This window comes from Anabrus simplex, chromosome X (genome assembly GCF_040414725.1).
Source record: "Anabrus simplex isolate iqAnaSimp1 chromosome X, ASM4041472v1, whole genome shotgun sequence".
Taxonomy (NCBI): domain Eukaryota; kingdom Metazoa; phylum Arthropoda; class Insecta; order Orthoptera; family Tettigoniidae; genus Anabrus; species Anabrus simplex.
In genome coordinates this window covers 5,527,198-5,671,376 of record NC_090279.1, presented here as the reverse complement: position 1 = coordinate 5,671,376, position 144,179 = coordinate 5,527,198, and the positions used below count along the sequence as shown (strand labels likewise).

At 41.5% G+C, this 144,179-nt stretch overlaps 1 protein-coding gene and 1 long non-coding RNA gene across 2 annotated transcripts; both read left to right on the top strand.

Annotated features, from left to right (window-relative positions):
* Nucleotides 1-26,851: 26,851 nt before the first annotated feature.
* LOC136885887 (hemolymph lipopolysaccharide-binding protein-like) lies at nt 26,852-125,814 on the top strand. Its single transcript, XM_068230631.1, has 6 exons — nt 26,852-27,004; nt 41,100-41,225; nt 55,562-55,697; nt 59,042-59,152; nt 67,823-68,050; nt 125,658-125,814. The coding sequence occupies exons 1-6, from the start codon at nt 26,852-26,854 to the stop codon at nt 125,801-125,803; spliced, it is 900 nt and encodes a 299-aa protein (XP_068086732.1). The 3' UTR covers nt 125,804-125,814.
* Nucleotides 105,597-112,657, top strand: LOC137503389 (uncharacterized). Its single transcript, XR_011019114.1, has 3 exons — nt 105,597-105,723; nt 107,741-107,876; nt 112,467-112,657. It is a non-coding gene; the product is annotated as an uncharacterized lncRNA (long non-coding RNA).
* Nucleotides 125,815-144,179: the final 18,365 nt, after the last annotated feature.

The following is a 144,179-nucleotide window of genomic DNA, read 5'->3' as shown; positions in this document are numbered from 1 at the left end:
ACAAGAGCATGTAGAATTTTTCAAATTGCCGCCACCACATGGAGGGCAGCACGGTGCTCGCTTGATTAAAGATGGCTGCTGTCATGTGGAATTGCCTGCCACCACAGGTACCTAGCTAAAGAGGGCAGCACGGTGCTCTCTAGATTAAAGATGGCTGCTGTCAAAAAGCATTTTCAAATTATCCGCCACCACATTTCAAAGGTAAGTAGCTAAAGAGGGCACCACTGTGCTCTATAGATTAAAGATGGTGGATGACAGCTGTCAAAAAAGCACGTGGATTTGTTTACCGATTCTAATCTCGCGCTAGTGAGGATAAGTTAGTAGCACTAAGGTTTAGGCCCGTTAAGATGGCAGCACTGCGGATGACAGGTGACGAATTTGCAGCTACTGTGATAAAGAGGGCAGCACTGTGCTCTGTGGTTTAAAGATGGCGGATGACAGCTGTCAAAAAAGCACGTGGATTTGTTTATCTCACGCTAGTGAGGTTAAGTTGGTAGCACTAAGGTTTAGGCCCGTCAAGATGGCAGCACTGCCGATGACAGGTGATGAATTTGCAGCTACTGTGATAAAGAGGGCAGCACTGTGCTCTTTGGTTTAAAGATGGCGGATGACAGCTGTCAAAAAAGCACGTGGATTTGTTTATCTCACGCTAGTGAGGTTAAGTTGGTAGCACTAAGGTTTAGGCCCGTCAAGATGGCAGCACTGCCGATGACAGGTGATGAATTTGCAGCTACTGTGATAAAGAGGGCAGCACTGTGCTCTGTGGTTTAAAGATGGCGGATGACAGCTGTCAAAATAGCACGTGGATTTGTTTATCTCACGCTAGTGAGGTTAAGTTGGTAGCACTAAGGTTTAGGCCCGCCAAGATGGCAGCACTGCCGATGACAGGTGATGAATTTATATCTAAAGAGGGCAGCACAGTGCTCTGTTTATTAAAGATGGCGGATGACAGCTGTCAAAAAAGCACGTGGATTTGTCTATCTCACGCTAGTGAGGTTAAGTTGGTAGCACTAATGTTTAGGCCCGTCAAGATGGCAGCACTGCCGATGACAGGTGATGAATTTACATCTAAATAGGGCAGCACAGTGCTCTGTGGATTAAAGATGGCGGATGACAGCTGTCAAAAAAGCACGTGGCTGTTAAAAAGCACGTGGCTTTGTTTACCACACGCTAGTGAGGTTAAGTTGGTACTACTGAGGTTTAGGCCCGTCACGATGGCAGTACTGAGGTTAGCGATGCGTTGTTGTCTGTCAAAAAGCACGTGGCTGTCAAAAAACACGTGGATATGGTTACCTCACGCTAGTTATGTTAAGTTGGCACTACTGAGGTTTAGGCCCGTCAAGATGGCAGTACTGAGGTTAGCGATGCGTTGTTGTCGATGACAGCTGTCAAAAAGCACGTGGCTGTCAAAAAACACGTGGCTTTGTTTACCTCATGCTAGTTAAGTCGGTACCACTGAGGTTTAGGCCCGTCAAGATGGCAGCAGTGAGGTTAGCGATGCGTTGTTGTCGATGACAGCTGTCAAAAAGCACGTTTCTTTGTTTACAAATTCAAATCTCGCGCCAAAATTCAAATTTCCCGCCAAAAATTCGAATTTCCTGCCAGAATTCAAATTTCCCGCGCCGCGGGAGGAGGAGGAGGCGACCGAATCCCCCTATTATACTACTCACTATGCACTCGGAGTACTGTATCACATTCACGCCAGTCCATTGATTAGGCTTAAATAAAGCGACTGATTTTTGCTCGTGAGTTGAGTGTGATGTCGCAAACTTATTTATAGCTTGTTCGTGTATCATTTCCTGTGAACAGAAGGCCAAACAGAAGTTTGTTCTGTTCATGAGACAACCTATTGTCCCTTAGGGCAAGATGTCAAACCTGTTGTTCTCAGTGTGTCACGTAACTGATGTAAGAAGCGTGCTTATGTTCGAGAGTCTAATGGGGCATGCTTTTGTGAGAAAAGCATTGAGAAGTTCTTGCGAATCTTGAGAGATGCCCTCTTGTTTCCCCTTCCGTAGTGCGCAGCAACAAAGCGCGGAACTAGAGCTATTCAATACTGGCTTAACGGAAACGTCTCCCACAAGACCTGGGCGAGCACTGACCTGCGTTCACCGTTTGACAATCCCAACTTTTATTGGCTTGTAACGGGACACTCCCATGTAGAGATTAGAAAGCTATTGGTCTTGGATGAATAGGACCAGAAGGGCAGGTGAGTTATTGAAAGTTTGCATTTCCTAAAGGTTTCACTTGGAGTTTGCCAAGGTCTAGCTGTGGAGGTACTGGCCTCACATGTGCCATTGGTGACTGGATTCAGCATTTGGAATATCAAGAGTTCTAGTTCATGCTTGAGAGTAAGAGCTGTTTCATGAGAAGGTAGACATTTGTGGCATCCCGAGAACATATTAGCAATATTAAGACCATTTTAACACAACACACCGCAAGGGACACATTCCTCTAAAGGAACATGATCATGTTGATCACCAACGATATTAGTGTAGAAGTGTGGAAAATCACAGATGTTGATCTGAAAAGCAAAGAGGGTTTAGGTAGGACTGAGAAAGGAGAATGCCTCATACAGTTTGTCATTTAGACGATAACACTCTTTCAATTCATCTTTATTACTATTAATTTGGGACATATACAAGAAACGGAAGAAAAATTCTACTAATGACGTATCACTAGAATACAAAATTAACTAACTTGCATAATCTCATGTCACAGAACAACCAATACTTTACAAGTTAATTGCAGAAAGCATAACACATCTTGTTCCATAAGCTGTGAAAATTCTTCTTTCTTGAGAAAACCACTTTTCATTACATATATTAACATGCATTGCTTGGAATTTAAATCATGACCTCCTTGGTGACCAAGCTACGGTAATGTTATCCAAATACCATGCATTCCCCACTAAAAAAGGAATTGTGAATGTTAATTAAACACCACTACTAAAATAAGTATTTTTTAGATTCACACAAAATATTATTCCTCATTCAATTCTGAAGAGTTTGAAAGAAAAACCCTATATAATCCAGTGTTTTAACCCGTTGGCTTGGTGGGATGCATAGGTCCCACTATATTTACATGCTTAGAAATGCATTGGGATTTATATGACCCACCTAAGGATAGTGCTGCACTCTGGCGGAATTATTAAGAACTGCACGAAGAATGATCAGTCTAACACTGTACACATCAATGGACCTATGACAACAGTGGAAGTGTAGTCTGCACGGTAATGGCAGACAGCTTGATGTGTTTTGGTCCAATGTCTGAATTTACTCATATGGTGCGGCAAGATGCCGAAGGTAGGCCTATTGTGTATATTATGAAGGTGTGATTAATTCTGGATATTGTGGTGTGTAATTTATGGATTTTAGCACGAAATGTCAACTGTAATAAGCGTTTCACTTAGTGGGATGTATTTTACCCAATGAACTGTAGGTGTCATGAGGTCGGTGTTTACCAGACCACATCGTGCACATTTCTTGGATGTTTTTTTATTACTAAAATATCTTATTTCTGAATTAATATTTATGTTGGAAAATGCCTAAATGTACTTATAAAAATACAGTACCCTCAAAACCTCTTACATTGTCGTACTTATTAACAGATTTTGTGAAGCTAATACTATTTCAGTATTGTTCACGTGTGAGAATCATTCATAATATTTATAACAGATATTTACAAATTCATTAATCTGCATTTTCACATATCATAGATAAATACACACCATTACGACTGTTTGTGGAAAACAACGTAGGTAAACTGTGCTCCCTAAAATATTGTAACCGAGCTCGATAGCTGCAGTCGCTTAAGTGCGGCCAGTATCCAGTATTCGGGAGGTAGTAGGTTCAAACCCCACTGTCGGCAGCCCTGAAAATGGTTTTTCCGTGGTTTCCCGTTTTCACACCAGGCAAATGCTCGGGTTGTTCCTTAATTAAGGCCACTGCCGCTTCCTTCTCACCCATAGCCCTTTCCTGTCCCATCGTCGCCATAAGACGTATCTGTGTCGGTGCGACGTAAAGCAACTAGCAAAAAAAGTATATTGTAATCGTATGTGTAGTGTTATATGCACCCGCAATATTTTCACACTTGTAATACATACCTCTAATACATACCTTTCGTTCTACAGCTTTTGATTGAGAATGACATAAATGAAATATTACATGGACCGTCTGAGGATGAAGCGGATTCGGAAGCCGAGGCTAATGAGGGTGCAGCGTAAGAGCTAGAAGTGCCTGATATATCTGCTACGTCCAGTGCCACAACACCTGCCCCTCCCTTTGAACTTTCAGATGAAGAGAGAAATTTTGATTCCGCAAATCTCGAGCTACTAAATCTTCCTATGGAAGATGCCGTTTCTGTGGGTGAATCAGTGGCCGGGAATGTAGCATTCTGATGATGATGCTTGTTGTTTAAAGGGGCCTAATATCTAGGTCATCGGCCCCCGATGAAATGAGACGAAATGAAATGACAAATTAAAAGCCCAAAAACATCCACTCTTCACAATTCAAAACGTGAGGACGAAGAATGAATGGATGGATATGAATTTTGGTGACCGATTCGATCAACTGAAGGAAAGTTATCAAGTCGGAAGGCGAGGCACAGGTTGTTTTACTTCCTATCTGATTTAGCCAACACTCCGGAAACTAAATCACAAGCAAGCTGATCAACTTGGTTTTCGCATTCGCATAGCTCGACAGTTGATTGATGGGTACTTATCCCATAAACGTAGAGGGCCTCAGCAGATCCAAAGACATAAATGTGGACTAGTGGGAGTTCCAGATGAAGTTCGATTGCGGTATGTAGGGAAACCTATGTGACAGGAAATCAGCTCAAAACGACGATGCCGACACTGCAGCAAAAGTTGCTTGAAAAGCGCAAGAAGGTCATCTGCTCTCCTTGTCAAGTTCCATTGTATGGTACCCCATGTTTCGGACAGTGAGTGTATTTTATTTATGCACCTACATTATTGCTTTCCCATACTATGCAAATATGTTTGTACAGTGGCAAGTAAGCATTATATGTCTCATTTTCATGCTTTTATTTTGCAATTCAGGCGAAAGATGCCATACAAGTAACACGCGTGAGTTTAAGCTCGTGGAATTTAAGTGTTTTGGCAGGTGTAAACAATTGCCACAGTGCATCTATTTGTATCGTGGAATCAAGTACTATCAACAATTATTTCGTTCTTTGTTCGAGTGCCGTGCAATTAGTGTAATAGTGAAATGGCGCCAGGAACGATGAAGAATCAACAGCAGGCCGAGTGCAGGAGTGCCAACCCAACAGAAGACACCGTGAGGAAAATAATAGAAGAGGCACTTCAATCTAAGGTATTCGTGGAATTAATTGTGAGTACCATAGTGGACAAAATTACAGAGTGTGTGTTAAAGAGACTAGAGGAATCTGTGCAGTTCAATATAAGTGCATGTGAGGACCTAAAGAATCAGATTGCCTAGAGAGACAAAGAACTCGCAGAACTAAAAGCGGAAGTGAAATCAAATTAGGATAATTTGGAACAATATCAGCGTAGAAATAACCTCCGCATATTTGGCATTCCGGAGGAGTCAAATGAGGACACGGACAATTTAGTATTAAATGTTGCAAGTGACATAGGTGCCGACATAAAATTGACTGATGTTGACAGGAGCCACAGAGTCGGGCTTAAAATTGGTAATAAACCCCGGCCTATTATCGTGAAGATGACAAGTTATCGCACCAGCAAGAAGGTATTCGCAAAGAAAAGGCATTTGAAAGGATCTCGTATCACGATCCGGGAGGACCTTACATCAGCCAGACTGACGGTTCTGAAGGCGGCTATCTTCAAGTTCGGCGTCAAAAATGTCTAGACCAGTGATGGAGTTATCCTGTTTAAGACCCCTGACGGCAGCACGCACCGCGCTACGCAGATGAGTGATATTCCATAAGCTTACTCATATCTAACCTGTGTTTACTTACAAACCCTTAAGTTAGTAACCCTTTGTATTGAGTTTTGTGTCCTCTTCTAGGACACATCTCCCTCCCGCTATCTCTCTCTCTCTCTCTTACTCTCACTCTTCCCTCCACTGCTATTTCATTCCACTCTGTTTGGCTGAACGGCTGTCGTGTACGTGCGTGACCTTCACTAGCTCGTTAATTACGGTACCCTACCGGACACTGACCTTGTCCCAACCCTCTGTACAAACTCCGTACTTACAGTAACTTCCTTCATAGTAATAACTAACAGCTGACTATCACCTTTTCCTGTAAATAGTCAGAATAGGTTTAGAAGATGATTATGTAACATACCAACCTCTTTCAGAGACGAGAAGGGGCATTAAAGATTGCATGAGTAGATTGCAGAAGCATGCGGAAGGGAAAAGTATATTAGAAATTTTTCATACTAATATTAGAAGCATAAGGAAAAATAAGAACATTTTAGACGTTGTTTTGAAAGCTTATGATCATACGTTTGATGTTATAATTTTAACAGAAAGTTGATTACTGAGTAATGTAAACATAAGTAACCATGCCTTGTATAAATCTTATTACAATGAGGGTTCAGTTAACAAATGTGATGGTGTTGTATTAATGATAAAAAATGGTTTGGAGCACGAAATGGAAATTATTGAGTATGATGACTTTAAATTTCTCAGAGTAGTAATTAACTATGACAACAAGAAAGTAGCTATTACAGGAGTATATCGGTCACATGAATATCACAGACAGCGGTTTCTCAGTGCGTTAGATCATTATATCCAAGACAGATACCATGTTGAAACCGAACTGATAATAGGGGACACAAATATAGAACTTTTAAATGAACACGACTGTGACTAATATCTCAACATGTTACAAGAATGTATCTGGTACAAGTAAATCCTGTATTGATCATGCTTTGATTAAAAGTAGGTTGAGAAATGACGACATTCTGTCTATCATCTCTCAAAGTAAAATTTCAGATCATTATCCTATAATAGTAAGTCTCAACATTCAAAATGCCTCGATCCCTAATAATATACCAAATTTTCGACGTAACTATTTTAAAATAGATCATTTTGAGCTTAAAAATAATTTAAGTAAAATAAATTGGGGAGACATCTTAAATAGCAGTGATTTAGATATCAAACTTGATAATTTCGTGAATACGATTAAAAACTGCATGAGCCTGTCCACTGTTAAATTGAAATCAAAGGAAGTTAAAAGAACAGAATGGATTTCTTATGGTTTGGTGAAATCTATTCACACAAGAGACCGACTTTATCAACAATATTTAAAAAATAAGGAAAACTTGGAAATTAAAGAACAGTACAGGAAATATAGGAACAAACTAAATGATCTAATTTTGAAAACGAAAACTGAGTACTATAGAAATCTGATCAATCGCAATTCAAATAACCGTGGTAAGGTCTGGGGCATAATCAATGAAATAACACAAAGGTCAGTTAGAAATGAAGAGATTAAGGAAATCAGATATAAAGGAGAAATCTGTAAAGATGACATAAATATTTCTAATAAATTTAACAATTATTTCATTAACGAAACCACTGAGAAAGAAAAGCATCACAGACAGCTTTCCGACTCCAAGTTAAATATCGCTCGCAACCCTCATACTTGCTTCCTTGCACCGGTAACATAATAGTTTCTGAAGAGATGTTTGAGAGAAGTACATGAAAACAAAGCTGTAGGAATAGACAATATTTTGGCTCGAATTATTAAAGAAAACATAGAGTCATTAAAGGAACCGTTGCTGAATATTATCAATGATTCCTTCACCTTAGGTTACTTTCCAAAACAGCTTAAAACAACAATAGTAAAACCTCTTCACAAGTCTGGAAATATTTATGACATTATAATTTACAGACCTATTTCGATAACTACAACAATATCAAAAATATTCGAGAAATGCTTAAAGAACAATATTTACCAATTTTTAGAAAAACACCAAATACTTTCGCCCAGACAGTTTGGATTCATTAAAAATCTCGGAACGACTGATGCTATATCCGCCTTAACAAAGAGAATATACGAAAACCTTAATTCTTCTCTTCTCTCCACAGGGATATTTCTCGACCTTGAAAAGACATTCGATAGTGTCTCGCACCGCTTGCTCCTCCAGAAATTGGAAAAATACGGCTTTAGTGGTAATGTGCTGGATTTGCTTGAGAGTTACTTGACAGATCGAGTACAGTATGTCAAAATTAATCAACATCTAAGCACACCGATGAAGATAATAAAGGGTGTCCCACAAGGCACAGTATTAGGTCAACTATTGTTTATTCTATTTATTAACGATCTAGCGAAACCAATAGAAAATGCCGAACATACGCACATCGTAACATATGCAGATGATACAGTCCTTTATGTAGAGGGTGTTAGCTGGAATCTCGTCAGACAGAGAGCAACTCGAGCACTGCTTAAAGTTAAAGCATGGTTGGATAATAATGAATTACTTTTAAACATTAAAAATTAAAAAAATATGAATTTTTCAGTAATAGATACGCGGAACGATTTTAAGGAATTAACTGTACACAACATCAACTGTAAATTTATTTGTAACTGCTACAAAATTTATAAAGTAAGTATTGTTAAGTATTTGGGATTATTAATTGATTCGAACATGAAATGGAAAAGTCACATCACCGATTTAAGAAAGAAAATCAGAATTACTGTTTATATATTTCACAATTTAAAATACATACCGGTATCCAATATGAAATTGTTTAGAGAGGTTTATTACGCATTAGTTCAGTCTATTCTTAGCTACGGAATATTAGCATGGGGAGGAGCCTACAAAAATGTAATCAATAAAATACAGGTTGTTCAAAACCTTATATTACGAACAATGTACCAGAAAGGAAGATTATGTCCAAGTAGTCAATTATATGCTGAAGCTAATATATTTAATGTAAAACAGCTCTATGCCCTTGAAATATACAAATATTATTAACAAAAACAAAAATATAATTGAGAACATTAAACATGAATATTCAACACGCAGTAAGATGTACCACCACTGTAACTTATACAAACCCAAACTTACCATAACAAAGCGCAATTTCCTTGTACTTCATTCCAAAATTCTTTAATGTCCTGTCCGGTTCTTTACAAACTACTTCTTTAAATCAGAAAATAAGTCTGAAGTGTCTTAAATCCTTTGTCAGGGATAATAAAACTGTTATGGAAGAAATAACTAAATGAGAATATCACGTCACCATATCCAATTTCTATTCGATGCTCCACCATGAGCTGTTGATCATATCCATCATTTACTCATACACATACTCGTACTTCAGGCATCATTTAAAAATATATTTCTCTCTATGTAATTAATATTCTAAATTACCACACACAAGGTTTCACCTTACGTGGTATTTTACTGATATCTACTCGACTCTGTTGAAGTGAGTGTGATTTTGTTATAATAATAATAATAATAATAATAATAATAATAATAATAATAATAATAATAATGAAAATTTATTTCATGTGTGCAACAGATAGTTACAAGTACAATTTATTTTAAGTATTAATATGTTAATAATAATCCTACTATTTCTGTAATATATGTGGTTTAATTACAAGATTAATTTTTCTCAAGTAACAATGTTATTAGAAGAGTTATGTATATAAGACACAGAGTTCTGTAAATATGTAAACAACATAATGAGTGAATAAATACTACTACTACTACACAGTTCTGTCGCAGAGATCTTACTGTTTCAGTGTCGCCGTATTGCAACTGAAGTGGGGTACGGGCCCTCTCCACTCCCGTGAAGGCTCCTTGTGAACGGCGTGCCAGAGTTCATCTCGCGGCAAAGGCTGAAGTGCGATGACACTACCGCCAACTCATCTGGGGACTGCACATATACTTCTAATCTGCGGCGAACATCACCACGACTACCCCTCTCATAGTAGCGGGAGAGGTGTATCTGAGGGTGCTTGAGGGGTCCGGGCGACCTCAACTGGGTATCGGCAGCGGCGGCAGGTCTAGCCTCAAAACTGTCAACATGTTGTTAATATTCTACAACAACAAGGACACTCTAAAACTGAAGTTAAACAAGTTTCCAACTATCTACTTAAAAAAAAAAGACTTAGAAATTTTCTTCAACTGGAAATATTTTTCAAAATTGTTCTGGGTCACCCCAAGGAAGGACACTTGGGGGGGGTGGGGGTCTGTACCGGGAGGTACACCTCTACGGCGAGTATTCAAAACTAGCGCCTAAATGAACTCCTCTATTAGAAAACAGTGAAACTGAAACTACACCAACTTAGAACTTTACTCAGAAGATGTCACCAGTAAAATATGATGTAATTTTGTTACTGTGCAGTTTCCTTACCTGTGTGAATTTCTACTTGTTTAGTTTGCCATTCATCAAGAAGTTTGGACATTATCCCATAGATGACACTACCCAAAAACTATGATCATGCACCCCGGTGTGAAGTGAAAAAAAATTTGATTTAAAGAAGTTTTGTATTCATAAGTTGTTTTAATGATTGATGTTCATTTAGTTTTGGGTTGGCAATATTTACCTTTTCTTTCCGCCAGATTTTAGTGATTGGTTAATCACTAATTTCTGTAATTAATTTTCTACCAATCACAGTCTTCTTCTTCTTCTTCGATTTTGAGTGTAACTTTTAAATTGACCAATAAATTGAGAGGGTGTGGCAGGGTTCATTCGTGAAAGATCTCGAACCTTCCCTGAGGGTTTATAAACTGCGGCTTTGCACGTCTCTTGGCCAATTGATTGTCATCTTACAAGGAGCGTGTGTCAAAGCAGGAGGCCTCTTTCGTCAGGCAGCAGTACATCTACCTGTTAATGGCCACATAACATCTTTCTTTCATGCTAGCTCCGCAGTGTAACCCGAGGGAAAGTTCCTAATCATTAACTATGTAACCTTCTTTTCTAAAATGTAACTTTCTGCCGGCTAATGTAAAAACTTCATAAAATCTTCGACTGTAAATCGGGGATAGAGTGTGATGTACCCTCTAGAAGTATAATTGGATGGTTCGGGCGCCACCGCCACCGCAGGCTCCCAGAGGCCACCTCCACCGCCACCGCACTGGGGGGCCTGCCAGGGGCCTAATCCACCGCCACCGCAGCCAGAGGCCTCCCAGAGGTCTCCTCCACCACCCGCGGGAAATTTGAATTTGTAAACAAAGCCACGTGCTTTTTGACAGCTGTCATCGACAACAACGCATCGCTAACCTCAGTACTGCCATCTTGACGGGCCTAAACCTCAGTGGTACCAACTTAACCTAACTAGCGCGAGATAAACAAAGCCACGTGTTTTTTGACAGCCACGTGCTTTTTGACAGACAACAACGCATCGCTAACCTCAGTACTGCCATCTTGACGGGCCTAAACCTCAGTAGTACCAACTTAACCTAACTAGCGCGAGATAAACAAAGCCACGTGCTTTTTTGACAGCTGTCATCCGCCATCTTTAAACCACAGAGCACTGTGCTGCCCTCTTTATCGCAGTAGCTGCAAATTCGTCACCTGTCATCGGCAGTGCTGTCATCTTGACGGGCCTAAACCTTAGTGCTACCAACTTAACCTCACTAGCGCGAGATAAACAAATCCACGTGCTTTTTTGACAGCTGTCATCCGCCATCTTTAATCTATAGAGCACAGTGCTGCCCTCTTTAGCTACTTACCTTTGAAATGTGGTGGCGGGTAATTTGAAAAATGCTTTTTGACAGCAGCCATCCTTAATCTAGAGAGCACCGTGCCGCCCTCTTTAGCTAGATACCTTTGAAATGTGGTGGCATGCAATTCCACATGACAGCAGCCATCTTTAATCAAGAGAGCACCGTGCTGCCCTCTATGTGGTGGCGGCAATTTGAAGAATTCTACATGCTCTTGTTTGGAAACAAACTCACGCGCTTTTTTGACAGCCGTCATCCACCATCTTTAATCAACAGAGCACAGTGCTGCCCTCTTTAGATAGATACCTTTGAAATGTGGTGGCAGCAAATTCCACGTGCTGTTGTTTGGAAACAAAGCCATGTGCTTTTTTGACAGCTGTCATCCGCCATCTTTAATCAACAGAGCACCGTGCTGCTATCATGCGGGCAATTTCGTCAGCTGTCATCCGCCACCTTTAATCCACAGAACACCGTGCTGCCCTGTTTATGGCTACTACCTTAAGCATGTAGTAGCGGGCAATATGAAAAGTTCTGTTAGCTATCATCCGCCATCTTTATCAAGAGAGCACCGTGCTGCCATCTTTAGCTAGATACCTTTGAAATGTGGTGGCGGATAATTTGAAAAATGCTTTTTGACCGCAACCATCTTTGAGCACCGTGCTACCCTCTATGTGGTGGCGGGAAATTCTACATGCTCTTGTTTGGAAACAAACCCACGCGCTTTTTTTGTCAGCCATCATCCGCCATCTTTAAGCAACAGAGTACAGTGCTGCCCTCTTTGTTGTGGCGGTAAATTCCACGTGCTCTTGTTTGGAAACAACGCCACATGCTCCTTTGACGGCTGTCACCCGCCATCTTTAACCAACGGAGCACCGTGCTGCTATCATGCGGGCACTTTCGTTATGTCATCAGCCATCTTTAATGAACAGAGCACCGTGCTGCCCTCATGCGGGGCAATTTTGTTAGCTGTCGTCGGCCATCTTTAATGAACAGAGCACCGTGCTGCCCTCATGCGGGGCAATTTCGTTAGCTGTCATCCGCCATCTTTTAATGAACAGAGAACCGTGCTGCCCTCTTGCGAGCGCCATCTTTAATCTACAGAGCATCGTGCTGCCATCATGCGGACAATTTGAAAAGCTGCCGAGAGAGCATCGTGTTATCATCTTTATTCTTCGACATGTGGTGGCGGTAAATTCCACATCCGCCATCTGAGAGCACCGTGTTGCGCTCTTGATCGTAGTAACGGACAATTTTAAAAGAAGCGATTAAGAACATAATCGAACACTGTACTCGATACAACATATGATCAGAACATCGATTTTTCTAAGAGAAAACAAGACTACAGTTTTGAATAGCTTGCGTAAGATAGCTATTGTTTGCTTAGCTTCAGCATGTTATTAGAACATTAAAACATAGCAATACTAGAATCGAGCACTGCACTCGATATTGTTAACCTTAAGATGTGATCAGAACATTAATTGATGTGTTCAAAACACTAGATAAGTGATCAAGACTAGAATAGAACACGATACGACATGTTTGAGAATACCTTTATACATATCGCGTAACTGGAGTGATGCATTTTTAGACTTGAACACATGCTGCTGTTTAAAACCTATTACAACTAGAAGCGAGTACTATAGTTCGATGTTGCAGAACACAGCATTGCGAGACTAGAACCAAACACAGTTTAGAAAAACAAAAAATTCTCTTCTCAACATACTTACTGAGCTACTCTTCATGCTCAGTGAAGGTACATCTCTATCGAACGTGCATTGCAAAAGCAAGGCTGTAAAACATAACAAGACTAGAATCGAACACTGCACTTGATGTTAACTTCAACATGTGATTAGAACATTAAATCAGGTTCAAACATAGCAAGACTAGAATCGAACTCTTCCTACTCTTTCAAGGTACACCTCTATCGACCATGCAATGCAAGAAACAAGATTGTAAAACATAACAAGACTAGAATCAAACACTGCACTCGATGTTGTTAACTTCAACATGTGATTAGAACATGAAATGTGATTAAAACATAGCAAGACTAGAATCGAGCACTGCACTCGATGTTGTTAACCTTAACATGTAATCAGAACATTAATTGATGTGCTCAAAACACTAGATAAGTGATCAAGACTAGAATCGAACACTGCACTCGATGTCGTTAACCTTGACATGTGATCAGAACATTAATTGATGTGTTCAAAACACTAGATAAGTGATCAAGACTAGATTCGAACACTGTACTCGATACAACATGTATTTAGAACATGTTAGGGGATACCTTTGTTCTAAGAAAATCAGATTGAGACATAACAAGACTAGAATCGAACACTGCACTCGATGTTGTTAATTTTAACATGTGATCAGAACATTAATTGATGTGTATAACTTCCTTTACCTTTACTTACTCTGCCAAGGTACATCTTTATCCAACATCCATTGCAAAGCGAGAGTGTGCAAGTTTAGACTTGAATACATACTACCGTTCAAAAAAAAACACATACTATAGTGCGATGTTGTAGTACACTACATTGCAAGACTAGAATCAAGCACTGTTTAGGAAAAAATCTCTTCTCAACATACTTACTGTGCTAGACGATAACATACTTAAGAATTTAATCAACATCTTCTTTCTTGCTCTTATTCTTCTTCGAGAGGAAGGAGTAGGAGGAGAAGGTAATACCTAATCTAAAATAAAAGAATATACCAATTCTACAGTATTTATTTACATCTTGTATGTACTAGTTTTATCATGAATGATTTTACTTGTAGTGATGTTTGCGTACTTTTGTTTTCTCGATGTAATTCTTGCATGTACATGCGTTTACGCGTCAGTAAAACTAATAACACAAGATTTGTTCTCTATGCCGCGATATATAATGAAAACAGAACGTTGATTTAGTTCTTCTATTTCTAAATCAGTTAGCACGCTAAATCTATTAGGTAAAAATACTTGAAAGTCTTTGCAGACACATAAAATCCTTTCTCCAAATTTCGTTTTTAATCTTCGTAGTGAAATTACTTTAAATTTCTCATTTAGCGGTAGACTTGTTAGCGACTTCGTAGTTGGAGTTGAAATATGACCTAGCTGCTTAATCTTCTCCATGGTTTTTCTAAAAAGAACAAATATATAAATGTAGCGTTAGCACTTGCATTACACATAGTAATAATAGGATATAAAAGGGTAAGTGTGCTAGCCTAGAGTTACGATGTTCGGAAGAAACCAAGTTTCAACCTATAGAGGTCAGACATTGCTGAATGTTTGAAATTATAAGATTAACCTCTTCTACAGCATGAAAGATTGAAGAGAGCAATTATTTATCAATAGACTAAAGTTGCTATGTTCGGAAGAAACCAAGTTTGAACCTCTACTGGTCAGACATTGCTGTGAGTTTGAAATTATAAGATTAACCTCTTCTACAGCATGAAAGATTGAAGAGAACGACTATTTATCAATAGACTAATGTTACGATGTTTTAGAAGAAACCAAGTTTCAACCTATAGAGATTAGACATTGCTGTAAGTTTGAAATTATAAAATTAACCTCGTCTATAGCATGAGGATTAAGGAAAATAACTATTTATCAATAGACTAAAGTTACGATGTTCGGAAGAAACCAAGTTTCAACCTATTGAGGTTAGACATTGCTGTGAGTTTGAAATTATAAGATTAACCTCGTCTATAGCATGAGGATTGAAGAGAACAACTATTTATCAATAGACTAAAGTTACGATGTTCGGAAGAAACCAAGTTTCAACGTATAGAGGTCGGACATTGCTGTGAGTTTGAAATTATAAGATTAACCTCGTCTATAGCATGAGGATTGAAGAGAACAACTATTTATGATTAGTTTAAAGTTATGATGTCCGGAAGAAACCAAGTTTCAACGTGTAGAGGTCGGACATTGCTGTGAGTTTGAAATTATAAGATTAACCTCTTCTATGACATGCAGATTAAAGAAAATAACTATTTATCAATAGACTAAAGTTACGCTGTTTTAGAAGAAACCAAGTTTCAACGTATAGAGGTCGGACATTGCTGTGAGTTTGAAATTATAAAATTAACCTCGTCTATAACATGAGGATTGAAGAGAATAACTATTTATCATTAGACTAAAGTTACGATGTTCAGAAGAAACCAAGTTTCAACCTATTGAGGACAGACATGGCTGAAATTTTGAAATTATAAGATTAACCTCTTCTATAGCATGTCGATTAAAGAGAACAACTATTTATCAATAGACTAAAGTTACGATGTTCGGAAGAAACCAAGTTTCATCCTATAGAGGTCGGACATAGCTGTGAGTTTGAAATTATAAGATTAACCTCTTCTATGGTATGCAGATTAAAGAAAATAACTATTTATCAATAGACTAAAGTTACGATGTTCGGAGGAAACCAAGTTTCAACCTCTAGAGGTTAGACATTGCTGTAAGTTTGAAATTATAAGATTAACCTCTTCTATGGCATGAGGATTGAAGAGAATAACTATTTACCAATAGACTAAAGTTACGATGTTCAGAAGAAACCAAGTTTGAACCTGTACAGGTCAGACATTGCTGTGAGTTTGAAATTATAAGATTATCCTCTTCTATAGCATGCAGATTAAAGAAAATAACTATTTATCAATAGACAAACGTTACGATGTTCGGAAGAAACCAAGTTTGAACCTGTACAGGTCAGACATTGCTGTATTTTGAAATTATAAGATTAACATCTTCTATAGCATTAGGATTGAAGAGAACAACTATTTACCATTAGACTAATGTTATGACGTTCGGAAGAAACCAAGTTTCAACCTATAGAGGTTAGACATTGCTGTAAGTTTGATATTATAAGATAAACCTCTTCTATGGCATGCATATTAGAGAAAATAACCATTTATCAATAGTCTAAAGTTGCTATGTTCGGAAGAAACCAAGTTTCAACCTATAGAGGTCAGACATTGCTAAAAGTTTGAAATTATAAGATTAACCTCTTCTACAGCATGAAAGATTGAAGAGAACAACTATTTATCAATAGACTAAAGTTGCTATGTTCGGAAGAAACCAAGTTTGAACCTGTACTGGTCAGACATTGCTGTGAGTTTGATATTATAAGATTAACCTCTTCTACAGCATAAAACATTGAAGAGAACAACTATTTATCAATAGACTAAAGTTGCTATGTTCGGAAGAAACCAAGTTTGAACCTGTACAGGTCAGACATTGCTGTGAGTTTGAAATTATAAGATTAACCTCTTCTATGACATGCAGATTAAAGAAAATAACTATTTATCAATAGACTAAAATTATGATGTTCGGAAGAAACCAAGTTTGAACCTGTACAGGTCAGACATTAATGTGAGTTTGAAATTATAAGATTAACCTCTTCTATGACATGCAGATTAAAGAAAATAACTATTTATCAATAGACTAAAGTTACGATGTTCGGAAGAAACCAAGTTTCAACGTATAGAGGTCGGACATTGCTGTGAGTTTGAAATTATAAGATTAACCTCGTCTATAGCATGAGGATTGAAGAGAACGACTATTTATGATTAGCGTAAAGTTACGATGTTTTACAAGAAACCAAGTTTCAGCCTGTTGAGGTCAGACATTACTGTGAGTTTGAAATTATAAGATTAGCCTCGTCCATAGCATGAGGATTGAAGAGAACAAGTATTTATGATTAGCTTAAAGTTACGATGTTCGGAAGAAACCAAGTTTCAACGTACAGAGTTCGGACATGGCTGTGAGTTTGAAATTATAATATTAACCTCTTCTATGACATGCAGATTAAAGAAAATAACTATTTATCAATAGACTTAAGTTACGATGTTTTAGAAGAAACCATGTTTCAGCCTGTTGAGGTCAGACATAGCTATGTGTGTTTGAAATTATAAAATTAACCTCGTCTACAACATGAGGATTGAAGGGAACGACTATTTATCAATAGACTAAAGTTACGATGTCCGGAAGAAACCCAGTTTCAACGTATAGAGGTCGGACATTGCTGTGAGCTTGAAATTATAAGGTTAACCTCGTCTATAGCATGAGGATTGAAGAGAACAACTATTTATGACTGGCTTAATGTTACGATGTTCGGAAGAAGCCAAGTTTCAACGTATAGAGGTCAGACATACCTTAAAATCTTCGCGCTGCAGACTGTTACTCGGATGAATAAAATGCGTACTTTCAAGCCTGTAACTCGAATGATAATATTCTAGTTGTACCTAAAAAGAAAAGAACAAAGATATATAAATGTAATGTAGGGTACATCAGCTAGCCTAGCTATCTTTACAACTCAAAGTTCGGAAACATACCTTAAAAATGCACGTGTTGCAGACTGTTACTCGGATGAATAAAATGCGTACTTTCAAGCCAGTAACTCGAACGGTACCTAAAAAAGAAAAGAACAAACATATATGAATGTAGATGTCTATTACCTAGAGTAGAAGTTGCTTTGCAAACAGTAACTAACAGTTCTGGCTTACCTTAAGATAAAGGCTGAAGAATAGTATTCACAGCAGACAGTACTTAGACGGGAGATGTGTACGTAATAAACGCATACAGAGAACTGTGAGCGCTTCACGCAGACTACAGCGAGTAAATATGCTCCTTGTTACCAAGCGGATATCAAGAATTGCAGACGTTTGCGGTACAGTCGGAACGAAATGTTTATGCAACAAGAGCTCTCCTGAGTGCCTTACGCTGAGTTCTGCAGGCTGACGTATTTAAGCCGGGATCGAACCTGCTGTTGATGTCGAGGTGTCAGAATTTAAGAGTTCTGCAGCGGATCGAGCCTTGGAAAGTTAGCGCGTGATCCTCGACCTCTGAACTTAAACGGGAGGGTACTAAGCTACATCCGCGGTATTCCTTACCTGTAGGCACTTAAAGGTATTGAGCTAAAACTACATTTAGCTATATCATGTAATTACACGTTATGACGATCGCGCAGGTCCCTCTCCTAGCATTTGCTTTTTTACGGCTTCCGACAGTAGGGGTTCGAACCCGCTATCTCCCGAAGTAGCGAGAACGAATGCGGGTACAAGAGTGTTGAGGGTGATTCATTTGTCGGATGGAGGTGTTAAGCCTTGTGCAGGCTTCTTCGGTATGAGTAGGCTATGTGCCGGTACCGGGATATCTAGTTATAAAACCCGCTACAACAGATTTGTCGCGTATACTGCGATTTAAAATCCTAGTCCTTTAACGTCAGGAAGGGTAACCGGTCGTAAAACTATGGTGTATGATCTAAGAGACGGGGTGTGCAAACAGCCAGTGCTGATGATGGGGACGTTAAACCTTGTGCAGACTCCTTCGAAAATGATTGTGAGTACAAGACGTTGATGGTGATTCATCTGTCGGATGGAGGCGATAAGCTGTGTGCAGACTTCTTCGGTAGGAGTAGGCTATGTGCCGGCGCTGGGTTTTACCCTCTCCCTACTGTAGTATATTACATTCTTAGGTAGTTTTGAGGGCGTGCAAAAAAAGCCAGCATTAAGTGAGGGCTGTTGATGGGGACGTTAAACCTTGTGCAGACTCCTTCGAAAATGATTATGAGTATAAGATGTTGATGGCGATTCATCTGTCGGATGGAGGCGTTAAGCATTGTGCAGGCTTCTTCGGTAGGAGTAGGCTATGTGCCGGCACCGGGTTTTACCCTCTCCCTACGGTAGTATATTACATTCTTAGGTAGTTTCGAGGGCGTGCAAAAAGCCAGCATTAAGTAAGGGCTGTTGATGGGGGCGTTAAACCTTGTGCAGGCTCCTTCAACAGGAGTAGCCTATATGCCGGTGCCGTGCAGGCTCTTTCGATAGGAGTAGGCTATGTGCTAGTACTGGATTTTAACCTCCCCGTACAAACATAATATTTTATGTTAGGAAATTACACGAGCTAAATGCTACACAGCTATGAAAACGCTCTTTGAGTTACAAGTGGCTTATCAGCACGCAGTGTCCTCGTTCAAGGTTACTACAGCCGGAAGATGAGTGTACAATTTCAGCCAACACATGCATTCTACACTTCGCTCTAACTACGCCGATACAACTTCAAAGATAGTGTTCTATGCGGTAGAACAAAAAATGTAACCCATAACCCGTTCCTAAAGCTTAACACTGTAAATGTTTGGAGCTCCTGTTTTTAAAGCTAGATGTGGTTCCTAACGTAGCAGGGCCGGGATTAAAAATATGTTTTACAGCCGAGTGCCTCCTCCTGACGCAAGAGTTTAAATCGCAAGAATCTGTTTTACGACCGGTTGCCCTTCCTGACGCGAGATTTTAAATCACAAGAACCCGTTTTACAACTGGATGCCCTCCTAGGATTTTAAATAGCAGTATCTAGCCTCTTACATCATACACTATTGTTTTCGACCGGTTGCCCTTCCTGACGTCAAAGAACTGGGATTAAGAATCTGTTTTACAACTAGTTGCCCTTTCTAACACGAGAATCGGGGTTTTACAGCTAGATGCTCTTCTTAGATTTTAAAAAGAAGTATCTAGCCTCTTACATCATACACTATTGTTTCACGGTACGGCCGGTTGCCCTTCCTGACGCTGAAAGACCTGGATTTAGCCAGTTACCCTTCCTGATGTAACAAGACTAGGATTTATTTTTAGACTGCACTTGGTTAGAAATAGCTACACGAAATTATTATATAGAAAGAGAATTGCCGGCTCCTACGGTTTGGTTTAGTGTGCCTGCCTCTCACCCGGCATTCTCGGGTTCGATTCTCTTGGGATTAAAAATATGTTTTACAGCCGAGTGCCCCCTCCTGACGCAAGAGTTTAAATCACAAGAATCTGTTTTACGGCCGGTTGCCCTTCCTGACGCTGAAAGACCAGGATTTAGCCAGTTACCCTTCCTGACATAACAAGACTAGGATTTATTTTTTAGACTGTACTTGGCTAGAAATAGCCACACGGAATTATTATATAGAAAGAAAATTGCCGGCTCCTACGGTTTGGTTTAGTGTGCTTGCCTCTCACCCGGCAGTCTCGGGTTCGATACTCTTAGAACGAAGTTGCACTCCAAACACATCATTCAATGTTCTGATCATATGTTGTATCGATTATATTCTTAATCACTTCTTTTGTAATATAATCTTCAAGTATTCGATAAAGCTATGCCTTAACAGAGCAGGGAAAAGGAGGTTATAACAATCGCTATCTTACGCAAGCCGTTCAGAACCGTAGTCTTGTTTTCTTTTAGAACAAAGGTATTCCTTGACATGTTCTTTTTAAATTGTCCGCTACTACGATCAAGAGCGTAGCACGGTGCTCTCAGATGGCGGATATGGAATTTGCCACCACCACATGTCGAAGAATAAAGATGCTAACACGATGCTCTCTTGGCAGCTTTTCAAATTGTCTGCCACCACATTTCAACTAAAGAGTGCGGCACTGCGCTCTCTTGATTAAAGATGGCGGATGACAGCTGACGAAATTACCCCGCATGAGGGCAGCACGGTGCTCTGTTCATTAAAAGATGGCGGATGACAGCTGACGAAATTGCCCCGCATGAGGGCAGCACGGTGCTCTGTTCATTAAAAGATGGCGGATGACAGCTAACGAAATTGCCCCGCATGAGGGCAGCACGGTGCTCTGTTCATTAAAGATGGCGGATGACAGCTAACGAAATTGCCCCGCATGAGGGCAGCACGGTGCTCTGTTCATTAAAGATGGCGGATTACAGCTAACGAAATTGCCCGCATGATAGCAGCATAGTGCTCTGTTGGTTAAAGATGGCGGGTGACAGCTGTCAAAAGAGCATGTGGCGTAGTTTCCAAACAAGAGCACGTGGAATTTACCGCCACAACAAAGAGGGCAGCACTGTACTCTGTTGCTTAAAGATGGCGGATGATGGCTGTCAGAAAAAAGCGCGTGGGTTTGTTACCAAACAAGAGCATGTAGAATTTTACGCCACCACATAGAGGGTAGCACGGTGCTCAAAGATGGTTGCTGTCAAAAAGCATTTTTCAAATTATCCGCCACTACATTTCAAAGGTATGTAGCTAAAGATGGCAGCACGGTGCTCTCTTGATTAAAGATGGCGGATGATAGCTAACAGAACTTTTCAACTTGCCCGCTACTACATCTTAAGGTAGTAGCCATAAAGAGGGCAGCACGGTGTTCTGTGGATTAAAGATGGCGGATGACAGCTGACGAAATTGCCCGCATGATAGCAGCACGGTGCTCTGTTGATTAAAGATGGCGGATGACAGCTGTCAAAAAAGCACATGGCTTTGTTTCCAAACGAGAGCACGTGGAATTTGCTGCCACCACATTTCAAAGGTATCTATCTAAAGAGGGCAGCACTGTGCTCTGTTGATTAAAGATGGCGGATGACGGCTGTCAAAAAAGCGCGTGAGTTTGTTTCCAAACAAGAGCATGTAGAATTCTTCAAATTGCCGCCACCACATAGAGGGCAGCACGGTGCTCTCTTGACTAAAGATGGCTGCTGTCATGTGGAATTGCATGCCACCACATTTCAAAGGTATCTAGCTAAATAGGGCAGCACGGTGCTCTCTAGATTAAAGATGGCTGCTGACAAAAAGCATTTTTCAAATTATCCGCCACCACATTTCAAAGGTAAGTAGCTAAAGAGGGCAGCACTGTGCTCTATAGATTAAAGATGGCGGATGACAGCTGTCAAAAAAGCACGTGGATTTGTTTATCTCGCGCTAGTGAGGTTAAGTTGGTAGCACTAAGGTTTAGGCCCGTCAAGATGACAGCACTGCCGATGACAGGTGACGAATTTGCAGCTACTGCGATAAAGAGGGCAGCACAGTGCTCTGTGGTTTAAAGATGGCGGATGACAGCTGTCAAAAAAGCACGTGGCTTTGTTTATCTCGCGCTAGTTAGGTTAAGTTGGTACTACTGAGGTTTAGGCCCGTCAAGATGGCAGTACTGAGGTTAGCGATGCGTTGTTGTCTGTCAAAAAGCACGTGGCTGTCAAAAAATACGTGGCTTTGTTTATCTCGCGCTAGTTAGGTTAAGTTGGTACCACTGAGGTTTAGGCCCATCAAGATGGCAGTACTGAGGTTAGCGGTGCGTTGTTGCCGATGACAGCTGTCAAAAAGCACGTGGCTTTGTTTACAAATTCAAATTTCCCGCGGGTGGTGGAGGAGACCTCTGGGAGGCCTCTGGCTGCGGTGGCGGTGGAGGAGGCCCCTGGGAGGCCCCCCAGTGCGGTGGCGGTGGAGGTGGCCTCTGGGAGCCTGCGGTGGCGGTGGCGCCCGAACCATCCAATTATACTACTCCCTCTGGAGCTCCCCTTCATCTTGGTTTGAGGTGACTACGTTTTGTATTTTTTTTTCTTCCTTTACGTAAGACATAAATTTATCCTTATACGTGTCACCTCAGTAGTTTGGGAGTAGCCCATATTTCATCGGCCTAGTGCCCTTTAGGTTTTAAGATTTCATATCTAGGAGTGCAAGTACACGCCTCCATTCAATTTGTGTTTCGGGCCATTTACTTAACCTGTTCTTTTCCGCAAAGGCCCAATAGTTTGGGTACAAGATAACCCTGTTTCAAATTTGTAAGTTGTACCTTGATGGCGAGTGATTGTAATTTTCGGATATTGCCTTGAATAGGCTAGAAGAAACTGAGACCTGTTAGCTCTTGTTCAATTTTGTTATTATAACGAGTGCCTCTGGAAGGCTAGACATTGTATTTTGGGAGCAAGTGCTCTATGAATTTGGGGGATTTCTGCCCGTGGGTAAATTTGTGCTCCTTGTAAATTTGAGCTCGTAGCTCAGGAAATGTAAAGCTCCTCTTCCTGCCCCGAGCCACACGACGGTTGTCTTGTGATTTACACAATGACTGGGTAGTTGAAGAAAGAATTGAATTTCTGATGGCATGAAGGGTCTCAGCTGTCTTGTAGTGTCCCATGTTGAACTCTGCGACTGCCCTGAGTACACCTAGTTCAAGTTTTGTCTTGGAAATGAATACTTCCTTCGGACACTTAGACCAAACCATACTGTAAAGTGACTCGTTGGCATTCTGGGTCTTGCCAGCACAACAACGTCGCATCATTTCATCCGAAGCCAGTCGCTGATATACTGGTGCAATCTTGGTTACAACAGATGGCCTAAGTTTGCAAGTCATTCGACTGTGACTGTCAACTGGTTTCCCCTCTGCCTGCTGTCTATTAAAGAAGCACCAAGGATCGACACCTTTGGGGCAAGTTATATGCTGAGGGTTGAGATCTGTTGACATGCAATGTCTAAGGGCAGAATAAATTGCCCTCTTCATTTTAGTCACATCTGGGATGTTGTTGACTATGGCATGTCTGAAATAATGCCCAAGCTTGGTCATGGTGGTTTCCGTCAAGCTGCCCTTTTTCCGCCCACCTTGTGTTTCACCCTTTGCCTTCCAATCTCTAACAGTATTGCGAAGAGCAGTGCCAAGGCGTTTCGATACATGATTAATGCACTCTTCCTTTACTATGGTGATACCTGGTCCATATACTCGAATCTGATTTAAATGGGCATGAGTCTAAGCATCCCCATCTGACAACATGGTAGTGTAGCGGAACCCCTTGCCAAGTGATCTCCTCCACAGAATCTCTCCAATATCTCTTTCCATAGCGTTGGAGGACCCACAATAATTTTTTTCACACTCACTAGAATTGTTATGACCTTCATACCATATATCAAATTCTGAACTATGTTTCCCCAAGTCCCTTTCAGTTACCACATACTTCTGACAGTACATTGACAGCACATGGTAATCTAGCTCAATACCAGTCTGAATGTCAATAGCAAACCCTACTCCATAGTTGGATGTGTGACCACATTTATGCCAACTGGCATCATATGATACGCAAATATCTAATATTTCATTGTCATTAGCTCCATGAGCACTGCGTACAACTTGTGCAGCAATATCAAGTACTTCTTTCCTCATTAATTTGCCCTCATCAATCAAAAGTTTCAGATGGGCTGAAAAAGGCCTAGGTCCTAAAGTGTTCATGCCACCAACAGAGAATTTTTCCAACCCTCGTTGACCCTTACCTAGAGTGCTAAATGTCTCAACCATAGCATTGTTCACATGGAAAGCAGGCCTCTGTGAATTATTATTTTTCACTCTTGGAGAATTATATACGTTTGCAGAAACATAATCACAAGTTCTGCATTTAACAATAATTTTAGAGGAAAAACCATGGCTCTCTCTAAACTGAATGAAAATTGATTTGGTTCGACACTCACCACATAGCAGTTCTTTCAGAAGTTCACTCCACACATCACTATGTACTAAGGTGTAATTTACAGTTGCAAAATTAGAACATTTAGAGGTAGGGTAAGAATCAGAAAATGAGTCGATTTTTCTTTCTGAAACAGTAATAACTGGAGGTGGTAAGGTACTAGAATCAGAAACCTCCTCACTAGGCCTAAATGGAGCTGTACCTGGCTTTACCTCCTGACATTTCCTTGGAGAATATCTCAATTTTGCACCCAGACTTCTACTGGAAGGGCGTTTCTTTCCTGACCTATAAGAAGTCCTGGGCCATTTATTCATCATAACACAGGATGTTTGCCTAACCTAACAATGTATATAATTACAAATATACTGGAAACAAAGCACTATCCCGTTAAATACACTGAATTTAAAATATTCACACTATATATACACAGTAAAATGAACTTAGGGTACTGCTTTTCACTGGATAAATAATTATATCACTCAGGAATAAGATTTCTCGTGCAAAATGTATACAAATTAAAACAGGAACATGCTTCCACAACGCGACTAATATAAATATTAAGTAAAAAATGTAAACAAAGATAGAAGAGAAAATATGAAACCTTGAAAATGCACTTGTGTGGCTAAAATAAATCTACTCTTGTTTTGCAACACATTTTTAGTTCCTTTTGTTGGACTAGTAAATTATTTATCTTATTTTATTAATTATTTTGACTATGAAGTAAACAAATGAAAGGAGTCTGCGTAGCTGAGTGTCTGTCGTCCTCGGAGGGAAATGTTTCGCGCAATATTTAAAACTCCGAACAAACAACTCAACAACAACGAAGACTGTGGCGTCTCAGTAGAAAGAGGGCGTGGACCGGACATTAAATCCCACGCGCTCTCCCTTTAAATAGCCGCTGGGGGGTTTAAAAATGCCACTGGAAGGAAATTTATAACATTTTCTTATAGAGGGAAGATGGAGCTATTTTTTAAACACAAAACTCAAAAAGTGATTTTTCGACCCAAATTCTACAAATTTCAGCCATAACCCCCTTAAAGCCCAAGGTGTCAAGGTTCTGAATCTTGGATTTTTTCACAATCTTGTTTTATGTTTGCTAGTTTTACCTGTAATAATTGTTAAATTTTGAGTTCTGAAAATATAACCTTCAGTTTAAGTTCTAAATTCAAATCTTGACACTGTAGTTAGACCCATTCACCCCAGCACCTTCTTTAACCTCTTTCTACTCCACGGGTATCCCCGTATCAATAATAATAATAATAATAATAATAATAATAATAAATCGAAACCTCCTCTGTTGCTGTGGTTGTTGTCATTTAAACGCGGCAGTCGCACCTCAAAAACCTCGCCGAGAATCTCGGAAATGACATCGTCGGGTGCATGGGTGACTTTTTGTGCGAACAAAATTAATTTAAACCGCAAGACGAGTACAACGATCTAACTGAAATATATGAAAATGCTGTCAAGATTTACACACGTACAGGACGCTTAAGAAAGTATTCACGTCTGTCGTAGCAACTGATATCAAGATTACAACCCTAGGTCTTGCCGTTTGATGCGACTGACCATTGTAATCACAGGCCCTTCCGTTTTACTTGTAATATTAGCTACTAAACTCCTCTTGTACCTCTTCCAGTTGATGTTCCATAAACAGGAAATCAGGTCTCCAACTTCTCGTGGAACATCGACTTGGTCGCCCTCGTACCTGAACAAAGACGCTGCTGGTTTAGGGTACCAATATTGTTGTGAGTCGCACTCTAGAACTCATTAACAAGGCTACAAAATTGTAAATTTGGGAAAGAATGTCGATATTGTATAATTTTCTATCTCCTTTTCAGCTCACTGGAGGCCCAGACAGTCATGGAACCAAACATAAAGTTAAACTAATTGTTACCTTATTATTGAATAAATGTAAGATTTGTGGTCACAAAATGCAAGAGATTTGTTAAAATCTGGTATTTATTCATAGTTTTTTGTTACAGGCTCGCACAGATAGTTTTTTGCGTGATAAATCTCCGCTCGGTTATCGGAATATGACGTCGAAGGTTGGAGAGGTCATCCAGTCGGCCAACGAGCTGGCTGTATTCAGCATGCGGGGCTTTCTTAACACTCAAGTCAATGAAATAAATAGCAAGCCACAGCTAAAGATACCACTATCAGAACTCGTAAGGATGTCGCTTCTCTTGGTGAGTGTTTGCTTATTTCTCTGTAGCTGATAACAAGGGGTCAAGGGTGAGTTGTTGTCAGGCTTGGAGTGGACATTTTATAATAATAATAATAATAATAATTGTTACCGTGTTTTAGTGGTAGGTAGAGGAGAAAGAAGGTGCGGGCGTGAACGGGTCTCAAGCTACGGAAGAGAAACTAAGTTAAAATTTAACCAGGTTATATTTTCTTTTCAAGATTAACAAATAGAACAGGTACTTAGTAGCCGAACCACAATTTGTAAGTACAATTTACACAGTTACCCCCTTTGGGGCTTCTAGAGTCCAATACATAATTCTTGAGCAATGAGCCCAACTTTACCATGTACACCATTCAACAAAGGGGCCGAAAACCCCCAATCATGCTAGAAACACCAGCTTTCAATTACACCGAAAAAGCCTCCTTGAGGCAGAAACCACAATTTTCAAAGGGGTTACTTGCCCTAAAATAAAAGCCTATCATAGGCCACTCCTAACTCGACCTTTAAGCTGTCCTCCAAAGGCATATACACAGGGGTAAAATACCCAAACTACTGAGGTCTATTAACTGAAAAGAAGGTTGATTACATGACCTCTAAAATAACAATTTGAGAGGAGGCGAACTGCACTCCTAATGCATTTGCTTTAAAACCTAATCTGGCTCTGGGCCACTAATGCAAGGGCTAATCCCATACTACAGAGGTGACTTAGAGAATACCAATTTACATTACATTAACGAAGAATAGGTAGAGAAAATAAGTTCACCTCAAAACAATATGAGTGGGAACTCGAGAGGGTTAGCACTCTCTATCCCAATATGTAGCTTAAAAGAGAATAGATGAAAAGAATAGTTACATTTTAGGAAAATGTTACATGGTTGAACGCTTCGAACCCGCCCCGAGAGTTTAACTGCCGACCTAGCGAGAAAAGAAGATATTAAGAGGCCATTACCTGGTGTTGAACAGCCGGAGAAGAAAGAGGCGCTACCCGCCCCCTGCTATGTACCTTACTCACTGAAAGATGGAACAGAAGTGGCCCGGAGACCCAAAAATCAGCAGTTTATATCCTCTCGCGGAAGGTTCCAGGCGTTAGGGGAATGAAAACACCCTCCCACAAACATTTTATTGGGTCGGATACCGCAACATATTCAAGAAGGGGGAAGATACATCCTATTGGTCAGAAATTAATAAAGGAAATTCATGATTGGTTAAGTACAAAACAAGGGGAAAGAGAGGGGTATACAGCCAACTCAAACAAAAACAGAAAGAAATTTAACAAGAACCAAACTTTTGAAATAAAAATTTCTCCAAAAATAGTTCTTTCACTCCGCACTAGGGTGCACTATTGTTGCTCTTCAGTAGAGTCCTCTAGGAGAGAAAGTTCATACTTCTTACTACAAGCAAGACAAAAGTACGTCGAAAATGACACAGTTCAAAAACTCAAAATTTTTCACGTAGTGACATCTTCTGAGAAACTAGAAAATCATTACTGCCAATAAAGTTCAGACTTCCTCCAGCAGAGGAGTTTTAACTGGCGCACATTTTAAATTAGCGGCGTGGAGGTGTACCGCCCGGTACAGACCTCCCCCCCCAAAAGTTCCTCCAAGGGGTAACACAGAAGAACATAAACTTTGTTTGAAAATAAAGTCCAAGTTTTGATGTTGATATTGAGATAAATTGCCGAAGTAGTTATGAAATTTCTTAATTGGGTTTGATTCAGTTTCAAAATTTTGTAGTTGCTGGTGAAGTAAAGTCTTTATATTTGTAGAAGTTGGATTCTGAAGATAACTTTTAATATTTGAAAGTGAGGAAATTTTTCAAAGTCCACCAACTATTGCTGTTGGATTCCCAAGTGTAGTCATTGCTTATAGAGACTGTCCATGTAGTTGATGTTGATTAAGTTGGATGGCCAGACCGGCCGTTGCAGCTTGCGTCCAAAAGGAGGCCGCTCGGACCCCTCAAGTACCCTGAGATACCGCTCGCCCGCACTATGAGGGGAGCAGTGGTGTTGAAGCACGCCGCGCCCGCGGTGAACATATACAGGCTGCGGGCAAGTAGCAGGTCGTGCGCCGCACATCAGCCTTGGCCGGGAGGAGAGCTCCGGCTCGCCGTGCACATGTCGTCCTCGCTGGGGAAGAGGGGGCTCGTCCTCTGCCCCAAGTCGCTGCACGGCGCCGCGCGGCTGCGGGGGCACTGAAACATTAAAGCTAGGCGGCAGAATTGTGTTGGACAATCATCTTCTTTGAGGGTACAAGCTTGTGGAGAGGTTGAGGGGCCAGCGGCGTGCAGATATCCATGGCATGAGTTAAGCCACTGAGTAAAGTGGAGCAGGAGACGGGAGCGTGGTAATGGCCGTGGCAAAGACAGGATGGCAGTTTAACGGGTCGGGGCAGGTTTCACAAAAATGTTTACATATGAAACAAAATATTATAGAAGGGGCAGAATGCCTTAAAAGTGAAACTCAATAAAAAAAATATAACCTTCATATTATGAAGCAAGTTAACACAGGAATTACACCGGTTTCACCTGGGACAGGTGAACCCTAAATATCCTTTCGGTGGCTGGATTGCTTACTAACAACGTAACCGGCGTAAGGAAATCGAGAATGACACACGGCCCATGAAATCTGGGGGCAAGCTTGCCCGCGGGAACAAAGTTCTTGACCATTACTTGGTCACCTACCTTCAAAGGGGTGGGTCTCCGTCCAAGATCATACCTTTCCCTAACCTTTTCATGAGATACCTTAAGATTGGCTTTAGCCTTCTTCCAAAGATCTTTAATGTTATCCGGATCTATTGTCTCGGGTAGAATGTCACTCAGAGACCAGAGGTTAGAGAGCGGCGTGTTGGCAACAAACTTGAACATCAAAGAAGCTGGAGTAAATTTGTGTGATTCATGAACCGCCGAATTAAAAGAAAAAGCTAACCAATGCAGGGACGTGTCCCACCTGGAATGATCTTCATGATGATAAGCCATAAGCGCGGACCTGAGATTACGGTTAACCCGTTCAGCCAGAGATGGTTGAGGGTAATAAGCAGAAGTGGTTACATGAGAGATGGACAAGTCAAAACAGAATTTACGAAAAAGATTTGATGTGAACGCCTTAGCATTATCAGATACAATATATTGGGACGGACCAAAAGAAGCAAAAATAGAATTTAGGCAAGTAATGGTGGACTGAGCGGTAGCCAGCTTAGTCGGAAATAACCAGGAAAATCTTGTAAAACCATCTACGCATACAAAGATGAACTTGTTGGCATTCCCCTTTGACTGGGGGAAGGGTCCTACATAATCAATATACAGGCGTTCCATGGGGCGCGACGCTTGATGAGAAGACAAAAGGCCTACCTTAGTGGACATGGTGGGTTTACTGAGCAAACAAGATTTACAAGCTTTTACAAGTTCACGAATTTCACCGTCCATGCCTTTCCAGATGAACATTTCACGAATCTTTTCACGGGTTTTAAAGATTCCAAGATGCCCCCCCAATGGGGTCTCATGATAGTATTTGAAGATCATAGGCACGAGAACAGCTGGAACGACAACCTTCATCATCTTGTCCTGCCTCGAAGGGCAACATAAAACACCATTCCTCAGAACATAAGGGACGACATGTTCCCCAGAAGAAAGGGTTTCCATTATCGGAGCCAGCGTTGGATCTTCACGTTGGTATTTCTCGATATCCCTAAAGAGCATGGGAGCATCTGTTAAGATGGCATTAACATCAGATAGCATGGACTCGGGAGGTGATGAACTATCGACCGGTTCATGGGTCTCGACGTCGTTAGAAAACATACGGCTGAGTCCATCAGCAACAACATTTTCGGTACCACGGATATGCCGGACATTGAATTGGAAGGCTGAAATACGGATGGCCCAACGGGCTATACGACCAGTACGACGCGGCCTACCTAAGACCCAGCTTAAGGCTTGATTATCTGTCTCCAGGTCGAATTTAACATGTTCCAGATAGAGACGGAACTTCTCTAAGGCGAATAAGACTGCCAAACCTTCGAGCTCATAGATGGAGTACTTCTGTTCTTGAGCCGACAATGTCCTAGATGCATAGGCGATGGGTCGCCTCCCTAGTTCAGTCTCTTGAAGAAGGACTGCCGCTACCGCCGACGACGACGCGTCGGTTTGGACGATGAATTTCTTCGAGAAATCTGGCATAGCAAGTACAGGGGCATTACAGAGAGCTAATTTAAGATCTTCGAAAGCGGCTTGTTGAGAAGGTCCCCACTCGAATTTGATGCCTTTCCTACGGAGGAGGTTTAAGGGCGCCGCTCTATTAGCAAAGTTAGGAATGAACTTCCTGAAGAAATTCACCATACCAATGAACCTGGCGATACCTTTGATGTCCTTGGGAGGTTTAAAATCACGGATGGCCTGTGTTCTAGAATGATCAACTGCTACACCATCAGGTGATACAATATGCCCTAGGAATGACATAGAGGGCTTAGCAAAGGCAACCTTGGACAACTTGACAGTTAACCCAGCCTTACGAAGGCGATCGAGAACTTCTCGCAGATGATCTAGATGTTCTTCAAAAGTCTCTGAAAATACGACGACATCATCCAAGTAGTGATATAAATACTCAAATTTGATGTCGGAGAAGACCCTATCTAACAGCCTAGTGAGTACAGCTGCCCCCGTGGGGAGCCCGAAAGGCACGCGGTTGTATTCGTATAAATTCCAGTCCGTGGCAAACGCTGTAAGATGTTTAGACTCTTCAGCAAGGGGAATTTGATTATAGGCCTGATTCAAGTCCAAGATAGTAAAGAACTTGGCCTTACGAAACCATGAAAAGCAAGAATGAAGGTCGGGAAGGGGCACAGATTGTAACACCACCTTCCGATTGAGAGCCCTGTAATCAATGACAGGCCTGAAGCCCCCTTGGGGTTTCGGGACTAGAAAAATAGGCGAAGAATACGCTGACTTAGAGGGCCTAATAATACCATCCTTCAACATCTGATCGATGATTTCTTTTAGAGCCTTCATTTTAGGTGGAGATAGCCTATAAGGTGGAAAACGGACAGGAATCGAATCCGTGACCTCAATTTTGTATTCGATAAGGTCAGTAACACCAAGAGTATCAGAGAACACCTCGGGAAACGACTGACACAATTTCCGAATACTATCAGCCTGCTCCTCAGGTAGATGTCTAAGGTCTAACGACATCTCATCCTGGGTAGGCGAAATAGATGAACATGACACAGAATTACACTTTAATAGTGGGACTTTACAATTAGAGGCAAATTTTAAAGTACAAGACCTACTCTGAAGATCGAGCACAAGACCAGTGTGAGAAATAAAGTCCGCTCCCAATATAATAGGGCAAGACAAATGCTTAGCCACAAACAGTTTAATTCTCCATGTAAATTTAAAAATACGAATTTTGACCAGTAAGGAACCTAGAATTTCTAACGGAGATGAATTAGCCGAAACATATTGAACAGGGGATGAGTCATAGTCAGGTAGTTTACAAACAGATTTCAATTTAGAATACCATTCAGTCGAAATAATAGAACAAATACTGCCTGAATCTAATAGAGCTGTTATAGGCTCGTTATTCAACTCAATCTTAAGAAAAGGAACAGGTGCGGGGGTATCCGCCGCAATCCTAAGACATTCTTTGGGGCATCCGAGAGATGAATTTGATGATAGAACATTCCCTGAATTTTCGACCTGTTTACCAGGGGCTGAGCCTCGGGAAGCGGGATTAGTCGACTCAGCCGAAGCCACTAGTCACTTTTTATTATTGGCATAGGTGGAATTTGCACCAGAAGTTGAGCAGGAGGGGGTGCTATTCGAATTTGGGCAATTCTTGGCGATATGTGAGAAAGCCCCGCATTTAAAACAGCCTTGTGAAGAACCAGCTCCATTATTTGCCCTATTAGACTTGATCAGAGGACACTTATTGCGCAGATGGTCAGGCGACCCGCAAGCATAACATTTCCGGGGTGTGACTGTTCGGCGAGGAGGAGGCCGAGTATTACTAAAGGAAGGTGGGGGTTCTTTCGCGACGCGCAAGGAATCGGCGTACCTAACTCCTTCCGCTGAGACGGCCAATGCTTCAAGTTCAGAAAAGGTTTGCGGGCACGCCGCGAAACACAAATATGATCTATAAGATGGTGAAATGCCTTCTACAATAGCCTGTACGATTTGATCTTCAGGAAAATGAAGGGCAAACACCCTAGTATAAAACTTAATGTCTTGTATGAAGTCTGCCAAGTTTTCATCGAAACGCTGTACACGATAATAGTACTTCTGAATAAGGGAGGACCTTGCCCTAGCCGGGATGAAGTTAGCTTACAAATGGGCGTGGAAGTCTTCAATTGATGATTGCTCAGCAATGGCTCTAACTATTTTGTCTGAGAGAATACCTATTGCATAGGGATAGATGATTTGCAAAATCTGACAAGGGGAAAGAGAAAACACAAGGGCATGATCCTGAAATTCAACTAAAAACCTTAAAAATGAAATTACGTCACTGGTGGTATTAACCGAAAACTTAGAAATACCTCTAAGCAACATTGCCAAGGGATGAGGCAAGCTGCTGAACCCAGGTGACATAGTAGGTAAAGGTTTAAGTGGCAAGGAAGTTAATTCAGCACGTGCATTATTCAATGGGTTACGGCGTTCAGACTCGTGGTCTAATGGGGCAGAGATAGTTTGAGCAGCAACGGTTATCCTATTGACTCCTCCCTGAGGAGGCTCTTCCTCGTTACCTACATTCATCGTGGCGGGTTGGTCAGTTTTGGGAGGTACTTCCCCAGTTAGCAATTGAGTGACCTTATTAGACAATTCAGAAATAGTTTCAAGGAGCGTACTAGCTTCCTTCCTCTGAACGTCATTCACCTTCAGAGACAACAGATCGTTAACTCTATTTGAAAAATGAAACAGCCTGCCTTGCACACGCTTAATTTGATTAGGAGACGGATCATTTTCATCAAAAAAACTAACTACCGATGCTAGCCCAGTAATTTTCTCGACGATCGTGGAAAGAGAGTCATCGATTTCTTTCTCTCCCAAATTGGGGATGGAAATGGGCAAATCAAGGGACTCTCTAAGCTTGTTAGTGTCGACAGCAACCGTGCCTCCAGATTGCACATTTCTAATAGTTAATTCGTAGATCAACTCCTCTTTGCGCAAATAGTTAAGGAGGAGAACATCGCGAGGGCCGGGCATGCTGACCAAACAATTTTGAAAAACTCAAAAAAAAAATTCCAGCAACTGAGAAAATTGTTAGAGTTCGGACCAAAGCAATGTTTAGCCGTCGAAAGGGGCTAAATTGAGACCCATTCAACCACGCTCTGCTACCACTTGTTACCGTGTTTTAGTGGTAGGTAGAGGAGAAAGAAGGTGCGGGCGTGAACGGGTCTCACGCTACGGAAGAGAAACTAAGTTAAAATTTAACCAGGTTATATTTTCTTTTCAAGATTAACAAATAGAACAGGTACTTAGTAGCCGAACCACAATTTGTAAGTACAATTTACACAGTTACCCCCTTTGGGGCTTCTAGAGTCCAATACATAATTCTTGAGCAATGAGCCCAACTTTACCATGTACACCATTCAACAAAGGGGCCGAAAACCCCCAATCATGCTAGAAACACCAGCTTTCAATTACACCGAAAAAGCCTCCTTGAGGCAGAAACCACAATTTTCAAAGGGGTTACTTGCCCTAAAATAAAAGCCTATCATAGGCCACTCCTAACTCGACCTTTAAGCTGTCCTCCAAAGGCATATACACAGGGGTAAAATACCCAACCTACTGAGGTCTATTAACTGAAAAGAAGGTTGATTACATGACCTCTAAAATAACAATTTGAGAGGAGGCGAACTGCACTCCTAATGCATTTGCTTTAAAACCTAATCTGGCTCTGGGCCACTAATGCAAGGGCTAATCCCATACTACAGAGGTGACTTAGAGAATACCAATTTACATTATATTAACGAAGAATAGGTAGAGAAAATAAGTTCACCTCAAAACAATATGAGTGGGAACTCGAGAGGGTTAGCACTCTCTATCCCAATATGTAGCTTAAAAGAGAATAGATGAAAAGAATAGTTACATTTTAGGAAAATGTTACATGGTTGAACGCTTCGAACCCGCCCCGAGAGTTAAACTGCCGACCTAGCGAGAAAAGAAGATATTAAGAGGCCATTACCTGGTGTTGAACAGCCGGAGAAGAGGCGCTACCCGCCCGCTGCTATGTACCTTACACACTGAAAGATGGAACAGAAGTGGCCCGGAGACCCAAAAATCAGCAGTTTATATCCTCTCGCGGAAGGTTCCAGGCGTTAGGGGAATGAAAACACCCTCCCACAAACATTTTATTGGGTCGGATACCGCAACATATTCAAGAAGGGGGAAGATACATCCTATTGGTCAGAAATTAATAAAGGAAATTCATGATTGGTTAAGTACAAAACAAGGGGAAAGAGAGGGGTATACAGCCAACTCAAACAAAAACAGAAAGAAATTTAACAAGAACCAAACTTTTGAAATAAAAATTTCTCCAAAAATAGTTCTTTCACTCCGCACTAGGGTGCACTATTGTTGCTCTTCAGTAGAGTCCTCTAGGAGAGAAAGTTCATACTTCTTACTACAAGCAAGACAAAAGTACGTCGAAAATGACACAGTTCAAAAACTCAAAATTTTTCACGTAGTGACATCTTCTGAGAAACTAGAAAATCATTACTGCCAATAAAGTTCAGACTTCCTCCAGCAGAGGAGTTTTAACTGGCGCACATTTTAAATTAGCGGCGTGCAGGTGTACCGCCCGGTACAATAATAATAATAATAATAATAATAATAATAATAATAATAATAATAATAATAATAATAATAATAATAATAATAATAATAATAATAAGAGGACGCATCATGGCCATGATCGTTAAGGCGTTGAAATCTAAATGGCCCTGACAACGTGGTTACCCGGTTCGAGTCCCGTTGGTCGAAAGAACGTTCACCATCAGAATGTTGGCCGGCAGGATAGGGGAATTGCTGGTATCCTACATTCATCACTAGATAAGCCTTGATTAAATTCTAAACGTCTCTGCAGTGCTCATACGGAGTGAGGGCATATGACGCTGCTGCTGGTGATTCGACCGTCCGATGGAGACGTTAAGCCACGAGCAGTCCCCTTGCTGCTATTCGACAAGAAGAAGCGTAGGCTATGTGCCGGCACTGGGTCTCACCCTCTCCTCTCTAACTATCATATTTCATCTCATTAACTTTTCTGATAAGAAAGGGCATTCGGTCATAACAAAACCGCCTCGACAGATTCATCTCACCTCATACACGACCCCGTAGAGAAAACGGTACAAGGGTTGGACAAATAATAATAATAATAATAATAATAATAATAATAATAATAATAATAATAATAATAATAATAATAATAATAATAATAATAATAATAATAATAATAATAATAATAATTGCGAATGTCCTCCGAGCAGGCCTGGGGTAGGTCTTATAGGCGACCTGCATGTCTCTGTGGATGCGGCTCCTACTTAAGAAGACATCACAAACACACGGCCCCCGATTAACCAATTAACGTTAAAATCCCGACACGGCAGCTAATCGAACCCAGTACCTATTGTACCAAACCATTTCACCACTTAAGGAAGAAATATCTCAATAGAGTAGTGGAATTTTCACAGAATTTGAGTGGAATATTTGTGATTGATGAATGTTTAAACAAGGGAACGTGATGTAACACAAAGGTGTGCTGTCAGTGGTGGAGACAAGTCGACGGAGAGAAAAGAGAGACTTTCAGGAGCTCATTTGCAGCAGGCACCAAGCTATACAGTTAAGTGCGGTCAGTAGGCACCAAGCTATACAGTTAAGTGCGGTCAGTAGGCACCAAGCTATACAGTTAAGTGCGGTCTCTCCACACGAGCTACAGAGAGGCTTTCAGGAGCTCACTTGCAGCAGGCACCAAGCTATACAGTTAAGTGCGGTCTCTCCACACGAGCTATAGAGAGGCTTTCAGGAGCTCACTTGCAGCAGGCACCAAGCTATACAGTTAAGTGCGGTCTCTCCACACGAGCTATAGAGAGGCTTTCAGGAGCTCACTTGCAGCAGGCACCAAGCTATACAGTTAAGTGCGGTCTCTCCACACGAGCTATGAAGGAGAGCAAAGAGAGGCTTTCAGGAGCTCATTTGCAGCAAGCACCAAGCTATACAGTTAAGTGCGGTCTCTCCACACGAGCTATAGAGAGGCTTTCAGGAGCTCACTTGCAGCAGGCACCAAGCTATACAGTTAAGTGCGGTCTCTCCACACGAGCTATAGAGAGGCTTTCAGGAGCTCATTTGCAGCAGGCACCAGTTAAGTGCGGTCAGTAGGCACCAAGCTATACAGTTAAGTGCGGTATCTCCACGCGAGCTATAGAGAGGCTTTCAGGAGCTCATTTGCAGCAGGCACCAAGCTATACAGTTAAGTGCGGTCTCTCCACACGAGCTATAGAGAGGCTTTCAGGAGCTCATTTGCAGCAGGCACCAAGCTATACAGTTAAGTGCGGTCTCTCCACACGAGCTATAGAGAGGCTTTCAGGAGCTCATTTGCAGCAGGCACCAAGCTATACAGTTAAGTGCGGTCTCTCCACACGAGCTGTAGAGAGGCTTTCAGGAGCTCATTTGCAGCAGGCACCAAGCTATTCAGTTAAGTGCGGTCAGTAGGCACCAAGCTATGCAGTTAAGTGCGGACAGTAGGCACCAAGCTATACAGTTAAGTGCGGTCTCTCCACGCGAGCTATAGAGGAACAATCCGTTATTAATAGTACATTATTCTATGCAAGTAGTTCCACTTTTATCCTCCCGTCTCTTTGGCCGCACTGTGTGCCGAAATATTTAAATCACACTGGATAGAAGTGCCGTACCCGTTATTGGACTCTGGATCTTAGTTTTGCTGTTGGCTGAGCTACAGTCGAAGGTTCCCCTTAGCCAACACGTGCGGGGTCTCGCAGATCCCCTCTTTTCTCGATCTTCCCTTGTATAAACATTTGGAGGCGGGAGCCTAATGATATGACCGGAGTAGGAGAGCTGCACATTTCTATTCATCCTGGTTAATACAGTAGACCCGCATTTCAAACGCTCCTAATCTTCTGACGATGGCTTTCCTCACACCAAGATATACTGCACTTCGGCAGTCTATTTGTATAGCATTCTTTCCTCAAAGAATATGCGTGTAAAGTGTACTAAGAGGCCACAGAACCAGGACTGTGATGGTGCTTAGGTCATGCGGACATAAAACTTGAAAGTATATCCCTGATAATGTCCATGTATAGAGTATTGTGTGTGTAGTATGAGTGTCCGTGAGGTGACGCATTACAGCTCAGCTGTTTGTCTCCTTACTCCCCAGTCTTCCCAGACCGAAGTTTCCAATATTTTCATTACACTATTCCTTGACAGAAGCCACCCAGAGCAAATCACGCTGCTCTCCTGTGGATCTTTTCATGTCGTTCTTGAGTCAAGTAATCTTGGTGAGACCGAGCTCGATAGCTGTTGTCGCTTAAGTGCGGGCTGTATCCAGTAATCGGGAGATAGTGGGTTCGAACCCCACTGTCGGCAGCCCTGAAGATGGTTTTCCGTGGTTTCCCATTTTCACTCCATGAAAATGCTGGGGCTGTACGTTAATTAAGGCCACGGCCGCTTCCTTCCCATTCCCAGGCCCTTCATCTCCCATCGTCGCCATAAGACATATCTGTGTCGGTGCGACGTAAAGCAAATAGCAAAAAAAAAAAAAAAAAAAAATTCCTGGTGAGTCTCTCACACGCTGAAAGGGTCTTACCAATAACTTATACGGCTCTGGTTTACATCCTTACTGCGACCCCTAAATACACCCATAACCATATGAAGAGATCTGTAAAGCTCACCTGGGTACTTGCAGTTATCCACATGTACTACTTTCACAGCGTCGACAGAGTAATTAATATACAAGGAAACACCGTCGTCCAGTAACACTGCCTTGCAGAATTCGCTCTTAATCATAATATGACGAGACAATGCTTCACCTGTTCCATTGCAATGGTCTTGCTTTCTTGAAATGTAGCCACCTATTCTAGTCCAATAGTCCTCTCTTACCTGTACCGCCCTGTTGATACGCCCTGCAATGGTGAAAGCGATGCAGTCCATTTGGCCTCCTGAATATAAAATATCTGCTCTATCTTGCTTGGGTCCTGCTAGTTCATCCTCACGGAAATGAATTTTCCTAAACAAAAATGTTCTTCTATCAGAACAGTTTGACATTTTGAAGATGTGTCCAATATAACCATAAAGAATACTTTCCTCAGTTTCCGCTTATCACATTTCATGCCGGGGATACTATAGACTCTGAATTAATTTGGTATAGCTCCTTCATGCAAACAGCCAAGTAACGGGGGAGGTGCTCAGAGATAAATAGGTAGTTATGTCCAACTTTGTCACATTTAGAGAATATGTATGGTAGAATACTAGAGAAAAGTCGTAGGTATTTTATGTTCACCGTATCGTGGCCTCGTAAAGTTGTATATGCTGTCACCTGTGTGAAATACCTTGAAATGTCAGATATTCTAGTAGTTTGTCTTTCTGGGACAAATGTCCCTATCATCGATTTTGTATTGCTCCCTGTTGTTGAAAGGACATTATCAACCTGAAGGAAAAATTGGTATTTGGAGCTTGGGTGAGCTATCGCCAGTCAGTTTTCTTTCAATCATTCAGTAGTTCAACAATTTAATCAGCCTATCAATTTATATAACATCAAATAGATTGTCGAATCGAAATGTATAAAAATAAATCCTTCCAGAAAGAGCAGCTGTTTCCCTATTTAAAGAGTGAATTTTTGAGCCAAGGTTTCTTGTACTGATTGACTTTCGTGTGTATCATCTGATGGCGGATTAAGGGAGAGGAAGCGACTCAGTACCCTGAACATGAGCTAATTAACAACGTATGGCAGAACTTTAACTATGTGAATCTCGGGAGAGATTTCGATGTTTTTAGTAAGCACGCGACAGTTAGGGTGTCCGCATTTCTGTGAAATGTATGTAGGGCTTTCTCTGGTGTTTGGTTTCCTTAATATAGAGAGGGTAACGAGGTAATACTAAACTCGTGGGTAAAATACCCGTTCTGCGTTAAGGGTCTGTGATGTCAGGCAATCGTAAATAATGTATTATACTGCCCCGAAAACAGGCGTATTCTAAAATCATTGTGAACTACAATCGAGGGTTCGAGCCCAGTCTGGTGTAAAACTAGAAACCACGGTTCCTTCCGATTCGGTTTACCTTTTGCAAAACCATTTACGAATTGGATATCAGAGTTCGAGCCCCGACCAATGTAATGTGCTCTGGAAGCTGCGGCTTCTCTACGTGAATTATGAGTTTTCCATTTGTAAATGCTAGCACGGATCATCAGACTGTGACAGACGCGAGTCCTCTCCCCAGATATGTTGTTAAATATCAGAGCTTTCGAGATCCTAATTGTACATTTCTCGAGCGTTGAAATTCCATTTCTTGGTTCACGTTCAAAGAGTTAGAAAGGAAAGAAAAAACAATTCCGAATATATTGTATTGGTAAATATTACCTGTGCACCTCACGCTCTCTGCCCCGTGCAAGTAACTGCAATCAGTGTTCAGTGAGAAACTATCACAGGACGAGTTCCCCGCACAATAGTTACTTGGACTAGATGGGGCTGTAGTCTTACTCCAGTATATAAATGTAGGCCAAGACAGGGAGAAAATGTAACAAGGGACGTGGAATTGTCAGATAATTTAACATACGTATATTCCTTTAACAAAGTTCATTAAGCTCTCATGATTATAATTAAAAAGTAGTTTGGATCAAGTTCATAAATCTTTCCAGAATACATAAAACTGCACGGGGAAACAGACGATTACATTACATAGGTAAATACTGCGCGCTGTTTTGTTAACTGACCATCAAAGTTGTCAAACTGGGCTGACAACTAAGGTAATGTGTTTGTTTGACTGACGTTGGATAGATGGAACCGAAATCAGTGTTCTGCATTGAAATACCACCTTTTCTGTCACAACCTCCTTTAGAATGTCTCTTCAGTCATAGTTAACTGTTGAACTCTGTACCTTTTCTAGGTTCTCTTGCTCCTGATGCTAGCAGTTTCACTGGCGAGCGCAGATCACTGTGCATCGTCCGTGGGCTCTAAGTTGGACGTGTCTGTGCATGGCCGCAAGAACGCCAGTGGACATTGGATGATAACGGTACCGGGTGTTCTCAATTGCAGAGTTGTTCTTCTGTGTTGGACGGATAATATTTTATATTTATGTTATAAATACACGTGTTTTATTTCTTTATATTCAAAATGTTTGCATGCACCATTTGAATTTAACACAACTTTTAAAGTACAGTAATACAGTTTGTGGAATTAATCTGATAGGTACTTGGTATCAAACCGCTGCCTTCGTGATGTAAAGATTGTTCTGTTGCTCTTATGACGTCACGCAAAGAGGCAATGCAAGGACGTAATATTATGTCTCTACTTCTTAATTATGAAATATTCACAAATGTTGATTTAATATAACAGGCAAGATCATTACCAACTGTAATCGCATCACAATTCGTAAGTCAGGTCTATGTAATTTTATCTAAGTAGGTTTGAAGTGTGATTTACACGTTCGAAGCTTGAGAGTTTTTCTCTTCAGTTTACCCAACAAAGAATTATTATACATTAATACAAATATGGAGACAATAAACGCACAAATGGTTCAGGGAGGACACGAAATGAGGAGTGAGGTAGTTTGATTATCTGATTATTTTTTATTCTACCATTAATCAGAGATGTCAGGGTTCGAATCCATGTGTTGCATGTACTCGAGATATTTTATTCTAGAACTGAACAGAGAGAACAGGGAACGAATTCAAGACTACATTTTTTCTGTTAAGGTGACTGTTGTGTTTGCGTCATAAAGTTGATGTTATATTCGAGAAATAAGGAAAGAGAGGTAAATTCCCATTCAGTTTTATTCCGTGCAATCACCGTCTGAATGCGTGTCAATTTCTATCTTTTTTACCAACAAGTTATCGCGCTCCTAACATATATTTAAAACCAAGCCAAGTTTCCCTGTTCAGAACACGGGCGAATGTATGCTGACTATTCAAATCGCTACAAACATACATTTATATCTGGAATGTATGAGTAATATAAGGTAGCAACAGACTGTATATGTTGCTCTTGGTAGAGGGCACAGCAAAATGCATTGCCGGTCCTCTGTAACGGGGGAGGTCACGCGTCGGATGGAGACGTTAAGACTTGCACAAGATGGCGACTGGAAGGGGGCGTATATCACAAGATATGTAAGGATAGACCCCTCCACGGTTCACATCGGGAAGGGGATCTCAAATATGGATTTGGGAAGGGGCATCTCTCCAACCTGTGATGTTAGATCTCTGTAAGGTGATGTCAAGAAGGGCAGCTAGCCTTAAAACTTGGGTCCTTTGAATTTAGGTCTCTCTAAAAAGGTGTCGGGAAAGGCGTATGTTAAGAAGGGCAGTTAGCTTTAAAACTAGGATCCACTGAGTTTAGGCCATTCTAAGGTGGTGTCGGGAAGAGTTACTTGGCTGTAAATCTAGTTTCTGTGTAGTTACGCCCCCAGTCGTTCTCTCTTCCTAAAATTCTGCGCCAGCACGTGGCTAAGTCCCGTCATGATAGCAGCTGTGAGGTTAGGGTCGTTCAATATTCCGCGCCCAACACGAGCACGTGGTTAGGACTTGTCAAGCTGACTGCAGTGAGGTTAGCCATGCACACTTATTCAAACTCCGCGCCAAACCAGTGCACGTGTTTATGACCTGTTACGATGACAGCAGTGAGGTTGGAATCGCCGACTTATTCAATGTCTCCGCTATAACAAGTGCACGAGGTTAGGACCAGTTAAGATGTCAGTAGTGAGTTTAGCCATGAGCACTTATTCAAAAAATCCGCGTAAGAAAACAAAAGTGAAGTTAGTGTCTGTCAAGATGCACGAGCACGTGGCCGTGACGTCATGGTCACATGACCGTGACATCATGGGTCCAATGACCTTGCCAGGGGTAAATGACCTCGTGGGACATTGCTGACGCAGCACCCATTGTTTTTGAATCCGCGTTGTCCTACTACTACCAATAATAATGGTCAAACGTACAGTAGCTTTCTTGTTTCGTTTTTTCCTTGACACTTGTGGCACTACCCTTCAGTCCCTTTCTTCTACACAAACATTTGTATCAGTTTTTGATTAGGAATAGCCATGTTTTCCCAAATATTAATACGCCGACTTGTAAGATCTGTTAGTTACTTCCCACATTCACGGAAATTGCCGAGGAATAACTTCTTAATTATTACTTAAGTGTTAACTATTAAGTTACATTGCTTCAAACATCTAAACATTATCTACCAGCAATGATTTAAAGATGTTAAAAAGTATGCATAAAATGTTGCCGGGCTGAGTGACTCAGGCGGTTGAGCACTGGCCTTGCGACCCTCATATTAGTGTGTACTTACTTGTATAGTTGTGTGGCAACTGCGAAACTCCATACACTTTTTTAAAATTTGCAACACAGTATACTTCCGCCTAAAAGTGATGTAAGATAACAATTAAATAAGAAATTCCACGGGAAGTGTTACGTCCCTTGAGTTGATATTACTCAGCACGAGAAGATGCCATACCTAACCTAAACTATGCGGTCTCAAGTAGAGGAGCAAGGACAGTTCAACACTCGGAAATGAGTCAGCACCCGAGGTCTAGTAGTGTAGCAATGCAGGTTCCAATGCAAAGTCATTGAACCCCAGTATAGTAGATAAGCAATGTCGATTTGCGCATTTTGCATAAGAGAGCGAATCTAACCTTACAGTCGCTATGTTGAGGGGCCTAACCATACTTTAACGCCTAGCTGCCTTTCCCGACGCCTAAGAGAGAGAACCTAAACTTACATCCACGAACTGGAAGTGACTACCCTTAGTTTCACGTCAAGAGCCCTTCCCGACACCAACTGAACAAGATGGCGCCCATACACATCATCTAATGAGACGGCCTAGGGGCGCTTGCGCAAGGTGGCACATGTTCTTATGAGACGGCCTAGGGTTACGTGCGAAAGATGGCAGCTATACATAGCCTCTTATCAGACGGCTTAGGGGCGCTTGCGCAAGATGGTGCCTACACATAGATGGCTTAAGCGCTCTTGCGCAAGATGGCGGCTATACAGAAGCTCTTTTAGAGAAAGCTAGCTGAGAGGCCTACTGCTCAAGATTGCGGATGTACAGAAGGTCTTATGAGACGGCCTAGCGGCGATTGCAAACGATGGTGGGTATACACCGGCTCTTAGGTCGAAAGATGATTTCCATGGGTGAATGCACAAGATGGGGGCTATACAGGGGCTATTATGGAGAAATATTACGGCTATGGACCATTGCACAAGATGGCACACATGGGCTGCTATAAGAACGCCTAGTGCCATAGGAAATATATTGGTTACATTTAAACACCTAGCAGTCGATCAAATTATCGAATAAACAATGTAACTTGAAATTATGTTTGGGAATATACTAATTGAATCTGTTGGCATTGCTTATAAAAGCTTGTAGCTAATGCAGGAGCAATAAAGCCGAATAAATCGTGCTACACACATGATAGGGAATGGAACTCAGGGGCCACATCTTAATAGAAGGACAAAAGGGTAAAATGACTCTTCCTCCTCCTCCTCCTCCCCTTTCCTAGAGATAAAGGCGTAAATGGCTAATGGTCTGAAGGGCTAATGGGCTAAAGCGCTAATGATATCTTATTAGAAGTGCAAAAATGTAAAAGAACACCTTCTCCTCGTAGGCATAAAGGTCTCAAGGGCTAAGGGGCTAAAGGGCTAATGGCCTAAAGGGCTAATGGGATAAAGGGCAAACCGGCAAAAGTTCTAAAGGGCAAAATTGCTTACATTTTTATAGTATTTAGGGAGCCTCTCCTCTCTTTATTAGGGCTTGAGTCCGGCTTTACAGCTAGAGCGGAGTTAACACCCTGAGGAGGGGAGAATGATGGAAAAGAGTCTGTACCAATATAGGTAATCGTTCTACTATATGCTACAGAAGGATGACGTAGATGAGAGTGAAGGTGAGGGATGGGAAGGTAGGAAGGTGTTTAGGCTGTTGTGCTGTCGGGAGGGAGCTTGCAGGAAAGTTCTTCACTTTGAAGAGCTATTAGTCAATAATACCTGCACAACGTAATTCTTGTTGTTTTTCAAAAATATTTTTATACTCTGAGTAACCAGCATCTTGACTGGCTCTTAGAAGTTGCAAACGTTTTACAACTACGTTGGGGTCCTTACAGTATCTTACGTCAACGTGGGGTAAGATAGGATTGTTGTTAATTTTGAGCCTATATGCAGACATTTGATGTGTAGACACTTGCTTTAATGTAATACGTGCTTCATCAGTAGCGCTTCCAGGTACAAAATTAACTTGTTTCCATAGCATGAAACGTTGAAATTTTCTTCCACTCTATGTTGCATCTCCTGCACTGCGACAGAACCTGAAGTAGACTTAGAAAATGAAGTAAAATCATAAAGCTCTAATGGCAATGAAATATTGAGATCTTCTCTTTCTTCTTCTCCTTTTCTTTTATTATCACTATTATTACCCTTATTTTCATAACTATGACATTGCCTCTCTTTATCTCGAAATGTGTGCTTAGTAACAGAACTTGAAGCATGCCAAGACAGCAACGGAGAATTAAAAATCTCACGCAGAGGTGTACTTTTTAAAAATTAATCAAAGTTTTCTTGACTACGGTTGAACTCTTTATATTTTCTTCTCGCTGAATCTACATTACACGCGGCTTCGTGACGTTGAACGTTCTATGCGTTCTTGAACTCTCTTCTACAATATTTACATTGGAAAATTGTCCTACGTGATATCTCCTGACGTTTCTTGTGTTAATCTCGGGAAATATTTTTCCACACACTTTGCAAATATAGCTAGAAATAGGTTTTTCAACGAAGGACTTTAATTTTTTGCTAGCAGATTCTTCATTGAAAGATACAAGTTAAATCTACTAGACACTTGTTACTCTACACTTCGATGATGCGAACAGCTTAACTATTACCAGTAACCTAACAGAAAAGCGTATAAGCAAGGTAGTAACAGTGAGGTTTAGCCCCGTCAAGATGGCAGCAGTGGGATTAGCGATGTTCTGTTGTTTAAAGTTCGGTGCCCATGTGGTTAAATATGGCAGCTGTTATCTTGACAGGTGTCAAAAAGCACGTGGATTTTATATTCCGCTCCACGACGTGCATAAGGTGGCAGCAATTAGGTTTAGCGCTATAAGGAGGGGAGCAGTGAGGTTTGCGATGCTATATTGTCCTTAAGAGTGAGGTTTGGGTCCGTTAAGATGACAGCTCTTACCCTGGCAGTTGTTACAAAAGCACGCGGCCAACACGTGAGTTTGTTTACACACAGGAGCACGTGGTCGCGACGTCACGGTCACGTGGTATGCTGCGCCTGCACCCGTAGTTCAAAATCCGCGCGGATGTGGTTAGAACTTGTCAGAAAGCAGGTAGATGTTATATTTCGTACGCCTTCGTCGTTAAGATGTCAGCTGTTATCTTAGCATGTCCGATCTATGAGCACTACAAGCGCTACAAGTTCTGTTACTAAGCACACATTTCGAGATAAAGAGAGGCAAGTTCATGATTATGATAATAAGGATAATGATGCTGATAATAATGGAAAAGGAGAAGAAGAACTCAGTGTTTCATTACCATCAGACCGTATGGTTTTATTTCATTTTCTAAGTGTATTACACGTTCTGTCGCCGTGCAAACATCCCAAAAAGATGTCTGTCTGTTAGGTCACCAGCCCAGAGGCTGGTTGGATCCTCAAATAGCACTACCAAAGGTTATGCATTTATAAAGAAACCCCAAAAGCCAATGGCAGCACCAAAATGAGGCGTACTAGGCAAGATGAGGAGTGAGGTAGTTTGCTATTGCTTTCCTCACTGGGTCAGAAAGTACTACTATTGCAGCACGACTGGCCCTGTGAGCAGCACCTTTCATAACACTCAGATGCACCCTAGCAGCTTCCATATTGTCACAGCCATGGATGTTGACTGGGACTTCGTAGGAAGCTACATTTTACTCTGGCCTATGCCAAGAGATGGATGCAAAAGTACTGTATCCATAAAGAAATGACAGAAGGCTACCCAGAAAGATATGCAAAATAAAGTAGAAGAAAATTTCAACGCTTCATTGTTATCGAAAGATGTTAAGTTTGTACCTGGAAACGCTGCTGCTGGAGCACGTATTACATTAAAACAAGTCCCTACCCATCAAATGTGTGCATATAGGCTCAAAGTTAACAACAATCCTACTTTAGCCCATGTAAGGACCCCAACCAACTCGTAAAATATTTGCAACTTCTAAGAGCCTATAAAGATGCTGACCTTGCATTGGAACCTGCATTGGTACACTACTAGACCTCGGGTGCTGACACATTTCTGGGAGGTGAACTGTCTTTGCTCCCCTACTGTCTCATTATCTACGTCAATTCTGATGTGATAAGTTTGAAGAAGGAACATTCAATATACTTAAATTAATGTTAAGTTATGCCTTTAAACAGTCACAATTATCCATGGAATGAATTTCAATCGCAACTTGTAGCATTCACTTAGCTCATTAAATTGATCAGCTGATGGGTTTGGCGCGCTTTCTACAGTACGGCCTCTTTATTACGAAGGCAGTGATCAAACCAAAACCTCATTTACATGTGCTAACCACTAACGACTTTAGGAACAGACAATAAATAGCAGTGAGGTATCCCATAGCAGAAGTAATTACATACATGTGTAGTGTTATCGCTGGGACTTGGGCAAGCGATTTAAATTATATCTGCCTTCTTCCTAATCGGCTTGCCCGAAGACAAGCAGTCTGCTTGTTCGCGACATGGTCACCGGATGCGCTAGGACTTAGTAGTTAGCAGAATTAATACTCACAGACTCTACTCTAAGGAGGCTGTGGATTTGGCCATTGATTTCAGTTAAGCAATCTCCGTATTGATTGTGCTTCTTTTGGGTTCGCCGACTGTTTGCGAAGTTTGTTAGTGTGTTTTATATATGTGATTGTGTTGTCCTCCGTTGCTCAGGTTTTATGACAATGTTTCCCCTAAATTCTTAAGTTTAGCTGCGAACAAGACGACAGCCACCTTGTTATAGTTTCTTGTTTGTCGTTGATTGTAAAATTTCGCCTTGAAAGGTATACTGTGTTAGTTAACACCACCTATGTGTCCTTTACACCAACTAAGGAACGGTAGCCATGTTTTGTTAGTATTCAACCATCGTATATTTCCAGTTTGATTTTCAACGTTTAAGTTACTTGTTCTTTGTTATTGTGTGTGTCAGACAGAAGATAACGAACAATTGTCTGCCGTCTATGTAGGAAATCAGGTGACGCTAGATCCAATGTATTACTTTTTCTGTGAGATACGTCATTCGAGGATTCACGGATTATGTGCTGGCATCTCTGATGTGGAAGTTCAGGATCTTACTTGCACTACTGACTCAAGGTGTGGGCTGCGGGTTAGAATTCACCCACGGTAACCTCTGTCTGTCGTAAAAGGCGACTAAAAGGGGACCGAGTGGCCGTCGATATAAGTGACCCGCCTGAATGTCAACAGCCTCCTCCGCGGGTGGATGAACGAATTGAGGTTACGGCACTCTCTTGTCCTTGGAGGGAGAAATTGCCCCTAAAGGCGGATGACCTATACATATTGGTCAACGGCATGGAATGGAGAAGGCAACGGGAAACCACTCCATTAAGGATCCTAAGGATATCCCAAGTAGAATGCAAACAATGGGAGCTGACATTAATGAGGAAACGTTGACTACTGATCATGGATTTCGGAACCCTAGATCTAGCAGGCGGTGCGACGTAAAGCCCCTAGCAAAAAAAAAGATCTAGCAGGAGAGGTAAGAGCGCTTCTCAGGTCATTAGCAAGCGAAATCGCACTAAAACCGCCATGGAGATGGGAACATGGAAAGTACGAACGCTATTGAAAGCTTGAAAACTGGTTGAATTGAGAGGCCAGATGAGGAAGTATGAGGTAGATATATTAGATATACGTGAAGCAAGACGGAAAGGAAATGGAGACTTCTACAGTGATGAGATTACAGTAATTTAAGTTGCGCAGAGAAAAGAGGAAAGCATGGAGTGGCACTTATAATACGAAGAAAATGGTCAAATAATATTTTTAGTACCTACCATGGCAGGTACCGATTAAAGATGGCGAAAATTAATAGTGCACCTGAGGACTTGGTAATAATTCAGACATATTTCCCACCATCGGCTCATAATTTGGAAGAAGTGGAGACTATGTATGAGGTTACAGAAGTACTATTAAAACAAACTAAAGAAAAAGATAATGTCGCTTTATTGGGCAATTTTAATGCAATAGTGGGATTCCGTACAGACAACAAGACAGTAGGAAATTTTGGTCTGGGGGAAAGAAATGCAAGAGGTGAAACTTCGGTAGATTCCAGCAGTAAAAATGATATGGTTATTACAAACACGTTATTTGAAGTTCCTCTTAGAAGAGGTACACGTGGAAGTCGCCTGACAAAAGACGATTTCAGTTAAGGGCTTAAAGTCAGATTAGAACAAAATACGGAAGAGGAAAAGAGAAATGGACCAAAAGCTTTGCTGAAGAGATAGAAGAAAGTATGGAAAAGGGAAAACAGGATCAAATTTATAAGAAAATCAGTACCCTTCACTACAAAATTGGAACTAAATCTCCAGTAGTAAAAAATAAAGAAGGAATATTACTGGTAGACAACGATAAGATATGTGCTCGCTGGAAACAATACATGGTATACATGTACGGTGATTAGGACTTCAAGAATGAAAATAATCAAATTGAAGACATCAATGAGTGTGGAAGAGAAATGCAATGTCCTCCAATCATGAGACATGAATTTTAACATGCCATTCGGGGTTTGAATGTAGGAAAACAATCGGTGTTGATGATATCCCTGGAGAATTACGGAAACATTTAGGTATCAACATAAAGACCAATTATTCAGAGTAATAACTGAATGCTACGAAAGATGAATCGTGGCAGAAGATTTCAAACAATGCAGAGCCATTACCATACAGAAAATAGGAAGGGCAGGTGACCGCACTGATTAGACACCTTCAATATTAACACATGGCTCCAAGATACACATTAACATAGTCAAGAACAAAACAGGAGATAAGTATGTTGGAGAAGACGAATTTGGATTTAGAGAAGGCAGAGGAGCAAGAGAATCAATTCTGGCCTTACGCATGTTAGTGGAGAGAAGGATTAAAATGAATAGAACAACTTGTCTTACCTTCATTGACTCAGAAAATGCCTTTGACAATGTGAACTGGGAACTACTGTCTAGAACTATGAGCGAAATAGGACTGGACTGAAAGGATATAAGGGTGTTTAATCAACTGTATCTGAACCAAAGCACAAAAATAATCATCAAGCAGGCAGAAGAAAAGCCAGTATTAGAAAAGGAGTTAGACTACACTGGCCGCAGAAAAATCTAACTGACTTGGAGGAAAATTTCTCGTCCAAGCCAGAGGAGTAACCCTTTTCACTGCTAAGTTGGAATAAAATGAATGTAGAATCTAATAAAAGTGAAGAGGGAGAAGCTTTTCTTAAGAAACGGCTCTTTTCAGCGTTGAAGTTTGAGTTATTTAGTGAATTGTGGTGTTATAATTTGGAATAGGCCTAATTATCATTCTAGTCCAGGTCATACTACTACTACTGCTACTACTACTACTACTACTACTACTACTACTACTACTAATAAGTAAGCCTCTGCCTTAGGCCTAAGTGTGCAATTGCTCAATCATAACAGCGCGTCATAGTAGAAATCGAACAGGTGGAGTACTATGTTGAACCAGTGTGTTACGTATCAGCAGTATCAGAAAATGGATGAACCAAAGGAATGGCATGCTAAAGGAGAAAGATTTCAAACTTCCCAGCTATTTCCAGCCGATATTCAGTCAGTCTGTTATACTCGGTTCACAGTAGTAATCCCATCTATCGGATATGAGTGGCAGCATAAGGGACAAAGAACATCACAACAAACAATGGTCAATATAATGATATTGCTGATCAATGTTATGCGCTTTCGACATTTAAGGCTTTCACATTTAGTTTTCTTCCGACTCTGAAATACCACTGTTATCACAGTCGGTACGGTAAAACTGAATGAAACATAAAAGATCGGAAATTGTACTCTCTATAACATTTCTTACGTAGTACTTTTCGACAGCACCAATAACATAGGTATTTAAAAATTAAATTTTAGGCACCTCCCCGTAGAATACATTTTCATTCAGCTTAGACTGTAGTTTTTTTATTCCCAACTCTATATACCGATTTTCATTAAAATCTGCTAACCCAATTTCTCGTGGCTCGGTGTTGATATGGATTCAGTAACAAAGATACAAATTCATGAATATTTCTGTTATCACAGCGGGTACGGTAAAAATGTATGGCAGAAATGATCGGAAATTTAATTCTATGAAACTTTAGTTACGTAGTATTTATCGATAGGACCAATAATAATATAAATATTTGAGAATTATGTTTTAGGCCAACCCCTAAACTATCATTACTTTCACTCAGCGTGAATAAAATTATTTATAGCCTAGATTGTAGTGACTCATCCACGGACTTCTCGTGATGCGTGTACATACATACATACATACATACATGCATACATACATATATACATACATACATACATACATACATACATACATACATACATACATACATACATACATACATACATGCATGCATACATATATACATACTTACATACATACATACATACATACATACATACATACATACATACATACATACATACATACATACATACATACATGCATACATACATATATGCATTCCTATCTTCACGAACGTCAACAATGTGTGAAAGCTAATAATGTAATCGTTCCCTCGTGGCGTCACGTGAATAGAGGAGTCCCTCAAAGCTCTGTACTCGGACCTTCTCTTATCGCACTCTTTGTGAATGGCGTATCATCGATTTTAAGACATTGCAAATACTGCATGTACGCTGACGACCTTCATCTCTACACAGACTGTACAGCGCAAGACCTTCAGGAAAATATAGACTTACTAAACATTGGCTTACAGACTGTTAGTGAATGGTCTGCTGCCAACGGCCTTCAAGTGAATCCTACAAAGTCACAAGTAATCTTTCTAGGCTATCAACATCAAATGGCAAGTATTAATAAACTTCCATTGCCGAGAGTAATCCTTCAGAATGTTGCAATTCCTTTTGTACCACAAGTGAAGAACCTCAGCGTTATCATGGACGAACGCATGATTTGGTCTGGACATATCTTACATATCTGCCAAGAGGTTTTATCTGCTCTTCATTCTTTATATAAATATTTATTTCCAATAAAACTGCCTGGATCTATAAAAAGTAGTCCAGCCAAGTCTTATCTATTACTACACAGCCTGGAACCTTAAGAAGTATTCCAGCCAGGTCATATCTACTGCTACAAAGCCTGGATCCATAAGAATGAGTCCAGCCAAGTCTTATCTATTACTACACAGCCTGGAACCTTAAGAAGTATTCCAGCCAGGTCATATCTACTTCTACAAAGCCTGGATCCATAAGAATGAGTCCAGCCAAGTCTTATCTATTACTACACAGCCTGGAACCTTAAGAAGTATTCCAGCCAGGTCATATCTACTTCTACAAAGCCTGGATCCATAAGAATGAGTCCAGCCAAGTCTTATCTATTACTACACAGCCTGGAACCTTAAGAAGTATTCCAGCCAGGTCATATCTACTGCTACAAAGCCTGGATCCATAAGAATGAGTCCAGCCAAGTCTTATCTATTACTACACAGCCTGGAACCTTAAGAAGTAGTCCAGCCAGGTCATATCTACTGCTACAAAGCCTGGAGACTTAAGAAGTAGTCCAGCCAGATCATATCTACTGCTACAAAGCCTGGAGCCTTAAGAAGTAGTCCAGCCAGGTCATATCTACTGCTACAAAGCCTGGAGCCTTAAGAAGTAGTCCAGCCAGATCATATCTACTGCTACAAAGCCTGGAGACTTAAAAAGTAGTCCAGCCAGATCATATCTACAGCTAAAAAGCCTGGAGCCATGTTAAGTATTCCAGCCAGGTCATATCTACTTCTACACTGGCTGGAACCGTAAGAAGTAGTCCAACCTGATCATATCTACTGCTACACGGAGCCGTAAGAAGTAGTCCAACCTGATCATATCTACTGCTACAAAGCCTGGAGACTTAAGAAGTAGTCCAACCAGATCATATCTACTGCTACAAAGCCTGGAGACTTAAGAAGTAGTCCAACCTGATCATATCTACTGCTACAAAGCCTGGAGACTTAAGAAGTAGTCCAACCTGATCATATCTACTGCTACACGGAGCCTTAAGAAGTAGTCCAACCTGATCATATCTACTGCTACAAAGCCTGGAGACTTAAGAAGTATTCCAGCCAGGTCATATCTACTGCTACACGGAGCCGTAAGAAGTAGTCCAACCTGATCATATCTACTGCTACAAAGCCTGGAGACTTAAGAAGTAGTCCAACCTGATCATATCTACTGCTACACGGAGCCGTAAGAAGTAGTCCAACCTGATCATATCTACTGCTACAAAGCCTGGAGACTTAAGAAGTAGTCCAACCTGATCATATCTACTGCTACAAAGCCTGGAGACTTAAGAAGTAGTCCAGCCAGATCATATCTACTGCTACAAAGCCTGGAGACTTAAAAAGTATTCCAGCCAGGTCATATCTACTGCTACAAAGCCTGGAGACTTAAGAAGTAGTCCAGCCAGGTCATATCTACTGCTACAAAGCCTGGAGACTTAAGAAGTAGTCCAGCCAGGTCATATCTACTGCTACAAAGCCTGGAGACTTAAAAAGTATTCCAGCCAGGTCATATCTACTGCTACAAAGCCTGGAGACTTAAGAAGTAGTCCAGCCAGATCATATCTACTGCTACAAAGCCTGGAGACTTAAGAAGTATTCCAGCCAGGTCATATCTACTGCTACAAAGCCTGGAGACTTAAGAAGTAGTCCAACCTGATCATATCTACTGCTACAAAGCCTGGAGACTTAAGAAGTAGTCCAGCCAGATCATATCTACTGCTACAAAGCCTGGAGACTTAAAAAGTATTCCAGCCAGGTCATATCTACTGCTACAAAGCCTGGAGACTTAAGAAGTAGTCCAGCCAGATCATATCTACTGCTACAAAGCCTGGAGACTTAAGAAGTATTCCAGCCAGGTCATATCTACTGCTACAAAGCCTGGAGACTTAAAAAGTAGTCCAGCCAGATCATATCTACTGCTACAAAGCCTGGAGACTTAAGAAGTATTCCAACCTGATCATATCTACTGCTACAAAGCCTGGAGACTTAAGAAGTAGTCCAGCCAGATCATATCTACTGCTACAAAGCCTGGAGACTTAAAAAGTATTCCAGCCAGGTCATATCTACTGCTACAAAGCCTGGAGACTTAAGAAGTAGTCCAGCCAGATCATATCTACTGCTACAAAGCCTGGAGACTTAAAAAGTATTCCAGCCAGGTCATATCTACTGCTACAAAGCCTGGAGCCTTAAGAAGTAGTCCAGCCAGATCATATCTACTGCTACAAAGCCTGGAGACTTAAAAAGTATTCCAGCCAGGTCATATCTACTGCTACAAAGCCTGGAGCCTTAAGAAGTAGTCCAACCTGATCATATCTACTGCTACACGGAGCCGTAAGAAGTAGTCCAGCCAGGTCATATCTACATCTACGCTGCTTCGAGCCATAAGCCAGGTGATATATAGTGCTACACTGCCTAGAACTGTAAGAAGTAGTCCAGCCAGGTCATATCTACTGCTAAACTGCCTGGAATGATAACAAGTACTCTCTGTTATCTGTGATTTGCTGTTGATTTCCTCCACTCCTAACTTCTAAAATTGATATTTCCTGTGTTAAGGAGATATTATCGAGGACTTAGAGTACGTCTTCAGTCTTCTTGGTGAGCTTAAATATTTCACAGCTACGCAGAGCAACCGAACACCAAATGCTATTTAATGTTTAAAAGTTAATTCTCGACATAGTTACGAGTTACCTCGCAACATTGGTCATGAGACTTCAGAAGCGTCGTTGTTGGACATGTTGTCAAATTTTACAGCAGGAGGATGATGCCCAGAAAACCCGACAACTCGTGCTTTATAAACACACGAACAATACACTGAATAAAATGACTCTGCGATTTTCAGAGTAATGTCTAAGAATAAGGAACAAACAACATATCTCCAATTACCACTCTATGCTACGGCGAAACGTCGAATAAAACACCAATCATCGTTGTGTGATGTCGTAGATGGGCATAATGGCATTTCTTGTGACGTGCGAAAATATAAACAATAATCACGAGTGTGATGAGGCAGGATTGTTCCAAATGCGTGCTCCATATCCACCTTGGAATTACAGTGGATTGTCAACTAAGTGTAAGGTCTATGTCTAAGGTTTGCGATCTTCGTTACAGGTTGACACGCGGCGATTGACATCGACGGAGAACCAATGGGAATTAGCCGTGAATGTCCACCAAGAAAGAAGATCATGTGATAGCAGTGAAATTGAGCAGCTTGTTTCAGTGACTTCTGTACATCGACCAGTACACGGTAAGACCAAGTGTTGTAATGAAACTCTCATACACACTCGGTATCCCTTAACTCAAAGAAGTAGGACCCCAGTGTTTGTGGGCGGTTATCAGGGGTTATCAGCTAGGGAGCGTGCTTGTGTCAGTCTGCTACCTGTTTGATATATGAGACTGGACAACTCGTTCTGATATTCCGGAGAGGATTGGAATTAATTACAGGGAGCGAAGAATAATAGAAACTGTAGTGGTCAGAATAATGGAAGCAACAATCCGCCAGCGAGCGGGCAGGTGTGTAGTCTGCCTCTCCTACATCTTAATGTGTATATAGCGCAGGCAATAGTAGTCATTGTTCTGGAGGAAGTGAAAGAAATACTAAATAAGAGCAGTGGCATGTAGTAGATAAAGTCAGGTGAAGCAGGTGATATTGGACTAGGAATTGTAGTGATTAAGGAGGTGGAGGAATTTGGGGAACTAGGAAGTAGAATAACCAATGACAGGAGAAGCTAGCAGGACGAAACCTTCTACTCACCATGAATATACTATTCAGGCCGTCGTTTGTGGAAGTATTTGTCTGAAACGAGAGACTGCATGGAATAGCAACATGCTAAGCAGAGAAAGTGAGTAGAAGCCTTTGAAATGTGGGGTTACAGAAGAATGCTTAAGGCAAGTAATGGAAACTCGTGTCCTTGCCTTGAGGGTGTGCAGTTTCTTCCAGCCGCACTCTCAATGGAGGTGAGCGTATTTAACTACATACTTGTCGTCCTGCCAACATTAAGTTTCTCAAAGCAGTGGGTATAAAAGGGTGGACACACTTGAATTGCAAGTAATAGCGCTAACCGTTACACTACGGAGCTTAAGACGAGATTGGACGATCATAGCACAAACGAAGAGCAGGTGACTGGACAGCGATATGGGATAAGCTTAGGGTTTCGACGGAGAACAGGAACAATGTACAGGGTGCGATGAGAGGGGAAGTTCCGAACGACAGGTACGCTAACTTTTTCAGGGGAAGGAAACTGAGGGAAAAGGGATCAAGACAAGGGGAATTTTCACTAGAGTATCCGTGAGGCACCGCTGGTAAAACACAGAGGGAAAGAGGGAAATTAAAAGTGTTACAGGTAGTAGGGAGATCAGAGAAAAGGGAAACGTAGAGTAGAGGGCGTGAAAGAGGATCAAGAGAAGGAGAAAATGGAGGATGAAGTAGGATCTGCGAACATCAAAGAAGATTAGGGAGAGTAGTAAGGGAGGGGATCTAATGACGTGGATGGGGTCGAGGCTCTGGTCATTGAGGACTCTATAGTTAGGCTCGGGAGAAGTGCGTGGAGGAAAGGGAACCGAGGTAGGGGAGTTAGGTTAAGTCAGAAGTTGACGAAAGAGGAGTGTAAGGATTATGTGGTAGTTTCAATGCTGGTACGAACAACGTACGACAAGCAGGAATAACTACCAACACAGAGTGGGATCTTGTTATGAAGCTGAAGGGAGATAAGATTATGATTATTTGGAGACTTTCTAGGAGGGATATTGAGTGAAGGGGTACTTTAGATGAAACTAAGGAGTAGGTATGTGTGAGACTGGGAGTGAGATTTGTAGTTCATGTGTGTGTGTAAGTCAGGGGTTTGCTTATAAGAGATATATTGAGGACTAGGCAACTGACGTGAATGAACAGGGTCATGGCAGTTGTAAGGAGAAGGATATAATTAAGTAACGCAGTATATATTTGTTTATCAGAGGTTATATAAGGAGTTGGATCGTGTCTAAGAAGTGACATAATGATGCGGAAATTTCTTCCGGAATTGGAGTGTTTATTGTTCAGATAGGATGCAATGAATACGAGGGGGAGTATTTATACGGATGAAAGAAGAATGTGTTATCTATTAAAAAGTTAAACTTGAAAAACGTGTTCAGAAAGCGATATATTCAGGGTGTAGGCCTACTGACATGGTTGGCTTGATGCAGATGAGGAAATAATTGATCAGATGTGGATAACGACAGAGAGAATAATGTGATTGTAGCGAAAATGTTAGTATGTACATTAATTGCAATTCACAGAGAGAGGTGGACCTCCATTGGTCACTTGGTCTAGCGGGTCCTTCAGTTTCCTCTCCGTTGTGGCTCTTGCCTTTCTTTTGGCGACAGTTTCGTTCGTTTTTTTTTGCTTTGTGGTTAAAAATGAGCGAGGAGTGTTGCTCTGAAGGAGAGCTGGAAGGAACAAACTGGCATATTGTTATCCCTTCGTCCCTGAACTTCTATACCCAGAAGTTTGAAATCAGCAGTGACCTTCTTCTCATCTCCTGTAAGACCACACTGCCGGAATTAAACGTGTTGAGTAAGATTTATGATTTCCTTTCACTTTAAGCTGTCCCTGACTTTCAAACAACGAGGAAGGTTTTAATATGGTACTCGGGCTGTATAAAAAAATTGAAATTCCTTTGAAGGATGAAAATCTAAGAATGTTTCCTGTTTTTAGCATTTTGAGTATCCGTAAGCAACACTAAGTTGTGGGAGAGCCTTACATCTCACTGCTCGGTGAATGCTGGGATGGTACCTATTTGTCAGGGTTCCCTCACCAAGTGTCAGATCATACGGTGATCGTCTCACTACTGCAGGACAGGGAGAGCAGACCACATGTTGTTAGCTGTGTTCCAAACAGAATGGTTCACACGTGACTCTCCTACGGAAGACTTCCAATACACGCCACCACGAGCGAACCATGTCCTATAGTTACAGACATTTCCTCAGCTCAGAACTCGGAAATTTATGTTCCCATTTTCTTTCAGGTCAGACCGAATATAAAATTTTTGATTTTAAAACTTATTTATGTGGCATCAGTTATAACTGAGACGATTTAGAGCATGCTGTAAAACCAAGGTTACTCTCGGTAAAACTGACAGCTGGAATGAATGCCCTGAGTGAAGGAGACCTAAGATGTAATATTCCCGTTGCTGTATAGCCAAGCTTTGAAAATACAGCAATATGTAGTGATATCAACTGAAATTACATTCATTAGTCATCAAAATAAACCTTATAGGTTTTAAGCATGTCATTCTGTGTAGAAGGATCTAAGTTAAAATGTAACCTTCTTTCACCTTCAGGAATGATAAAACAAACCAAATACACCGATCTGGAGCAGCATTATCATAAAGAGTAATGTTCCACACGATAACAACAAACCTTTAAAAGACGGGAGAAGCACATACTTTTACCAAAACTTGGTACAGACCTGTTTTTATACATAACTGTATTTTGAAGCAGACATTGCTGTTACCGTGAAATAATTATGTCCGGATTTTACTTACAGAGACTCTGATAGATTTTCGGGATTTTTTAAACTAGAAATTAATTATTTCGTGCTTTTTTTTGTTCCAGGTACCTCTACGAATATTGCACCAGCTACTACTACACCCACTACAAGTGCTACGACTACTACTACACCCACTACAAGTACAACTACTAAACCAAAGTTATGCCCTCATTCAGGTGAGTTAAGCAGATTATCCATGAATAGTGTAAGAGGGACCAACGCTCTCCTTGTAGTTACTGTTCTTAAAACTGTGTAGGTGTTTGCTTGGTGCAGCAGTCTGCAGAAAGAGTGCACGAGTAAAGAGAATATGATAAACTTGTTGTAGGAAGAGAAACGAGAGTGTCCGAAGTGATGGCGAGAACCGGTGAGTGTTCCATAGCTGAGCGACGTATCGTAGCCCCACACGCGAACCGGTGATACTATCACGTGGAAATAACTGTAGGCTTGTCGTGGGTTCGACATCCCTCAAGGTGATTCCGTAGCTCCTGAGTTTTGCACGAGACAAATATCTGGGTGTGTACATTTAGTACCTTTTACACGTTTATGGCACTTTCCTACGGTGACGTTATCTGAGTTTGTGCCATGTTGTGTGGGAGGAAAGCAAACAAGAAACTACCCCATAGGAACCACCAGGGATCCATTCTTCCTTACTTCTAGTTTCCAAGTGAAATGCAATACATCCACAACCTAGCAAACAGCCCCCATGATGTGCTGAACTCTGGATGTAGGCTCGTCTCTCTCCTCAGCTTCTAGATGATGTAAGGGAGCTGCTGACTCCAAGTATTTATTTACTAGCACTGTATCCGCTCCTCGAACAGCAGATTGCAATGGAATACAAGTCTTCTCCAAGAATTTCCGGCTCCGTTCACATAACAGTGCTGAATGTGACAGAATGGTTATGGTAAGTAATTGAAACTCGTGTCCATGCAGTTCTTTCCAGCAGAACTCCTAATGGAGGTAAGCATATTTAAATAGATATCGGCAGTCCGGTCAACATTACATTTCTCAAAGCATGGGCACACTTGAATTACAAGTAATTGCGTTAACGCTACACTACGGTACAGTAAAACACTGTGACTGTGACTGTAATATCCTATTAGAATTTAGTGTGCTTATTTTATTATTGTAAAATATTTGTGTAGTACTGGTGTAGTAGAGGTATCTGTAGAAACTCATACTGAAAACTCTGTTCTTGTAATTAGGTTAGGCTTAATTGCAGTTTGGAATTGTGTAGTTCTTGTGTATCACTTTCGATATTCAGTAATTAACAGCAGTTTTGATCCTGTTACGGCTGTAGGTAAAAAATAGAGTAGTAGTGTAGTCGTAGATTAATTACCTTATTGTTGTGTGATCTTTGAGTACTATCCCAGACAATATATCCCTCCGTTCATTTATTTTTTGTAAATAAGTTATTTTAATTTTTAATTTCATTTTCCCCCGTAAAGAATGGCTAAGGAGCGCGTGTGTACGAACTGTGGGTGTGGCGAGGCATTGAGGGGTATGAGGGAGGAGTTGGAAAGTTTGAGGGAGATAATTAGGATTCTCACAGAAGACAGGAAGGAAGATAGGACTCCCTCAAACAATGTACAGGTTACAGTAGGTGTACAAGAGGGAGGGGAAGGAAAGGGGGAGTTGTAGAAGACAGGTGGTCTAATGTTCTAAGGGGAAGGAGATTGCAGGCTAAGGGCTCTATTCAGGATCAGAATTCAGGACAGGTGTCTGTGCGAAATCGGTACGAGTCACTCCAGATAGAACAACAGAGGGAAAATGACGGAGAGGGAACTGATGGTGTGATGTGTGGAAGTAGGAGGAAGGGAAAAGATAGGAAAGGGAAATGTAGAGTACAGGATAGGAAATGACAGGTGGAACAGGGTCATGGGAAGGAGAAAAGGGAGGAGGAAGTAGCTTCTGCAGCTATCAGGAAATATAGGGCTGTCCAGGAGGGGAGGGGATCAAATGAGGTGGGTAGGGTTGAGGCTCTGGTCATGGGGAATTCCATCGTTAGACACGTGGGGAAAGTGTGTCGAGGGAAGGGAACCAGGGTAGAATGTTATCCAGGAATAAGGTTGAGGCAGATGATGAGGAAAGTAGAAGAGAGGGAGGAGGGGAAGGAGAAAGTGGTAGTGTTTCACATTGGCACCAACAACGTAAGGCAAGCTGATATAAGAACCAACATAGTTTTAGATGTGTGAGATCTGGTAAATGTAGCACGGGTGTAGTTTAAGAAAGCGGAGATTGTTATTAGTGGAATACTGTGTAGGAGGGATACTGACTGGAGGGTGATTTGGGATTTAAATGAGACTATGGAGTGGGTATGTGGGAAACTGGGAGTGAAATTTATAGATCCTAATGGGTGGGTAGGAGATAGGGATCTGCGCTCAGATGGCCTTCATTTAAACCACAGTGGTACGTATAAGTTAGGAAATTTGTTTGGAAGGGTAATAGGGAGGTACATTCAGGGAAACATGGTGGCCTAGGGAGCGGTGATAAGGGAACAGGGAACTGGAAATCAAGTAGGGATGACATAAAATTGTTAGTGTTGAACTGTAGAAGTATTGTAAAGAAATGAATATAATTAAGTAATTTAATAGATATATATTTACCAGATATTGTAATAGGAGTTTAATCATGGCTGAGAAATGATATAGTGGATGCAGACATTTTCTCACGGCACTGGAGTGTGTATCGTAGAGATAGGATAGGAATGGTGGGAGAGGGAGTGTTCATGCTGGTGAAAGAAGAATTTGTAAGCTACGAAAAAGTTAAAGATGAGACACATGAAATTCTAGGTGTAAGGCTCATTTCTAAAGATAATAGGCAACTTGATATATTTGGAGTGTACAGATCGGGAACGGGTAGCACTGACGCGGATTTGGAATTATTTGATAGGATGGACAGCTATGTGGGAAACGACATGGAAAGAAATGTGATTGTAGCGGGAGATCTGAATTTGCCAGATGTCAATTGGGAAGGAAATGCGAACCACAGGAAGCATGACCAACAAAGGGCAAATAAGTTAATATGGGAAGGACAGCTGACTCAAAAAGTGGTGGAACCAACCAGAGGGAAAAATATCTTGGATGTGGTGCTGATAAAACCAGATGAGCTCTATAGGGAAAATGAAGTAATGGATGGTATTAGTGATCATGAAGCTGTTTATGTGGTAGTTAAAAATAAATGTGATAGAAAGGAAGGTCCTAAAAGTAGGACTATTTGGCAGTACCGTATGGCTGATAAAGGAGGCATGAGGCAGTTTCTATAAAGTAACTATGATCGGTGGAAAAGGGTAAATAAAAACGTAAACAGACTCTGGGATGGGTTTAAAGAAATAGTTGAGGAATGCGAAAACAGGTTTGTACCTTTTAGGTTGTTAAGGAATGGTAAAGGCCCACCTTATTATAATAGAGAAATAAAGAGACTAAGAAGGAGGTGCAGACTGGAAAGAAATAGAGTTAGAAATGGCTGTGGAAGTAAGGAGAAATTGAAGGAACTTACTAGAAAATTGAATTTAGCAAAGAAGGCAGCCAAGGATAACATGATGGCAAACATAATTGGTAGTCATACACATTTTAGTGAAAAATGGAAGGGTATGTACAGGTATTTCAAGGCAGAAAGAGGTTCCAAGAAGGACATTCCAGAAATAATTAATGAACAAGGTAAGTGTGTATGTGAGGATCTTCAAAAGGTAGAAGTATTCAGTCAGCAGTATGTAAAGATTGTTGGTTACAAGGATAATGTCGAGATAGAGTAGGAGACTAAGGCCAAAGAAATGAAATTTACATATGATAACAATGACATTTACAATAAGATACAAAAGTTAAAAACTAAATAGCGGCTGGAATTGATCAGATTTCTGGGGATATACTAAAGACAATGGGTTGGGATATAGTACCATATCTGAAGTACTTATTTGATTATTGTTTGGTCGGAGGAGCTATACCAGATGTATGGAGAGTTGCTATTGTAGCCCCTGTGTATAAAGGAAAGGGTGATAGACATAAAGCTGAAAATTACAGGCCAGTAAGTTTGACATGCATTGTATGTAAGCTTTGGGAAGGCATTCTTTCTGATTATATTAGACATGTTTGTGAAATTAATAACTGGTTAGATAGAAGGCAGTTCGAGTTTAGGGGAGGTTATTCCACTGAAGCTCAACTTGTAGGATTCCAGCAAGACATAGCAGATATCTTGGTTTCAGGAGGTCAAATGGACTGTATCGCGATTGACCTGTCTAAAGCATTTGATAGGGTGGATCATGGGAGACTACTGGCAAAAAAGAGTGCAATTGGACTTGACAAATGAGTGACTGAATGGGTTGCTATATTTCTAGAAAACAGGTCTCAGAGAATTAGTGTAGGTGAAGCTTTATCTGACCCTGTAATAAGTAAGAGAGGAATTCCTCAAGGCAGTATTATTGGACCTTTATGTTTTCTTATATATATAAATGATATGAGTAAAGGAGTGGAATAGGAGGTAAGGCTTTTTGCGGATGATGTTATTCTCTATAGAATGAAAAATAAGTTAAAAGATCGTGAGCAACTGCAACGTGACCTCGATAATGTTGTGAGATGGATAGCAGGCAATGGTATGTTGATAAACGGGGATAAAAGTCATGTTGTGAGTTTCACAAAGAGGAAAAGTCCCGTCAGTTTTAATTACTGCGTTGATGGTGTGAACGTTCCTTTTGGGAATCATTGTAAGTATCTAGGTATGTATGTAAGGAAAGATCTTCATTGGGGTAATCACATAAATGAGATTGTAAATAAAGAGTACAGATCTCTGTACATGGTTATGAGGGTGCTTAGGGGTTGTAGTAAGGATGTAAAGGAGAGGGCATATAAGTCTCTGGTAAGACCCCAACTAGAGTATGGTTCCAGTGTATGGGACCCTCACCAGGATTACCTGATTCAAGAATTGGAAAAAAATCCAAAGAAAAGCAGCTCGATTTGTTCTGGGTGATTTCCGACAAAAAAGTAGCGTAGCGTTACAAAAATGTTGCAAAGTTTGGGTTGGGAAGAATTGAGAGAAAGAAGAAGAGCTGCTCGACTAAGTGGTGTGTTCCGAGCTGTCAGCGGAGAGATGGCGTGGAAGGACATTAGTAGACGGATAAGCCTGAGTGGCGTTTATAAAAGCAGGAAAGATCACAATATGAAGATAAAGGTGGAGTTCAAGAGGACAGACTGTGGAAAATATCCATTTGTAGGAAGGGGAGTTAGGGATTGGAATAACTTACCAAGGGAGACATTCAATAAATTTCCAATTGCTTTGAAATAATTTAGGAAAAGTCTAGGAAAACAACAGATAGGGAATCTGCCACCTGGGCGACTGCCTTAAATGCAAATCAGTATTGATTGATTGATAAACAATCACGAAACACGTTGTTAATGATGTCTCCCTTTTTGCTGCGCTATCAAAAAAGTAAAATGACTGCTTTGATCTTTCTGTAACGTCTCCGCGATGAGATATGGACACAGCATCTCACAGGTCTGCAACTAACAATAACCTCCCCTATTATCCTTTGTAAGTTGTCAGTCCACCCATTATGAATTGCGAATCCCCGAATTCTGTTTTAATATCCATAAAAATTAGATTATCCCCGACGATCCTAGATGAAACTAGAGGCAAGTATTTCAATATGGTGTTTAAGTTGTTACACTAGAGAACATGGCGTGTGGTATCAAAGCCCTTTGTCATGGCCAACCATAATGTTCCTTGCAGGTGACATTCAGCTGTTAATCATGTGAAACTTAGAGTGGCCTATAATCACAGCCGTCTAACGTTTTCTCAAGTAAAAGAAAACCTTTTGAACGTAAAGCGGATTTAAACTTTTGTCTCCTGGACTGGACTGATGTTGGTAAAAAAGAATGGCATTTTGTTCCTGCTCTTTATGACTCCTGAGGAATATGTAAGTGACAGTGGAGAAAATGAATCAAATTTGTAATGAACACTGAATCCGTATGATCTATTATTATTATTATTATTATTATTATTATTATTATTTACCAGCCAATTTCTCTATAATGTTTAAAAAGCAATTTTAGGGTTTCGTTTTTTTATGCACTGAAAAGGGACGTCAATGTGGATTTATCGTGAATGTCCTACTGCAGAAGTGTATTTTTTATGCTTTAAATTTCTTTTAGATAAAATATGCAGTTAAGAGTTAGAGCAAACACACATTAACTCGGAACATAGGTTTGAAATATGTTCATGGAATAACGACTTAAGACGTGTCTTTTGTGATTAAACATATGTACTAAATAAACAATATTTCGAGTTAAAGTAAATGCCTACTAACCCTGGGAAAGAATTATACTAGTGATATAACTTCAAAATAATAGCCGGTATATATGCGTGTTCGTTTGGCAGAGATTCTAAAACTTTGATCGTGTTTTTCTCAGAATTTCATTTTCTGACTTAATTCGTATGTGAACGAATGGAACGGAACTTGTAATTGCTACAACTTCTCTTACATCACATTTTTCAGTGAACATAACGTTAACGCGGATAACTGTTTATGTCTTCCTAAAGAGAATTATCCTTTGTGAGGACTCTAAAGTCACATTTACCCTATCACAGAACCCTGATACTTCATTTCGTACAACTGAGGATGCCATTCCGATAAGTGGCACAATATGTGCGCGTTTAGGGTATTCTATGGCAATATGACTTGCCCTTTGTTTTCTTTCACAGTATTCTCATAATTCGGCCTGAGAACGACGGTTGTTCCAAAGAGTGGATGCCGTTGAGCAGTGCTGATGTTCTCAGTTTTACTGACTGTCATGTATTCTCCTGTTTTCTTTAAGTACTCGTTTATTCCACACTAATGTATAACAAGGTCCTCGCAGGCCAACACTAAAAAGCTGCATTTTGTGACTAATCAAGACCAAATGAGGTAGAAATCCTCATAAATGCAGTGTTGCCAATCGCTGAGATTTAACTTTTAAAATATTTCAAAATAATGTCTCGGGTAATTTAACCAAAAGTTGTACAATTGATGAAGTTAGTAATATGTCGTTCAGACTTGTGAAATGCAATGTAGACCACATTCTAGTGGTTCTATTGCTTGCAACTATTGGAAATAGATAGCAGAAACTTTGCAGTTACAGTTGTAGGCTGATCTAGCTTTGACTAAACATTGTACGTTGGAGAAAAGACCACTCTAATGAATGATTAATGTAGATTTAGGTGGTTCCAGAGTTATTAATAGTGAACAAATGGAGGTGGCAACAAAACAGGGGAAATGCAACTAAATTCAAGAGGAAGTCATTAATACGTAGTGCGTCTTGCGTTATGTCTTACTGCGCTTGAAGACAGTGCCGCATGATTCGTACACATAACCGATCATCTTCAGGTAGCCATTTAGAGCAGTGGGAGAAGGCTGTCCGAGGAAAGGACACACATCCGACTCATAATTTGTTTTTATGTGTGATACCAATGTTTAGCATTACTTCTTGATAAAAGTAAAGTAATTTACGGAGATCGATGAAATTTCTCCCGAGGACAGTTAGGAAACGTAACTCTCCAGAGAAGGGGCAATCCACGTGGACAGATGTCACTATAAAAGCCCGAATCTGAACATAAATGAACAAGAATAGAAAATTATATTCTATACAATGTAAAAGAAATTTCAACTGAAAGTTAAGAATGGAATGCATTGTCTTAGATTCTCTTCTTTTAAAACAAAATCACCCAGTGGTTTTCGGCACCGCTTAATCATCACCACGTACCGACACTTTGCCTTCCGAAGCTCATTTGAGAAAACTAGTCAAGGGCCATAAATGATCGTGGAAATATGGAGCACGGATTGTTGATATTACACGAGCTAAACATTGCAGAAGGAAGTATGTTTAACTCTGAATCGTTACAAGTGAAGGTTTTCTTATTAGGTAGCATTTACGTCAGAAAAAAATGATCAGTTGATATATCATGGTTTTGTTTCATGTTTGTTCCCTGTGTGTAGAACTGGATCCAGCCCAAAGCAATGCATGCTGGACTGAACGTCACCCCTGGTGATATAATTGCAAATATTCTAATTCATGTCATCATACAATTAGAGCAGGTGGGTGTAAGAATTATTGGTTTCACGTCAGATGGTAGCCAGTAGAATAAAAGGTTATGGAAATCCTTAGGAACATTCGGCTACAAAAAAGAATCTAATATGTCCAATTTCCAAGTAAGTCAGCAGAAAACTGTGCAATTTTCTGATACGCCTCACATACTTAACTGTCCATGACCAAGTAGAGGAAATACGATGGTGATCTTGTTGATTATACATTTCATAAATATCCGGAATATGAAGACAGCTAAATAATCTCGAAAATACTCCAAACGTTCCAGCTTCTGAAATGAGCTGCACACATCAGTTTATCACGTAGATAGAAGCACGGGCAGTACAGTCCGCCTGTTGGGCAAGATAGTTAAGGAGTCCCGTTGGTCGAAACAATTTTCACCATCACAATTTTGGCCAGCCGGGTGGGAGAGGTGCTGGTATACACTAGATTGCGTACAACAGCCTGCACTCATTCCAAACCTCTCCACAGTGCTCATTTGGAGTGAGGGCATAGGACGGACGGCGAAGTTAAGCCTTGAGCAAATCGCTTGCTGCTTTATGACCGAAGTAGGCTGCATGTTGGCAGCGCGTTTCATCCTCTCCTTTTCCGCTTTCGTACATCACGTCCTTCACTTCAGCTCATTAACTCCTCTTCTGCACGCTACGGTGTCTCCTGCCCATGTCATGCATCGAAGAGTACGACAAGTAATGAAGGATCGTCATTTTCACTCGTAGGATGATCTAAAATACAAACGTGTGAACTAATTGTTAAATGTGATGTTCTATCTGCCCACAGGTTACCGACTGTTTGAAGCTTTCAACTGTTATAAGACGTACAGTGATAGGAAGAGCTGGAGTGACGCCAGGGAGCAGTGCAAGAGAGACGGAGGCGATCTCATGGTACTGGAAAGTGAACGGGAGAGAAACGAGGTGTTCCCTACAATGTTGCCGAGTGTGGGGTACTGGAACCCCTGGATGGGAGTTTACAAGCCCGAAGGTGAAGATCGTTGGGTGTCTGTGAAAGGTGAGTTCTCTCTAGCTCTCTTCTCCTCATGAATTACCGAATGTCGGACGGAAGACATTTGTCATATTAAACAACAGAAGCCGACATTTAGCTGTAGTTACCGATGTCACTGGCTGATGACCACACCGTATTGCCTATAATCAGGGGAAGAATGAATAAGTCTTACCCATAGAATCTCAGGCGGTAGACCGCTGGCCTCCTGAGACCAAATTGGCAGTTTCGATTCTCGCTCAGTCCGGTGGTACGACAGTCTCGTGTCGGTAGATTTACTGGCACATTAAATAAACCCTGATGGACAAAATTCCGGCACGTTGGCGTCTCCCAAACCTTACGAATGTAGTTACTGGAACATAAAGTGAATAATATCAGTTATGACTAAATGAAGGGAAAGATTCGTAAAGTGAGGGTATGAGGAAATTCATCTGTCGGATGGGGACGTAATCCTTGAGCAGACCTCTTGGTGTTCTTTGACAGGAGTAGGCTATGTGTCGCATCAAGGCGTGCAGGTTTATCACGGACGTCAACTAGAGAGTAGGACACACTGGGGTCGTGCTAGGGACATCATCATTGTAGAATGTTATGCTCTCGTTCAATTACACACCTCTTGTCTTTAAATAATTAGAAACTGAGTCCTGGTCTCCTCTACTGCTCTTACCCTCGATGGCTGACTCCGTTATTGTCGCAGGTAACCCATCATCCTCCATTCAGCTCACGCGACCCCAACACCGGAGTACCGCTTCATCCATGGAGCTTATGCATCACTTAGCATTTATCTTCTCATTCTGGGTACCTTCCTGTCATTGTTCCCACCCGGTGTTTCTAGACTTAATTCTCGTTATTGCAACGTATATTACAACTAACGTATGGACGAGATATCCAGAGTCCACAGGGCTTGCACTCCCACACAGCGAAGTTTTCCTGAAAACAGTCCGTTTCATCCCAGAGTTCACTGCATTAGCTTTGCTGCACCTTGCTTCCTGGGAGAAGTTCCAGTTTTGTATCTCCGGCCTGACATTCATTTCTCGGAACTTTCTTCTCCACTGACATGACTTCATTCTCGGTATTAAGAAAAAAGCAAAGACATCTCCGTACAGGCCATGAAGGGCATGGGAGTGGTGGAAGGTAAAGGCTTCCACTATTCGTAACCTCGGCACTTGATGGGGTAGAGTGGTTTGCTCTACGCCCGGCCGCCTTTGCCCCCAAGAATTAACCTGGTACTCATTTTTGATGTAGGATGAGTGAACCTCAGGGCCATATGAACCTCTGGAAGTGGAAATCTCATTTCCTAAATTTTACGACTTTCTGACGGGGATTCGAACCCACGTCCTTTCGGGCGAACCGAGTGCGCATTTACCGCCTCGGCCAGGGAGCCCCTTTATTCTTGGTAATGCCAATATTAATGTCGTACTCACAGCACCTATTTTAAGTTCCAAGAAATTAGACTGCAGGCTTTCAGCTCTGTCTGCCATTAACACCAAAATGCTTACGATATTTCCGCATCCCTGACGCTTTATACCTTCCAGCAGATGATCCTTGTAAACTATGAACAACAACATTGAAGATTGCAGCCATATCCCACCCCTGTAATCTTGAACCAAGAACTCATTCTATCATCAACGTTCAGTGTCAACATAAGTGAGTTTTATTGTTCCCAATAATCTAGGCTTAATCCCATATTCTCCCAGTGTGGCTGACATCCTTCCTTGAAGTACTTTGTCATATGCCTTCTCTAGATCTATGAAGCATAACCACACCTATCTATTCATATCATAGCACTTTTTACTTACTGACAAATACTGAAGATTTGACCATGAAAACCCCTCTGAGGTCTGAAACTACACTGGACTCATCCAACATAGTATAAAATATTTATTGGTTTCTCCCTCCAAAAATACCAGTGAACACCTTGCCCGGTGCTCAAAAGAATCGCCATCATCAGTGTCGTTGAAATATCTTGATAGTTCTAGCAGTCCTTCCCTAGCTTACACATAGCTGCAGTTACTTCTTTCGTCAAATCAGGAGGTTCTTTACTAACTTTCCAGGCTCTCCTTATTACTCTGAGACCTCGGTTGTTCACAACGTCAAGAAAAATATTTCCTCTCACATTCCGTCCACCTGTACCGTGCTTTGCTTGGAAGTACTATGAGTTCAGCAGATTAACTCAAAACATTATTTATTTCCGTTTTCCCTCCGTACCCCCATACACTGCCCATCCCTTTTCAACACTTGTTACAAGCATTTGATTTTCTCCTATCCCTTCCTTATTATCTCCCCTTACCGAAATATCATTATTTCCTAACTCTTCCTAACTCGCCCATTTCTACTTTATTTGTTATGTTTTCCCCATTACTGTGGGTCGATAGATTAATATCGAATACCATTTCGTTCACCTCATTGCTTCTAAAGAATCCTGCACTGTCAAAACTAATTGGAAATCCTTTACTCCCGCAGGCTTGCTTAAAATATTCTCAGCTCGGTAAATTATGTGAAGCAGGCTGCTAATCTACTTACACATAGTCCAAATGAGAGTCTCTCCTCTGACAGGTTAGCGACCTACGGTTGATTGTATAGTCCTCGCCTCTTGAGCACAAGGAGGGCCACGACGCAGAATACAGTATGTCCGAGGTGCCCAATACTACTATCGACTCAAGGAGGACCATGACTCAGAATATGTCCGAGGGGCCCAATACTACTCCCGACTCAAGGAGGACCATGACTCAGAATATGTCCGAGGTGCCCAATACTACTCCCTACTCAAGGAGGACCATGACTCAGAATATCTACTCCTGACTCAAGGAGGACCATGACTCAGAATATGTCCGAGGTGCTCAATACTACTCCCGACTCTCAGTACAACTTACTCGTCCCCTCAGTCGTTGCCCATAGTTCAAGTACTCGGACATGACTGCAGTCACTCACACGACAACAGTACCCTGGGCTCATGTTGGACACGAAACAGGTTCAACAACGAAGCAGCCGTCAAAAACGACTTCGAAATATTTCTCACCATGAGACGGTCGATCACCTGGGATACGGGTGTGAATGCTCCTGCATCGCGTAGGGGAAGTGAATTGCATTTAGTGATGCACATCCTATTTAATAAAAAATACTCGTCATGGAGTTCTCGTTGTGAGAAGTGTTACTACCAACTAGCAGCGTACAGGGTGTTTCTTGATCACTAAAACACTCATGGCGAGAAGAGGACCCACATGTGCGACGATAAGTATTACAGGTAAAGCTCGTAGACAAACAGCCCGAGTGAATAAGGATGTGTCGCTTCCTGTTTAAATGTACTGCCTGTCGTAATATTTTATTATTCTCTTTATAACCCTTCTTTTCACACACACCGCCAATCACCAGCAGCTGTCAGTTACTCCGATCTCTATTTATAGCTGACGTCGAGGTTTACCGATTTCTTACTAAACATTTCCTTATTTTCTGCGAATCACTTGAAGTAATTCGTGAGGCAGGGCCCAGAAACATGCTTACAATACCCATATTTCAATTTGCACGACTAAAATGTGCTTTTTGCTACTCGTTCGGATGGTCTCGAAAATAATATTTTTATATATAACGAACGGTTTTGAACGATGACGACCGTACGTAAATTCTGTCTCTGTTTCAGGATATATATGGCCATGAATTAGCTAGAAGGATACGCGTACCACCGTTATCACCGTGATTGATATTACTGAGCAGAGCCAGAGCGGGATTGTCTTTACTTTGACACGTGAAAATGTTAGAGGAGCCCTCACAGACTTTAAGAGTTCTAACAGGCAGCAAGCTACAACTTCTAGATTGCCAGATTACCAGGTCTCATTTACATCAGAGCCAGAAATTTATATACCTCCAAGATATTCATTTATCTCAGTCTCAAGTGCAGAAACGCAGTCCCGCGTTTTGTCGCATACTTTCTCATGTCTGATTGGTAGAATGTGTGGCCTTGTTCTTACCGTTTGCACTCAAAGACGATGAACAATTCCGTTGGGGATAAAACAGCACTTGTCTGGTTATTACATCCTCCTGAGACAATCAGGAGGTCATCTCTACTCTCTGGTGTGGTCACACAGCCGGATGGCCTCCCTGATGTGGGGAGAGGTGTTCTCTATTGCGTGAGCTGAGAACATTCTTGTGAGGACAAAGTGGAAACCAGATTTTGAGAAGTACCGAATGCATCTCACAGTGGACAAAGACCAAGTGTTCGTAAACCTCCGCTGAGAAACTCCTTGGTGTGTTTTGTACTTGAGTTTTTCAAATTATTGATGTAAATAAGGTAATCATATCTTCAGATCATCCCAATCAGACCTTGCAAATATATGGGTCTTATTGATCAGCAAATGTCTACAAAGCGGAAAATTCTCCGAGAACTGGTGGAAATCCTGAATAAAGACATTATATAAAGGAAAGGACAAGGCGACAATTGAAACTCATACCGAGGGATTGTAATAGTGTAATAGCAGAAAGACTAGAGAAATTCACTGGCCATCAAATATAACAGTATCACTTCGGATTAAGAAGGAAACGATCACCTTCACAGGCTATAAAATGTCTACAAGAAGACATCTGGGTGGCTTAATACACCCCACGGGCAAATACTGTACAGTCTTCGCAGGCTTTACAAGGGCATTCGACATGTTGGACAAGAACAGTATGGCCTCCATGACAGAAGACAAGGCAATTGTAAAACTCATAGGAAGACTCAGTAGTATAATTGGATGGTTCGGGCGCCAACTCCTCCGGGCTCCCAGGGGCCCCTCAGCCTCCCGCGGGATATTCGAATTTTGGCGGGAAATTTGAATTTTGGCGCGAGATTTGAATTTGTAAACATAGCCACGTGCTTTTTGACAGCTGTCATCGACAACAACGCATCGCTAACCTCACTGCTGCCATCTTGACGGGCCTAAACCTCAATGGTACCAATTTAACCTAACTAGCGCGAGATTTGAATTGGTAAACAAAGCCACGTGGTTTTTGACAGCCACGTGATTTTTGACAGACAACAACGCATCGCTAACCTCAGTACTGCCATCTTGACGGGCCTAAACCTCAGTAGTACCAACTTAACCTAACTAGCGCGAGATAAACAAATCCACGTGTTTTTTGACAGCCACGTGCTTTTTGACAGACAACAACGCATCGCTAACCTCAGTACTGCCATCTTGACGGACCTAAACCTTCGTGGTACCAACTTAATCTCACTAGCGCGAGATAAACAAATCCACGTGTTTTTTGAGAGCCACGTGCTTTTTTGACAGCTGTCATCCGCCATCTTTAAACTACAGAACATCGTGCTGCCCTCTTTATCGCAGTAGCTGCAAATTCGTCACCTGTCATCGGCAGTGCTGCCATCTTGGCGGGCCTAAACCTTAGTGCTACCAACTTAACCTCACTAGCGCGAGATTTGAATCGGTAAACAAATCCACGTGCTTTTCTGACAGCTGTCATCCGCCATCTTCAATCAGAGCACAGTGCTGCCCTCTTTAGCTACTTACCTTTGAAATGTGGTGGCGGATAATTTGAAAAATGCTTTTTGATAGCAGCCATCTTTGAGCACCGTGCTGCCCTCTTTAGCTAGATACCTGTGGTGGCAGACAATTCCACGTGACAGCAGCCATCTTTGAGCATAGTGCTGCCCTCTTTGTGGTGGCGGGAAATTCCACGTGCTCTTGTTTGGAAACAAACTCATGTGCTATTTTCTGTCAGCTGTCATCCGCCATCTTGCATCACAAACCTCAGTTCTGCACTCTTTAGCTAGATGCCTTTGAAATATGGTGGCGGCAATTTGAAAAATTCTATGTGCTCTTGTTTGGAAACAAAGCCACGTGCTTTTTGACAGCTGTCATCCACCATCTTTAATCAATAGAGCACTGTGCTGCTATCATGCGGGCAATTTCGTCAGCTCTCATCCGCCATCTTTAATCTACAGTGCACCGTGCTGCCCTCTTTATGACATGTAGTAGCGGGCAATTTGAAAAGTTCTGTTAGCTGTCATCCGCCATCTTTAATCAAGAGAGCACCGTGCTGCCATCTTTAGCTAGATACCTTTGAAATGCGGTGGCGGCAAATTGAAAAATTCCACGTGCTCTTGTTTAGTAAACAAAGCCACGTGCTTTTTGACAGCTGTCATCCACCATCTTTAATCAATAGAGCACTGTGCTGGTATCATGCGGGCAATTTCGTCAGCTGTCATCCGCCATCTTTAATCCACAGAGCACCGTGCTGCCCTCTTTATGACATGTAGTACCGGGCAATTTGAAAAGTTCTGTTAGCTGTCATCCGCCATCTTTAATCAAGGGAGCACCGTGCTGCCATCTTTAGCTAGATACCTTTGAAATGTGGTGGCGGCTAATTGAAAAATTCCACATGCTCTTGTTTAGTAAACAAACTCACGCGCTTTTTGTCAGCTGTCATCCGCCAACCTACATCGCAAACCTCAGTGCTACACTCTTTAGGTACATACCTTTGAAATATGGTTGCGGATAATTTAAAAAGAAAAATTCTACAGCAGCCATTTCTCGACGCTAATTGCACAAGAAGGTGGCTATACATGACTCCTTAAAGGTGCTTACGCAATATGGCCGCTATACATAGGTTCTTATGAGACCCCCTTGGGATGCTTGCGCAAGATAGCGGTTATACAAGGCTCCTTATGAGACGCCCTAGAGATGCTTGCGCAAGATGGCGGTTGCTCTTATGAGGCGGCTTAAGGGTCCTTGCACAAGATGGCTAGAGACGCCTTAAGGATGCTTGCGCAAGATGGCGGACGCAAGATGGCGGCTATACACGACTCCTTATGAGACGCCTTAAGGGTGCTTGTGCAAGATGGCTGCTGCTCTTATGAAGAAAGCTAGCTTAGAGGCTAACGTGTCATGCTAGTTCGATTCATTAAATTTGGGGCTTAAATGCAAAACGTTAAATATCTCGAAAACGGTGCATCGTAGAGCAAAACGGACAAAATTTTTCTGTCCAATACCTCGGTTCGCAGTACGAGGAACATGATAGCATAAGAAAAACATAGTCTAATGATGAGATCAACGGTTCGGTTCCTACTTAGGCCCTTTGGCATTCGCTCTGTTTTAGCTTGTATTGAAGAAAGTCTTCGTAACATGATCAGGTCTAGCTATGGTAGAGAGTATAACGTGCCGTGCAGGTTCGATTCATTAAATTTGGGGCTTAAATGCAAAATGTTATATATCTCGAAAACGGTGCATCGTAGAGCAAAACGGATAAAAAATTTCTACCTGATACCTAGGTTTGCAGTATCAGGAACATGATAGCATAAGAAAAACATAGTCTAATGATGAGATCGACGGTTCGATCCCTACTTAGGTCCTTTGGCATTGGCAGCTATCTAATTCTACAAGATGGCGGCTATACATAGCTTCTTATGAGACAGCTTAAGAGCGCTTGCACAAGTTGGCTGCTGCTCTTATGAGACGCCCTAGGGGTGCTTGCGCAAGGTAGCAGCGACAAGACGGTGACTATACACAGCTCCTTATGATACGGCCTAGAGGTGCTCACACAAGATGGTGGCTGCTCTGATGAAGAAAGCTAGCTTTGCATCGTGCAGGTATCTTTACAGCACTAAACCTCATACCTTTGAAATGTGGTGGCGGCTAATTTGAAAAATTCTACGTGCTTTTCTCTTAACAGCAGCTATCTTTAAACAATAGCGGCTATACATAAGCTGTTAAGGCCTCCTCTTATGTCAAGGCATAGCTCTATCGAACAAGTTTAAACCTGCATCGGGATAGCTAGAGTAAGCACGTGCTGCAGTGATGACGTCATTATGCATGTTTAGACTTGCAAATCACTAAAGAAACATAACAAGACTAGAATCGAACACTGCACTCTATGCCGTTAACTTTATCGTGTGATCGGAACATTGATTGAAGTGTTTAGAACATGTCAGGCGATACCTTTGTTCTAAGAAGATTAGGTTACCGCACATTCCTTGTAGGGCTAATAGGATAAAGGGCTAACGGGCTAAAGGGCTAGGGTGCCTCTCCTCTCTTTATCCGGGCTTGAGACCGGTTCTACAACTAGAGGCGAGTTAACACCCTAAGGAAGGAGGAATGTTGGGAAATAATCTATACGAATATAGTTTGTTTGATCAGTTCTGTGAGAAACATCACTTTTCCTGGTGCAAGAATCGCAAGAGAACCCTACTACATTATACCAGAGAATAAACACCAACACTTCTCTATGTGCATTTGTATGCTCTTATTAATTAATTAATTAAAAGTGCCCACATGTCTCGTCGTGAAAGTATAATAGATAGGTAGTGTTCCTCACTTCGACATAATCGCCAAGAACTCAATGGTGTCTCTCTGTACTCGAACGTGAACAGTAATTTACAAAATTGATATGCTAACACTTCAGAGACATAGAATGAAAGTTGTGTGTCAATATCATCCACATCCCTGGTAACGATTACGGAACCTCCTGAACCTCAGACCAAGTAGTGACATCGTCGATAGTAAGACGACCAAAGCCAACTTCGCTGTTCTAATAGTCTCTGTGATACGAGCCCGAAATGTTTTCTTCTGAACAGATGACGTCCAGCCGTGAACCGCGATGTCCGGTGGCCATTTCACTTGACCTCAGGTTAACTAATCGATATATATGTACTTGCTCTCTTCACCTTCACATCATCGTCTTCCGAAGCAGTTTCTACTTCCTGGTGCGCTTGAATTTTCATACTATTTTGTGATATTTGAAGCCATCTCCATCCCGTTTCTTCTCAGTTATAATAAAAGAAATGCTCGAATTTGTTGTGAATCTCACTGTGCTGTCTTTTCAGCTTCCTTATTGCAGCTACTACAATCTCCGTTTCTCTTTGAGTCAGCGACTTGCACGTTTCGGATCACTCTATTCCCTGCAGCCACCAACAAGTACAGTCTGACACTATCACTCCACTGGGGTTGATATTTGCACTGTGCCTTTGTGTATTTCGTTCATCGCAATTATGATTCTCATCGCTTCACTTTGGCTGGCTTTTGGGTGGTTCACTGGTTTGTATTGACTTTAGATTTGTTTGTGTCTGTTATAAAATGTGCACTACGGGTGACAGATCGGGATGGGCATAGTTTCGTCAGTGGGCGTGCTCAATGAAAGTGGAAAAATTACAGATGGGAAGGAACCTCCTAGAAAACCATCGCATGAAGGAGTCTTGTTTATCTCTGATGTTACTCAGTGGAACACAGCATGGCACGTTACGATATCCAGGTGCTACCAGCACGTCGAGTGCTAGAGATCGGTGGCTGTGAGGATACCTTGGCTAGATCTTTCATGTATTAAATCCCTATTTTGTTTGTCATTCAGGATGATATTGAAATAATGAGAATGTTTCAACAGTTATAGACAGACGCTCATTTCTGCGAAGTGATTGCCTCGTGTGATGATGTACATAGCTACAACGGCACTTCTGTTGCCTTACACAAAGTTACTGAGGAAACGGGAATCATTGGCACCAGTTACACAATACAAGATCTCGAACTGTTACGTGTTAAATACTATCTCTCAGTGAATGGATCATTTGCACTATGCGAACCATGTTATCTCCATAGTATGTATTAAAGACTATTAACATACATACATACATTATCATTATAGACTGTTATGCCTTTCAGCGTTCAGTACTTCCAGGGGTAACGACTATCTGTCTTTTGTTTCATAAATACATTAACATGTGTGGTTCTTATTTCCAATTACTTGTCGTACAGCACTAGTCGTTTATAATGTTGTGAGTTTCTGACAGCACGGCGCGATTCTTACTAAGTGGACATGTTAGGTCAACAGATGTATTAAAAACTTCTTCAGACGACAGTGCTCCAGGCATAGTGGATTTGATCATGGTTTGAGGAGCATCAGCATGTACTTCAACTTCTTCTCTGGCCTATTCAATCACTCGAACCACTGTGGTACGTTATAGCGACAAGACTTCATCGCCTGTGAGGCAGCTCGGTCAATATTTCATGTCGGCATTTGTTACTTATTACTATTTTCAGTTATTGAGTGGTGGTATGGTGGTATTTGTATTTTATGAGGAACTAAAATTGGGCAGCCATCCACTAATGGAGCAAAAGAACGAAAAGGGTCGACACTTCGAGAGATGAAGGTATCGGCTAAAGAAAGGGAAGGGGGAGATGCAAGTCTCCTCAGGTATCGAAAATGTAATATCGCCGTGGTCGGACAAGAACGAGAGTTAACCAAGGATAGATGAAAGTGAGGAGCCAGACAAAATTATGTGGAAGTAATGCCAGGACTCAGCTAACTTCCCCACGGTCACTAACTCACGCTCCAAATGAAGAGCTCCTGGGGCGCATTTTGTTATCCACTTACGATTGGCAGGGAATACCATGGATGTATTATATGGTCCCTACCCACGGGGTCGTACTTATCGGGAAAATAAAACAACAATGTTCTCGCAACCTCAAAACACTCGGATAAGAATTACGAAACTTGAAAATGTTGAAAATATACCGAAAGCGATGACTGTGTCTTATAAGGGACAGACTATTTATTAATAGAATTGTAAGAATAAGTACATCAAATCAGAATAGAAATACCGCGGTGCGTAATGATAGGGAATACAATTCAATACAGAAGAGCGGAACAGAAAGTGGAAATGCACGTAATAGAGTACAGGTGCAGGAAGAAGTTGACTGGCAGCACACGGCGTATCGACATGAAGTACCAGCTTCGTAACATCAAAGTTATCGGATTGAAAACTAGAGCACGAGATAACATCCAAGACTTCTTTATAAATTTCCACAAAGTGCTTCAGCTGCCTGTGAAAAGCGTGGATAAAATTGACATCACTCCAATTCGTGGATCTGTGAACATATTCCGATCTCATTTACACGGACCTGTTTGACTTCATGATAGCAATATGTAATACCAGTTTGACGAACCACTCACGTGGTAAGTTCTTGCCATCAATAGAAATTATTTTTAGAATAAGATTACTGGTGGCTTAACAGTGCAGTCAAGTAGAACATCAGTGAATATTGTTTTAATAGGAATACCACTGGGAGACCATCCTCTATTAACACCATTCAGAAGCGGTCCGGCACTTCTAAAAATTGAAGGTACCGGAAAGATAGAGAACCCCACGACGGTCGTGATTATGAAAGACTCCCAAGGACATCGGTGTCGGACTAGAACAAGTGTTGACCCAGAGAGGTCGCACAAGAAAGATAAGAGAGAGGAGCCTGACAAGAATTTAGTGGGGAAAATGCCAGGCTCAGCTAGAGGAACCGTGGTCGTCAAACCACGGTCTCAAGTGAGATCCAGTGGTTGACCTTTTAGTGTCCTCTTGCGACAAACAGGGGATAACGTGGATGCTCTTCGTAACTCCCAAATCCACTGGTGGTCCTGAAGGCTGAGGTTCGAATCCCGCTGTATACTGGGTTGATGTTTTCATTCAGAAATGCGCGTGTTGTCAGGAAGTCCATCTGGCCGTAAATCTGAGGCGAAAACCAAAATGAGCCTGGGGTGTTCCAGTGACCTCGGAAATAACTGGGATAATCTGAAGAAAGATAAAGTGTTAGGGATCGAGTGTACGACACTTGTGTCCTGTGTTTCAGGTGAGCCAGCTCTCAGCAGTTGGTGGTCGCCTGGTGAACCGGATAAAAGTGCTGGTTGGAAGTGCGCCGCTGCTTACGACACAGGTCTGCTGTTGAACATCGGTTGTGGACAACGCCGGCCCTTCATCTGCGAGATCCCGCTGTGAACAGATCTCATGTACTGTGTTGGTGTATAATAAAGATACTTGTTAATAAGTCGTGACGTTCTTTCTCCTGTTTCAACACTAACTACAGGGAAACTTTACAGAACAGCGAGGTCATCAGTCGTGTATGTTCTACCTTCCCTGAAAATCAGCAAGGTCATCAGACACGTAACGTTCAGCTTTCCCTTAAAACAACAAAGTTATGAGACATGTAATGGGTTACCTTGTTTCATAAAATACAAGGCCATCTGGCATATGTAGTGGGCATTGAGGTTTCAGGCCATTGTTGATAGAAGTGTCTCTACTGTCTCTCGACTCGTTCGACACTTTACTCAGGGACCGTCATCATTCTGGAGCTCAAATGTAGAGCTGATAGTCTACGTACAGCGATGGAACGACTGCGAACAGAGCGGCATTCAGTGAAGATCTCCATGATTTTGAACGTAATACACGAACCGGAAAACGCATGAGGGACATGAAGTCCCCGCAATCCCCTCTGTATTATGGTGAAAATACCACCAGGTACCGTTCTAAGACAATCCCAGGTAAAAATAAAACACGGCGACTAAGTGCTACTGCCGAGGAGCAGCCTCCTGAATTGTGATCCACGGCAGACCGTCACACACGTCAAGAAACCTCGCTCATCGAAGGCCCGCAAAAGTCTTCCATTATCCATCCCTACAGGCAGCTTTCAGAGGCCATTTGTTGGGCATAATCTTTACCTGGCTTGGGAATTGGAATCCCAGTGCCCTTACGCCATATGCTGTTGATCAGTCACTCAAATGGTTATGGATTTTGTACGGCCCAGGAGCCGCTTTGCTGCACTCCTCAAGTCCATCTCCATGAAGGGCGCCTGAGATGGTGTGCCACATCCTCGCGCTTTATGGCCAAAACTGAACATACCTGCCGAAAGTGACGGGAGATGGAGATGAGTAGGTGAATTGTGTACTTCCGTCACGGAAGACACATACTATACCTGCCATCTCGAATCGTTTAGACCGTAGGTGTTTAATTGCTATATGTCTGGTCATCTGACTAATTGCGAGAGATGCCGGAGAAGGAAACACTTGTTTGTTCTGCCGCAGTCGCAATTCCCAGCGCGGTTTTCAACAGACCCGCAATCACTTGGCGTTTGGAAAATTACGGCCAGTTTTCCCATGAGGTAGGCCGTGTTTCGGCACTTCGGACTGTCTTTGTTATCGTCATCCATTTGCTATGGTGATGTTATCTGAGTTTGCGTTACATTGAAGAGCTAGGGAAGGAACGCAACTGGAAAGTACTCCAGTGTAACTACGGGGGATCCAAGAAGACTTACGTACTTCAGATTTCAAGTCAAAAGTAGCACAACCTAAATTCAGCAAATTGCCTGCATCACTGAAATCTGAAATCTGCAGGACTCCCAAAGTGAGGGCTGGTGCTGTTCAGTGATGAAAGAGATGAAATAATTCTACTTTTCTACTTAAAACGAAGTTAGAACTGTTGGTCTTGTCGTTCCGTTTTCCTGCCACTTACTGACTCAGTTGGTTCCATGGAGCCTTGAGGAACCTGAGGAAGCCTTTCCTTGACCTTCAGGTAGACAGTGGTCAGGCGGGAGAATTATATTTACTTTTTGGGTTGATGTGGTTAGGCTTGAGTAAGCCGGTGCTGAGATGCACAGTTCCACTGACCGAACTCTCGCAATGTTCTCGTTAGAGGAATTTTGTACCGTCTTTTTGACATTGAACATTGCTGGGTTTAGGATGGTTCTCTATCATTAAGCTAACAGACTTCCACTCTGCAGCTTTCCTACAGCCTCTTGAGCTTCTGCGGGGCAATGTACGTCTGACACTAAAAGGACACTCTTCAATTTTTATTGGCATAGCAATAGTCAAATGGCAGAATTAACGGCCTGGTTGGGTCACACCCCCTGTGGGTGGAGGCGATTGATAACAACCAAGTTAATCCTACCTTTCCTAAGAGACGACTAAAAGGAGCCCTAGAGGTTCTTGATTTGGGATCGCTGGTTGACGACCACTGCACACTTAGCTGAGTTATAGCACTGCTTCAACTTACTTTAGGAACTCTCCTCACTTTCATCTGTCATACCCACCTTCCTTGGCCAACACTAGTTCTTTTCTGACCCCTTAGGTATTAGGTATCAGGGCATGCGGTGTCTTTCATTTTCAAGGCTTCGTGGCCCGTGTCTTTCTTTCGCTGATACCTTCATTTTTCCACATTATCAGTTTAACTTCTGTTTAGTGTTAATAGAGGGTGGTTAAATTAAAACCACCTCCACCACCACCACCACAACCACCACCACCACCACAACCACCACCTCCAACACCACAAACTCCACCACCACCACCACCACCACCCCATGAAGCACAGTTTCCACGCTTAGTACAGATGGAGGATTGTTGTGTGTCGTTATTGTAACCAAAGTAAAACCAACGTCTTCTACTTCAGCACTGACTTTCTGTCGGATTGTCACTGAAGAATTAGTGAACCTGAACGTACAGCGAAATGTTACTTTGCTCTTCTTAAAATGGTTCATCTTGAGCAGATGCCGAGGTAGAGCTTTACGGTGGTTTTTGGGGAACTGTGATCAGAGACACATTTCGGACAGAGGTTTAACCAGCCCGCAAACTCAGTTCTGACGGATATTTCACTTTAACTTCTGCTTAACGTGTCCGAAGGCAGTGACTTCATTCTGAAGCACATCATTGTTTTCGGAAGCAGTTTCTAATGTATTTACAGTCACGTCGTGCCTTTTCAGTTTCTGGAATGTCCGATTTTGTCCGAGTGTACAGTTTTCAGCATTCCCAGCAAAGACGACACACCACATGACACAGGTGGTGATATTAGCGCTACGCCCTGAACCATTAGTCTCTTGGAAACCGAGGATTTTATTACTCTCAGTGGAACACAGCTGTTTTCTAGCGGGATCGTCTATAATATTGTAGGTCTAGACCCACCTCCTAGTTGAAGACAAGCAGATGATCTTGCTTTGCGGAGCAACAGGATCATCTTCCGGCCAAGAGCAAACAGCGACCCCAGAAACAACTGCGATATTCTGAAAAGAGGAAAATTGCATGGATCTACTGTGCGACACTTGGTGGCGGTCTGGAGAGCCGGATAACAGAGCAACTCCTCACGGCTGCGGTCTCCATCTTTAGCCCTCATTTTCGTTTTTCACAAGATAATCTCTGACATCTGGGGTCTTTGTGTCGCTGTGATGAATTGTTACATATTTCTATTTAAAGGGAAACAATTATTTTTTATGAATCCAACCTTGTCCGCCGCAGTAACAGAGAATGTATACACAGCAGACAGGTCCTAAATACTTTCAAAGTTGCTTTTTCGCTAAATAGCAAACGGTACTTTCTGCGAGATTCCTCTGCAAGCAACACATCTCCTCAGAACTAATAACAGCTCAGTTTGTAATGAAGTACACATGTCTTGAGCTTTCCGCCTACAAATGGTTTAAAACTGGTTTCACGTTTCTATGTAGGAAAATCAAAGTTTCGCTCTGTACGTCTCTCAGTCACGGCCGTCCATCATCGGTCTTGTGACTGACTAAGATCAATGTTCTAGCGGTGAGGCGTTGAACACTTGCTCGTAGGCCTGAGAGGAAGGCTGTTATGCTACCGTATTGAGGTGTGGTGTGTAAGGTGTCCGTGTATTGTGCGACGTGTGGACGGTAGAGTGGTTATTAAAACCCATACTTACCAGTATTGACATTGAGATCTGCACTGTGGATAGGTAACATTGTCCGACCATCCATTCTAATCTTACATCGCAGACTGCACGATAGTATGTAAACATTGTCTGGCGATCCATCTTATCTCCACATCACAGCCTGTACAATTTCTTTGTAACATTGTCTGACTATCCAACAATTATTCACATCACAGCCTTCATGTTGGCCAGGTAACATCGCCTGGCCGTCCATCCACATCTTACATCACAGCCTGTACAATTACTATGTAAAGTTGGCTGGCATCCACCCATACTTCACATCACAACCTGCACGGTTACTACGTGACATTTTCTGGCCATCCATCCGAACTTCATGTCACTGCCGGCACATTTGCTAGGTGAGAATTTTTAGTCATCCACCATACTCTACATCACAGGCGGTACTGTTTCTTTGTAACACTCTCTGGCCATCCATTCATACTTCACATCACAGCCTGTACGGTGGCTAGGTAACATGTTGTGACCATCCATCCATACCTTATATCACAGACTGCACTATTGCCAGGTAACACTTTCAGGCCATCCATCCATACTCCATACTACAGCCTGTACAGTTTCTTGGTAATATTTTCTGGCCATCAATACATATTCCAATTCAGAGGCTGTACAATTTCTTGGTAACATTATCTGGCCATGCATCCATACTTCACATCAAATCCTGCATTGTTGCTAGGTGACATTGTCTGGCCATCCACCCATATTCCACATCACAGCCCATGCAGTGTGGCCGTCAACCAATACTTCACATCACAGCTTTCATGTTTAGTATTTAATATTTTTTGGCCATCCATCGATAACTTACACCAGAGCCTGCACGGTTGCCAGGTAACCTTGTCCGGCCATCCACCCATACTTCATAACACAGCCTGTATTACACTAGGTAACATTTTCTGGCCGTCTATCCGTAGTTTACCTCACAGCCTGTACTGTTACTATGTAACATTTCCTGACCATCTATCCATAGTTCACATCGCAGCCTGCACAGTTACTACTGCATATTGTCTGGGCATCCATCCATACCTTGCATCACAGCCTGCAAGTTTGCCATGTAATATTGGATGGTCATCCATCCACACATCACATTACAATCTGCGCTGTTCCTAGGTAAAATTGTCTGAGCATCTATCCATACTTCATATCACAGCTTTCATGTCTTGTAGGTAACAATTTCTGGCCATTCGTCCATCCTTCATACCATAGCTTCCGCGGTTACCACGTTACATTCTCGGGCCATCAACGCATACTTCACATCACAACCTTCAATTTTGTAGGTAATACTTCCTTGCCATGCATCCATACCTTACATCACAGCAAGAATTGTTACTGGGTAAAATCATCTGGCCATCCAAACATACTTCACTTCACAGCCTGCGCAGTTACTGATAACTATGTCTGGCCATCAACACATAGTTAAAATCACATCCTTATTGTTTGCCAGGTGACATTTTTCGGCCCTCCATTTATACCTTACATCACAGTCTGCACGGTTACTAGGTAACACTTTATGCCATCAATCCATACTCCACATCACAGCCTGCAAGTTTGTTAGGTAACATTGTCTTGCAATCCATCCGTACTTCACGTTACAGCCTGTACTGTTTTCTGGAAACATTTCCCGGCCATTCATCAATACTTCACATCACAGCATGTACAGTTGCTAGAGTTACGTATTTGTCGACTTATTTCTGATGATCTCCGGCCATAAGGCTTTTATGTCCAAAGGAAGTACGAATATAATTTTTAAAGGTAAACAACTCCATCTTGAGCTAACACGATACATATGTTTATTATTATCATCTTTATTATTAATACTTGGAATTAACTCTCCTGTGGTCGCGCGAAGGAAAGTAACGTCAGTGGTCGCGCGGATCACAATTGCGATCCATACTTTCTTTGTGAAATAAGGCTGTTCTGTGCTACTTATTCGATGAATATGATTGTGCATTGTGAAAAGAACTCTATTTTCTGTACAATGTAATATTATTATGTGTGCATTTATAAGAGACACCTGAAAAATTACTGGCATTGTGATTTGTCTCACTCACTCCCTCCATTACCTTCCTCAATGTATGGTTCATAGATTTATTTTCTCACAGTCATTCAATTTGCTCCTATATACCAATAAACTCATGACACAGGGACTGAGATTAGACACCGTAATAAGAAACGAACACAGTCAAAAGAAGTCACGCTAGTGGTCGCACTGATCACAGTTGTGATCCACAAGAATAAATTGTTTTATAACGCAACAGCCATCAGTCAAGGGTTAGCAGACTCCTGCGGGTCAGGGAGGGGTCGAGGTGTGAGGAAGGTACACAGATGCTCAAGGTCAACAGTCATAACAAACTGCTACCCATAACCTTCGAACATTCATCTGAAATGAAATACAGTATGTTATTTGGATGATATAGCAAAATGCCTACATTCACGCTTAATAGTTAATAAGTAATATTTTCTGGCCTTCGATCCATACCTTACGTCAGTGCATGCTCGTTTACCTACTAACTTTGTCTGGCATTCAATACATACTTCACATCACAGCCTGTACAGTTGCTTGAGTTACACAACAGGTTAACGTTATGAGCCCAAAATCAAAGTGAAGTGTAGGCGAACAATCGAACTCCTTGAAAACACTAGTTGGGCTCGTGGCCCGACGTTACAGAGGCTAACTACTGAAGTGACTAGCTGGAGAAAATCTTTACGTCACAGAATTTAAAGATTGAAAAGGTTACATAATTCTAGTCACCTCAAAATCAACATGAGAGGGAACTCTAGAGAGTAACACATTCTCTATTCCCTAATGAAGTTTAAGTTATATACATCTGTTAGAAATTTCCTTTAGAAGTAGAACAAAACAATTTATGTTACATGGTTCAATTCGGAAACCTTCCCTTCGAGTTAGCTTTCACTTAATACGGATGGACTGTCATTACCTGTAGATGCTCGACGACTCGATGATGGACGAGGCCCCGCCTCCTTTGTACACACACACACACTAGACTAGAGCGATTAGCAAGACAAAGTGGCTCGAAATGTGGGAAGCTTATACACTCAAGAGGAAGGTTCCCGAAAACACTGAGGTAAAGCCCGACAACCCCCCCCCCCCCCAATTCTTATTGGATAATTTTCATAGGTACATGAAAATCCCTACTGGTTGAAATAAATATATAAATTTCCTGTTGGTCAATATTGGAAGTCGGCGGTCAGAGACAGAAGTGTAGTAAACCATTGAACATAACAACACAAAACATAATCAACTCAGTTTAGGAAACCTAGGAAAAACAAATATCTTCAGAATTTTAGTAGTTCCTTTTTAATAGAGACATCTATAGAGAGAAGTCCAAATTTCTTGCACTAATTGTTGCCATCTTCAATTTAAGATGTCGTTCTACAATGCGCATGATTTAAATGAGCGGGACAGGCGTACCCACCGGTAATCATACTTCATGACTTTTTGTATAAAATATTGTAAATTGAACATTATTACACTTTGTGGACAGGGCGATATTTTTCTTAAACTTCAATCATCGGCGAATCACCTAGAATTATACTTCAATGCTACCTTCAGACCATTAATACACAGAGTGAATGTTGCAGCGTGAGGCCAATATCATTATCAGATCATCGGGGATTCGAAATAGGTTCCGGGGGGATATATGGTGAATTGTCAAACAGTGGCATTCGAAAAGGTCATGAATTCGGAACATGGGAGGTACTTACTTAGCTGCTCTGGTTAACCGTAAATTACAATGAAAACCGTGGACATAAATGGATATTTGCAGCGGAAGTCCTTCCTGAAGGTGACCTACCATAGATTACAATCCCATTATGATCGTATTTTTGTAAGTATTTGTTGTTTAATGTCAATTATTTATTATAATATAAGGGACATTTATTTTTTCCAATTACCGCATCATATTATTCGGATTAATGGTTGAGGGTAACATTTGAAAGTTCTTCATAAGGAAATGTAGCCTAATTTTAAATATTAATGAGAATGACATCTAAAATAAACACTTCATAACTTTCACAAACAGCTGTAAAAACTGTATTTACCATTCTTGGTGTACTGAAATATCTACACCAAGCAATGCGCAAACACAGCAAAATATGGACAGAAGCGGACACGAGTAGCGTACAGCGCCAACAGATGAACTCTCAGGAGCAAAAGATAAACAGGTAACAAGAAATGTTCACTTATCATCAGTCGGAAAATACACAATACACTAGTTCAATTGGCACTGGTTGTATATGAGTCTTTTATAATATGCTGCTTCAACAATAATGATCATAATAATAAAGGGATACATAAAAAGCAACACAGGTGAAATTTCACTCCACCTACTAATTTCGGCTTGGTAAAGCACATTATAACTAATGTGCATGCCACATTTGAAATAGGCCTATAAATAGGAACCGCTGAAGAAAAGAAACATCCTGCTGGTAAAATGTGGTGTGGGAAATTAAGAATTGTTGGTACTGAATTTGGCTTCATTTTAATTCCCACATCAAGAGCTTCGTTATGAAAACATTCCGGTGAGAAATGCTTCGAGCATAATGTTGAATGCTTGCCAGGCAAGAAATTCTCCCTTCTTAATGCAATTACCCATATTCTTCCTTGCCTCATTAGCTTGAAAACTGAAATCAATTAAAGCACAATATTCATAATTACAGCACCCGGGAAACTGAAACTGTAACCAAAAAATAAATTACACGTGTTTTTTCGTATTGTACAGACACCTGAAACGACTATATAAAGCATATAATCCTCTCACACCATCGTAGTTTGTCATTACATACGAAACCACAGATTAATTTAGGTAAATGTTAACCTTCTGCTCCCATCGAATTGAGCCTCATTTGATCATAATAAATCTTTATTGAATATAAAAATGTGAATTGTTTCATACAGCGAAATTCAGTGCTCTTACAGCAGTATTTTGACAAAGACCGCCAAAGAATATCCTTAAGCCACTCAAGTTTCTTAAAATCACGTTCTGTTGGGGGCAATAAAACAATTATCTCGGCGAAAAACAGCTCACCAGTGCGCACTAGATAGCGTAGAAAGTAGGACAACCCACCCAGACGTGTGGGAATTTTCCGCTGGTTGCGAGGCAAGGAACCACGGAGCAACGAAGAGAGAAGTTGGAAATACCTTCCTGAAACCCCTAAAAATGAAGTGAAATCGTCCAGACAGACAATCATCAGAATACCTCAGCCAATGAAAATTCGCCATTCTAAGTATTTCAGTGTTAGCGCTCTGTATTATTAGTCACTATAGGCTATCAATCAGAAGTTACAGATAATTTTGTGGAAATAATACTCCGATTTATAAATCGTAAATAGTGGAGGAAGAAAACTTATTAGATGTGTTGCCGACAGTTAATGGAGTGAAACAAGGGACGAGCAGTGTTGCCGCCATTTCTCAACCACGTCACTCAGTCCGAAATAATCCAACCCAAGCCGACAGAATTATTTCAAATTCAGTGATCAACTTTGCAACCACGATACAATAAAGGAACCGCTATATTGGAATGTTCCAAGAAAATGAAAAGTTAATAACCCATGATGTAAAATTATAATTTATTATAATGCAATAATTGGTGACGCTAAGTGTCAGTCATAAACATTTAAATGGTGGTTATTAAACTATTGTAATGCACTTTACATCAATGATGATCGAGATAACAATTAAGGCATTGTCAAATGTAAGATGAATTAGTAAGGTGATAGTTAATTAATTAATTAATTTTATAAAAGTTCATAATCATTTAGAATAATAGGAAACTTCTGGAAATCTTCCAAGCTGGCATTAGAACAAGATTTCAACACGTTTCCAGCTTGATAGTCTATGTTTATATTGTATTTTATCAGTCAGTAGAAGTAGGGGAGCTGTGGGCGTCAAATCCACCTCGTCATCATTTTTTTGCTGAGTCAACACCCGAGGTCATTGACTCGGAGATCATTGACCACGGTCACGTGACTATGACGTCATCACCACGTGCTATTGTTTGTAAACAAAGCCACGTGCTTTTTGACAGCCACGTGCTTTTTGACATCTATCTTCAAACAACAACGCATCGCTAACCTCACTGCTGCCACCTTGACAGGCTTAAACCTTAGTGCTGCCAACGAAATCTCACTAGCGCGAGATTTGAATCGGTAAACAAAGCCATGTGCTTTTTTGACAGCCACGTGCTTTTTGACAGCTGTCTTAGACAACAACGCATCGTTAACCTCAGTGCTGCCATCTTAACGGGCCTAAACCTCAGTGCTGCCAACTTAACCTTACTAGCGCAAGATTTGAATCGGTAAACAAATCCACGTGCTTTTTTGAAAGCTGTTATCCGCCATCTTGCATCGCTAACCTTTGAAATGGTAAACAAAGCCACGTGCTTTCTTCTAACAGCTGTCATCCGCCATATTGCATCGGTAACCTTAGTGCTGCCCTCTTTACGGCACTAACCCTTACCAGCGCGTGATTTGAATCGGTAAACAAAGCCACGTGCTCTTTTCGACAACTGTCATCCGCCATCTTTAATCAACAGAGCACCGTGCTGCTATCTTTATCGTAGTAGCGAGCAATTTCGTCAGCTGTCATCGGCCATCTTTAATCAGCAGAACACCATGCTGCCTTCTTTACGGCACTGCGGGAAATTTGAAAAGTTCCGTTAGCTGTCATCAGCCATATTGCATCTCAAAACTCAGTGCTGCACTCTTTAGCTTCTTACATTTGGAATGTGGTGGTGATGAATTCCACGTGCTTTACAAAGCCACGTGCTTTTTTGACAGCTGTCATCCGCCATCCTTAATCAAGAGAACACAGTGCTGCACTCATTAGCTACTTACCTTTGAAATGCTGTGGCGGCAAATTCCACGTGCTTTACAAACCCACTTGCTTTTTTGACAGCTGTCATCCGCCATCTTGCATCACAAACCACAGTGCTGCACTTTTTAGCTACTAGCTGAATTGGTAAACAAAGCTACGTGACTTTTTTTGATAGCTGCTATCAGCCATCTTGCATCGCTAACCTGAGTGCTGCACTCTTTAGCTACTTACCTTTGAAATGTGGTGGCGGACAATTTGCAAAATTCTATTTAACATGGTGCCATATTTAATCAAGAGAGCACCGTGCTGCCCTCTTTAACTACATACCTTTAACATGTGGTGGCGGACAATTTGAAAAATTCTATTTGATAAGCTGCCATCATTAATCAACAGAGCACCGTGCTGCCCTCTTTAGCTACATACCTTTAACATGTGGTGTCGGACAATTTGAAAAATTCAATTTGACAAGCTGCCATCTTTAATCAAGAGAGCACCGTGCTGCTATTTTTAGGTACATAGCTTTGAAATGTAGTAGCGGGTAATTTGAAAAAAAATCCGTTAGCTATGAACATTAAACATTAGTGCATACGCGAACCTAACCTCTCATCTACCATCTTGAAGGAGACTATCCTTAGTTTACGACAAGATGCCCTTCCCAATGCTAATTAGCGCAAGATAGCGGTGGTTGTTATAGCTACCTCCTCCACCTCCCCTACCTCCTCCGCCACTTCTACCTCCTCGCCTCCTCTCTCAAGGCATAGCTTTATCGAACATGCATAGCGAAGGCAAGAGTGTGCTGCGATAACATCATTGTGCATGATTAGACTTGACTACATACTACTGTTCAAACATACTACAACAAGTGTTGAGAATACAAAATCACATACTATAGTTCGATGTTGTAGAACACTGCATTGCAAGACTAGAATCAAACCCTGTTCAGAAGAAAGTCCTTTCTCATACTACTTACTAAGCTGCTCTTTCTCCTTTTTTGTCAAGGCATAGCTTTATCGAACAAGTTTAAACATGCATTACTGTAACGACGTCAAGGTAAGAGTGTGCACGTGCTGCAGCGATGACGTCATTGTGCATGTTTAGACTTGTACACATACTGCTGTTCAAAACATATTATAACTAGAATTACATACTATAGATGATGTTCAGAACACTGCATTGTGAGACTAGAATCAAACACTGTGTAGAAAAAATAATTCGCAACATACTTACTAAGCTGCCTCTCTGAGAAGAAAACATACTTACGAATCTGCTAAACACATTCTTTCTTGGCGTACAGCCTCTTCTTCTTCGTGAGGAAGGCGCGGGGTGGAGGAGGAGGAGAAGGTAATACCTAATCTAAAATAAAAGAATATGCCAATTCTACATTATTTATTTACATCTTGTATGTACAAGTTTTATCTTGAATCATTTGTCGTAGTGATGTTTGTGTACTTCTTCGCTTCTCGATGCAATTCTTATATGTACAAGATTTATCTTACAATGTCTGTACTTTCTTGTATGTACAAGTTTTAGTTGATGCTGTACCCCCATGGAACACTGGTAAGGGAATCGCTATCCCATACACGTTTGTCATCGGAAGGAAGCAATGAAAATTTATTTTGTGCAATCGCATACACATGATGTTTACGTGATTGAATCCTTTTTTGCATACAGAAAGCGGCATTTCTAGAGGTTAGTACATCGCGATAGTGTTGAAGGTGTAAACAGCTAACGACGAGTTTGGCTTTCTTAACAGACTGCGAATTTTGAGTGTCATAGGCATACATTTTTGGTGCTAAACCAATAAACTCAGTCATGATATTCATGCCGCATTCATCTTTCGTAAGCCCTATGACTTTTTTGTTTTGCGGTCGAATGTTAAACGGATTACTACGGGAAAATAAAGAAGTGTCAAAGTATTTCGAATAATTTCGCTTCACATCGTAGACGTCTGTCTTCCGAATATGATAAATGAAACTATCTGTATCCACATACAAAAGTGTAAGATCACAAAACTGTTGCTTTGCAAATCCATAATGAAAATCATACATTTTTAATTTTGAAAAATCAAGTATAGCCATTCCCAAATAAATTGGCTTGGCATAGACGATCTCTGTTTTATTCATTTCAACAGAGATATCAATAACATGATAGTCTTTGAAATTTGGTTTTGAGATGTACTTGCGCGCGCCATACCGGCCATCCCACTGATTAATTAAATGAATGTCGCGATGTTTGCGTACATTTTCCATGCTTTTGCCATAGATCAGAATGTGAATCATGCAGTTGAGAAGGGTATGGAAGAGAAGCTTCCAGCACGTAGCCGCGATGAGGATCTTTTGCAGCCTCAAAAACATTTAAATGTTGAATTTCAGTTTCTGTTAGCCATACAAAATTTTTACACGGTAATGGCTGTGACATGACCCACCCATACAGATTATTGACATCGAAATACATCAGGTAAGAATCTTCTTTCTCTGGATTATAGTTGTCGAGGTAGGGATTATTCGCGATAGCATGCCTGTTGACAAGCGAAACGAGTCCGCCGCGAATGCCGCGTTCAAAAAACAAAAGCATGTCGACATCCGTTAGAAGATCAAGTTGAACACCGGTAAACTTGAGCATCGCATCCCACGACCGACCTGGTGCTGTGTAGTAATAGCAAGGGTGTAATCCGTAAATAGATAAACACCTTTTACGAAACTTCTCAAACACATCACAGAGTAAAAGTGTATCTATCTTCAAATACAAGTCAGCATATTGACCTAAGGTCTGTAACTGAAACACTGACCACGCATGGCAGGCATGCAAATAGTCTTCATCAGAAATAGATACCGTGTGCTTATCGTATGACGATGAGCTGAGTGACGGCGTGCTACATTCACTTAACACACTTGTAAATGCAGACTGAGGAGGTAATTCTGTTTCTTCTAATGTTTGAAAGCTCTGAATGTAGTCATAGGGCAGAACCCCTTTCCTTATACAAAGTATAAATTGCTCAGGATCTGGAAAATACTCACGAATGTACTTCAAGTCGTCGCTGGAAATCCCATTTACAAGTGTATCAAGTAAAAGTTAATAAATTTGTAGGAATCTCGAAAGCGAATGCTAATATCGCCTACACGATAACTGAATAAAACAAACCGTTCATGATTTTGCACAATCACAGTGAACTTTGTACAATTTAATTGCCCAAATTCACGAACGATGTAGTGACTGTTGTAACCTGACAAGTAATGGTAAAAGCATGGAATAAATTTAGGTACACGATATAAAAGGTTGCACGAATCATGTGCAGGTCCACGATATTTCACGATGAAGTGACAGTGGTCTCTAACCTTAATCTGTGGGGAAATAAAGGGCTGTTTACAGATGTGACATTTATCACTTTCATCATGCAAAATCATTTCTTCTAGCGTCATTTGAATGGGCACTGGTTGCGAAATAAGCGTATGAACGCGTTCCGCCAACTCCTTCAATTCATTGAAAAACCATGCCGTACAGTTTTCGCCTCGATACATCTTAAAAAAGGATAGAGATGCATCGTACGAACAAACGACTTTGTAAGCTACTGAAAACGGAGTGTGCTTTTGCACATAATCCGTGTAAGGTTCGCTCAAGTCGGGTTGGCAACATTGAAAAGGAACAGTAAAACATTCAAAATCTCCATATACCGTGAAGGGAACGTTCCTGTCGATAATCATTCTCAAACTTTATTTCTGCAATTTTCGTGGTTGGCAGAACAAGTTTTACGGCAGGATGTGTTGTACAATTATTGACATGTGTAGCTAACAAACTATCTGTCGTAAAGTACTGCAAACATCGCTCACAAATAAAAATTTTCCCATGGTGTATTGAAAGATGAGAGTTTAACAGACGGGAAAGCAGTAGTGCCTTGTGGTTTCATTGCAAACGTATAAAAGATGAAGATGATGTTGTTTGGGAGGAGAAGCGGACTAAAGTGGCACTACAATACGGTCTCCGTCAACACCGTATACAGGAAAGGAAAAATTCGGTTTTTTTCAAACGTAGATGTGTTTACTAAATCCATAGGAAAAGAAACACCTTCAAAATTTAATGTCTGTTGTAACTGGATAAACATATCCTTGTACTGAGAAGTTCTTGAATGATGACGTGTTGCTGGCAATGCGCCATAAGAAGCAATAATCATCGTTAATCTGAATATTGATGACTGCTCTTTTATTTACAATCGCTGGAGGAAGATTAATGTGTCGCCTACCTGAATTGAAAGGGTCAAATTTGCACACGTTAACTTGAAGATGTAAAACACTTTCAAGTGCCTTATTCCTCGCTCCTTCTTCAAACGTTTGAAATTTGTCTAGCAGTCTGTCAACGACGTGTTTGCGAAACCATATCGAAATATCGTCTGAACATAACAGTTTCGTCATTTTAGAAGAAATGTAAAATGTTTCATGATTTTCATGATTATCTTTGAAGAGAATAAAAGAACATGCAAGACTAGCGTTTAGTTTAAGCGCCGTATACATAGACAGCAAACACTGACTTTTTCTTCGAAAACATTATAGCAAGAGAGTAAAAATGAATTTGGATCTAGAATATTTAATGAATTTCGTATCATGCCGCTTAGAATACGCGATGAAAAACATGTATGTACAGTTTCCGAATTCATGGTCATAATTACGCACCAACAAAACTAATGACACAAGATTTAGTTCTAAAATCAGTTAGCACACTGAGTAGAAGTCGTCACAGGCACGGAAAAATCTTTCCTCCCATTTTTAAATCGCTGAAGTATGCTCAGCCGTCTGCTTAATCCGTTTGATTTTTCTACAATAAAAGCGGAATTCTATTTTTTAGATTTTTAAAAACCATGTAAACATATGAGATCGTTAAAAAAGATTAAAACATACCTTAAGGTGTGCTCGTTTCAAGACTGCGACCCTGATGAGGGACGATTAAAGACTGCGAACTGCAACTCGGATGAATGACAACAATAATTCTTGATGTACCTAGAAGAAAACAAAAAAAATATTAATGTATGTCTGAAAGATATCCTAGAAAGGTAAACTTAGCACTTGCGACGCACATAGCGATCATAGGATAGGAAAGGGCTCGAGTTTGTTACCAGGTAGCCTGTTATTACTGCCTGAGAGTAGCCCAGCACGTGCATCGCACATAGCGATCATAGGATAGGAAAGGGAACGAGCTCGTTAACAGGTAGCCTGTTGTTACTGCCTGAGAGTAGCACAGCACTTGCATCGCACATAGCGATCATAGGATAGGAAAGGGAACGAGCTTGTTAACAGGTAGCCTGTTATTACTGCCTGAGAGTAGCCCAGCACGTGCATCGCACATAGCGATCATAGGATAGGAAAGGGAACGAGTTCTTTAACAGGTAGCCTGTTGTTACTGCCTGAGAGTAGCACAGCACTTGCATCGCACATAGTAATGGAAGCGCTCGAAAGTTAGTTGGATTGTTAACAGAACTGCCTGGCACCAACCAACAGCTTTGGCTTACCTTAAGTTGAAGACTGCAAACTGAACAATGCTCACTGGAATAATGTTGAGGCAGACGATGATATTCTAAAAAAAGAAAAAAGTTGTAAAAAAATCGAAATAATAATAATAATAATAATAATAATAATAATAATAATAATAATAATAATAATAATAATAATCAAACAATTAAACTTACCTTTTTTTAGCAGATATGAATCTCGATAGTCAGCTACGTTGAAGGTGAGGGTATCCAGTATATTGCCTGTATGCACACACGATTACACACACACGGGTGGACTGCAACTGCCGTGCGTTTCACACAGACTACATCCGGTGGACTGTGACTTGTTACTATGCAGCAAACCAAGTTGCATACGTATGCAGTACAGTTGTAACAAAAGTTTATGCACTGACTTTCTTCCTCAAAGAAGCGGTCAAACAGCAGGTTCGATCTTGGCTCAGAGACCGTAAGGTAAAGGGGTATCATCTACGATATCCCCTGCCTGTAACCTCTTAGGGCCGTTGTGCTGGGCCGAGAACAACACGAGGTGCCGATATATAAGAGTTCTGTCAGTAAATTTACCGACACGGAGCTGACGTATTTGAGCACTACTAGACTGTCATGATCGAACCTGCCATGTTAACAACACAAGAAGCCGAGGTGTCAGAATGTAGGAGTTCTGCCAGTAAATCTACCGACACGAGGCTGACGTATTTGAGCACTACTAGACTGTCATGATCGAACCTGCTGTTTTCGGAGACGTCGAGGTGCCGATATATAGGAGTTCTGTCAGTAAATCTACCGACACGGAGCTGACGTATTTAAGCACGAATTTTTTCATATCTTCTTTCTTTCCTATATATGACTTTATATGTACTAAAGTACCGTATTTCAGCAAAATTAAATATGATCTACTGCGCAAATTACGCAAATAATCACGAAATATACCCCACTTGTTAAGAAAAGTGCTAAATAGTTCTGGAAAAGCTCTCCAATGAATGTTGAAGTGCTTCTGACAACTTGAATATTTTAGTTTCCTGTCTGTTGCTTGATAGGCTGCATATTCTCCACACAAAGCGACGACGACTGTGTATTCAGTTCCGCGGTCTCTAAGGCAATCAATCAAAATCGGTATATATTATCGATTACAGCAAATGGCGTTGCGGTTGTAGATACAGCAGTGCGTATTATACTCTTTGGCAGTGAGAGTTCGCTACTGGAAAATGTCCACCATTTAAGGATAAAAATGCCGAAAACTAAAGTCACAACAGGTTTTTTTTTCCCCGAGGCCCGATGAATACAGCAGTGAGGCGTTCTATGTGTTTGGTGCTGCAAGAATGATTCCAATGTGTAAGTACTGTAATGTTCGTATTAAGTCGGAACGAGAAGACAGGTGCGATAAACAGAGAATCAGAAACACGCAAAAAAGGCGAATGAAGCAAATAAGCGACAAATAATATTCGGCGATACTTTACACATCGCAAGGAAGTTCAAAAGTGATATCCAGCAGTTTGTAATAGACCAAACAAAAGCATTCATGCAAGGCAGCATTCCTATAGAGAAACTGGAAAATCCTGGCATGAGGACATGGATGATTATAAAAGGAAAGATAAATCATACTGTCTTTCTCGTAAAATACGACGGAATTAGTAGTAATAATGTTATTGTTTTTGTCCTCGGAGGCGCCGAGATGCCGAAATGCTGTCCCGTACTTGACAGGGCCGACGTATTTGAGCACCTTCAAATACCACCGGACTGAACAGCGCCTTAACCGTGTGAGCTACACATCCCTGGTCGGGCAGCACCAGCCTATCCACGAACATCTTCCAGGGCAGTGAGAGCACATCTGGTACAGACGAAGACAGTATTAGTGAAGTTTAGGAGCTTTGAGAGAAGACCACAGTGAATTTGCATCCAAGTGTTCGTCTCTAATGTGGTCACACAAAGATACTTTCTGACTGTCGCACATCTCTGCATCCTCATAACGTTGAAACCATGCTTAGTTCGAACTTTGTAGACAAGTAATGCAAAATGGAAAAATATGTAGGCTATGTAAAAATTCATATCACAGGCTAATTTAATTTCGAGGTATCAGTGGTTTATATACCAGTACTTATTTCTATGACATTTTGTATATATAGTTGTTCTATGATTCAATAACAATTTAATACATTAGAAGAGTTCACTTTAAAACCCCTAATCACAAAATCAGTCAGTTTTACCCCATACTATAAGGAAGGAATCACAAGAAGCACAGATCACTATGACAATTTATTTCTCGAAATACCGACCGAAATAGGTCAGTTTTGACACCGAAATCAACAGGTATATTTCACCAAAATATACGGCCCTTAGTCATCTACATATAAGCAGGTTGGTCTGGAGCGATCTATATATAAACGTATTAAAAAAAAGATAATTGCCGCGAATTTGTGAGGCACTTCCAGAAATCTCAGAAATTAGAAACGTTGTACCGGAGAAGCTGGCGACCCCAGGACACGTAGAAAAATAGAAAATTGTCAAAATTCCCCGAAGGGAGCACGTTGGAGGCCTTCAAATTTTGGACTCAGCGTAAGAACCCAGTCGTATAATTTATCCAAAGCGACAACCTATATGTCTTACAAAAATTTCTTGAATTTCCTAATTTTCCCCTTCCCCCAAAAAATCAAGGTCGCGGCACAATCTGCCTGACGCGCTAGGATGTTTAAATTTGGCGAAATTATAGCTTTTAGCCTGTAACCGATGGAAAAAATCCAAGATGTTAACAATTTTCACGTTTTACCCCCCAAAATATCGAAATGTGGACGCAATTTTAATGACTGTGCAGACATTCTTCTGAGCTATTTGCTGGCTAAACAATAAGTCGTATCACAAAACGGATGGCACGAACTCTGCTCAATTTGGAGTGATCTACAACTTGGACCTATGACTTTCTGTCGTATCTCTCTCCCTTATACATTAGATTTGGCTGTATTTCTGGATTGTTCGTAAATATGGTTATTTTGCTGTATATTTCACTGTTTGACACACTTGTAAGGAAGATAGAGTCATCACGATTGAAGGCCATATGTGGACCAAATTTCATGAGTCTAGCTTATACATCAGTACACAAAAAATATTGCAAAGCGTAAAAATGTACCCAAATTTCACCCCATTCAAATTTTCGGACTCAATTTAACCCATAAATGTGGGAGATAGGAGAAAATGTTATAGAACCAACCATATTGTTTCTAAATCACTGAATTCACTGCGGGTTTATACGATACCGAGACCGTGATTTTGCACTCCCCCAAAATATACACAACCAAACTTAATTGAAATCTGCTCGCCTTAGTGGAAATAAATTTCTAAACACTTTTCCTCATTGATCGATTGCCAGTCAGTTAAGTCATGTATACAACGTGGAAGAGTTAAATCACTATTTCGGTTTCAAATAAACCCCCAATCCATTCCGGGACCATGAACCTCGAAACATACCTTGGATAAGTGGATGCTAAATATGAAGTTTGGTTGACGTATCTAGAAAATTAAGGATACGAGTAACACAATGAGCATCGCGTCTAATAACGCTCAGATTCAGTCAGATTTCGTTCATAACAAGGCTGAAGAGGAAGAATGGACAATCGTGAAGAAGAAGATCAGTAGGTCAGCTTAAGAAGGAAGTTAAGGTCAAGTAAGAATCAGAGATATTCGACCTGATTGATGAACAAGAACACAAAAACTGAGGAGGGAAGAAAAGAATGCAAGCGATTAAAGAACGAAGAAGATATAAAGTGCAGGACAGCTAAGGAAGAACGAACTCAGCTCGTAACCACTTCTGGGTAAATGAGACAGGGCAGAAAGATGCGGGAACTGAATAATTGTATCAAGCAGAAGAAGAAGCTGTTGATGCTGGTGAAATGGGACACGCAGTTTTGAGGTCAGGACTGGACAGAACTCTGCGAGTTCTAAATAGGAAAAAGGCACCTGGAACTGATGACATCCTCTGCCATAGGAGAAGGTGGAGATGTATGATACAGGGGAAGTGCCATCCGATGTTATACAGAATATTGTTATACCAGGTGCTTACAAGTGTTAAAACTACCGCACCATTAGTTCAGTATCCCACGCCTGCAAAAGGTAACCAGTATTATTTACTGAAGAATGGAAAGACAAGTTGAACCTGAGTTGGCAGAACATCAGTTTGGCTTCAAAAGAGATGTAGGAACATCTGAAGCAATCCAGACTTTACTTATGATCTTACAGGACCGAATTAAGGAAGACAATCATTAGCTGATGTAGAAAAAAATCGTTAATGTTGATTGGACCAAGTTATTCGATATTCTGAAGCTGATCGCGTACGGATACCAAGAATGATTCTACGATCTGTAGAAAAAGCAGTCTGTACAGATAGGAATCGTAGGCTGTGAAAACAATAAGCAGCAGTCCAGAAAAGAGTCAGGAAAGGCTGCAGTTCGTCCCGTCTCCTTTTCAATGTCTACATAGAGCAGGCAATAAAGGAAACAGAAGGGGAATTTGGGAAATAAATCGCTATCCTAGAAGAAGAAGTAATAACTCTGAGGTTTGTCGATGATATTTTATCTGAATCTGGAGAAATTGGTGAATTGTATGGACAGAGTCTTGGAGGAGTACAAGATGTACAAAGGAATGGAGCGCAGATTAGGAAAGGAATAAGTAAGGAGCAGACTAGCGCAAGCAAGAAAGTCGTACTTCTAACAATAATATATGAATTATGGAGCATGGTATTGTACGGAAGTGAAACATGGACGATAAAGAAGGAGAATAGAAGCTTTTGAAATGTGGTGCTATAGAAGATGAGTTGGATAGATCGACTCAAGAATGAAGGGACACTGAATCGGATAGCCGAGAGAAGGACGATTTAACAAAATTTGATCAGAAGAAGAAGCAGGATGATCGGGCATATCTTAAGACTCGCAGGATTTGTTCAGTTGGTTTTTGAGGTAAATGTAGGTGGTAAAAACGGCAGCGGTAATCGAAGATTTTGCGTGGAATATTCGCTACTAAATTACACTTGCACCTCTTCCTGTCAATGTTCCATAAATCAAACTTCTCGGTCGCCCTCGTACCTACATCGTACTTTAAAGACAAAGACGCTGCTGGTTTAGGGTACAAATATTGTGAGCCGAGCTCGAGAACTCATTAACAAAGCCACAAAGTTGTAAATTTAGGAAAGAATGCCGACACCGGGTGTCCAGCTCACGGGAAGCCTATACAGTTTAAAAAGCCGCACATATTTTGCTATTGATCGAATCAAACCTAATGTTAAACTAATTATTAACTTAATATAGACTAAATATAACTTTTCTAGTCACAAAATGAAAATCTGCTCATTATTCGTAGTTTTTGTTACAGGCTCGCACAGTTAGTTTTTTACGTGGTAAACCTCCTCTCGGTTATCGGAACTTGACGGCAAAGGTTCTCAGAGGTCATCGAGTCGGCCAACGAGCTGGCTGCTTTCAGCATGCGGGACTTTCTTAACACTCAAGTCAATGAAATAAATAGCAAGCCAGAGCTAAAGATACCACTATCAGAACTCGTAAGGATGTCGCTTCTCTTGGTGAGTGTTTGTTTATTTCTCTGTAGCTGATAACAAGGGGTCAAGGGAGAAGTGATGTCAGGCTTGGATTGGAAATTTAATACTGCTACTAATAATAATAACAACCCGCCTCTTGGTCTTGATCGTTGAGGCTTTGAGGTATAAACGCTGTGACACCGCGGTTATCCGGTTCGAGTCCCGTTGCTCGAATGTTGGCCGGCAGGGTAGAGGTGTTGGCGGCATGCAATTTCTAATCACTAGATTGCGTGTCCAATGCCTGGATTAAATTGTAAACGTCTCCGCAGTGCTCATACGGAGTGAGGCCATACGACGCTGTTGCCTTTGATTCGACCGTCGGGTGGAGATGTTCCGTCATAAGCAGCCACCTTGGTGCTATTCGACACGAGTAGGCTATGTGCCAGAACCGGGTTTCAGCCTCTCCTTCCTTACTATCATATCAGGTAATTCATTTCATCTCATTAACTTCTCTGATAAGTTTGACGTCAGAGGATATCCGGTCAAAAGAAAAAGAAACCCGCCAGGACGGTTCATCTCAACTCATACACGACCTCGTAGTGAAACGGGACAAGTGTTGGACAATAATAATAATAATAATAATAATAATAATAATAATAATAATAATAATAATAATAATAATAATAATAATAATAATAATAATAATAATAATAACGGCGAATGTCCCCCGAGCAGGCCTTGTGCAGGTCTTATGAGCGATCTCCATGTCTCTGGGCATGCGGCTCCTACTTAAGAAGACATGACGAACACCCGGGCCCCGATTAACCGAATACGGTTTAAATCTCGACACGGAAGCTAATCGAACCCGGTACCCATTTTACCAAACCATTTCGCCATGGAGCTTGGTAATTTAAGGATGGAATATCTCTTTAGAATAATGGAATTTTCATAGAATTTGAGTGAGATAATTTGTGATTGATGAATGTTCAAACAAGGGAACGTGAGTGTACTGTCAGTGTAGGAGATATGTCGGAGGGGAGCAAAGACTTTCAGCAGGCACCAAGCTATACAGTTAAGTGCGGTCTCTCCACACGAGTAATAGAGGGACAATCCGTTATTAAGAGTAGATTATTCTGTGCATGTAGTAATGATCAGTTTCACGTTTATCCTCCCGTCTCTTTGGACGCTCAGTCTACCGGAATAATTAGCATCACACTGGGTAGAGTCCTAGTGCCGTATCCGTCATCGGACGTTGGCGATCTTACTTTTGCTGTTGGCTTAACCACAGTCGCAGGTTTTCCAGTCAAGACGTGCGGGGTCTCCCAGGACCCCTCTTCTCTCGATGTTCCCTTGCATATTTATTTGGAGGAGGGCGCCTCATGATATGGCCAGAGTAGGAGAGCTTCATGACCTTAGCAATCCAGAACAGTTTTACACCTCCTGTAAATACAGTAGACCCACATTTCAAACGCTCCTAATCTTTCCTCATAGTCCAGGACTCTACTCCATACACACAGCACCGCACTATCCTAAGACGAAACTGCAGCGCTCGTTGACGGCGATATTCTCAGTATCGGAGCTCCGTTGACCCACAGGGCCTTGCTCACAAATATGTATTGGGTCTTCTTTAAGTTCAGGTGTAGACAAAGGTTTTCACATGTCTCCACAACTTTCACGAAGATCTGCTGCACGTTATCAGGCTGTTTCCACAGCATTCTTTCCTCAAAGAATATGCGTATAAAGTGTCTAAGATGTCGCTTAGGTCATGCTCAGAATCTTGCAGGCAAAACACATAAATCTCTATCCCTGACAATTTCCTTGTATAGAGTTCAGTGTGGTGATGTATTACTAATCAAAATAATGTTGAAAATGTTCGTCTCCTTACTTTCAAGCCTTCCCAGCACGAAGTTTCCAACATAACACTGCTCTTTGTCGGACGCCACCCAGAGAAAATTGCGCTGTTCTCATCTGGATCTTTTCATGTTGTTCTTGAGTCAAGTAACCTGGTGAGTCCCTCGTACGCTGAATGGGTCTTGCCAGTGATTTATACGCCTCTGTCTTACATTCTTACTACAACTCCGGAATACACCCATAACCATATGAAGAGATCTGTAAAGATCACCTAGGTACTTGCAGTGATCCCCATGTGCTGCTTTCACAACATCGACGCAGTAATTAACATGCAAGAAAACACTAACATTGGCTTGCGGGATCCACTCTTAATCATAGTATAACCCGACAGCGTTCCACCTATTCTAAGGCATTGAGTTTGTTTTCTGGAAATATTGCCACCTATTCAGTTACACCTTGTCCGGTCCAAAGGCCGTCTCTTCATTGTTCTGCTCTCTCAATAGACTTTGATTAGGTCAATACCGATGCAGTCCATTTGGCCTCCTGAGTATAAAATATCTGCCATATCTTGCTTGAACCCTACCTTAGTGGAATGACTTTTCCTAAACACAAATTTCCTTCTATCAGAGCAGTTTGAAACATTGTGTGCAATGTAACAAGAAGGAATGCTTTCCTATCTTACGTGCATCACATGTCAAGCTATCTGGACTATAACTATCCCCTTTATATGTTTGTCACTTAGTCACTTGTAAACTGGGGATACTATAGAAACCCTGAGCTAATTTCGTATAGCTCCTTCATGTAAACAGTGAAGTACAGTAAATGGGGAGGTGCTCCAAGGTAAATAAGTAGTTATGCCCAATTATGACACATTTAGAGAGGTGTATGGTGGAATCCTACAGGAAAACTTGTAGGCATTGCAGGCATTTACGTTCACTGCTTCGATATTGCGGCCTCGTGAAGTGGACTATGCTGTTACCTGTGTGAAATACCTTAAACCGTCAGATATTCTAGTAGTTTGACTTCCGGGACAATATGTCCCTAGCATCGATTTTGGACTGCTCCCTGGTGTTAAAAGCACTTTATCAGCCTGGGAGAGAAGTGGTATTTTGAAGTTGGGTAACCTATCGGCAGTAAGTTATTCTTTTAATCATTCAGAAGTTATCAAAACTGTGATCAATTCAATCAGCCCATCAAATGATATAATATCAAATTGATTATTCACTCCAAATGTATGAAAGTAAATCCTTCAGGAAACATCGGCTGATAGAGTTGTCTTGTACTGATTGACTTGTGTGTGTAATAAGGGAGAGGAGACGGGGGAGCAGGTTATTAACAAGGTATGGCAGAAATGTAATTATGTGAAAATTATGCGTGTGAAACTCGGGAGGATTTAGAAATTTTAGTAAGCTTGTAACAGTTAGTGTGTCCGCATTTCCCTAAAATTCATGAAGGTCCCATCCTCTGTTGTTTGGCTCTACTAATACAGAGAGGATAACCAGGTATAACTAATTATGTGAGTAATACACCCCTTCTGCTTTAAGGGTCTGTGTAACGTACTTTACAGCCCCGACAACGGGCGTATTGTAAAATCATTGTGTACTAAAATTGGAGGTTCAAGCCCCGTTTAATGTAAAACTAGAAGCAACTGCTCCTGCCGATTCTGAGTACCTTTTTTAAACCCAAATGTAAAGTGAACTTCTTGATTCGAGACCCGACCTAGCTAATATGCTTTGGAAGCTACGGCTCCTTTTTGTGAATTATGTCTTTCCAATTTGTAAAGGCAAGCCTGCGGGTCATCAGACTGTGATAGACGCAGATATGTTGTAAAGTATCAGAGATTTCGAGCTCCTCATTCTACATTTCAACTTGTTGGTTCACGTTCAGAGAAAATACAGTCCAGCCATTGTCCCTAACTACAGTGAGTCTCTGCACAAGGCACTCGTTACTTGGACTAGTCGAGGCTGTAGTTTTCAAGGCTCCGTTATAGGAATATTGGCCACGACAGAGGAAAATGTATCAAGGGCCGTGAAATGGTAAGATCATTTAGCATGTACTTAGAACCAAGTTCATGAAGCTCTCGTCACAATAATTAACAAATACTTAGGAACATGTTAATAAATCCTGTCAGAATACTTAAAATTGTAAAGGGAAGCGGACGATTAATTTACACAGTAAAATATTGCGGGCTGTTTTATTAACTGACCATCAAAGTTTCCAAGCGGGGCTGACGATCTAAGGTAATGTGTTTGTTTGACTGAGGATGGATAGCGAAGGAAGCTGAAATCAGTATTCTGCATTGAAGTACCATATTTTCTGTCATAACCTCCTTTAGGCTGTAATTTTAGTCATGGTTAACTGTTGAACTCTGTACTTGTTCCAGGTTCTCTTGCCCCTGGTGCTAGCAGTTTCACTGGCGAGCACAGACCACTGTGCATCGTCTGTGGGCTCGAAGTTGGACCTGTCTGTGCATGGCCACAAGAACGCCAGTGGACATTGGATAATAACGGTACCGTGTATTATCAAATTCAGAGTTGTGTTTCCGTGTTGGATGGATAATATTGTATGTGATTAATACACGTAACTTAGTGCTGTGTATAATAAATATATGCATGCACCATTCAAATTTCAACCAACTTTCAAACTACAGTACAGTTTGCGGAAGTAATCTAATATGTCCTTGATATCATAGTGCACCAAACACTAACCTGCTTTGCATGTGCTAACCACTAACGGCTTAAGAAAATGGAGTAACTCATAGCAGACGTAATTACTCACGATTGTGTTGTTATTGCTGGGAAAAAATCCCGTGTTTAAAATAATATCTGCATGTTGCTAATATGCTTGCCCCAAGACAAGCAGCCAGCTAGTTCGAGAGATCGTCACAGGAGGCGCTAGAACTTAGTCCTTAACTGAATTTATATTTCACAGACATTTCACACAGTTTGTCTTTGTGACAACAGCCTATGTTAATCCCGCACTGAACTTGTTAAATAATATAACAACGGTAACACACAGGTTGTGGTTTTATGGAAAATAAGTAAAGTAGAAACTAGACCATTCCTTTAAGAAATCATTCCAGGAACATCAGTCTGGCTGGAAATATCTCGTAATGGTCCCCCCCTGATTTACGATGAAGTCTGAAAGGTTTGTCCGGCCCAGATGGAGACCCTGAGGAAAAAAAAAGAGCTCCGTGGAAGTGGAGACTGCCGCCGTCTTGGGTTTAATGAAGAAGTCGTGCCAATCGATATCTAGTGCAATATTGCCTTGAGCAGTAAGAATAAGCCCAGCCAGGTCATATCTACTGCTACACTGCCTGGAGCTGTACGAAGTAGTCCAGCCAGGTCATATCTACTGCTACACTCCCTGAAGCCGTACGCAGTAGTCCAGCCGGTCATATCTACTGCTACACTGCCTGGATCCGTACGAAGTAGTCCAGCCAGGTCATATCTACTGCTACACTGCCTGGAGCCGTACGAAGTAGTCCAGCCAGGCCATCTCTACTGCTACAATGCCTGGAGCCATAGAAAATAGTCCAGCCAGGTCATATTTACTGCTACATTACCTGGAGCCATAGGAAGTAGTCCAGCCAGGTCATATCTACTGCTACAATGCCTGGAGCCATAGGAAGTAGTCCAGCCAGGTCATATCTACTGCTACACTGCCTGGATCCGTACGAAGTAGTCCAGCCAGGTCATATCTACTGCTACACTGCCTGGAGCCGTACGAAGTAGTCCAGCCAGGCCATCTCTACTGCTACAATGCCTGGAGCCATAGGAAGTAGTCCAGCCAGGTCATATCTACTGTTACACTGCCTGGAGCCGTAAGAAGAAGTCCAGCCAGGTCATATCTACTGCTACACTGCCTGGAGCCGTAAGAAGAAGTCCAGCCAGGTCATATCTACAGCTACACTGCCTGGAAACGCATCTACGTCTACGGTACCGTATTCCCGAACCGATCCCTGAATCTCTCCGTTATATTCACTCTGATATGTGATTGTGATTTCGTCCACTCCACTTCGTTTATCTCGAAACTATAGTCACTGAAGCCGGGCTTGGAGACATCAGAAGTCTCGTTTGTTAAATTAATTTCTTTTTGGACATATTATCCCTTTTTACAGCACGAGAATGATGTCAAGAAATACCGAAATTCCGTGCTTTAAACATTCAGTTCTAAAACACACGAACAATTGTACCGAATTAAATGAAACTGGGATGTTTTAGTAATATCTAAGAATAACGAACAAACAGCATCTCTGGGAGTACGTTATAGGTTTTCCGTTAGTTACGGCTCCGATTGCCACTATAAGGTGCGGCGAAACTCCGAATAAAGCACCAGTTGTGGTTGTGTGGTGTGGTAGTTGGGCATAATGGCATCTCATGTGACGTGCGAAGAAGGAAACAGGAATGTGAGTAGGAAGGGTTGTTTCAAATGGGTGCTTCATACTCACCTTGGAATTATAGTGGATTGTGAACTGAATGTGGGCTTTAATTTTCTATGTCTTAAGAGTTCAATATTCTTTACAGGTTGATACGCGGCGATTGACATCGACGGAGAACCAATGGGAATTAGTCGTGAATGTCCACCAAGAAAGAAGATCATGTGATAGCAGTGAAGTTGAGCAGCTTGTTTCGGTGACTTCTGTACACCCACCAGTACACGGTAAGTCCAAGTGTTGTAGTTCCTGATCGTTGTCATAGAACTCTCATTCACACTCGGTGTTCCTTACCCCAAAGAAGTAGGACTGCAGTGTTTGTGGGCGGTATCTCCTCCGTGTCCAGGAGCAATCAACTAGGGAACTTGCCTGCGTCAGTCTCCTCCCTACTCGATATTGTCTACGGGACTAGGCGTTCTGAAATGCTTGAGAGGATTGGGATTACAGGGAACGAAGAGTAACACAAACTGCAGAGGTCAGCGAGCGAGGCAGGTGCGTGGTCTGCCTCTCCTTCAGTTAAATGTGTGTATAGAGCAGGCAGTATTGGATATGGAGGAACGTCATTGTTGGAGGATGTCAAGGGCAGTTGAATGTAGTAGATAAGGTCAGGTGAAGCACGTGATATAAGACTAAGAAATGTACTCATAAAGGAAGTGGACGAATTTGGGTGGCTAGGAAGTAACATAACGAATGAAAGGAGAAACTATCCGTTCATTACCGAAGAAGAATATTTGCTAAAGGAAGCCATCTTGTAAATGAAACATTCTACTCACCATAAATATACAATTCAGGCCGTCGTTTGCCGAAGTACTTGTCTGTAACGTTAGAGTCATGCTAAGTAGAGAAATAGAGTAGAGGCTTTTGAAATGTGGTGTTACAGAACAATGCTTTTGGTAATAATGGGAACTCGTGTCCTTGCCTCGAGGTGATGCAGTTCTTTCCAGCAGCACTCATAATCGAGGTGATCATATTTAACTACCTACCTGCAGTCCTGCCAACATTACATTTCTCAAAGTAGTGGGAAAACGCGTAGACCACGTGCTTTGCAAGTAATTGTGCTAACCGTAACTCTACGGAGTTTGAGGTGAGATTGGACGATCATAGCCCAAACAAAGAGCAGGTGACGGGAGGGAGATATGGGATAAGTATGAAAAAGTGTTTAGGCTGTTGACGGAGAACAGGAACAATGTACAGGGTGCGGTGGAGGAGAAGTTCTGAAAGACAGATATGCTAATAGTTTAAGGAGGAGGAAACTGAGGGCAAAGGGATAAAGTCAAGGGCAGTTATCACTAGGGCAGAACGAATAGAAATGAATAGTGTGACGACTCCCTCTGAATCACATATTAACAGACACGGTGTACATGTTCTCCGCCACCTGCCGCGCTGCTGTCGGTAAAAGGGCCAAGTACGCGCGCTTTTCGTCGGCTTACTGTGGAAGTGTGCAAACAGTATGTGGTATTTTTCAGTAGTTTTATACTTTCTCCAGTTGTATAAATGCAAAATAGCTGGCATTAACTTTTCATGAACTGAAAAGTGAAAAAGGTTATGCATTTGAGAAGTAGGACGTATACTTTGGCATATGCTTCAATTTACTACCGCATGTGAATATGCCTACAACTTGCAATGTCCCGGGTTGTAATTCGGGTTACAATAAACATTCGAATGATAAGCGTCATTTTTGTTTCACCCCCAAAAGATCCCACTCTGTTCTCAAAGTGGTCGAAGGCTATCCCACGTCAACATCTGCCTTAAAGTGATACTACCCTTAACATAATTTTTCAGTCAGATTAGAGCCGTGGCAAAAGCTGGTTGTCAAAGAGAATGCCAAAATCACAAGTACAGCTCAGGAAAAAAATTACAGCACGCTTACCTTTGATCAGCCACAATTTTTTTTTTGCTAGTTGCTTTACGTCGCACCGACACAGATAGGTCTTATAGCAACGATAGGATAGGAAAGGCCTAGGAGTTGTAAGGAAGCGGCCGTGGCCTTAATTAAGGTACGGCCCCAGAATTTGCCTGGTGTGAAAATGGGAAACCACGGAAAACCATCTTCAGGGCTGCCGACAGTGGGATTCGAACCCACTATCTCCCGGATGCAAGCTCACAGCCGCGTGCCCCTAACCGCACGGCCAACTAGCTCGGTCCACCATTATCAAGTTGGGAAGATGAACAAATTGCTCCTTTCACCAGTTCAAAAATTAATGTCATTCATAAGTTCTGTGGGCATATTGTTAAACATGCAAGCGAAGTGATAGGCTGTACAGCATGTATTGGTTCTATGCAAAACAATACAGAGGAGGACCTAACAAGTCTAGAAGAATATTTTAACGCATCTATCTTATTTGTCCATCGAGTGAATTATTATTGATGTTTTCTCATGTAGAGGAAGTTGTGAGAAATATTAGTGTACAAGAAGCATATGGGGTGAAATATTTCAAGAATGCCTGGATAGTTTACCTTCAATTACTGTTTCTTATAGACTTGGGTGCTGTACTGAACATGCTCAGGACTTGGTACCGGTACCAAAATTATTTTTTAATTATATACGATGCCGATTTTATTTCCGAACAAGAGAAGTATGGAAAGAAATGCAAGCTTGTACGACCGCAAAACATACCCGGAAAATGTCCAAGGTGTCCAGTTAACTGACGGAGTGAAGTGCTGATAAGATTCATTAATTTGAGCATGTTAATATATAATTTAACTTTAGTTATGTAGGAATTACATGTGTATGACATACCGGTACGTAACATCATGTGGGTGCCTGCAGAGTTTTAATGTGTTTATATTACGCAGCATGTATTATACACTAACAGTCGAACATGTGTCTTTTTAAGGTTATAGCTGCTAATTGCACTGAGTTTCATTTTGTGGTGAATTTATGAAATAGCTCTATACACACATACCCGTTTGACATATTCGTTAAGACACTGACGAGCCAATTTCAGAAGTAATGTCATTAAATCATAACTAAATGTAAAAGTATTTCCTACGAATTTGTCACATATTACTTTCAAAACAAGGAACACTATAATCTTAATTTGCACGAAACACAGATCACACATAAACACAGTCATCGGTCAGTAAAGAGAATGCACATTCCTGAAACATAACAATAATAAACACACGGTTTTGAATAATTTATTTAAACGATAAATTCCGAATTAAGTCACATCAGATCTCATTCAAAATCACATGTTCAGGGACAGCTGATCCCTGTTTACCTACACCAGCGCCGCGTAGGGTAGGAACATATCAAACAGCTGAAGTCGTCACACTATGTACTTCTATTCGTCCTGACTAGGGTATCCGTGAGTAACCGCTGGTAAACACAGAGGGATATAGGAGGAAATGAACTTGTTTCAGGAATGTGGGGGTAAGAGAAAAGGTACAGTAGGAGGAGGGGAAGAGGGGGTGGAACATGGTCACGAAGAGGAGGAAATGGAGGGGAAGGTGTGGTCAGCAAACATCAGGGAAGACTATTGAGACTAGTAGGGAAGCGGATATAATGAAGTAAGTGAGGTCGAGACTCTGGTCATCGAGGACTCCATAGTTAGGCTCGGGGAGAAAGTGCACAGAGGAAAGGGAACCAAGGTAGCGGAAGACAGAAGATGGGGAAAGGGTGTGGTAGTTTTCCATGTTGGTACGAACAACGTACGACATAGTGTGGGATCTGTTATGCAGTTGAATGGAGAGGAAGTTATTATCAGTGGGACTTTAAATGAAACTACGAGGTATTTATGTGGGGAGACTGGGAGTGCGTGTGTTGTTTAGAAGGGATACATGGCGGACTAGGCAGCGGAAGTGAAAGTACGGGGACATAGTGGTTATTATTAAGTAATTATCTACATTCATATTTACCAGATATTGTATAAGGAATTGTTTCATGGTTGAGAAGTGACGTAATGGATGCGAAGATTCTTCCAAAACTGGAGTGTTTTTGTAGAGATGAGATAAAATCGATAGGTGGGTGAGTATTTATACCGGCGGAAGAAGTATTTTTATGGTATTGAAAAGTTAAAGATGAGAAACATTAAGTTCTAGGTATAGGGCTCATCTCTTTGCGGTGTACAGGTACGGATGAATTGATGCAGACGCGGAATATTTCACTGGGTAATCAGCGATGCGGGAAGCGTGGCATCAGTAGGCAATTTAAATCTGGCTGTCAAACTGAGTTTCCTTCTGGAATGAATGCCATGTGTGTAGGAGATCTAAATTATATCAAGTCCGTTGCTGTATGACTCTGCTTTGAAAATACAGTAATAATATAAAGTGTAAACAGCTTATCGTTATTTGTCATCAAATCAAAATTAACCTCCTCCTTCTTAAACTCGTGATTGTGTTCAAAAGGACCTCAGTAAGGAATCTAACCTTTCTTCACTTTCATCTATGATACAACAAACCAAATACACCTTTCTGGAGCGGCATTATCATGATGAGTAGTATTTCAACTGGACAAAATAGAATCATTACAAGTAAGAGACACATGCACTATTTTAATAATCTTGGTACAGGCGATTTTTTGAACATAACCATATTCTGAAGTAGGCCTTGTCGGAGACCGTGAAATGATTCCATACGAATTTTATTTGCACAGTATGAATGGAGAGGAGGTTATTATCAGTGGGATACTTTCTAGGAGAGGATAATATAAATGAAACTAAGGGGTATTTATGTGGGGAGACTGGGAGTGAGATTTGTAGTGCGTATGTACGTATAAGTTAGGGGTATGTTTTGAAGGGATACATGGCGGACTAGGCAGCGGAAGTGATTTTTATTTATCAGAAATTGCATATTTCATGCGTATTTTTTTCCAGGTACTTCGACGTCTCAATATATGAAGCCAGTCACACCTGCAACTACTACACCAGCTACCACCACTGCAGCGACTGCTACTACTCCACCGACTACTACTATTATCACTACTCCAACTACTACTACACCACCTAGTACTACTACTACTACAGCTACTACTACTACTACTACTACTACGAAACCAAGGTCCTGTCCTCATTCAGGTGAGTGATAAACTCTCAAGAAGTTAATCAGATTATCTATGAGTGGTGTACGAGAGACGAACGTACATGTGTTTCTTGGAGATTTGGATCTAGGTTGTTCAGATAGAAAAGTAAAGCTCTTAATCGTTGTATTCCACGTTCCACAGATAAAGTACTCACCCTGCAGTTACTGTGTAGGTGCTTGCTTGGAGCAGCAGTCTGCAGAACGAGTGCACGAGTAGAGAGAATATGAGAAATGAGAGCGTCTTGGGACCCAGTGAGTGTTCCACATATCGCAGCGTACGGCACAGCGGCCCCACACGCGAGCCGATGATACTATCACGTAGAGGTTGTGGGTTCGACATCCCTCAAGGTGATTCCGTGGCTTCTCAGTTTTGCATGAGACAAATATCTGGATGTGCACATTTAGTAAGTCACCTTCCCGTTTATGGCTCTTTCCTACGGCACGCAGTCATAATATTATTATCTAAGATTGATTCACGATTTTGGGCAGGAAAGCAACTGGAAACTACTTCAATAAAACTACCAGGAATCCATACTTACATTTTGTTTCCAGGTGAATTGCAATACGTACAAAATTTAGCAACCATCCTTATCAGTCCTTGCTGAACTCCGCAGGACTCTCAGAGAAAGGTTCGTCTCCCTCCTCAAGTTATTCGGGGCGCTCTTGAGAACTGCGAACAGTACACGTTAGGATTGTAACCGTTCCTCGAATGGAGAATTCCACTTGTAGGGGTTTTTGACTGAAATAGGAAACAAAACCCGTGGGGGATCCACTGGAGAGAAAGGATGTCAGAACCACAGATTTAAAATTATCACTTAGTTTACAAAAAATGTTTTTTTCACATGAATAATTGAATAGCAAATAAGTCCAAAGCCTTACAACACCATTTGAAAACAAGTCATCTTATATGTCTGACAAAAAACAGAGGATAATATTTTTACATGAAACGTTGCCAGGTTAAGTTTAATTTAATGACTTGCAATTTGTCAAAACCTGCGCTGCATAAATTTTACATTAGGTAATTTTAGTTGGAGGCACAGCCTTCGTTATAACGAGAGAGAAAAACTGGTAAAATGCCAATAGCAGTTAATTAGAGAAAAAGTTTAACATTGATAAATACACCAAAGGCAGGAGGTAGCAAAGGGCCCTTTTGGTAGATTCGCTGACTAAATAATATTAACATTAAGAAAAACTCTGAAGGGCACCGCCTTCATCAAAATGACAGAGTAATTGGGCGAGGTGCCATAACAGTTACTTTATTGATTGCTTTTGTGATTAAACATATGTACTAAATAAACAATATTTCGAGTTAAAGTAAATACCTACTAACCCTAGGAAAGAATTATACTAGTGATATAACTTCAAAATAATAGCCGGTATATATGCGTGTTCGTTTGGCAGAGATTCTAAAACTTTGATCTTGTTTTTCTCAGAACATCATTTTCTGACTTAAGTCGTATGTGAACGATTCGATCGAAACTTGTAATTGCTACAACTTCTCTTTCATCATACTTTTCAGTGAAGATAACGTTAACGCGGATAACTGTTTATGTCTCCCTAAAGAGAATTCCTCCTTTTGAAGACCCTAAAGTCACATGCACCCTCTCACAGAACCCTGAATGGTTACACACCAGTGACGCATGTCCCGCCATGTTTCAATTTGAATTACACAAACATAAAGATGATCAATATTACGTATGAAAAGAATAATTATCAAGACATTTTTCTGAAATATTAAATCAAGAGACACGTGAATCTTGTGAATTTTTTTATATATAAAACTTGCTGAAGTTTGAATTATAGGTCATCCCTCTGTCAGTTATTCCATTCTTCCCTCGCGGTTCCCTGGGCAGGTGGAGAACATGTGGAAGCTCTTTGTAGACCTTGAGGCAGACAGTGGTCAAGCAGAAGGTCTCCATTTATCTCTTGCGCTCGGTAACTCTTATTACTTTACTTGGTACAACTGCAGATGCCTTTCCGATGAGTGGCACAATATGTGCGGGTTCAGGACGTTCCAAGACGACATGACCTGGACTTTGTTTTCTTTCACAGTATTCTCATAATTCGTCCTGAGAACGACGGTTCTTCCAAAGTGTGGATGCCGTTGATCAGTGCTGATGTTCTCAGTTTTACTGACTGTCATATGTGCTCCTGTTTTGTGTGAGTGCTCGTTTATTCTACACTAATGTATAACATGGGTCTCGCAGGCCAACACAAAACAGCTGCATTTTGTGACTAATCAAGACGTAACGAGGTAGAAATACTGATAAATGCAGTGTTGCCAACCGCTGAGATTTAACTTTTAAAATATTGCAAAATAATGTCTCGTGTAAATTAACCGAAAGTTGTACAATTGATGAAGTTAGTAATATGTCGTTCACTTTTAAGAAATCCAATGTGAACCACATTCTAGTGGTTCTATTGCTCGCAACTATTGGAAACACTGTACATAGTAGAAACTTTTCAGTTGGAGAAAAGCCCCCTCTAATGAATGATTAATGTAGATTTAGGCGGCTCCAGAGTTATTAATAGTGAGCAAATGGAGGTGGCAACAAAACAGAGGAAATGCAACTAAATTCAAGAGGAAGTCATTAATACAAAGTGCGTCTTGCGTTATGTCTTACTGCGGTTGAAGACAGTGCCGCATGTTTCGTACACATAACCGATCATCTTCAGGCAGCCATTTAGAGAAGTGGGAGAAAGCTGTTTGAGGAAAGGATACACATCCGACTCATAATTTGTTTTTATGTGTGATACCAATTTTTAGCATTACTTCTTGATAAAAGTAAAGTAATTTACGGAGATCGATGAAATTTCTCCCGAGGACAGTTAGGAAACGTAACTCTCCAGAGAAGGGGCAATCCACGCGGACAGATGTCTCTATAAAAATCCCGAATCTGAACATAAATCAACAAGAATAGGAAATAATTATATTCTATACAATGTTAAAGAAATGTCAACTGAAAGTTAAGAATGGAATGCATTGCCTTGGATTCTCTTCTTTTAAAACAAAATCTCCCAGTGGTTTTCGGCACCGCTCAATCATCACGACTTACCGCCACTTTGCCTACCAAAGCTCATTTGAGTGAAGGGCCTTAAATGATCGTGCTACTGCTGCCATAGTGCAATGTTTGAGTGGAAGTAGGAGCATGGACGTTGATATTACACGAGCTAAAGTTTACAGAAGGAAGTATGTTTAACTCTGAATCATTACAAGTGAAGGTTTTCTTATTAGGAAGCATTTATCTCAGAAAAATGAAGATCAGTTGGCATATCATGGCCTGGTTTCATGTTCGTTCCCTGTGTGTACAGCTGGATCCAGCCCAAAGCAATGCATGCTGGACTGAACTACACCCCTGTTGATATAATTGCAAACATTCTAATTCATATCATCATACAATTAGAGCAGGCATGTGTAGGAATCATTGGTTTCAAGTCACGTGGTAGCCAGTAGAATAAAACGTTATGGAAATCGTTAGGAATATCCGGCAACATAAAGAATCTAATATGCCCAATTTCCAATCCAAGTTACTCAGCTGAAAACCGGGCACTTTCAGACGCGCCACACATATTTAAGTATCCATGACCAAGTACAGGAAATACGACGGTGATGTTGTTGATTATTCATTTTTCACATCTCCGGAATACGAAGAAAGCTGGCTGTTTCCAAGACAGCTAAATCATCTCGAAAATACTCCGAACGATCCAGCTCCTGAAATGAGCTGCATACGTCAGTTTATCACGTAGATAGAAGCACTGGTCCGCCTGCTGGGCAAGATGCTTAAGGCGTCCCATTGGTCGAAACAATTTTCACCACCACAATGTTGGCCAGCCGGGTGGGAGAGGTGCTGGTAGATTGCGTACAAAAGCTTGTATTCATTACAAACCTCACCACATTGCTCATTTAGATTGAGGGCGAAGTTGAGCCTTGAGCAAATCGCTTGCTGTTTTATGACCGAAGTAGGCTGCATGTCGGCACCGCGTTTCACCCTCTCCTTTTCCGCTATCGTAATTCACGTCCTTCACTTCATCTCATTATCTCCTCTTCTCTACGCTACGGTGTCTCCTGATCATGTCATGCATCAAAGAGTAGGACAAATAATGAAGGATCGTCATTTTCACACGTAGGATGGTCTAAAATCTAAAAGTGTGTACTAACTATTTAAATGTGATGTTCTCTCTGCCCACAGGTTACCAACTGTTTGAAGGTTTCAACTGTTATAAGACGTACAGTGAAGAAAAGAGCTGGAGTGACGCCAGGGAGCAGTGCAAGAGAGACGGAGGCGATCTCATGGTATTGGAAAGTGAACGGGAGAGAAGCGAGGTGTTCCCTACAATGTACGAGAGTGTGGGGTACTGGAGCCCCTGGATGGGAGTTTACAAGCCCGAAGGTGAAGATCGTTGGGTCTCTGTGAAAGGTGAGTTCTCTCTAGCTCTCTTCTCCTCATGAATTACCGAATGTCGGACGGAAGACATTTGTCATATTAAACAACAGAAGCCGACATTTAGCTGTAGTTAGCGATGTCACTGGCTGATGACCACACCGTATTGCCTATAATCAGGAGAGGAATGAAGAAGTCCTGCCCTCAGTAGCCCAGGCGGTAGGCCGATGGCTTTCTGAGCCCAACTTGGCAACTTCGATCCTCGCTCAGTCAGGTGGTATGTCAGTCTCATGTCCGTAGATTTACTGGCACATAAAATAAACCCTGATGGATAAAATTCCGGCACGTTGGCGTCTCCCAAACCATACGGATGTAGTTACTGGAACATAAAGTGAATAATATTACTTACGTCTAAATGAAGGGAAAGAGTCGTAAAGTGAGGGTATGAGGACATTCATCTGTCGGATGGGGACGTTAATCCTTGAGCAGACCTCCCGGTGTTCTTTGACAGGAGTAGGCTATGTGCCGCATCAAGGCGTGCAGGTTAATCACGGACGTCAAGTAGAGAGTAGGACACACTGGGGTCGTGGTAGGTACATCATCATTATAGAATGTTGTGCCCTCGTTTGGTTCCACACCTCTTGCCTTTATATAATTAGAAACTGAGTCCTCATCTCCTCTACTGCTCTTACCCTCGATGGCTCCGTTATTCTCGCAGGTAACCCATCAGCCTCCATTCACCTCACGCGACCCCAACACCGGAGTACCGCTTCATCAATGGAGCTTATGCATCACTTAGCATTTATCTTCTCATTCTGGGTACCTTCCTGTCATTGTTCCCACCCGGTGTTTCTAGACTTCATTCTCGTTATTGCAATGTATATTACAACTAACGTATGGACGAGATATCCAGAGTCCTCCCAGCTTTTGTTCCCACACAGCGAATTTTTCCTGAAAACAGACCGTTTCATCCCAGAGCTCACTGCATTAATTTTGCTGCACCTTGCTTCCTGGCAGAAGTTCCAGTTTTGTATCTCCGACCTGACATTCAGTTCTCGGAACTTTCTTCCCCACTGACATGACTTTATTCTTGGTAATAAAAAAAGGCAAAGACATCTGCGTACAGGCCACGAAGGCCCTGGGAGTGGTGGAAGGTAAAGGCTTCGACTATTCGTAACCTCGGCACATGATGGGGTAGAGTTTTTACCTCTACGCCCGGCCGCCTTTGCCACCAGGAATTAACTTGGTACTCATTTTTGGTGTAGGATGAGTGAACCTCAGGGCCATATGCACCTCCCGAAGTGGAAAACTAATTTCCTAAATTTTACGACTTTCAGACGTGGATTCGAACCCACGTCCTTCCGGGCGAACCGAGTACGCCTTTACCGCCTCGGCCAGGGAGCCCCTTTATGCTTCGTAATGCCAATATTAATGTCGCACTCACTGCACCTATTTTAAGTTCCAAGAAATTAGACTGCAGGCTTTCAACTCTGTCTGCCATTAACACCAAAATGCTTACGACATTTCAGCATCCCTGGCGCTTTATACCTTCCAGTAGATAATCCTTGTAAACTATGAACAACAACATTGAAGATTGCAGCCATATCCCACCCCTGTAAGTACCTTGAATCAAGAACTCGTTCTACCATCAACTTTCAATGAGGCAGCATAAGTTAGTTTTATTGCTCCCAATAATCTAGGCTTAATCCCATATTCTCCCAGTGTGGCTGACATCCTTCCCTGAAGTACTCCCTCATATGCCTTCTCTAGATCTACGAAACATAAACAAAACTTGCTATTCATATCGTAGCACTTTTTACTTATGTGACGAATACTGAAGACCTGACCATGAAAACCCCTCTGAGGTCTGAAACCACACTGGTCTCATCCAACTCAGTATAAGACATTTATTGGTTTCTCCCTCCAAAAATACTTGTAAATACCTTGCCCGGTGCACGAAGGAATCACCATCATCAGTGTTGTTGAAGTACCTTGATGGTTCTAGCAGTCCTCTTGCTTACAAGTAGGTGCAATTACTGCTTTCGTCAAATCAGAAGGACCTTTACTAACTTTCCAGGCTCATCTTATTACTCGGTCAGCTTGGTGGTTCGCGACGTCATGATGAATATTTCCTCTTATATTCCATCCACCTGTACCATTATCTGTTCGGAAGTACTATGAGTTTACCAGATTAATCCAAAATATTATTTTTTTCCTTTTGCCCTCCGTACCCCACACACTGCCCATCCCTTTTCAACACTTGTTAAAAACATTTGATTTCCTCCTATCCCTTCCTCATTATCACCGCTTACCGAAATATCATTATTCCCTAACTCTCCCTAACTCGCCCATTTCTACTTTATTTGTTATGTTTTCCCCATTACTGTGGGTCGATAGATTAATGTCGAATACCATTTCCTTCACCTCTTTGCTTCCAAAGAATCCTGCACTGTCAAAACTAATTGGAAATCCTTAACTCCCGGAGGCTTGCTTAAAATATTCTCAGCTCGGTAAATTATGTGAAGCAGCCTGCTCATCTACTTACACATAGTCCAAGTGAGAGTCTCTCCTCTGACAGGTTAGCGACCTGCGGTTGATTGTATAGTCCTCGCCTCTTGAGCACAAGGAGTGCATGACTCAGAATATATCCGAGGTGCCCAATACTACTCCCGACTCAAGGAGGGCCATGACTCAGAATATGTCCGAGGTGCCCAATACTACTCCCGACTCAAGGAGGGCCATGACTCAGAATATGTCCGAGGTGCCCAATACCACTCCCGACTCAAGGAGGGCCATGACGCAGAATACAGTACGTCCGAGGTGCCCAATACTACTCCCGAATCAAGGAGGGCCATGATTCAGAATATGTCCGAGGTGCCCAATACTACTCCCGACTCAAGGAGGACCATGACACAGAATATGTCCGAGGTGCCCAATACTACTCCCGACTCAAGGAGGGCCATGACTCAGAATATGTCCGAGGTGCTCAATACTACTCCCGACTCTCAGTACAACTTACTCGTCCCCTCAGTCGCTGCCCATAGTTCAAGTACTAGGATGTGACTGCAGTCACTCACACGACAACAGTACCCTGGGGTCATGGTTGGACACGAAAGAGGTTCAACAACGAAGCAGCCGTCAAAACCGCCTTGGAAATATTTCTCACCATCAGACGGTCGATCACCTGGGAAACGGGTGCGAATGCTCCTGCATCGCGCAGAAGAAGTGAATTGCATTTAGTAATGCACATCCTATTTAATAAAAATTCCTCGTCATGGAGTTCTCGTTGTGAGAAATGTTACTACCAACTAGCAGGTACAGGGTGTTTCTTGATCACCAACACACTCATGGCGAGAAGAGGACCCACATGTGCGACGATAAGTATTACAGGTAAAGCTCGTAAACAAACAGCCCGAGTGAATAAGTATGTGTCGCTTCCTGTTTAAATGTACCGCCTGTCGTCATATTTTATTGTTCTCTTCTTCACACACACTACCAATCACCAGCAGCTGTCTGTTACTCCGATCTCTATTTATAGTTGACGTTGTGTTTTACCGATTTCTTAGTAAACATTTCCTAATTTTCTCTGAATCACTTGAAGTAATACGTGAGGCAGGGCCCAGAAACTTGCTTAGAATATCCATATTTCCATTTTCACGGCTAGAATGTACTTTTCGGTACTCGCTCAGATGATCTCGAAGACAATATTTTTATATAATTATAACGAACGGTTTTGAATGATGACGACCGTACGTAAATGCTGTCTCGGTTTCAGGATATATATCGCCGTGAATTACCTAGAAGGATACGCGTATCACCGTTATCAGCGTCATTGATATTACTGAGCAGAGCCAGAGCACGAATGTCTTTAATTTGACACGTGAAAATGTTTGAGGAGCCCTCGCAGACTTTAACAGTTCTCACAAGCAGCAAGCTACAACTTCCAGATTGCCAGATTACCAGGTCTCATTTACATCATAGCCAGAACTTTATATTCCTCCAAGATGCTGATTTATCTCAGTCTCAAATGCAGAAACGCAGTTCCGTGTTTTGTCGCAAATTTTCTCATTTCTGATTGGTAGAATGTGTGGCCTTGTCCTTAATGTTTGCACTCAGAGACGATGAACAATTCCGTTGTGGATAAAACAGCACTTGTTTGGTGATCACATCCTCCTGAGACACATAGGAGGTCATCTCTACTCTCTGGTGGGGCCACGTAGTTTTACAGCCGGATGGCCTCCCTGATGTGCGAGAGGTGTTCTCTATTGACTGAGCTGAGAACTTTCTTGTGAGGACAAAACGGAAACCAGATTTTGAGAAGTACCGAATGCAACTCACTGTGGACAAAGACCAAGTGCTCGTAAACCTCCGCTGTGAAACTCCTTGGTGTGTTTTGTACTTGAGTTTTTTAAATTATTGATTTAAATAAGGTATTCATATCTTCAGACCATCGGTATTAGGATTCCTCGGTCTCAAGAAGTGCACAACACCTTGCAAATATATGGATCTTTTTGTTCAGCAAATGTCTACAAAGCGGAAAAATCTCCGTGGACTGGAGGAAATCCTGAATCAAGACATGACATAAAGGAATGGACAAGACGACAACTGAATCTCATAACGAGGGATTGCTCTAGAGTATAATATAAGAAGGACAAACGAACTTCACTGACCATCAAATATAAGAGTATCAATTCAGATTAAGAAGGAAACGATCACCTTCACAGGCTATAAAATGTCTACAAAAAGACATCTGGGCGGCTTAAGACTCCCCAAAGGCAAATACTGTACAGTCTTCACATTCGACATGGTAGACAGGAACAGTATGGACTCCATGACAGAAGACAAGGCAATTGTAAAACTCATAGGAAACTCCTATCACAAATCAATGTAGCGATAAACGACGGGATAAGTATATCAAAAGAAATCTTTCAAACAAATTGAGTAATTCAAGGTGACCCAGTTTGTCCCCACCTGTTTAACATTGCCACATCTGACGCAGAAAATCCATTGAAAATATGAAAACGGTGTCGCTCTATATGTATCCTCATGACATGGTCCTAGGTTCGCAGACCGATAATGACCTTAAAGAAGCCTTAAACAAACTGAACATTTGAGCTGAAAACAACAAATTCGTCATAAACCTGGAAAAATTATACATATGATTTTTCGAAGAGGGGCAGGTTACCGACCGAAGACAAGATGTTACTAGGAACAAATACTTAGGACTAACTCTAGAGACATCAGGAACGTCATACAGGATCCACATCAGGGAAAGAGCGATAAGAGCTATGACTCTGTTCAGCGCTAAAATAGTACCAATTATCACGTACGACTTGGAACTGATCTGGGAATTTCTAGAGACAATAGAAGAAGTAAAAGCCCGCTTAGTAAATGAGCCCTCGGAATTGCAAGAAAGCGCCCTCAAGGCTTGCGTATGAACCTCCTTCAATGAGGACTTGAGATGTCACTTAATGCTGCCATCAACCAGCCAAGAAAATAATTATTGACCCTCCGACGAGACAAGCGGACGAATGTAGAAGAGAATTTCTACTCTACAGATGCCATGATTGATAGAGGATGGACAAAAGGAAACCACGACGTGCGTTCTGCACTGACAAGACTGGCGATACGTGGATACCACCACAGAATATGCAAGAATGCGAAATACCATGAACCCAACAAGGACTCTTCGTGTAGTTTGTGTGACAAATGATACTCCTCCTGTTGCATGAATCGCAAGAGAACACTACTGAAGCAGTTTATACTTTCTGGTGCGCTTGAATTTTCATATTTTTTGTGATATTTGAAGCCATCTCCTTCCCGTTTCTTCTCAGTTATAATAAAAGGAAGTGCTCGAATTTGTTGTGAATCTCACTGTGCTCTCTTTTCAGCTTCCTTATTGCAGCTACTACAATTTCCGTTTCTCTTTGAGTCTGCGACTTGTACGTTTCGCATCACTTTATTCCCTGCAGCCACCAACAAGTACAGTCTGACACTATCACTCCACTGGGGGGTGATATTTGCACTGTGCCTTTGTGTGTTTCGTTCATCGCAATTTTGATTCTCATCGCTTCACTTTGGCTGACTTTTGGGTGGTTCACTGGTTTGTATTGACTTTAGATATGTTTGTGTCTGTTATAAAATGTGTACTACGGGTGAGAGATCGGGATGGGCATAGTTTCGTCAATCTCTGATGTTACTCAGTGGAACACAGCAGGGCACGTTACGATATCCAGGTGCTACCAGCACGCCGAGTGCTAGAGATCGGTGGCTGTGAGGATACCTTGGCTAGATCTTTCATGTATTAAATCCCTATTTTGTTTGTCATTCAGGATGATATTGAAATAATGAGAATGTTTCCACAGTTCTAGACAGACGATCATTTCTGCGAAGTGATTGCCTGGTGTGATGATGTACATAGCTACAACGGCACTTCTGTTGCCTTACACAAAGTTACTGAGGAAACGGGAATCATTGGCACCAGTTACACATTACAAGATCTCGAACTGTTAAGTGTTAAATACTATCTCTCAGTGAATGGATCATTTGCACTATGCAAACCATGTTATCTCCATAGTATGTATTAAAGACTATTAACATACATACATACATTATCATTATAGACTGTTATGCCTTTCAGCGTTCAGTACTTCTAGGAGTAACAACTATCTGTCTTTTGTTTCATTAACATGTGTGGTTCTTATTTCCAATTACTTTTCATACAGCACTAGTCGTTTATAATGTTGTGAGTTTCTGACAGCACGGCGCGATTCTTACTAAGTGGACATTTTAGGTCAACAGATGTATAAAAAGGCAGTGCCACTACATCTTCAGATGACAGTGCTCCAGGCATAGTGGATTTGATCTTGGTTTGAGGAGCATCAGCATGTACTTCAACTTCTTCTCTGGCCTATTCAATCACTCGAACCACTGTGGTACGTTATAGCGACAAGACTTCATCGCCTCTGGGGCAGCTCGGTCAATATTTCATGTCGGCATTTGTTACTTATTACTATTTTCAATTATTGGGTGGTGGTATGGTGGTATTTGTATTTTATGAGGAACTAAAATTGGGCAGCCATCCACTAATGGAGCAAAAGAATGAAAAGGTCTGACACTTCGAGAGATGAAGGTATCGCCTAAAGAAAGGGAAGGGGGAGATGAAAGTCTCCTCAGGTATCGAAAATGTAATATCGCCTTGGTCGGACAAGAACGAGAGTTAAACAAGGATAGATGAAAGTGAGGAGCCTAACAAAATTATGTGGAAGTAATGCCAGGACTCAGCTAACTTCCCCACGGTCACTAAGTAACGCTCCAAAATGAAGAACTCCTTGGGCGCATTTTGTTATCCTCTTACGATTGGCAGGGAATACCGTGGATGTATTCTATGGTCCCTACCCACGGGGTCGTACTTATCGGGAAAATAAAACAACAATGTTGTCGCTACCTCAAAACACACGGATAAGAATTACGAAACTTGAAAATGTTGAAAATATACCGAAAGCGACGACTGTGTCTTATAAGGGACAGACTATTTATTAATAGAATTGTAAGAATAAGTACATCAAATCAGAATAGAAATACCGCGGTGCGTAATGATAGGGAATACAATTCAACACAGAAGAGCGGAACAGAATGTGGAAATGCACGTAATAGTGTTCAGGTGCAGGAAGAAGTTGACTGGCAGCACACGGCGTATCGACATGAAGTACCTGCTTCGTAACATCAAAGTTATCGGATTGAAAACTGGAGCACGAGATAACATTCAAGACTTCTTTATAAATTTCCACAAAGTGCTTCAGCTGCCTGTGAAAGGCGTAGATAAAATTTACATCGCTCAAATTCGTGGATCTGTGAACATATTCCGATCTCATTTACACGGACCTGGTTGACTTCATGATAGCAATATGTAATACCAGTTTGACGAACCGCTCACGTGGTAAGTTGTTGCCATCAATAGAAATTATTTTTAGAATAAGATTACTGGTGGCTTAACAGTGCAGTCAAGTAGAACATCAGTGAATATTGTTTTAATAGGAATACCACTGGGAGACCATCCTCTATTAACACCAATCAGAAGCGGTCCGGCACTTCTAAAAATTGAAGGTACCGGAAAGATAGAGAAGCCCCACGACGGTCGTGATTATGAAAGACTCCCAAGGCCGTCGGTGTCGGACTAGAACAAGTGTTGACCCAGAGAGGTCGCACAAGAAAGATAAGAGAGAGGAGCCTGACAAGAATTTAGTGGGGAAAATGCCAGGCTCAGCTAGAGGAACCGTGGTCGTCAAACCACGGTCTCAAGTGAGAGTCAGTGGTTGACCTTTTAGTGTCCTCTTACGGCAAACAGGGGATAACGTGGATGCTCTTCTAACTCCCAAATCCACTGGGGGTCCTGAAGGCTGAGGTTCGAATCCCGCTCTATACTGGGTTGATATTTTCATCCAGAAATGCGCGTGTTGTCAGGAAGTCCATCTGGCCGCAAATCTGAGGCGAAAACCAAAATGAGCCTGGGGTGTTCCAGTGACCTCGGAAATAAATGGGATAATCTGAAGAAAGGTAAAGTGTTATGGATCGAGTGTACGACACTTGTGTCCTGTGTTTCAGGTGAGCCTGCTCTCAGCAGTTGGTGGTGGCCTGGTGCACCGGATAACAGAGCTGGTGATAAGTGCGCCGCTGCTAACAAGATAGGTCTGCTGTGGAACTACAATTGTGCAGAACGCCGGTCCTTCATCTGCGAGATCCCGCTGTGAACAGATCTCATGTACAGTGTTGATATATAATAAATATACTTGTAAATAAGTCGTGACGTTCTTTCTCCTGTTTCAACACTAACTACAGGGAAACTATTCAGAACAGCGAGGTCATCAGTCGTGTATGTTCTACCTTCCCTAAAAACAACAAGGTAATCAGACATCTAATATTCTACCTTTCTTTAAAACATCAAGGTCATCGGACATGTAATGTTCTACATTCCATCAAAAGTAACAAGGTTACCAGACATATAATGTTCTGCCTTCCTTTAAAAACAACAAGGTCATCAGACATGTAATGTTTTACCTTCCCTCAAAAACAACAAGGTCATCGGACATGTAATGATCTACATTCCCTCAAAAGTAACAAGGTCACCAGACATATAATGTTCTGCCTTCCTTTAAAAACAACAAGGTCATCAGACATGTAATGTTTTACCTTCCCTCAAAAACATCAAGGTCACCAGATATATAATGTTCTACCTTCCTTTAAAAACAGCAAGGTCATCAGACACGTAACGTTCAGCTTTCCTTTAAAACAACAAAGTTATGAGACATGTAATGGGTTACCTTCTTTTATAAAATGCAAGGCCATCTGGTATATGTAGTGGGCATTGAGGTTTCACGCCATTGTTGATAGAAGTGTGCAACTGTGGTTTTCTCTACTGCCTCTCGACTCGTTCGACACTTCACTCAGGGACCGTCATCATTCTGGAGCTCAAATGTAGAGCTGATAGTCTACGTACAGCGATGGAACGACTGCGAACAGAGCAGCATTCAGTAAAGATCTCCATGATTTTGAACTTAATACACGAACCGGAAAACGCATGAGGGACATGAAGTCCCCGCAATCCCCTCTGTTTTATGGTGAAAATACCACCAGGTACCGTTCTGAGACATTCCCAGGTAAAAATAAAACACGGCGACTAAGTGCTACTGCCGAGGAGCAGCCTCCTGAATTGTGATCCACGGCAGACCGTCACATACGTCAAGAAACTCGCTCATCGAAGGCCCGCAAAAGTCTTCCATTATCCATCCCTACAGGCAGCTTTCAGAGGCCATTTGTTGGGCATAATCTTTACCTGGCTAGGCAATTGGAATCCCAGTGCCCTTACGCCATATGCTGTTGATCAGTCACTCAAATGGTTATGGATTTTGTACGGCCCAGGAGACGCTTTGCTGCACCCCTCAAGTCCATCTCCATGAAGGGCGCCTGAGATGGTGTGCCACAACCTCGCGCTTCATGGCCAAAACTGAACATACCTGCCGAAAGTGACGGGAGATGGAGATGAGTAGGTGAATTGTGTACTCCGACGATACGCGGGAGTTCTGCCCACACTTGCGATGATGGAGTATGTGCCGTCACGGAAGACACATACTATACCTGCCATCTCGAATCCTTTAGGCCGCAGGTGTTTACTTGCTATATGTCTGGTCATCTGACTAATTGCGAGAGATGCCGGAGGAGGAAACACTTGTTTGTTCTGCCGCAGTCGCAATTCCCAGCGTGGTTTTCAACAGACCCGCAGTCACTTGGCGTTTGGAAAATTACGGCCAGTTTTCCCATGAGGTAGGCCGTGTTTCGGCACTTCGGACTGTCTTTGTTATCGCCATCCATTTGCTATGGTGATGTTATCTGAGTTTGCGTTACATTGAAGAGCTAGAGAAGGAACGCAACTGGAAAGTACTCCAGTGTAACTGCGGGGGATCCAAGAAGACTTACGTACTTCAGGTTTCAAGTCAAAAGTAGCACAACCTAAATTCAGCAAATTGCCTGCATCACTGAAATCTGCAGGACTCCCAAAGTGAGGGCTGGTGCTGTTCAATGATGAAAGAGATGAAATAATTCTACTTTTCTACTTAAAACGAAGTTAGAACTGTTGGTCTTGTCGTTCCGTTTTCCTGCCACTTACTGACTCAGTTGGTTCCATGGAGCCTTGAGGAACCTGAGGAAGCCTTTCCTTGACCTTCAGGTAGACAGTGGTCAGGCGGGAGAATTATATTTCCTTTTTGGGTTGATGTGGTTAGGCTTGAGTAAGCCGGTGCTGAGATTCACAGTTCCACTGACCGAACTCTCGCAATGTTCTCGTTAGAGGAATTTTGGACCGTCTTTGTGACATTGAACATTGCTAGGTTTAGGATGGTTCTCTATCAGTAAGCTAACAGACTTCCACTCTGCAGCTTTCGTACAGCCTCTTGAGCTTCTGTGAGGCAATGTACGTCTGACACTAAAAGGACACTCTTCAATTTTTATTGGCATAGCAATAGTCAAATTGCAGAATTAACGGCCTGGTTGGTTCACACCCCCTGTGGCTGGAAGCGATTGATAACAACCAAGTTAATCCTACCTTTCGTAAGAGACGACTAAAAGGAGCCCTAGAGGTTCTTGATTTGGGATCGCTGGTTGACGACCATTGCACACTTAGCTAAGTTCTAGCACTGCTTCAACTTACTATAGGAAGTCTCCTCCCTTTCGTCTGTCTTACCCGACCTTCCATGGCCAATACTAGTTCTTTTCTGACCCCTTAGGTATTTGGTATCGGGGCCTGCGGTGTCTTTCATTTTCAAGGCTTCGTGGCCCGTGTCTTTCTTTCGCTGATACCTTCTTTTTTCCACATTATCAATTTAACTTCTGTTTAGTGTTAATAGAGGGTGGTTAAATTAAAACCACCTCCACCACCACCACCACCACCACCACCACCACGACAACCACAACCACCACCACCACCACAACCACCACCACCACCACCACCACCACCACCACCACCACCACCACCACCCCATGAAGCACAGTTTCCACGCTTAGTACAGATGGTGGATTGTTGTGTGTCGTTATTGTAACAAAAGTAAAACCAACGTCTTCTACTTCAGCACTGACTTTCTGTCGGATTGTCACTGAAGAATTAGTGAACCTGAACGTACAGCCAAATGTTACTTTGCTCTTCTTAAAATGGTTCATCTTGAGCAGATGCCGAAGTAGACCTTTACGGTGGTTTTGGGGGAACTGTGATCAGAGACACATTTCGGACAGAGGTTTAACCAGCCCGAAAACTCGGTTCTGACGGATATTTCACTTTAACTTCTGCTTAACGTGTCCGAAGGCAGTGACTTCTATCTGAAGCATCATTGTTTTCGGAAGCAGTTTCTAATGTATTTACAGTCACGTCGTGGCTTTTCAGTTTCTGGAATGTCCGATTTTGTCCGAGTGTGCAGTTTTCAGCATTCCCAGCAAAGACGACACATCACATGACACAGGTGGTGATATTAGCACTACGCCCTGAACCATTAGTCTCTTGGAAACCGAGGATTTTATTACTCTCAGTGGAACACAGCTGTTTTCTAGCGGGATCGTCTATAATATTGTAGGTCTAGACCCGCCTCCTAGTTGAAGACAAGCAGATGATCTTGCTTTGCCGAGCAACAGGATCATCTTCCGGCCAAGAGCAAACAGCGACCCCAGAAACAACTGCGATATTCTGAAGAGAGGAAAATTGCATGGATCTACTGTGCGACTCATGGTGGCGGCCTGGTGAGCCGGATAACAGAGCAGCTCCTCAGGGCTGCGGTCTCGATCTTTAGAATTCATTTTCGTTTTTCACAAGATAATCTCTGACATCTGGGGTCTTTGTGTCGCTGTGATGAATTGTTACATATTTCTATTTAAATGGAAACAATTAATTTTTATGAATCCAACCTTATCTGCCGCAGTAACAGAGAATGTATAAACAGCAGACAGCTCCTAAATACTTTCAGAGTTGCTTTCTCGCTAAATAGCAAACGGTACTTTCTGCGAGATTCCTCTGCAAGCAACACATCTCCTCAGAACTAATAACAGCTCAGTTTGTAATGAAGTACACATGTCTTGAGCTTTCCGATTATAAATTGTTTAAAACTGGTGTCACGTTTCTCTGTAGGAAAATCAAAGTTTCGCTCTGTTCGACTCTCAATCACGGCCGCCCATCATCTGTCTCGTGACTGACTAAGATCAATGTTCTAGCGGTGAGGCGTTGAACACTTGCTCGTAGGCCTGAGAGGAAGGCTGTTATGCTACCGTATTGAGGTGTGGTGTGTAAGGTGTCCGTGTATTGTGCGACGTGTGGGCGGTAGAGTGGTCCTTAAAACCCATACTTACCAGTATTGACATTGAGACCTGCACTGTGGATAAGTAACATTGTCCGACCATCCATTCTAATCTTACATCGCAGACTTCGTGTTTGTATGTAAACATTGTCTGGTGATCCATCTTATCTACACATCACAGCCTGTACAATTACTATGTAAGGTTGGCTGGCATCCACCCATACTTCACATCACAACCTGCACGGTTACTACGTGACATTTTCTGGCCATCCATCCCAACTTCATGTCACTGCCGGCACATTTGCTAGGTGAGAATTTTTGGTCATCCACCATACTCTACATTACAGGCGGTACAGTTTCTTTGTAACACTCTCTGGCCATCCATTCATACTTCACATCACAGCCTGAAATATCAATAAATGGCACTTTGTGGCATCCATCCGCACATTACAACAGAGCGTTCAAAGTAACCAGATAACTATTTATAGCCATCCAGCAGTTCTACTCGTCACAGCCTCATGTTTACTATGTAACATTTTCCGGCCATCAATCCATACTTCGTATCAAAGCCTGTATACTTAGTAGGTAACATTGACTGACCATCCACCATACTCCATATCAGAGCTTGTACAGTTCCTCTGTAAAACTTTCTGGCCATCCAAACATACTTCACATTTATGAGTCCGCACAGTTTCTAGGTAATATTGTCTGGCCGTCCATCCACATCTTAGCCTGCGCGTTTGCGAGGTAACAATGTGTGGCCGACCATTCAAACTTCATATCAGAGCTTGTACATTTCCTTGGTAGCATATTCCTGCCATCAAACCATACTTCACATCACAGCCCATGCAGTTTCTTGATAACATTGTGTGGCCGTCAACCAATACTTTACATCACAGATTTCATGTTTAGTATTTAATACTTTTCTGGCCATCCACCCAAACTTCAGATCAGAGCCTGCACAGTTACGGGCGATTAACCCATACTTCATATCACAGATTTAATGCTTGGTAGGTAACATCTTCTGCTCATCAATTCTCAGCCTGCACGTTTGTTAGGCAACGCTGTCCAGCCATCCATCCATACTTCATAACACAGCCTGTATTACACTAGGTAACATTTTCTGGCCATCTATCCGTAGTTTACCTCACAGCCTGTACTGTTAATATGTAACATTTCCTGACCTTCTATCCATAGTTCACATCGCAGCCTGCAAAGGTACTATGTAACATTGTCTGGCAAACCAACCATAATTCACATTATAGCCTTCGAGTTTGGTAGGTAATATTTTCTGGCCATCCATCGATACTCCACATCACAGCCTTCACGTTTGGTAGATAATATTTTCTGCCCATACTTCCATAACTAACATCACAGCCTGCACCGTTAGTAGACAACATTGTCTGGCCATCCATCCATACTTCACATCACTGCCTGTAGAGATTCTTGGTAACCTTTTCTGGCCAACCACCCATACTTCACATCACATCCAGCATGGTGGCTACATATTATTGTCTGGCCATCCCCTGTACTTCACATCACGTCCTTAATATTTGCTACGTAACATTTTCTGGCCATCCATTCATCGTAATACCACAGCGTGCACGGTTGTTTGGAAACATTGTCCGGTCATCCACCATACTTCACAACAAAGCCCGTACAATTTCTGGGTAACATTGTCTGGTCATGCATTCATACTTCACGACACAGCCTGCACAGTTACTACTGCATATTGTCTGGCCATCCATCCATACCTTGCATCACAGCCTGCAAGTTTGCCATGTAATATTGGATGGTCATCCATCCACACTTCACATTACAGTCTGCGCTGTTCCTTGGTAAAATAGTCTGAGTATCCATCCATACTTCATATCACAGCTTTCATGTCTTGTAGGTAACAATTTCTGGCCATTCGTCCATCCTTCATACCATAGGTTCCACGGTTACCACGTTACATTCTTGGGCCATCAACGCATACTTCACATCACAACCTTCAATTTTGTAGGTAATACTTCCTGGCCATGCATCCATACCTTACATCACAGCCAGAATTGTTACTGGGTAAAATCATCTGGCCATCCAAACATACTTCACATCACAGCCTGCGCAGTTACTGATAACTATGTCTGTCCATCGACCCATAGTTAAAATAACATCCTTATTGTTTGCCAGGTGACATTTTGCGGCCCTCCATCCATACCTTACATCACAGTCTGCACGGTTACTAGGTAACAGTTTATGCCATCAATCCATACCCCACATCACAGCCTGCAAGTTTGCTAGGTAACATTGTCTTGCAATCCATCCGCACTTCACGTTACAGCCTGTACTGTTTCCTGGAAGCATTTCCCGGCCAGCCATCAATACTTCACATCACAGCCTGTACAGTTGCTAGAATTACGCATTTGTCGACTTATTTCTGATGATCTCCGGCCATAAGACTTTTATGTCCAAAGGAAGTACGAATATAATTTTTAAAGGTAAACAACTCCATCTCGAGCTAACACGATACATATGTTTATTATTATCATCTTTATTATTAATACTTGGAATTAACTCTCCTGTGGTCGCGCGAAGGAAAGTAACGTCAGTGGTCGCGCGGATCACAATGGTGATCCATACTTTCTTTGTGATATGAGGCTGTTCTGTGCTACTTATTCAATGAATATGATTGTGCATTGTGAAAAGAACTCTATTTTCTGTACAGTGTAATATTATTATGTGTGCATTTATAAGAGACACCTGAAAAATTATTGGCATTGTGATTTGTCTCACTCACTCCCTCCACTACCTTCCTCAATGTCTGGTTCATAGATTTATTTTCTCACAGTCATCCAATTTGCTCCTATATACCAATAAACTCATGACACAGGAACTGAGATTAGACACCGTAATAAGAAACGAACAAAGTCAAAAGAAGTCACGCTAGTGGTCGCACTGATCACAGTTGTGATCCACAAGAATAAGTTGTTTTATAACGCAACAGCCATCAGTTAAGGGTTAGCAGACTCCTGCTTGTCAGAGAGGGGTCGAGGTGTGAGGAAGGTACACAGATGCTCAAGGTCAACAGTCATAACAACAAACAGTAGCGAAAAGAACTAAACGGCTGGATCACCATTGTGATTCACGCGACCACTGGAATGTTAGGTCTTGCAGCATTAATGAAATAATCATCAAATGAACACTATCAAGTCACTGCTACCCATAACCTTCGAACATTCATCTGAAATGAAATATGTTATTTGAATGATATAGCAAAATGCCTACATTCACGCTTAATACTTCATAAGTAATATTTTCTGGCCATCGATCCATGCCTTACGTCAGTGCACGCTCGTTTACCTACTAACTTTGTCTGGCATTCAATACATACTTCACATCACAGCCTGTACAGTTGCTTGAGTTACACAACAGGTTAACGTTATGAGCCCAAAATCAAAGTGAAGTGTAGGCGAACAATCGAACTCCTTGAAAACACAAGTTGGGCTCGTGGCCCGACGATCCACAGGCTAACTACTGAAGTGACTAGCTGGAGAAAATCTTTAGGTCACAGAATTTAAAGATTGAAAAGGTTACATAATTCTAATCACCTCAAAATCAACATGAGAGGGAAGTCGGGAGAGTAACTCATTCTCTATTCCCTAATAAAGTTTAAGTTATATACAGCTGTTAGAAATTACCTGTAGAAGTAGAACTTAACAATTTATGTTACATGGTTAAATTCGGAAACCTTCCCTTCGAGTTAGCTTTCACTTAATACGGATGGACTGTCATTACCTGTAGATGCTCGACGACTGGCGAGGTCCCACCTCCTTTGTACACACACACACACACACACACACACACACACTAGACCAGAGCGATTAGCAAGACAAAGTGGCTCGAAAAATGGGTACCTTATACACTCAAGAGGAAGGTTCCCGAAAACACTGGGGTAAAGCCCGACACCCCCCAATTCTTTTTGGATAATTTTCATAGGTACATGAAAATCCCTACTGGTTGAAATAAATATATAAATTTCCTATTGGTCAATATTGGAAGTCGGCGGTCAGAGACAGAAGTGTAGTAAACCATTGAACATAACAACACAAAACATAATCAACTCAGTTTAGGAAACCTAGGAAAAACAAATATCTTCAGAATTTTAGTAGTTCCTCTTTTAATAGAGACATCTATTGAGAGATGTCCAAATTTCTTGCACTAATTGTTGCCATCTTCAATTTAAGATGTCGTTCTACAATGCGCATGATTTAAATGAGCGGAGCAGGTGTACACACCGGTACTCAAATTTCATGATTTTTGTACAAAATATTGTAAATTGAACATTATTACACTTTGTGGACAAGGCGATATTATTCTTAAACTTCAATCATCGGCGAATCACCTAGAATTATACTTCAATGCTACCTTCAGAGCATTAATACACAGAGTGAATGTTGCAGCGTGAGGCCAATATCATTATCAGATCATCGGGGATTCGAAATAGCTTCTGAGGGGATATATGGCTAATTGTCAAACAGTGGCATTCGGAAAGGTCATGAATTCGAAACATGGGAGGTACTTACTTAGCTGCTCTGGTTAACCGTAAATTACAATGAAAACCGTGGACATAAATGGATATTTACAGCGGAAGTCCTTCCTGAAGGTGACCTACCATAGATTAAAATCTCATTATGATCGTATTTTTGTAAGTATTTGTTGTTTAATGTCAATTATTTATTATAATATAAGGGACATTTATTTTTTCCAATTACCGCATCATATTATTCGGATTAATGGTTGAGGGTAACATTTGAAAGTTCTTCATAAGGAAATGTAGCCTAATTTTAAATATTAATGAGAATGACATCTAAAATAAACACTTCATAACTTTCACAAACAGCTGTAAAAACTGTATTTACCATTCTTGGTGTACTGAAATATATCTACACCAAGCGATGCGCAAACACAGCAAAATATGGACAGACGCGTACACGAGTAGCGTACAGCGCCAACAGATGAATTCTCAGGAGCAAAAGATAAACAGGTAACAAGAAATGTTCACTTATCATCAGTCGGAAAATACACAATACACTAGGGTCAACAGCAGCTCAATTGGCACTGGTTGTATGTGAGTCTTTTATGATATGCTGCTCCAACAATAATGATCATAATAATAAAGGAATACATAAAAAGCAACACAGGTGAAATTTCACTCCACCTACTAATTTCGGCTTGGTAAAGCACATTATAACTAATCCGCATGCCACATTTGAAGTAAGCGTATAAATAGGAACCGCTGAAGAAAAGAAACATCCTGCTGGTAAAATGTGGTGTGGGAAATTAAGAATTGTTGGTACTGAATTTGGCTTCATTTTAATTCCCACATCAAGAGCTTCGTTATGAAAACATTCCGGTGAGAAATGCTTCGAGCATAATGTTGAATGCTTGCCAGGCAAGAAATTCTCCCTTCTTAATGCAATTACCCATATTCTTCCTTGCCTCATTAGCTTGAAAACTGATATCAATTAAAGCACAATATTCATAATTACAGCACCCGGGAAACTGAAACTGTAACAAAAAAAAAATTACACGTGATTTTTCGTATTGTACAGACACCTGACAACGACTTTATAAAGCATATAATCCTCTCACACCATCGTAGTTTGTCATTATATACGAAACCACAGATTAATTTAGGTAAATGTTAGCCTTCTGCTCCCATCGAATTGAGCCTCATTTGATCAAAATAAAACTTTATTGAATATAAAAATGTGAATTTTTTCATAAAGCGAAATTCAGTGCTCTTACAGCAGTATTTTGACGAAGACCGCCAAAGAATATCCTTAAGCCACTCAAGTTTCTTAAAATCACGTTCTGTTTGGGGCAATAAAACAATTATCTCGGCGAAAAACAGCTCACCAGTGCGCACTAGATAGCGTAGAAAGTAGGACAACCCACCCAGACGTGTGGGAATTTTCCGCTGGTTGCGAGACAAGGAACCACGGAGCAACGAAGAGAGAAGTTGGAAATACCTTCCTGAAACCCCTAAAAATGAAGTGAAATCGTCCAGACAGACAATCATCAAAATACCTCAGCCAATGAAAATTCGCCATTCTAAGTATTTCAGTGTTAGCGCTCTGTTTTATTAGTCACTATAGGCTATCAATCAGAATTTACAGATAATTTTGTGGGAATAACACTCCGATTTATAAAGCGTAAATAGTGGAGGAAGAAAATTTATTAGATGTGTGGCCGACAGTTAATAGAGTGAAACACGGGACAATCAGTATTGCCGCCATTTCTCAACCACGTCACTCAGTCCGAAATATTCCAACCCAAGCCGTCAGAATTATTTCAAATTCAGTGATCAACTTTGCAACCACGATACAATAATGGAACCGCTATATTGGAATGTTCCAAGAAAATGTAAAGTTAATAACCCATGATGTAAAATTATAATTTATTATAATGCAATAATTGGTGACACTAATTGTCAGTAATAAACATTTAAATGGTGGTTATTAAACTATTGTAATGCACTTTACATCAATGATGATCGAGATAACAATTAAGGCATTGTCAAATATAAGATGAATTAGTAATGTGATAGTTAATTAATTAATTAATTTTATAAAAGTTTATCATCATTTAGAATGATAGTAAACTTCTGGAAATCTTCCAAGCTGGCGTTAGAACAAGATTTCAACACGTTTCCAGCTTGATAGTCTATGTTTATATTGTATTTCATCAGTCAGTAGAAGTAGGGGAGCTGTGGGCGTCAAAATCCACCTCGTCAGCATTATTTTTGCTGAGTCAGCACCGAGGTCATTGACCCTGAGGTCATTGACTCCGGTCACGTGACTATGACGTCATCACCACGTGCTCTTGTTTGTAAACAAAGCCACGTGCTTCTTTGACAGCCACGTGCTATTTGATAGCTGTCTTCGACAACAACGCATCGCTAACCTCAGTGCTGCCATCTTAACGGGCCTAAACCTCAGTGCTGCCAACTTAACCTTACTAGCGCAAGATTTGAATCGGTAAACAAATCCACGTGCTTTTTTGACAGCTGTCATCCGCCATCTTGCATCGCTAATCTTTGAAATGTTAAACACCTAAGTGAGATCAAGCTATATACTTGGATGCCAGTGTCTTTAACGGAAACGTTCCTCGAGGTCACATACCTGGATGTTCTATGGTGCTGACTATCCACACTGTTCTCAGCTTGTAGACCGGCTTCAACCACTTAATTCGACGATACTGTGCAAGTATATTGCTCTACTCAACTCCCAATTAGAGAGCGTCATATGGTCTGCAACCCTTAGTAACAAAGGAGGCAGAGAGCTGCTAATTTAATCACAAGGAAGATGGTTCTGGGGCCAACACTAACTCATATTTAACAGTTTTATTACATTGAAGCAATTTATTTACATTGGTACAAGCCTTAGCACAGAATACCATTCGCTTCCAGGCAACTACACAACACAGAGTTCTTTGTTACCGGCAGGATCCCTCACTGTTGTAACACTGAATCTCGTGAGAGGAGGAAGGGCTCCTTCTCACCTCCAAGGCGCAGGTAGGGATTGTACTACGGATAGAGGGAGACACACTAGATTACTGTTGTGTGTCCAAGTAACTTACTTATTCAATGAGCACTGCTCTAGGAAGCGTACCACCTCATGGTGCCTTCCCCCCTCCGTTTGGCAAGGGTTAGAGCTGTGCAACTATTAGTCTTAGCATTGAGACTAGTGGGGTCTAGTGTGTTGAGGAACTTCACTACTTCAAAGTGACCTCCACGTGCAGCCCAGTGTAATGGTGTGTAACCACCACTATTCTTAACATTGAGACTAGTGTGGTCTAGTGTGGTGAGGTACATCATTACTTCAAGGTGACCTTCACATGCAGCCACATGTAGTGGAGGGTAATCATCAATAGTCTTAACGCTGAGACTAGTGTGGTTTGGTGTGGTGAGGTACCTCACTATATCGAGGTGACCCCACTGAGCAGCTTGTACACGAGTAGTACCCAGCAACTCTCCAGTAATACCTCCCTCCTCCACCAGGTACATCACCACCTCCACGTAGCCCTGTACGGCTGACAAGGAAAGTGCAGGCACTCCTTGTCTGTGGGTAACAATGTTCACACCAATGTCACTCCTTCCAAAGGAGAGACACTCCTCTCGACCTCGATTTTCTTCTTTTCTACCAGAGCCTGCACAACATGCAGCTGTCCCCTTCTGCAGCATGGTTCAAATCGGTACGCTTCCAGTCCACACAGGGATTTCTTGCAAGAAGGAAATTCACCACATTGATATATCCCTGATCAGCGGCCCAATATAGAATTTGCTGAAGGATTTCGTGACCTGGTTCGTACTGGAAGACCAGTTCCCGCCACTGTGCACCTTCTTCTCTTTTCCGCCAATCCTCTCTCTCTGGAGAGGAAGTTTCTCTCTCATCTCGCACGCCAGCTCTTTCTTCTCAACAACCTTCTCTCCGTCCTTACATGCACTTTCCTTTCCCCCCTCTCTATTCTTATATACTCTCTCCAACTCCTCTTCTCTCTCTTTACGCGCTTTCTCCACATCCTTTGCTTTCTTCTCAAACGCCTCTTCCATCTGTTCTATCACCATCTCCTTTTCAGCACATCTTCCCATGAACTAGCGCTGTTCTCTGTCTCATTAGGGCTTCTCCCCAATTCTTCCACCACTCTAGTATCATCTTTCGGCTGCAACTCCCTCCTCTCCACATGTTCCGCCAGTAACCCATAGAGTGCCGCACACAGTCGCACCGAGTCTGGAACACACAATAACACCACAAATTAACAGATAGTCCTCCTTAGAGCCGCTTTACATGGGATCATGTTAATGAAAGTGGCCACCATGAGAATTACCTGAAAGGAAATTGATTAAGTTACGAAGTGCTGCAGACATGGCAACCCTATTACAATGTTCTAGAAACTTACTTCGTCAGCTGAGTGGCGCTGTAGTCAGGTTGCCAACAAAGAAAGAAAGAATACATTGCACGCTAAAAGGATGATTTAAACATTGAATCTATTTGCAATGTAGAGCCCTCACCTGCCACACATTTTATATTGAACTATATTTCTCAATGTTTACGGTTGAATATTTACTTCTAGGATTGTTACGACCTGTCAATTATCTATGATGTGAATTTTTGGAGATTTCTTTACTGTGAGAGAAATTGATATTCTACACTTTTTAATTTTAGTTTTAAAGTTAATATATTTTTAATTAAAAATTATGTTATTCTGTGTTAGGTTTTTTTTGGCAGCTCAGTTTGTCTACGGAATAGTTCATCCTTTCAAAGTAATAGCAACCCTCGATTCCCTATTCAATGAAAGTTAAACAACTATAATTAATGCCAGACTCAGATTGAGGTCCTCTAGCCGCTAATACCACGCTCGGAAGCTAAGAGCTCATAACACCCCTTTTTAGTTGTTTCTTAGAGCAGTATTCCATCACCCTCCTACCTATGTTACATCACTCCACAGAGAGTCGCAAGTTAGGAAGGGCATCCGGTTAGGAGGATAGAACCTCGAATTGGGGTAATACTTGAAAAAAAGCCCTAGCACAGCCTCCACCGAGTTAGTGCCATAAGAGCCCTTGTATACGCGTGCTTCTACTTACTTGTGTCAGGCCACTTACTTTCATCTATCCTATCCGACCTTCCTCGGTTAACTCTTGTTCTTTTCCAACCCCCACGCTATTACGTTTACGAGGGCTAAGGAGTCTTTAATTTCCCCGCCTTTCGTAGCTCTTGTCCTTCTTTGTCTGATACCTTGCGCGGTCCTTCCACTCCCCAAGACCTAAGGTCGCTTTTCAGCGTTAAGCCTCAATGAATAAAGCACATTGTGTATTATGACCTACACCATCTCCCTAGTACCATGTCAAGTCCTAGGAGTTTAATGCGTGGCCAACGCGACGTTAGACCTGCAGGAGCATCGAACGTGAAGTGTAGGTAGGGATTTTATTCTGTATTCGGGAATTCTGATAATACGCGAAATCCTGCAGAGCTAAATTCCGGCACTACATTATTTTTACCTATTATATTGGGTATTCAGTATAAAAATAGGTTAGGTCTTCCTGCGTGATTGTACCTAAGTTGTGAACATGTAGAAAAAATGAACTTTGTATTCCATGGGTCAGCAAACACATCCAAACTAGTCAACTTGCACGAGCAATTATTTTTTTTGCTGATATGTGCATCCTAGGTTCACCGTTTCTAGAATTTCCAACATGCTTCCCAATATTACGTCCCCTATGAGTAAAACATTTGTATTACTCCATATCCCTAGTCCTATGTGTAGCCATCAGCTCCCACAAATCTCAGGATCAAAGTCGAATCTCAAACTTGAGACTGTAACGCCCTCGTAAAGTTAAGCCTGGCGTCAAACGCATGGGTTAACCTAGCACATTTGACCATAATCACGTCAGCAATTAGGTCTCGAGATGTTAACGCGTGGGTGAGGCGGGGTGATGTACTGGTCATCCTCCTCAGTTGTATTCCCCGACCCCCAGAGTCTGTAGCTCCAGGACACTGCCCTTGAGGCGGTAGAGGTATAATCCCTCGGTAAGTCCAATGGAAAAACCGACCCTGGAGGGTAAACAGATAAAGAAGATGAAGAAGGAGAAGAAGAAGAAGAAGAAGGGTTTAGGGAATTGCCTCTATAAGGCTCTGTGTATGCCTATTTACCCCTGTGTCCTAGCAGAGCGCCCTCCTGAGTTAGCCCTCCCTTTTAGTCACCCTTGCGACTGGCAATATACCATTGATGCAATTCTACCCCTCCATCTCACCACATAAAACACGGGGATATGGGTGGAGTGACGTCATCATAGTAGCAAAAGCTGTAGTGACGTCACCGCGAACAAGCTTTGACCTGTAGCTGAAGACTCCAAGTTCTCTCAAGTCATAACACACTGTCGCATTCCTTTACAACGCCAGATAGGAAAAATACAACTTAGCACGCAAAGTCATTCTTTTTTTTCTGCTGACATATACACGTCTCCACATTTACTGTAGTCAGTACATCTTCATCGTACACATATTTCAATCAGGGTGAGGATATTTGAAATGCACTTAAGCTCTTTTAGTTTTTGAGTTTATGTCAACTCCACGTTCGAATCCTGAGGAGTGACATTTACTCTGCTCACCTAGGGTTGAAGTGCCCCCTACGAGTGTTAGCCAAGGAGGTTAGATAGACGACAGCTTAACACACAACATGCCTAGACTCAGATACAGATGCCCGCGATTTCGCCAATGCAGACACAACAACAGCACAGGTTGCTCGGCTCCTACCTAAGGCAAGGGTGCCCCTGGATGAGCTTTACTCTTATAGAACCCTACCATATCAGAATGAAGTGTCCTACAAGAGTTGGCCCAGGAGGTTAGATAGACAACAGCTTACCACCCAACATGTCTAGACTCAACTAAATACCCCTAGTTCACCAATGCAGACACAACAACGGCACAGGTTGCTCGGCTCTTACTTAAGGCAAGGCTGCCCCTGGAGTAGCTTTACTCTTTTAGAACTCCACAACATCAGAATAAAGTTCCCTACAAGAGTTGGCCAAGGGGGGTTAGATACACAACAACTTAGAATACATCATGCCTAGACTCAGCTAAAGCTCCCAGTTCGCTAACGCATGCTCTCTCAAGACAGGCATCTCTTTTAGTAGCCTCTTTCGACAGTATTCCATAAGATAACGGCATCCTATTGTCTGAAGGTGTCAGAGGACGTAACACGTGTCTATTATCATAATCTCCAGAAATCCCTTCTGCAGCTGTAGTATTGTATCCAAGGGACGAGCTAAACCTTGGTATAAAAACTCCTACTTTCAGCTGGAAATATATCACAGGCAATGTGCTTCAATGTGGTAGCAAACACTTGTACTGAATTGTGGATTTGTGACAATTAGGCCTATATTCTACAGAGTCCTTGCGGTTACCCCGCTAAGTCTTAAACTTATTACCATATTATAAGTTCAATATTAATAGTTCATGGTGTAGGTTACTGTAGTCACGTACTTCAACAGATGAGTGGTCCTGAGTTCGGGATACAAGTTGTTACAGAATAGGTGTGGCCACCTCAAGTATATTCTGAGTTGTAGCCCTCCCTGTTAAAAGCCACTGCAGTGAGCTCAGAGTTTGATCAACGGCATTCTGTGAGAAATAATTCCCAGACCACACTATTTTTCATCGGTCTGTTTTCACATCAACTTTACTGCATGGGAGTGAAAGCTGGGTGGATGTGGGGCTACATTGTTTATGAGATATGAGTAACAGACTTGAGAGTAGTGAGAATGCCTGCTGGTACAATGAGGTGGAAACAATGGCAGGAGGATATTCGGAATGAGGGTAGTTCAATCCCAATTCGTACAGTACAGCTGTTGATTTAATGTGGCTTTGGTGGTGGGGTCATGTTTGGCGAGTGGCGAAGAATAATGTACATTGCAATAGGACCAATACGGCGATAGTTAGACTCAGTTCTTAACGAGATTAAAGCTATGAAACTAAATGAACCACAGAGAGTTGCAGACTGAACGCAAAATACGTGACAGTTGTAAATTAAGAAGTACTTATAAGACACCCTTTGACAGTAATTTGTGTTTGTATAAAGCCTGTCCTTATTCCTCCTTCCAAGATGCGCAGAAATGAAATGACACCAGACGCCGCTAGCTGCAGGAGAAGATGGCCGATACACAGCTTGGTCACGTGTCAGAGCTTATCGCTTCTCTCAGAATACCTGATGTATTCAAACATGTGGAAAAAACAACTTCAGGAGAAAAGAATTAACAAGTAGATTTTGAGATAAAAGAAACAAGTCAGGGAATAGAGAGTGAGTAACTCTCATGTATTCCCTCTCAAGTTGACATTGAGGTGACCATGATTTTGTAACCGTTAAAATACACCTAGCATTTCTGTAACTTAAATGTTTTCTTCATGTAGTCACCTCTCTAACTTCGGGCCATTAGCCCAAATAGGGTTTTAAGAATTTCATGTAAATATCAAGTAGTGAATGTGTTCGCCCCCTTACCATTTCGATTTTCGGCCAGTAACTTTACCTTTTGTTTTTACCAAAGGTCAGGTAGGATGGGTACTTGTTACCCCTGTTACAGTTAACACCATTCACTTCATTTTTAGGCAGTTAGACTGTTGAGCATTTAGGACAGGGAGTACTGTTTCATTTTGTTAAATGTAGGTTGTGCCTGGATAGGCCAGGAACTTGTAAATTTCGAGAATAGTCTACAAAAATGTGAATTTGTAGAACAAAAAGCTCTTCCCCTGATGTAGAAATTGGAAGATCCGTCTCCTTGACAGTTGATTGAAAGGATCAGTAGCGCTGATTTAAAAATTGTAATTAGGGAGCTTCATGCTTATATTATTAATTTATTGTTATCTAATTTTTCCAACATTGTACCCAAGCTAACAAGCCAGATCTGTACCTGAATCGTTATTTGTTTAGCAAAGTGTAAAATTTAATATTTGAAAAGAAACAGTAGAAGATAAAGAAATATAGCTCCAATGTTAAAGCAGCTGCCATCGTGTTGTGAGGTGATTGCCGTAATATTTCTGTACTTATCTACGACGAAACACTTGGAGGTACAGTCATGCGCCCCGTGTTAACGAGGTGGATATCTGCCAACACTCCTGCGTGACGGTACAAGCTACAGGGATGTGTGAACATCTGCCATCCACTCTGAATGTTCATAAGCGAAAAATTTGCATTTATATTTCAGATAAGGTGCCTCTAGATTACCTTACATTTATACCGTAGGCCCAGTAGGCTTCGAAACACTGTGCCGGCGCAATCAACACATCAAGGCTTCACTGTTTCGAAACATTGAGATCACTTCGTGTGTCGTGTCGCGTGAACAGGAACCATCGATGCTTCGGAACAGCAGAGCTTTGAAACAGTGACGATGCTTTGTTCATCTCCTCGCCTCACTCCACATTACATTATTATTATTGTTCTCAAAGCAGGGTCATATTATAAGAGAAAGTCGCAAATGTTTCTAAAATTAGTTTTAAAAACTTCAATTTGAAGTAAAATTTTAAACTGGAATTGACCAAGTCTGTTACTGTACACATAATACCGATCTTGGGCTCTTCTGAGATTTAATTACTCATTTTATAATTATTCAAGTTGGTCCACTTACTTAGACTACTTTTGCAACTGGATTACGTATACATAGAATAACTATTTTGAACTGTTTTTAAATTTCGTTAATCATTTTATAATTATTCACATTAGTTACTGTTTTAATGTGCATTTAACGGAAAAATTGATTGCTTTT

What these genes read in the sequence shown, in the direction of transcription:
- LOC136885887 (XM_068230631.1), top strand. Translation starts at nt 26,852, where the DNA reads ATGACGTCGAAGGTTGGAGAGGTCATCCAGTCGGCCAACGAGCTGGCT. An exon ending in TAAGGATGTCGCTTCTCTTG is followed by an intron (nt 27,005 to 41,099) that starts GTGAGTGTTTGC and finishes TACCTTTTCTAG; the next exon opens with GTTCTCTTGCTCCTGATGCT. An exon ending in TCGTTGGGTGTCTGTGAAAG is followed by an intron (nt 68,051 to 125,657) that starts GTGAGTTCTCTC and finishes CCTGTGTTTCAG; the next exon opens with GTGAGCCTGCTCTCAGCAGT.